Source organism: Anopheles marshallii, chromosome 3 (assembly GCF_943734725.1).
Source record: "Anopheles marshallii chromosome 3, idAnoMarsDA_429_01, whole genome shotgun sequence".
In the NCBI taxonomy this organism is placed as follows: domain Eukaryota; kingdom Metazoa; phylum Arthropoda; class Insecta; order Diptera; family Culicidae; genus Anopheles; species Anopheles marshallii.
This window is the reverse complement of record NC_071327.1, coordinates 67,782,334-67,926,512: the sequence shown is the minus strand read 5'-3', so window position 1 is coordinate 67,926,512 and position 144,179 is coordinate 67,782,334. Positions and strand designations below refer to the sequence as shown.

The 144,179-nt window shown below is 43.1% G+C and overlaps 6 protein-coding genes and 5 non-coding genes across 11 annotated transcripts; 2 read left to right on the top strand and 9 right to left on the bottom strand.

Moving 5' to 3' along the window:
- The first annotated feature begins 7,782 nt into the window (after positions 1 to 7,782).
- LOC128713587 (uncharacterized) lies at positions 7,783 to 60,393 on the top strand. Its single transcript, XM_053808447.1, has 7 exons — positions 7,783 to 8,041; positions 37,404 to 37,598; positions 38,033 to 39,069; positions 39,321 to 39,453; positions 42,077 to 42,304; positions 58,373 to 58,494; positions 60,220 to 60,393. The coding sequence occupies exons 1-7, from the start codon at positions 7,783 to 7,785 to the stop codon at positions 60,391 to 60,393; spliced, it is 2,148 nt and encodes a 715-aa protein (XP_053664422.1).
- Positions 60,394 to 62,972: 2,579 nt separating this feature from the next.
- Positions 62,973 to 67,216, bottom strand: LOC128713737 (uncharacterized). The gene is made up of 3 exons (XM_053808604.1): positions 67,196 to 67,216; positions 64,225 to 64,393; positions 62,973 to 64,153 (listed from the first exon to the last, which is right to left on the bottom strand). Exons 1-3 carry the CDS (start codon positions 67,214 to 67,216, stop codon positions 62,973 to 62,975), a joined length of 1,371 nt encoding a protein of 456 aa, XP_053664579.1.
- A 20,785-nt stretch (positions 67,217 to 88,001) lies between these two features.
- On the bottom strand, positions 88,002 to 91,480 carry LOC128713061 (uncharacterized). Its single transcript, XM_053807924.1, has 2 exons — positions 88,415 to 91,480; positions 88,002 to 88,223 (listed from the first exon to the last, which is right to left on the bottom strand). The coding sequence occupies exons 1-2, from the start codon at positions 91,478 to 91,480 to the stop codon at positions 88,002 to 88,004; spliced, it is 3,288 nt and encodes a 1,095-aa protein (XP_053663899.1).
- Positions 91,481 to 103,506: 12,026 nt separating this feature from the next.
- On the bottom strand, positions 103,507 to 103,579 carry Trnav-cac (transfer RNA valine (anticodon CAC)). The gene has a single exon. It is a non-coding gene; the product is annotated as a tRNA-Val (tRNA).
- A 168-nt stretch (positions 103,580 to 103,747) lies between these two features.
- Positions 103,748 to 103,820, bottom strand: Trnav-aac (transfer RNA valine (anticodon AAC)). Its single transcript has one exon. It is a non-coding gene; the product is annotated as a tRNA-Val (tRNA).
- Positions 103,821 to 103,985: 165 nt separating this feature from the next.
- Positions 103,986 to 104,058, bottom strand: Trnav-cac (transfer RNA valine (anticodon CAC)). Its single transcript has one exon. It is a non-coding gene; the product is annotated as a tRNA-Val (tRNA).
- A 168-nt stretch (positions 104,059 to 104,226) lies between these two features.
- On the bottom strand, positions 104,227 to 104,299 carry Trnav-aac (transfer RNA valine (anticodon AAC)). The gene has a single exon. It is a non-coding gene; the product is annotated as a tRNA-Val (tRNA).
- A 168-nt stretch (positions 104,300 to 104,467) lies between these two features.
- Trnav-cac (transfer RNA valine (anticodon CAC)) lies at positions 104,468 to 104,540 on the bottom strand. Its single transcript has one exon. It is a non-coding gene; the product is annotated as a tRNA-Val (tRNA).
- Positions 104,541 to 105,166: 626 nt separating this feature from the next.
- On the bottom strand, positions 105,167 to 106,173 carry LOC128714844 (probable zinc transporter protein DDB_G0282067). Its single transcript, XM_053809725.1, has 2 exons — positions 106,156 to 106,173; positions 105,167 to 105,766 (listed from the first exon to the last, which is right to left on the bottom strand). The coding sequence occupies exons 1-2, from the start codon at positions 106,171 to 106,173 to the stop codon at positions 105,167 to 105,169; spliced, it is 618 nt and encodes a 205-aa protein (XP_053665700.1).
- Positions 106,174 to 112,435: 6,262 nt separating this feature from the next.
- Positions 112,436 to 114,519, top strand: LOC128714958 (uncharacterized). The gene is made up of 3 exons (XM_053809839.1): positions 112,436 to 113,424; positions 113,494 to 113,668; positions 113,734 to 114,519. Exons 1-3 carry the CDS (start codon positions 112,436 to 112,438, stop codon positions 114,517 to 114,519), a joined length of 1,950 nt encoding a protein of 649 aa, XP_053665814.1.
- A 147-nt stretch (positions 114,520 to 114,666) lies between these two features.
- Positions 114,667 to 117,299, bottom strand: LOC128714036 (intraflagellar transport protein 88 homolog). The gene is made up of 4 exons (XM_053808912.1): positions 116,334 to 117,299; positions 115,920 to 116,264; positions 115,029 to 115,857; positions 114,667 to 114,953 (listed from the first exon to the last, which is right to left on the bottom strand). Exons 1-4 carry the CDS (start codon positions 117,297 to 117,299, stop codon positions 114,667 to 114,669), a joined length of 2,427 nt encoding a protein of 808 aa, XP_053664887.1.
- Between the last annotated feature and the right edge of the window lie 26,880 nt (positions 117,300 to 144,179).

Here is a 144,179-nt window from a genome sequence, read left to right as displayed (position 1 = left end):
GCCAGGCCATAAACTCATCCCTACCTTCCCCCCCATTTTTTTGCGAGAGTGCATTCCCACACACCTGCATCCCTGTGTGGGGGGAAACGGGGGGTTGCTTTGTGGGGTGAGTTTAGCACCAGCAACAACAACAACAACAAAAAGGGAAGTAAATGGCGAGCGAGTGCTCGCGAGCCTGTGCGATCGGGAAGGAAGATCTCAGCAACTGACTCGGGAGCCACAGCTTACAGGACAGACGCACCGCCTGAAGCCAGAGAGTGAGAGCGCACGCCAACGCGCGGTACGGAAACAGACGAATGGGATGCAAACGTGGGAAGGTTGCAGTGGGCAGGAAGGGAGGTGGGGGGGGGGGGGGGAGGGAGGGTTGCGGTTGTTGTGCGGCGAGTGCAGCAGGGCCGGCAGAAGCGGCAGTCGGCACTGTTGATTCTTTTAGCGCGCTACCCTGGCAGTAATCGCACAGTTTTTCCTCGACCGTTCGTGTGTTAATCTCGCGCGCCACGAGAGCGTCCATATTCGACGGTTGCACGCGTTCGTTAAAGTAAAGAAGAAAAAAACAAGGGAAGATATTATATACGCCTGTTCGAAGCGGAAAAATCGCGCGACAGCGAACATTGTCTTCGCTTATTACGCTGGGTCTTCGTTTCGTTTTCTTCGAGTGTACATACAAGTGGTGCTGTTTTTTTTTTTTGGCGCAGGGTTGTTGTAGTTTGCATTTGGATATCGTTTGTTTTTTTTTATCGCTTTACTTTTGTGTAAAATTTTGATTCCATTCTTCATGCGTGTTGGATTTGATGAACTTTGCTTGATCGCCGGGCGTTTCGCGTGTGTGCGCTACACGTTGCGTGCTCGCGTACAGAACGCGTACCGGACAAAGTGCCCGACAACTAGTGTACTATCGACTATCGACGTGTGAACGTGTCGCCTCGATCAGTGACGTGGTAAACCAGGAGCAGCCTTTACATTCTGAAGCGCGGCCTACTGGACGGGGGTTAAAATTGCAACCAAAAAACCACGTGCTTGCGAGAAGACGAAACAAACGCAGCTACAGCAATCAATCGAAGGAGGCTGATAGGGAGTGGAGAAAACAAATAATAGTGCAGTGGTTGCAACACTTTGTGTTCCCGAAGGCAGAACATCGCTGCTCGCGTGCTGTTGTGCGTTAAATCTTCGCCCAGCTGCCCAGTGCGTGGTGTAACAGATTGTACGGGAAGTTAAGCACCGTGAAAAGCCACCGGGTTTGGAAGTGTGAGTGAAAGTGGTTGTGCTTATCGGTGCATCAAACAGACGAAGAACATCAAACAAAAAGCAAAAAAAAATATTAAACTCGTACAGGTTAGTGCTGCTGAAAAATGCGAAAAATAGCTTAGATTAAGTTCAAGTTTAAATTAAATTAAATTTAACAGGTCCATATTACTGACCTGTTGAAATTATGCCTACTTTGATAACCCCATTAACTTCTTCGTTACCCTTTCATTGCTTAATTGATGTATCGAAAGGTCATGGCATTATTATCTTATAATTTGTTTTGTGTGCAATAACGCGGAAAACAATGTGGGCACAAATCAGGTAGAAACAAATAAATTGAACAAAAAAAAAAAGTTATCATTTTCATCACATTCAAAAATTTTAAATAAAAACAAAACGAGAACTAAAGCAAAACAACGGTTGGCGACCACAACAAACATTTACCCTCAATTATGGTGGTGGTGGGTGGATACTATGCCCGATGATAAAAAACAATCCCGCTTCCAATGGAACATGTATGGCTGCATGTGCAATTTCAGCACTATTTATCCTGGCATCTTTTGGCCAGTTTTGAAAGGGGTTTGTTTTGTGCCAACGCGGGAAGAAACTGTTAACATTGCCATCTCAGCAGTGGCCCATTGTGAACAAGGCACGCATCGCATTCGACCGCCAACATGCGGTTACATTTGTTTGTGGATCACTTTTTTCTTTCCTGTTTTTCTTTTTTTTTTGGGTTTTTGTTTTGAAGTACGTTTTTATATTTTTTGGCATGTTTGCTTATTGCCTTTTTGTTGTTGCTGTTAAGACTATAGCACTGTTTTTTAATGTCTTTGTAGGCATGGCAGTCTTGTCTAACACTTGTTTTTGCACTGCCTGTTGCCATGATCATGCCGTCGGTTTGGGAGCCACACACTGGTTGCGAACAGGGAGGTAGCAGTTTTCTCCCCCTTCCCTCACCTCCCTGAGATTGTGGTTACATTGGCCTCATAAACATAAACGAATCGTAGACAAAAAAAAGGAGAAGAATACACGCACACCCATTTTGTGGTGCTTTGCCGCCCAACTGAGCGCAAAAGGGAAGTGAAAAACTATTAACCAAGTGTCTAGCGCACATGTGGCACAGGAGGTCCCACCGTTTTGGCTTAAGCTTAACCGACCAAAAAAAAAAAGAGGCGCTTGACAAGACCGGTACAGCAAAGATGAGTTAAGCCCCCACCGGGTGGAACGTCATGTGTGTTATCGATGGCGTTTGCTTTATTTTGGTTTCAGGCTCGCTGGTGTCGCTCGTCAAACAGAATGAGTTTTGTGTCATTTTTGTGTTGTTCATTAGTGGCCATTCCGCCAACTGGCGGGTGTTCATGCTGACTGGGTAGCACACAGGCAACATACAAACGTTCATTCACCCTGCGTGTAGTGCGTGAAGGTTTTCAAGCGATTGTTTGATTTAAATCATGCGCGCCCATAACAAAATCAGGCTTAACGCAGCGGTGAGCTCAGTTTTGGAACCATTTCGGCACGGGAACAATGTGAAGACAACATAATTGGAAACAAATGTGTCTTGTGGTGTCGGATACGATCGGTGGTTTCAGTTGATGAATTTTCAAAGTGTGTAACTATTTATGCTTCGTCTGTCGAGAATCAATTTCCAAAAAAAAAATCATCTCATGGCATTGCGTAGGTTAGGGGCGCACGGTCCAACATCTGGTGACATTCCGGCACGGAGCGATAGATGAGATGTCCAATAGGGTGAGGGGGGATTTTCAGAAGCTTATGCTGTTATTTATAAATATGTGAAGCATTTTTCCCTGTTTCGCCACTATTCCTACCATTTCGCAATCCAACAACCGTGTGTCGTGATGGAGATTTTGGTTTTTTTTCAACTCACACTTGTATATTTGAATTTGGTTTGCCTTTTATTTACATTCTATTCACTTACCTTTAAATGCTTTTGCTTTTGTTTTGCATTCCCAACTTTCGTTGGACGGTGCAGTTTCGTTCACCCGTGCCACTCAGCGCACAAATGAAGGAATGAACGCGAATGCTGCGAATTCCAAGGCGACAATCTGGGAGCGGGAGAAGAAAAAAAACAACAAACACACAATGCGATGCGCTTTTGCAGATACGATATTGCCCATGGATCATGCTGTGTGAGCAGGAAATGAGCGAGAAACAGCAAACAGGACAAGAAAAATAAAAACGCACGTGGCAAGGAATGTAGGCAAAACGGTACCTAAAGATAATTCCCATTCGGTTGATTCCGACCCGTGCTTTGGAAGGTGAATGTGCGAAGAGCGTGAAATATTGCTACTGATCCGCGTGTCTCTTTCTCCGTGTGTGTGCGAATAATAATTTATGCTTCATTTGATTTCTGTCTAAAAATAAGCACACTTCATTCGATTGAGTTACAAGCTACCAATTTCAAAAAAAAAACTCCACCCCGAAGCGCTGAACTGCTCCCGAAACACCGAAAAGCAGCAGTTGCAGCAGACTGCTAAGTGCTGTCAATAAATTATAATCTTTTAAAAAGCTATCTCGCACCACTCCGCGCCTTTATCTGCTTAGATAAAACAACTTATTTAACGCTCACACACACACACACCATAAAAATGCAATGTATCATGCGCCATGTCGCCAGAGTGCACCGTAGCGGTTGTATTTTGCATATTTGCGGTGTAACGATCGGCGTCGCCCGCCGTACGAGTCGGTCAGTCAGGCAAGGACGGTTTTACGCGACTCGATCTTGTCAAAAATGCATTCGGTTTGATTGAAGTTTTTAATTGAATTGCAAGTTGCAGTGCGCTGTGTGCCGTGGTATGCCGTCATCACCCCGGCTGTCGTCGATACGCCCATCGTCGTCGTCGTCGTCTTTCGGTCGTTCTTTACTCCGGGCTGGCCAAACACACCACGGCCACGGTTGGAAGGTGTGTGGGGTTTTTGCAGAGGACTTGCTTTTTTCGGGACATGAAACTGTGGCACGGTCGACAAACTTTGCCTTACTTTGGCCTTATTTTGTGTTTGTTTCCAGCTTTTCAATCACTTGCATTTGGTTTGACTTTTACAGTGTAACTAGTTTATGTGGACAGGAACTAGCGGAAGGTGATAAAAGTTTGAACCTAGTAATTCGGCTTTTCTAGAGCATGATCTTTGGTTAGTGTTAATAAATTTTACATTTGATTTCCAGTCCAACTTTGTAATTAATTGTTTTTTATTTTTATCAACTAATTACAAGAATTTATTCAACTAAATTTGATTTAAATTTAAATAAAAATTTGATTTTGTTTTATTATTTTTAATATAAATAGTTCAATTTCCATCTGGAAGGCAAAACATAAACAGGCACAACTTGTTATTGGAACACGCTTTTGGGTTCACCTAAAACACACCGCCATTGATCACTGCCAGCCACAACCGTACATGGGGCAATATCATTCGTTAGAACGCAGACAAGAAAAATGGTTGCAAAAAAAAACCCCATGTACAGCAAAACACACAAATGTAGGTTTCTGGATTACGAGACCGTTCCGCGCCGTTTTGTTTTTGTCCCCATTCTGGGAGCCATTCTTCCGAGCATTCCATGCTGTACTGTACGCATACACTCGTAGAAAAAAAAAACACGCGAAACTAAACCAAAACATAGGGCCCCCCGTAGATGGCACACACCGGCTCACATTCCGGGACCGGGCTCGTCAAAACCAATTTCCAGCCGCTTAGCCGGTCGGATCGGGTGCCATTGCAGTTGCAGTGCGCGCGCGCACTCACACACGCTGGTGTTCACATTTCGAAAAGCCGGGGCATTTTGTTTACCTCCATCGTTCGCGTTTGCTTCCACGTGTAGAAGGCATTGTATTAGATTACAGGCTAAGCCATAATCGTGCTGGTTGTAAACAAGCGATCGTACGTACGTTACACCCGTACGGGCGGAAGCTTACGATGAATGAGCGCGATCGGTTATGAAAGAATAAAGCGAGGCAGCCTTTTAAAGCTAATCTGACCAGCAACAAAAAATGTGCGAATAGAAAGAGTTCCTTAGGCAAAATGCTTCTAGCATAAGTGCATCGCAACAAGCGAAGACGATGGCCGTAAGCTAAACTGCATGGGCAAAAAAATACAGAAAAATCCGTGCCCTGATCGGATCGGATTACATTTATCGAATGTTGTTTCGTCTGTTTTTCACGATCACATTCCTTCTCTGTTACATAAATTCTTGAATTCTGTTGGTTTATTTTCTGGTGGTTCAAAACCGTTAAACTTCTCCTCAAAATTCAAACAGTTAATATATAAGTTAATATATAGTTTTTAACATTAAGGCGAATCCTTTTCAGTTATTTGTTGAGTCATCAATCAAACACAAACTCCTCGTGGATGTGACCAATTGTCATTCCATTATCCTGTGCTATCTGGCAGGCGCAACATCATCATTTCCCTTCAAGCTTCAAGGTCCTCTAATAAGCTAGTCCATCTCCTGGGAGCTTAGATTAGTGAAACCAAGTGACATTAAGAATTTTCGATCTACGTTGATCACTCTTGAAAGTTTTGGTACTACCGGGAATCCAAAAGAGCATTCAAGTAAATCAAGAGTACGATGGCGTAGAGCTGCTGTACTGCAATTTTTGCCATATTTTTTCAACATGGATACGTGGAAGATCTTCCATTACGGAAGCATGTCTGATAGTTTCCAAATATTTTTCAATGGGACAAGTTAGTCTAGTAGATTATATTTGATTATATTTCGATTTGGTTTCCAACAAAAGTGCCTCACGAGCTTGCAAAAATAACAAACGTTAATAACTGAGGTAAATAATTTGGGTCAATAAATTGTTTTGCGGAACAATTATAACAGCGTGACGCCACGGATTCTCACAGTTAGCATAGCCCATTTGACATCCTTCATACAAAAGGGGTTCAATGATTGCACAGTAAGAATGTAACACGTTGCAATGTTCACACCCGCGATCGTAAAACTGCACTTACGATGCACTAAAGCAGTACGATCCGTTACAGACCCACGCGAAACCCGGGATACCGGTAAATTCGTTAGGAACTCGCGACCGTTTACGATATTTACACGCAGCGCATGGACACCTTCGGTGCGGCAGTGCCAATGATTTATGGACGCGCTGAAACGTCCGAGCGGGGCGCTGTATTGTCGCTTATTAACACACTTGTCAACCACCGCGGCACCGGCTAGCGGTGAATTGTGTTTCGGCTGCGTGACTTATTTTTAGCCAAACTGGGTGCCGGTACATTGAAACATGGTGGTTTATATTCAATAATTAAACACGAGGAATGTCACCGAATATGACACCGGGCAGAAATATTTTCGAACGAAATCATTTTATCGAGCGGCAGGCAACTGTTTGTTTGATGGGAAAACATACTCTGTAGCATTGCTTGTTTCGGACTAGTTTATGACACTAAAGAGGCGAATGTCAGCCTTTTGACACAAGCCTGTATAAAATGAATTTGAAAAAAAAGTTAATGACATTTTTATGCAATGTTGAAATGAACAAAAAATAACTATCAACGGCGTACAACTCGCAGCAATGTTCATCGTAACAATAATACTAGAAAAAAAACTGTAAAACAAAGCTGTAAGTAAACAAAATGAAAGCAATACAAAAACATATGTTTTTACTTTTTGCCGGCATTTGATGCTAATTTCCGTTGCATTATGAACCTTGGTGCTGTTTTTTTTGCTCGTCTCATTGTTATGACACTGCACGCTTACGTTTGCAATAATGGAATTGCGAAAAAAGACTAGTTCTATAAAAAGGTTTTAATTGGTTGCTGCTGTGCAATATGAAAGTAAAAACATTACCATTCTTCAACAGAACAGGTAGAGTGCGGACGCCTTGACACAGTATCGAAAAGACAATTGATGTGCAACTACACGCAGTAGTGACCTATTCTTCGTTGTTATCTCATATTGTGTTACTGGTTGCTCGTTGCAGCATATTAAGTTGAAGAAATAGGTAACTGCAATTAATTTAAATTCTTAGAAGACTGCTCGTAAAGCTTGATTGCTTTTGCAGGATGCTAGACTAAGAACAGGTCGAGGAGTTAAGGAGGATCGTTTTAATTACATTAGCTCGTTTCAATTCTTGGTTTCACACTGAAAAACTCATGAAAAGTTTTATGACTTATATTTTAGTACAGATAATTATCCTATTGATGGTGTTTTCTTGTAATTTTCGAGTAAAATATGAATCTTTTCGCCAGTATTTCATAAAAATTTAATTTTAAATCGTTGTCAAACAATATTTCATTTCAAAAGTAAATTTGTGCTAACATTTGTCAATAATTTTATCATTCTTCTGCCACAGATAAATCTGTCCAACCTGCTCGAATTGTGCCATTCAGCTCAACGGTGTGTGTGCGTGTGTGTGTGAACCGATGTAAGTGTAACGCCAACTGTTTGTAAAGCAAAGTGTCTCCGCCACGCATCGAACACCCGCAAATGCAGCTGCAGTGTCGGTTGCGCGGCCGGCAGTGATTCGCGACGAAAGATGCGCTTCCTCAAATCGGCACCAGCAAACAATGAGCATCCAATCGGCCGTAGTGCAGCGAAAATCCGGCAGCGGTTCCGGCAGCGGCCATGCATCGATCTCACCACCATCGCGCCGTGCGCCCGGAACGATGGCGCCCACACTAACCGCCAGCTCCGCCCCTTCCAGTGACCGGCCGGTGGGTCGTGGTGCGGCGGTGGCCGGTGGCAAAATGTTCCCGACCCTCGACGTGACGGCGAAGCTGACGCTGCTGATTATGCTGCTAATTGCCGTTATTGACCATAGTGAAGGTAATTTATCTGCTTTCAGGCATATTCCCTAGGTATATTTACCGGGGGAAGGTGAAAAAAGTACAAAACTCCTCCATTCATTTGCGATCAATTAGAGAGCCGTCGGTAGGTCGCGAAAGTAATTTTCTCCTCACGGGCGCCATGTTGTTTCATCTCGGCAAGAGGTTGCAGTCCTATTCTTCGAACTCGACCCCTTTCTGCAGCGAGGCTCGCGTAGAGTCGAGTGGTAACCCCATCGAGTAGCAAACCCCCTTACGAGACGAAACTTTGATTTATGGGTTTTCGTCGGCGTCGTGCGATAGGGGTGCGACGCGTTGCGAGCTTTGGCAAACAGACACAGCTGCACTTGCAGTTGCATTCCAGCCCGGGCGACTGTCTGTCAGGGCTGGGCCAAGCGTACTCATTTCGACTTTAGGTGTAAAGTAAGACCGTTTGCCGTTAGAGGCGTGCTTTTTTTTTGCATGCGTTTGTTTTCATCGCACCCAAGTCCTGGTGTCGATCGAAGATTAATTAATTTCTGCTGCATTCGTCATTCGATCGATCGAGGGATGCAAAATTGATTCGTTCGAAGAGGGCTTTGATCGCGTGGGACCATGGCCGGGCCGTCCATCATTGTTGTGTCATGTTGTTGCATACGATAAAATGGAAACTTTTGCACAATCTCGAAAACAGTTTGTGCTTCCTTTCGCTTGAACTGGTTCCTTGTATGGGATGGTAGCAGAAAATGGTAAAGTAGTTGTTACACAACTAGCTTTAGCTTTTTTGTGGTTACTTCCGCAGTTTCATTTGCAGTTCTCTCTCTTGCATTGAAAGTTTGCGTTGAAATTAGATTTTGTTTAATCTCAAATTTAGCAATATTATGCCAAAAGTGTTCAAATTTGCAAACCCGTTTGTGCCTGTAATTAAATTAGAAATTTGGCGTTACAAAAACACCAAGTTTTAGAGAGCTTTTGAGGAATTATGTTCTCAAAAGTAATAACATCCTTCAAAACAGTTACTTTTTATGCCAAATTAAATTTCAATACCAAATGGGTTTGATTATTTCAAGCCATGAATCAAAAACTATACACATTAGAACTTTGAATGAAGCAGATTAAACTTCCATGTTTCTGTGATTGATTGAACCTCTGCACTGATTGAGAAAAAATTTAAATCAGCGTACTGTTTTAACGCTTGACGATTGATATAAGTTATACGGTATGTTTATCTTGGGTAGAGATTTTAGGATCAAAATGCTTTATGCAATTATTTTATTTTTTAAAGTTGACAAAACACAACTAGTCTAACCTTTTTGTGACATCCAGACAGCGTTCTGCATCATATTTTTTCAAGGCCAAAACATTGTTTACTCTCCATGTTCAATTCGACACCGCCAGAGAAGTAACGGAGGGGCTTCTCAAAAATACCTGCCCACTTTCTCACTCTCTCCCGTTTTTGTAACTACGACGTACGACAAAAAAGCAGCTGCATCCGCTGCAATTACTTGCACGTCGGCCATGCAATAATGCTTATTTTTAGAGCATAAGCAATCTAAGCTCAAACCAAAAGTCCCTTTTGAGCGGCGTTTTGGCTGCCTAAGCAAGCAGTGCTCCATACACAAATAAAAAACCGACAGCTGTGCACGTTGGTGTACATGTGGCCTAAGGCGATGTCCTGGTACGTTCTCCCGCCTGCCCACACCGGCAATATGGTTAGCTCCTTCTCCTTGCACGCGTGTTTCTCGCCAGTTTCGGAAGCCCCCGGTGCCCGTTGGATGTTTGCTTCGCCCAACGCAAACGAACCGTTGAGCCCCCATGGACACTCGGGTTCCGATGGAGTGTAATCACCGGCGACCTTGACACTGTGCCAAACACTGTGCGCTCTTGTTACGGCTTACGGTCGTACCGTCCGCCTACCGGTTCGGCACTCCTGTGCCTGGACATCGATCGTTTCGCTGCTAGTGTTTGCTTTAAAGAGTGAACTGCAATTGCGCGCGTCCCGTGTCGATCGGCTTGCGACATGGCAGCGACAAATTGCTGACAAATGTTCAAGGCCCACGCGAGCTGGCGAAACGCACCGTAAGGTGACCGGCAGGATTACGTTTTTGGCAGTAGCTGGATGCTGGGTGGATGAGAGTGGGTTTACTTACTGAGTGCACAGTGTGGCATGGTGGAACCCGTACGGCAATCATCGATGGCGGGATGATTCCATTCACGTTGCAAACCTTGAACCGAATGGCCAAATGTTCGCCAACGCCTGCACATTACACAAGGGCAATGGTTTTAACTGTCAGTGCGCTTCCGCTCGGCTAGTGAAGTTGAGCAATGGCGATGTGCAGGGCAGATGATGTACACGTGCAACTTACTGCATCCGGATGAATTAATCGGGTGTTTCTTGAACGTTGCAAAACTATCATTTTAAAGATTTGAGGTAAGGTTTGTTGGCCGTTTTAAAAGCTTAATTTTTAATACGATTTGAACTACACTTTACGTGGGTTTCCAACCATATAAAATGGCTTATGCAATTATCAATTAGTTGCGCAATATTTTCGTAAATATTTGTTTGCAAGAAGTGATTTTTGACGAACATTTAATCCTCCTTTTTAATAGTTATAAAACCATTACTAAGGAAAGATTGCAACCAATCAATAAAAAAATACCATGTCGCCTCGAATCAAACCAAATATATCTTAGCCATTAAGTTTCATGTTATGTAGATTTAATATTCTGGTTTGAGTTGTCAACAACATAATCATTAAATCCTATGATTTTGTTTGCAAAATATACCTTTCATTGGTTTATTGTTTCATTAAAATATATATAATAATAAAATATACTAATATCAATACACAATAAAATTTTGAAACCCCTTCCTGAAAAATTACACAACTTCTCCATCTATTCGTGCGATTTCATTAACCGATTGCACTATTCAATAATGACATGAGCTGTAACTGTTAAAATTTAGAACAAGTTCGCTAACTTTTAACTAAATGTTATAATGCATTTTCTGTCTCTGGTAATGAAATACTTATTAGTCGTCGTAACCTTGAGCTTCTCAGCATTTAAATAATGGCTCGCGTATTCAAATTCAAAGCATTAAACATTCAATCAATCTCAGTGAGACCCTCCTTCTGAAAGGTCAACCGTGTATCTATTTTCCATTCTGTCCTTGAAAACTGTATTTATGTTATGCAGTTTCCTCCAGTTGTTTTGGCCGCCACTCATACAATCAACACATGGGGAAATAACAAACAAAATACGATGATATTTTACACATCCGCTCGACCATCAATATGCAACAACCTTCCCGCCAGTGGACGTCATTTCTTTTTCAAAAGGCATAACGAAAGGAAGTGAAAGATCATCGAACTTGTATAAAGCGGTGTTGGCTTATCCATACGGTATGGCATGGTAGAAAAAAAAACTCCTCCGTACCTCATCAAACGTGCAATCAGATGCTGTTGGGTACTTTTTCCATGTGCTGCCGCGCGAGAACTTTACGCTTTCCTTCGGTCTCCGTTCGGCACACGCAAATGAGGATGGATCGAAAGGACTGCGAACACAAATTACTGCCGCGACGGCAGCATATCTAGATGCTTGCTGGTAGATAATTTTTACCACCATCAAACTGGCGCGCCGGACGCGCACACGAAGCCGGTTGTGAGCCGCATCGTTGCGTTGATCTTTGCTCGTAAACAAAAAGAAAGCAAACTGCAAAATGCTGCAGCTACCTTCCCCGAAGGGGAAGCGTAAACGTTTCTGCGCGATTTGCGCAACATTAACGGTTGAGGGTCGTACCATACCCTGGAGCATTATGCAATGTGCCGTCGTAGACCACGCTGGCCGAGAGATGAAAGCTGTACACCGGGCTGAAAATAGAGTTAGTTAAAATTTTCTTGAGGTTTTTTGTCGAAATTTCATATGGTTTACCGGTTTTTTTTTTGTTAACTGATTTGCATCATAAAAAAAAATATTGGAATAAAAGAGTTTTTATATAGTCTAAAGAATATTTGTTAAATATAAAATTATGGGTCCGAACTAAGCTAAGTTTAAACATTTCACAGAGCATCCTGTTTGAATTAATTTTATTTCATCATCTTATACCTCGCTGTCGCCATAATCAGCATGGAACATATTTCGAACTATTCTAAAATTACCCACCGACTGTACAAGTCCCAGCCTCGAACTGTGGCAAAATATGCATCCCTGTGTGATGTACCTGTTGGAACGCCTTTCCAGCTCTTTAGATCGAGTGCGTGTGTGTGCCGGTGGCGATGGTAACAAATATAGGCCAACTCATGCTCGGGAGTCGGAAGTTTAATGGCATCATCCATCATGGCTGTTCGCGTACCCGTCCCATTGGTTGGATGGAGGATGAGCTAGCGTCATGCGTTGTGGTGCACCTTTGTAACTAGGTTAAATGCAGATCAACCAGCAGATTGTCAACATGTCAAGTGGCGGCCTTTCACCCGCGTACAGCCCAAAAAAACCCGCTCGGTGCGGTGTTGCGACTGTCTGGAAGAGGGAATGTTGAAGTACTCACTTCAGGAGATAGGTCTGTAGGGACTGTATGGGGGTTTGGAAGACAGTTGGCAAAAGTGGCCCAGCGTTGGACCGGCTCGTCTAACGGGGCTGTCTTTATAATTCTGTTTGCTACATTTGGTTAGCTACGCGATGTTTCTTACTCACCTTTTTTTTCTAGATGAAGCATCTGTACAAGGTGTTGCTGATTATTAAGTACGTTGTTCTGATACTTAATCCATCTCGCGCTGTATGCTGTAGCATATTTGCATGGAACTAGTTATCGTCATGCAGAAAAAAATGTTAAAAATTAAATAAACAAAATGAACAATCTCGGCTAGCTTGTGGATCAGTTTGTGATTTCAAACGAATGACATAAAATATCAAAGTGTGTACTATTTTTCGTGTGGTTAGACTCACATATAGTGAAAATAACCGCATCAGCGCATTCATTGAGCATCTTACACTTAAATAGTCGACATGATCTGCGAATAATCTCAATGTTTCTGAATAACATTCGCAAGAAGATTCCAGCAACCACAATACATCTTTCCGACGTAGTTATCTGATATTGACTGCCATGTAGGTGATATAACACACCTCAGGATCTTCCTTTAATGTTTTGATGGTCAATTCAACTTATTTATCGGTCCGACGCTGTATGACAATGCTTGATCCTCGAAAAAGTTAAAGTAGTTCAAAATTATTAGGTTCATCATTAAGTTTCCTGATGGAACGTACTGAGATATGAGAAATTTTCGCCCCTACCGATATGATCACGTCTGGCGAATGCGAGGAACTCGGCGAGAACTTGCTCGTTTTCTTGGGTAGCATATTTTCGTAGACCACTATTTAGTAGACAAATGACGTTCTATACGATGCGAAAAAAATAAAATGGTCCTACGTAGGTGCAAATCTAAGGTTCAATCAATAGGTACAATAATCAATCAATAAATCACTTCCATTGCTGTGAAATTGATTCCTTTTGGTCTCCATCGTATCTCCATCGCCAAATGTCACCATCAGCCACAGGCTGAATATTTAAAAAAATCAGTCTGATCCATCGGGTCCGGTTCTTCCAAATTCTATCCTCGCTCAATGAACCGCCACTTCTACTCGCTTTAGTAGCTCTTGTATTGTGAGGCTATCATGCAAATAAAACGTTCGGTCGCGTAATACACCATAGCACACGAACGCGACAAGGTCGACCGGATGCTAAAATGCAACCACGAAATAAAATTCTCTCTCGCGTCCACTTGGTGCGTTCGGACGAGATGGACAATTGACAGACGACGATGGGACTGTTGACTGGTTTTTATCGCAAATCAACCATAGGTCACCTTTTAACTGCATCCAAAACGTTTAACCGTTGTAAGCGTGGCGTGTCAGCAGGATTAAACCGTAAGCTCCGATTAATGCTTAACTCAATTAATTATGCAGTGAGAAGAAAACAAAACCCGTTTATTAGGCCGTGTTTATGTTCGCTGACTTGGATGCGATATTATTAAAATACAGCTTTTGTCATCTGTCTGGACAGAGATTAAGCTGAAACTGTGCGTTAAGTGAATTAAACCGTAGCGGTTAAAAATTGGCCCCAAAATGATGCCGTAATGCGTGTGAAAACACCCACCCTTAAGCTAAAGACACAAAAGACACGGCAAACGACCCAGACTGATGTACAGACGGAGTTTCGTTTCTTTTTTGGTTGTTTTGGATTCGGTTTTCCCATGGATTTTCCTACCTCTGTCCTGAGTCACCAGCCCGTGGAAATGCCGGTTGCAGAAATCGGCTCCTGCCGGGAAGGCGTTGAAAGGGAAAATCTGGCTCACTTGAGGAATCCCGTGGGGAGAGGGGGAGGGTGTGGACTCCCCGTTTTGTCTCGCATTCGTAGCCCAAACGTAATTTCTTTTATTTTTATCTTTCCTTTTTTTTATTTTCGTTACATCGGTAAGGTGCGCCACCGACCGAAAAGCTCTTCGTGAAGGATTTTCCACCCAAAAAAAAAAGAAAAAAAAAAGAGCTGCTTTATATACGTACGGGTAGGCAAAAATATTTCGAGATCCTCAACCGCTGCTGCCATAAAATTCCCGGACATATTTACTTAGTCTTCTTCATGATGTGCGTACTTCAAGCACTCTTGGTGCGGCGAAGAATAAAAAAGTCGCGTCAGGAAATCCGGTGGCCGGTAAGGTGCCAGGGTTGTGACGATACCGGCACTGACGATGACAGTCGCTCGTCAATCCCCGGGTAATCGGTGGCGTTGGGCGGGAATGGCACGGACTAATACAATTACCCATGCAGGCAACTGGAACACGTGAGGTACGTCACTAACTGGTCGCGGAATTAAAGGAAAACAATGGGGATGAAATCCCGGTGGTGAGGGTGGCGAGAAGAAATAAAAAAAAAAAAAACAGAAAACCCCCAAAATCCGCGCCACATTTTCCCAGACAGTACTCTACCACATGAGCTGCAGCGGTTGAGGGTGGCATGGGTCACAACGACAGGAGCAGGACGATGATGACGATGATGATGATGTGGATGATTTCACGGTCACTCGTCTGGGTGAAGGTTACGTACGCACCACCGTTTCAGCGGTCCGACCGTCCAATCCCGTCCCATCTAGACATTTTGGGACGGCGACTTTAATACACCTTTTTCGGAACGCTTTTCCGACCGAGTCCGCACCCGTGTTGCGTATTTGTTGTTTGTTTTTCTTCCACCTATTTGCCCCTTCGCTGTATACCGGGCGCCCCTCGGGGTGTCCCAACGAAGACGGCACATTTTCGGCATTCCGGATTTATTTTTTCCCGCTCCTTCGTGGCTTTGACTTTGGCGTTAAACCACTCCAATTCTCCCAACTCCCCAACGGGCGTGTGTCTGAGCTGTCTACCGTCCCGGTCCCATTGCATTCCAGCCGTTATCGGATATTACGGTACCGCTCGGCTGTTTTAACACCGTCTGTCTGGTCGGACGGTTGTGGGATAAGAAAAATCAGTGTGCGAGCGAGAAAGAGAGAAGGGGAGACACAATCGGCGGACGGAGAGGAGGCAAAAAATCCCGAAAGACGTAATTTAAATATTTACTCCACCGTCTGGTATGTTGGCGTGCTTCGGAACCCCGAAGCGTATTATAAATATCGTGTTATTGATGAATATTTAATATTCGTTCAATCTCCGATTGGAGATGGTTGGTGTATTTTTTTTTTCTTTCGAACCTTTTGGTACACGGAATGTTTAGCGAAGAGAGACCAGAGACAGAAAAAAGTGCAAAAAAGAGCAAACACCAAACAAACCCATCGTAGAGTGGAAGAATGCAATTGCATTCAGAGCGACATGAAGGCGTTGATGCTTAGAACACCTGGACGGTTGGGGCTGATTTTATATTTATGAATGTTTTTTTTTTTCGTTTTGCGCTCCAGAACTACCTTGGTAATGTGATTGCAAAAACCAGATTGCAGCAGCATTACGTAAGTTATCTAGTTTACTGGTGTGATCGGGAATCGTATAGACCATTGTTTATTTGACGTTGAAGGTTAAGTTGCCTTTTATAAACGGTGTAGGATTATTGATAAGTATTGGAAAAACGTTGTTATACGATTTTTAGAGGGGGTGTTAAAATGAAAGCAGCTTCGCTATAAATTTTTATCCCTAATTTGTTTGATTATTTGTTAATTGTTTTTCATTAACATTGCATGTATGTATGCAAAAATGCCATTGAAAATAATCAACAATTTCTTAAGCTGACAATACTGGTGTGATATGAAAAATGATATCGTCTTTCTCTTTATTTTAATATTACGTTCAATTTATCGTATTTTTATTAAGCTCAGCAACATTAATCAGATTTTGACTTCAATTGCCCGTTACGATGATTGGGTTTGTAACAAGTCATACTAATGGATTGAGATTTTTTAAACAATTTTAACATTTTTTTAACTTGACAGTTCATGATCTTGAGCATCTTGATAATTACAATAATAATATAATACTAATTTTATACAGCACATTAAACACATTCTTTTATGATTTTAGTTAAAGACTTTTATTTTGTGCTTTTATTTTATGTTAATGATTGTACGGTCTCTTTTTTATTTTTTGTTTTACTTCCCAAAAAAATAATTCTTGTCCTCCATTTAAAATTTTCATGTTATTCTTAAAACCTAGTGGTAATTTACAATTATCTTAACCACTGCAATAACTTTTTACATCGTTTTTTGTGTTAATTCATGTCTCAACAGTGTGAATTAATGTAGTAAATTTGATCACTCCTGTTCACGAATATTGTAGACAATTTTCCATTCACATGTAAGATAAATTGGAGAAAAGGCTGTATAAACATATAATACGCCAGTATTAACAAATGCATTAATTTTGCGAAATTTCACAAAATGTCCGCACCGATCAAACACATCTTCTGTTGCAATAACGTAATGTAGCGATATATCTTCGTGCTACACCTGTGAAAATTTTACAAAAGATAAAATGATTCATCAAGAGTGAATAACGAATGGTTTGCCCAAAAATACGCGCCACCAACCAACAAACCGTGACCGTACGAAATCGTGCTCACAGTTGCATTGCGTCGCTTAGCTGCAACACGTTGCACCATTCATTACCGATCCACCGAACCCGTTGGCGGGCACACATTCGCCACCCCGACACCATCCCGTTTCTTTCCTACCGCCCGCTCCTGACCACACACCGATTATGATATTAATTATTTCTGTTGTCCTCTCGTACGACCGGCTACTTTCGGTGCCGGGCGTACATCGTTTGCCGCCATCTCGCGCAGATGATGGGCGAAGAAGCGAAAAGAGCCGTACAAGCGGACACGCTGTTGCACAAAAGTGCATCGACACGGACGAGGCGCCGCAAGTGTCCGACCATGATACAATGCGGCACGCGCCTATCGGTGTCGCTCGTTTGCACTCCATCCGAAAGGCGCGTATGATGCAAGCGCGCATCGTTAGTGGCCGCACTTTCCTGCTGCACTACTGCTCTTTTGGGGAAGGCGAACGGGCGAACGTTGGTTGGCCGGCTGGGAGGTGATAGTGGCCCGCGACGTGTGCGTGTGTAACGCTTGGTGGGGATTTTTTATTATGATTATTTGCTGTACGTACAAGATGTTTTGCATGGTACTATTTAGTGTCAACGTGCCGGTGGAATGCAGCACTATTCGCTGGTGGGATCGTAAAATTCGCCGTGCGCCCGCAGGAACCAGTGTGGCCATTTTTTATCCCACTTTACTGGCGTGTCAGTGGGAGCTTTGTTTCAGTTTCGGTTAGTTGGATGCAATGTAGCTGTAGGCATTATTTTTTTGTGGTGTAAATGTTGTTTGGTTCGTTTACTACAAAACATTTTTCCGAGGGGTTTGAGTTGTATTTTACGTTCTTCGCTATTTTGGCTATCAAAGATGACTTGTTTATGAATGATTCTGCTGAATTTGACTATATATTAGCTTGATCGTATAGTTTTTTAGAAATGTTTTTAACCTTAATTATTGTTCTTTGATCTGATTGACTGAAAGGCTGATATTTTTATACACTAGTACTTATTAAGCGGTTTTATATCCTCTTAATCATTGTTAAAATGGCTTACGGAGTTGCACATCATTATTATGTTTTTTACATTTCAGCAGCGTGCATTCAAAATTTGTTTAATTTATTTTAAGTTCTCATTTCGTAAGACAGTCTGTTTTAATACTTTCTTGGGATGTGATTCATCCAACCAGTAGTAAGCCACCCCTGGATATCACCATCGTCCACTCGAGTGCCATCCACACCAACGCCCACTTGACTGGTGGTGCGATCGTACTCGCGTGCACCCAAAGTTCCTGCACGGAAACAGAAATCAGCCGTGATTTCAACACTTAGACACGCAGCCAGAACCTACCCCAAGAATGAAATCGACCTGCCGTATCAGACAGGCTGCCCTCATGCTGCGCGTATCCCGAATGCAGCACAGTGAAATATTGCCCTAATTTCTGCATTCTCACATATCGCCAGCACCATTAGTAGTTCACTCCATTCCGGTGAACGATGAAAAGGAAAGGCAACCCCAGTAGGAAGTACTGCGATCGGGCGAAAGCCCAAGCGTGCAGGGAGGTGCGCGAAGAAGCGCAATGGTGTCATGTGGACGAGCTGGAGGGAAAAAAACTAGTTCAGTGGGGAAAAACGATAAGCGAAAGGAAAAGGCACCATGCACATGTAGCTTAAATGGAGATTGAAATTCGCCTCTCTCTTCCCCCTCCCCCCCTCCACCCACCGAATTCCTTTCCGATCCCCTTCAGATGCTATTCATTTCATACACTATCGCCCATCCTTATTGAAGCTAACGGGCGAAAAACACAAGATGGTACCGGAAATGAAAATCCATCCTCCCGCACAATCCAAACCAGAACGATGTCGTTAACTTTCCCCGGGGCGGTTCGACATCTTACACAGTGTTCTAGGGTGCTTCATTCACACGGCGAGCGTACGGTCGAACGACGGGTTGCGAACGGTTGGTGGAAAAATACAAACAAACGGAAACACCGAACGCTATGTGTGCCGAACGTCGTTTTCATTTCGACGACAGAACTCACAGCGTGCGACACCGTTTAGCCGTGACGAGGAGGCGTCTTACCGGCGTCTGTTCGCTAGCTGCGAATGTTTTTTTTTCCTCCTCCTCCGTGTTAACTTCCGCGTTTGGTATGTTCACTTTGCATTCGTTGCTGCCTCATTTTTCAGCTACATCCGTGAAATGGTGGTTCTTACATTTTGGATTTCATCGCAGGGGTTTGCACTTGCTCCACAAAATGATATTGCAGCTGCATGTAAGTGCAGCTGCATCAGCATGGCACGAGGCATCTCCTTTCGTTATTAGAATGTTAAGCGATTTAACCTTCCGGTTTCGGTGTTGCAACATCTTGCATCAATTTTGGTTTGGAGTGATATCAGTTCAAATTTTTGCATATCCGTAGCTGGTTTCTAACACATTTCGTTGCTGTTTGCTGTATTTGTTCATACATGAAAATTGTGTAATATAGGTAATAGAGAGAATTATTTTGTACTCGCTTTAGAAAAACTATAATTTTCAGTGAATATTTTATTATTATATATGATATGTATGTTTTGAAATCTGCATATGCTGTTTCTCCACAAGAATGCACATAATTTGAAAGACAGTTGAGGTTGTCAAGATTTTCGCCAATTTAGAGCAGTGGGTGCTCCTGACAAACTCATGCACTATTTGTGAGCAAGGTGACCACGAGCTAGTCCAGTTGTTGGGCGAAAGGCCGGAAGGATATGATGGTTGGAATTGTTGGTGATGCTATTACAAGTTAATTCATTAAATTTCATTCTAATGATATGGACCAACCTCTAGGAGCTAGCTAGTAACCTAGCTAGTATCGCTGGATGACCATGAGGTAGAATAGTTCATAAAAAAACTTCTTCCATTCAACCACAACAAATAGACTCATTATTCCTTCTGCGCAGCATTTTTTTAAAACGATTAGAAATGCTCATCCATATTCAACAGTGTTCAGGGGATTTCATAAATGTACAATTGATTGGCTTCCAGAATTCTGACACATATTTACTCCTCTCAATATTTCTCAAAAAAGTTACATATTTGGTTGATGTCATGCTATCACCAATTTTTATACCATCCAGTTTATGATATTGAAGAAGTGAAGTTTGAGAATGTGAAGCTGTGTCTTGGGATTATTTGGTTAAATATCTATTACCACTTCAATTTCTCCCTACAGGGAGTAGATGGTTATCAGTTATACATTCACTCCCATCAACATTGGGCGCCGGGCATAGTGTCAACAACTCCCATGTTAAGAAAACGTAAATCCGGTTAGGTAATGCAATGGCAATGCAAGCGTCCTGTGTACAGCGCCTATCCCTAATCTAAACAACCGAACTGTCTGGCGAGCTGCTTAAAATACTCGCCTATGATGAAGGCAAAACAGAGTAACAAAACATGACTAAGCCAACAAAAAAACCAAAACGCATCTTTCGTCCAGCAGCTCGGAATATCGGTGAAAAGGAGAAAAAATACGAACGCACCATATCTCTCGACCGTGGCAACCTTGCGTGGGGTTGTACTCGCGATCGGCCAGACATCGTTCGAACCATGGTTTACTAATTCTGTCCAGTTTCGTCTGGGGTTTTTTTTTTTTTAATCCATTCCCGTATTCGCTTCCGCCCTCGTGCTCGTTTGCATCATCGCGCCAGTGTTATGACTGGCTTTAGTTTTTATTCCACACGGACGGACGCACTCATTGCCATGCCATGGTTCAAAATTGGGCGATTGAAATGATGTTGTTTTGTGCTGTTTTTCTTGTTTCTGCTGTTAATCAGTTGCAAAGAATTCACGGATCAACACCAACGCGAACGAACGGTTGGGACATCGCTGCACTGTTGCAGTTCGATTTGATGGCTGTCAAAGCGATTTGGCACGTTGCAAAGAGTGCCAGCGCGTGTTGCTCGCCTTCTGTAGTGAAGCAGTAAAAGAATAGGACAAAGGAAACGAACAGAATTGGTTACGTTTGGCAGTACAATTGTTTCTAGTTTGAATTCTTCATTTTTCGGCTTTACTCTGCTCTGCTTTCGCAGCTCCATACCGCTCAAGCTTACTCTTTACGCATTCGTTATGCACAGTTTGTGAAGTGCTTTTGCTGTTGCATTTTGGCATCTTGCAGGCAGCCGGAACATGTGGAACGCCCACGCCGAAGGGTGAGCACAGACGCGAAATCGTGTATTTGTTCGCTTGTTATACGGTTATTGTTATGAGTGTGGCGTGTTTTCGGCGGCCCTGTTGTGGTTCTATTTGTTTTATTTTTGGTGGCAGATGAGTGCAGCATGATCGAGGATTTTCTGTTTTTTTTTTTGCTATTTGTTTCCTTCGCTTCAATCGCTTATATTTGTCTCCTCCACATTTGCCCCTGTCTGTTAAACGCTGTTTGCGGTCTGGTGTTTTGCCTACTGCCCAGCGGATTACGACGTCCCGTATCGCGTGTGCCTGTGTGGTGCTTATGTTTTTTTTGCAAATTTTGCAACGTGTCGATTGCATCTTGTAAAGTAGGAAGGCGGGATGAAGAGAAAAGGCACTGGTAGGAAGAAGGCGAGCCGGAGTGAAAGAGCGCGGGTGGCAGTGTCTGGGAAGACGCAGTGAACGTGTTGGATGGTTGCAGTTTCAAGGTCGCCACGGTTTATCTCAGCGAATATAGACCCGTTTGTGCGAGATGATGATGTGATTCGTGTGATGAGTGAAGGGGCATATAAGTGAAGCGTTAGTGCCTGGAGAGCTCTACGGTATGTGTATGTGTGTGTTTTTTTTGAATAGCTTTGCTTTCGGTTGCTGCTGACGTTTGTTCTGGTTTGGGGTTACTGTCTTTCATTTTTGCCTTGAGGATGAAAGCCATGCATTGAGGATGGTTGCATAATTGTTATGAAATTTTACCAAAATGTCATCATAATTCATTACCTTTCGCAGTGCGGTGGCTGCCTCGCGAAGCAGCACTTGTACTCACGCACTCGCTTGAAGTAGCGAGTACTTTAAATTAATTTGTGATGGAGAAACGGGAAGTTTTCAAACCTTTATCATTAATTACACTTGCCTTTTTAAACTTTATGTGACACTATTTATCTATAACTGAATTATCTACACCAATAACTCATCGGAGCTGTCTATTGCAATAAAAATTTGCCTATAAAAATACCCTGTCAGACTGCTATTTTAAGGTTATTTAAGGATTTTATTGTCACAGATATCATAGACACAGGGATGGAAATGAAAAAAATCGTATTTTTTAATTTATTACAATTTAAATTAGATTATAGACTATTTCAGATCATAAAAACAGACCTCGAATTCGGTCACGAAATATTTTATTAACTATTTGATTGGTGATAAACAATTGTATTGTATTCTTTTAATTCATTTTTTGTATGCTTGTAAATATATTTATTGATTTATTTATTGTTTTTGCTCCCTCATATCCCTCCTTATTAAAGATTGTTTAATAAAAAAAACAACTAAACAAATTGCCCTTTAAACGCACTTGACTGACCGTAATGACTATTTTCACATCCCTTTTTTATTGCACACTTTGTATTCGCAAAAAAAAACACATGCCATAACTGCAACACAACACTTCTTCTGCTGCAATGACACCTGCCGGTCTATCGTATCAGTTACGGTGAACCATTTAATAAGCTACCGACTTCGGTTAACGCTAATGTTAATGCCTACGTTTCGATGCATTTGCCATCATTAGGCAATGATAAAAAAACGGGGGTAAAGCAGAAATTTTGGCTTGAACGGATTTTGTTCATTAATTAATTATCAACAAGCGTGCGGTTAAAAACTCTTTAGCATCACGCTTTAGTCATAAACCATAACACCGGTTTCTTTTTTTTTCTACTCATTTCGCTTCGCTTTTCATCGTTTCAAAAAACTGCCAATTGATTTCTGTTTCTTCACCTTCGTGCAACACCCGTTTGGCTGTAGTGACGGGCCGCTGCGCTAAGTCTGTTTAACTTTTGGATAAATGCTCCCTTCCATCGCAAGATCAACCCTCCCCGGTGCTCCTTTCTCCTGAAATGGTAAAACGAACAGTGTTTCCGATCGTCATAAGGTGCGCTGGTGTGCTCGGGAACTTCCAAAAGTGGAATGAGGGGGGAAAATGTATAAATTCGAACGTCCGATAAAGATGTCTCCGCCAGATCCGTAGCGAATTCACCAGATATTGTTCAACTTTTTTGTTTGGTTCTTATTTCTTCACTTCGGTTCGTACGTGCGATGATTGCATAGGCGTAAACACCATGAATTCCGGCAAAGAAACACTCCTCCCGGTGCTCCACATTGTCGGACACCTTTTATTTAAAAGCAAAGAATTTTCTCCACTCGAGAAAGAAATGAATTATCTGTTGGCTGTTTTTTCTGTCTTTCAACCCATTTTTATTTAAGCCACTCAATTGGCCCTTATTTTAGCTTATTTGCTATCCGTATTGACCTTGAAATATTTCGTTCCTTCCGTCTGTACGGCGAACGGGTGGATTTTGACTCCCAACAATTAGGAAGCGCTTCAGACGGTGACGTGACATGGTTTACTCCGTACGTATCGACCGATTAGTGTGCGGTCTCTCTCTTTCTCTCTGTCCCTGAATGCGCGAACGTCGAGGGTATCGAAGAAGGAAGGCAGGTTGAGGCAGTTTTATTTATTTGATGATTGAATTTGCATCGACGGAAGTTTGACGGTCGCGAAAGGATATTTGTCTGGCGGTTTGGAATTTGTTTGACGATGCGGTTTGACTTTTTTGCATGGATTTTTTTTTTTGCGTGAATCAAACTTAACGTGCGATCGATATTTGTTTATGGTTTTTTTTTTTTGCGTTACTTGTAAGCGAAGCACTTATTAGCGGAATAACGATAAAGTGTTTGCATGCATCACATACGGTTGCATCACTGCATGGTGGAAGAATTATTGCAGGGGTTTTAAGAAATGGAGATGAAGGTAGAGTTGGAGCTAATTTGTTCAAGAATCGATAGCTTTAAATGTTAATAATTTTCTCCTGTCTTAAGCTTTCGCCAACGGAATTCGTTTTTTAATTTGTGAACCTTTCCGCCATGGCTGTTTCTTATCTTCTCCTCTTCTCTTTTGGCACAACATTCCCGGCCTCCCCAAAGGCTGTTTCGAATTGAAACAATTCTAACTTAATTTTAAAAGTGGGAAAAATGTTAAATATACTGCAACACCTATCAGTTCAACACCAAACTGCAGGACAGTTTATCCTATATTTCAGATTTGTTTCAGATAAAAATCGACCCAATACGCGAAGGTGTACGGATAGTGTATGCTACCCACCACGACATCATGAGTTTGTCCCAGTAATTAAACTTTTAATTGAATTAAAAACGATTTCTTAAAAGGAAATCAATCGTGTACCAAAAACGTGTGCAGCGGGATCATAGATAATAGTAACCGATTTAATCGTACTTACTCATGCTTAGTTGAGTAATTACGGTCAATTAATTTCCTTCTCAACGAGACTAATTTGCCTGGTTAGAAACAAACCTTCCCAGTTTGTCATTTCATTACGGTGTTTGTCAACCAGTTTGTCACTCAGCTCGCTTGGGTACGGTGCATACAGACGAGCGCCTTTTTTTTATTAACACTCCAACATTGAATTGGAACGGGTATGGAAAACCGTACCGATAAGTCGGATACCGCAGTACACATGTTATGTAATTACTGCAGAATGCTACCCTATCAATTATTGGCTGTGGAATGTTTACCTCGATGCGTGGTGAGAAAAAAGTGACTAAAAATGCAACGCTTCTCAACCGCATACCGGTTCGGTGGCGACGACTTGAGCTCAAACAATCATTCTAGGCGAATTGCATGCCGGGTGCCGGAGTGTTTATTTACGTCGATGATTAACGCGCGATTAGATCACCTAGCTGGTGCATTAATAGATCACGTACTGGTATTCTGTGAAGGAGAATTTCGCTTAACAAATAACATCTTGCGCTAAAACCATTAATTTGATGTTAATTTGATTTTTGGTTGCAAATGCGCTCTGAGCTACAATTAATTATTCAATTAAAATACGACATCGTATCATGTCACTATGTAATGAGAGCTACGTGCGCGATTCGAGCACATATATGCGCTCCAACCGGACGGTGGCATGTTGGTACATTGGGTCAGCAAACCTGTCCGCGCCAACCCGTCATTATCGCGATTTACCTTCGCCAAGGACAGATAGCCGCCGGTCACCCAAACCCCGGCCAAGGAAGTCGTTAATCACATCCGATAAACATCTTTATTTTTCGCCGGTTTCGTCTCCATGCGCTTGATAACTGCAGTGTCTCCGGTCCGAAAATGTGGTGATCGACGACTAAATTAATACCATCTTCCAAACAGCAGAATGAACGGAAGCTGAAGATGAACGTGATTTTCTTAACCATTAATGCAGCAAAAGAACATCATTACAACGAGACGGAGGACCATTCATGTACGATGCTACTGTTGGACGCACACTGGCTAATGGGTGTAAATAAAACCTCCAAAAAGACAACATTAAGAAGCGTCAAATAATGAGCAGTACAACGATGCTTGCCACACTCCCCGTTCGCGATGGAGCTCAGACGGAAAGCAGCAAAAGGCAAAAGGCGCCATGAAACATTAGCCCCGGCTGGGGACAACAAATTGTTGTGACATGATCGTTTGCTACTGGTTTTTAGCATAGAATGGCAGTTCGTCGAAATGGTTGGCTTCATCACCGGTAGCATCAGTTTGGAGTCATCATTTATGCTTCGTTTTGAGTTGATGCATGAATTTATTTTTGGAATTGTGTTGATTTGCTTGCTGATATGATTCAGACTAGTTATGATTGAGTTTCATTTTTGTGCGCTTAAGTAATGAAAATTCCTCAATCTTTTAGCACATTTTAAATATGTTTTGGAGTCAGTTGCTTAGGAACCTGATGAATCCGTAAAGACGTTGTATAACAGTGCGTTCACGGTACTGCTTATAGAGATATGTGACTACTGGGACTTTATCTGTTAATTATTCCTAAATCCGACAATCACGACAGGCGTTTTAAGTTGAAAAGATTCTTCAGAATGTAGAATGAACAACAGGCCACCAAAAATAGCGCACATCTCAACATCAATGTTGTTATCAGTCTTAGCCGCAAGATAGGTGAAATTTAAACCAACTTCAAAGCTGCGATCACAGCCTTGCGTTAATCGTCATTTGCAAGCAAGATCGTTGATGGTGACAGCAGCAATTTGCATTTTTCCTCTATTGGATTGACTTAGAATATAGGTCCCGACTTCTCCATTCCGGAGTCACTGAGGACCCTCATTATTTTTAGCAAGCAATTCCAGATGAGCTTATTGAGTAATAAAATTATTAACTAATCTTGCTGTCGTATACGACCTTGAAGTGAATAAAAACTAGAAAGGAGTGGAGGTTTAGCTACGCACATTTGTAATAGCATAGTGAGGATTTGATCAGGTTGATTGCTCATTTTGCAACCCTGTCTGATGGATTCCTGTTACAAGCCATGTATTTCCTTTCCTAGTCCCAAAAACGCTCTTATTTGCAAGTTTTTGTTTTATTATCGTTGGATTTTCGTGAACGACTAACAAGATCAGTCCTAATTTATGTTGTAGAACAAATCATTCTGCAGTGGTTTGCTTTGTACCATACAAAAGACATCTGTACACGTGATTTGGTGTTCGCCAGAAAAATACAGCTTGTTAAACGTGTTACAATAGCTAACCCTAGGGCATAACAGCATGTATGGCGTTCGGTTACCAGGCCACCTGTTGCTATCGTAGTAATGTCGACGAAGTAAATTTACTATGAATCGATTTCGATGAACCCACCGTCGGCGGGTGTGTATGTTTGTAAATCAATCTTTGCCCAGTCAATAGGCCAACGAACACCGGAGTCCGCTAGTCCCGACACCGTGGAATCCGCCAACCGGATGGGCTGATCTGTGCCAAACGATACGGGTGAGCGGTGATGAGAACGTGCAGACGGAGCAGATAGAATCATTGATTTACTTCTCGCAAAAACCTGCACAACGGCCACCGACGGTACCGAGCGGGCACCGAATCACAGCGTACGATGATGTATCGATTTTCCTCCCCCGGATACCATCCCCGGGAGCGACCGACACGTGGACGCACGAGTGAAAGTTACCTTTTGCCGCCAAGCTGGTAAACTCAATTTACGTTTTTCGTTCAAACGCGTTCGTTCAACTTTTACGATCGTCCTCCGCACGGGTGGGAGGCGTTAGCGTGCCGTTCCATCCCTTTATACCGACTGCACAAATCCTGCTCACCTGCAAGCGGTGGCTTTGCCGATCCTACATAACCGTGATTGCATTACGGGAGCTCGTTTGCATCAGTTTCGTACCGTGATGGGATGGAGCGGCAATTGAATGGGGAATGAGAGAACGGAGTGCAAATGCATCTGCTCGGTCACATTTGCATCCAGATCGGATTGACACTCCATGGTGAGTGGTGTAAGATGTCGGGAACATATCTTTCGTACAGGAATAATTTGTGTGTTTAGCACACTATGGGCAAAGTTAGTGATAATATATTGGTTTATTGCCATTTTAGTCACTAAAGGTATAAACGTTTATTAATATCTGTAATGCAAAGTAAACTGTTATGTCAGTTAGCAATTAAATTTGCCACGTAAATAGACAGAGGATGAATTGAAACTGAAATCGACTTATGACATTTTAAATTATTAAAATTGGTTCTTTGATTGTAGTTAAGCACACACACCAAAATATAGTTTAAACGATGGTCCCAAAATGCATGTTAAATCCAACTCATCTTGAACGAAACATAGATCTGTTCCTTCCATGTCACTCCTTTTTAAAGATTGATTTCAAAAACCGACATTGACTACCAATTCGTTGCGGTTTTGGCATACCACCTTTGCTAGCTCTACCTATCGATATCTCGCAAAGTGAACAGCATACAGTGCAACGACCACCGTACCGTTCCGCCGATCGCAATCGAACCAGAACCGTTGTGATTGAAACCGAAATCGGGGACAGAATAAACCATTAGTCAATTTAGTGCAGTGACGTCGTGGCGGGTGCGCTTCGCCCGGTGCAAGAATATAGCCCGATCGATCGAAGCTAATGCAATATTGTGTAAGCTTTCACTCTAAATTTTTGGTCGTATTATAGCTGGCAGCACCTTTTATCGCACAAATGGTTGCGCCTCTCAGTGTACGGATTCGATGCAACAGTCGGTCGAAGTTCGACTTCGGCTTACTATGTTACCGTGGCCGGAAGGTGGTTGTAGCTGAAAGTAGGATCGTGTAGTTGCTAATGGACAATTGAAAGGTACCTTTTATGCTGGGATGAATTATTTATTGGCCGTTATAGTGTTTGATGGTTGTAAAACTGTACCTTCAAAATTAACGAGCATCCATTCATAAGTGATGCAGTACTTTTCGTAAATAATTAAAAAATAATCCAATCTACTGCTCTTGATTCTGGAACGTTTAAATATTTTTCCACATTAAACTTAATATGACTAAAAAAATAGTATGAAAAAAAATGAAGAAATCCAAACACCTTCTAAAATATTCCAGACTTCTCATAGAGAAAGGACAAGGAATTCCAGAGCTATTCTGGAATTCCATGTTTTTAATAAAGAACAAAACAGAATAAAGAAATTGCTTGCAATTTTGATTAAATTTTGAACTGTGATGTATTTGAAATCTTCACATTTTTTGTAACTTTTGCAAGCTTTTGCAGACAAAGTTTTTTCAGACCATGTTTTTGCAAAGTTTTCAGTGGCTCGGTTGATATAATTCTAAACAAAATCAATCTCAGCTTGCAAAAGTTCCAGAATTTGAGAAGGATTTCAGATATTTCTTGAAACATTCTAATACATCTTTAAAAAAAACTCCAGAAAGCTCCCAATTTTGCAACTTGCTTATAAAATCGCTGTATTTTCTCAAAATTCCGGGCACTACTGCTATGACATAGCCACAATCATTAAATTAATAACCTTTGAGTTCAGCTATTCCATTGAATCCGTGTATCTTTTATGCATCGTTTACCACACAAAATAAAAGCTGAACCTCTCGAGTCTCTGGCATGGCGCACAAAGGACACTTTTGTTCGCTTGAACCGTTGTTGCTATTTAACAGCAACCATCCCGTGTAATGCGGTTTCCATCAACAACACCATCCAACCAACTACCACTTACTAGTACCTCAGAAATGCGGCTTCAATCTACACTAGCACACCCTGCTGCAAGACTGCAATACCACTCATGGCATCGTTACACAAGCGAAAGATCGCGCCACTGCAGGAGACAATTTAAAGTGCACTTGCAGCCGGCGTATTTCACGATACTGAGGATTGCGGCAGAAGTGTGTTTGCGATCCCTCTCGTAGCTCGCCCCGGCACTTGCCTTGTGCGGAATTTGTCTTCGACGATCGCTTGATTATTATTGAGTTGTACTTTTTCAATTATGATGTCTATAATAACCAACAAAAGGATGGTAACTCTCGGATTTCCAGTGCCTCGATTTCTGGTTCCCCTTCAGATGACAATGCTCCCTGCCGACAAATGGCGATCATCACTGATGATGATGATAATGATTATGTTGTTGATGTTGATTACACTGATTGGATGTAAACCCTTTGCCTTTCCTACAATTTCTTACCCACCCTGCCTTTCGCCTAACTATTCATGATGCCAAAGGGATGCCAAAGGGCTCGGTATCAGTTTACATCATTGTCGGGCAATTGGTGGAACTTAATTAAAACCAATTTCTTGCTAGCCGCATCCCCCGGGGAATGGAAAGCGATACCTTTGGTGGGCTTGGGCAATTCTGCGAAGCAAATCGACGTTGGCACCTCGGTACGGTCGGCGGCAAAACCAACCGTCTAGTCGGTCATCTAGGGTCGAGTGGAATTAGTGCAATTTAAGATTTATTTACCTAGCCATTCCCTTCCCAGTTACGGGAAGTTGGAGTGGTCAGGGCGAAGAAACAGAACTACATTCTTTAAATTTTCCTTATTGCTTAAGAGTAATTATTGAAAGGATAATTTATTTCGCTCTGGTTTAACAAGTTATAAATGTAATAAGAGTGCATAATTCTTTTTAAAAACAACTTTGAAAAAAAAAATTTACTTCTTTTATTTTTAAGATCACAATGATAATTTTTCATACTTTTACTGCATGTTTGTTTTTTGCTTATTTGCTCAAATATTATTGGCGATCACTTTATACGATCATTTACATTTGACCAATGCACATTTTACATAGCTCCGAATTCAATCTTCTCACGTACCAGACATGATCGCCAATCGAGTGCGATTGGGTTTTATGATCAATAAACCTTCATTTTTATGCTCCCACGCGATGTCGCCCCAGGCGCACACCGATCGCATACCAAATAAACCTCCTCGCACTGAGTGATTATAGATTTTACATACAATTTTAATTTTTAAATATATGATTTCGATTCATCGTCCGCAATGGGTGGAATTCAATCGAACATTATTGAAATAAAATTTTCAAACCCATCATTGATTAGAGCTTAAAACTTGCACGATACAGTTTGTATGCGTCAAGATCAAAGCATCGGGTGCTCTACGCTCAACAATGATGATGGTCCTCGATTGTTCTCGACAAATTGTCCCTTCCCTTCCAATTAACCGGGCCGAGTGGCATGAAATGATCGTAGGCTGCATCCCGCACAAAACTGCATCACGGTAAGTGCAATTTGTCAGTCAAGTCAGGCGGTCAGCATCGCGGTGTGCCTGTTTGCCTTTTCTGATTGGTCAATTGACCGCATCGCCATTTTCATATGCAACCTGACGCTGCGGGTGCGTCTCCAGAACATGCCATCTTCGTTGAACACCGCGCACCGAAAATGTGACCCACCGAACGTATTTATTTTATTTGGAATCGCTTTTCTGTTGTCTTTTTAACAGTCCTCGCTCTGGTGCGACATCGACGTTGGCTTAAAACGATTAGGTAGCATAAACATCACACTTTACGGCTTAGCTCTTGCCATCGTCCAAGCCAATCCATGACGTTGAACCATGAAGCAGCACGCCACGTTGAACAAGATGGGACTACTTTCAATTAATTTATGACGCAGCACGGCCAACGTAAATGTTTGTGATGATGAATTTAAATTTCATTTTAATGAATTTGTTGTGTAAGGAACCACAACAGAATGAAGGAAAAGGCAACCAAAGAAAGGAAAGCACAAAAAGGAAACACTCGAAAAGACCAAATCGCCAATGAAATGCATTCGTCGTTAGTAAAGTGCATGGCGAAATGGCGAAAGCTGCGGTCACAAAATGCATCATAATAATATGCACTAAAAATTCTCACAGCAGTCCAATGAATAACCTGCCCACAGTAATCGGTACAACTGCCATACACCGCATTCATTGCACTTTGAGCTGTATGTTTGCAGTTTTGGGCTGGTGATTTCCGTCTCATCGCTCAAACTTTCAACGTGACCAGTCCACCTGCACACATATACCTTTCGAAGATGAAAGATGAATGGAAAGGTAAAGAAAAACACACAGCTCACAAAAACGACGATCACTGCTGAACGTTTCACACTCATTTGCGTATTGAAACGTGACTGGAATTGGCAGTGATTGATGGATTTTTGCGAAGCTCTAGCACCATAAGCGTCGGGTAGATGATCGGGCCAAATGAATCATTATAACGCAGTTGTCAATGGGTGGAAAGAAAGAAATGGAACCGTCCACCGATTGTGACTGTTTTATGTTTATGAGGAATTTGATTTTGTTTTTATTGTTATTCAGGGTTATCTTGTTGAAATTGTGAGATTTCGAAGAAACATATTCTTATTTATCGGGACAACAACCTTAAGTCTTGTAGGCCTGCCATTTCTGGCTTTCTTTGTTTTTATTCACCTGAAGCTGGATCCTGCGGAACAAACAATCATCAAGCTCATCTTGTCAATGAGCACTTATTTTATAAACTTTAATCTGACAATCAACTTGGGAACCTTGGTCAGAGTGTGGCAAACGTAAGTCAAATCAAGTACAACCATGTTTTAGTTGGTTATTTTTCAAGTAAATGATCGAAACTTTTGTAGGACCTCTATCGAAATCAAAAGTTTTTGAGGAATATACCGAGGTCCGGAGTAATGTCTTGAGATCTTGTAAAATTCAAAGCTGACATGGACGTATTTCATATAATTTTGACGGGTAGATGGCCTATGTGTTGGCGAGATGGTTGTAACAGGATTTTTTACGGTGGATAACCATCCTTACTAACATTTAGTAGCAAAACGCCATGTTTACTCGGCAAATCTCAAGTTAACGTCTTATTCCAGTTTGTATCAAAACAGATAAGCCTTCAAACTTAAAAAGCTCATACAAAAAAACTAATTGCATATACCACAGATGCCATCGCCGTTGAAAATTGCCAGGCGTCTCCATTACGATAGTAGCAAATGTTGAACAGTCAAATCTTAACTTGCTTAAACATTTATTTCCCTATTTCCCACAGAAATACGTCCTAAACTAGCTTAAAGCACTTACATCACTAGCGCCCTGTCTTCTTTCAACCGTTTTAGTCGTGAGTTATTTCATTAATGTTTTACAACCACCAAACAATCGCACACGTGTTACTCTGGTCATTCAAAACGAAGGCCAGAATCCTCAAAAGGAAAACCAGCATATGCGTTTTTACTTTGAGTGTCTGCAAAGTTTTAGCATACCGACCAAACGGCTTCTAATTGAAATGGTCTTTTGCGTGGTGAATCACCAGATTGTGTTCATCGCGCGTTTCTAGACGAACATTTTCTCAGCTTGGACAGGGAGGGAAAGAGAAGAGGGTTTCTTCAGGAAATACACTCTACTATGGTTACTCATGGACACGGTATTCCTTCGTGACGCAAACTTTAAACCACAACTCCGTGGTTGGGCTTCTTCTTAGCTACGGTGCTTCATGTAAACTAGAGTCCGTACAAAAATCCGTCTACTTGTAAAAGCCTTAGTTTGTTGGGGATAATTTTTTTGCTCCCGCGTAACAATCTGTTCAAGATGTAAAAGTTTCTTTAAACGTTGCTCTGAGAAGCGAAAAATGTCTTTTGAATGGTTTCATGACAATAATCGCTGCTTTAACATTATTCTCTGAGATTTCAACCGTGTTTATGATCTTTACCTTTTTATGCTCAGGAAATTAAATCATTTATGTGCATTTGCTTTGTGTAATCCATATTTTCTATAGCTTCTTCTTGTTTGGAAACAATATTCATTCAGTTTAAAAACTGTGGTTTGCTAACAGTTGTGACTTGCCAACGAGCACATTTTTGTTCGTGCTTGCTGGCAGTTTTCTTGCGGTTGCGGTTGGTGTTGTTTTAAGTTTGTTCGCTTTGAAGACGTCATGGGACAAGGAGCGTATGCTAAATAGAGTGCGCAACGATGGACGTCAACATTAAAATAATGATTGATGACGCACTGCGTGTTACGAATGGTTCAGGATCCCGCAGGTAAGATGGGAAGAAACAAGACGATGATCAGTTGAATGATGTGTAAAACCATCGAGGATGCTTAAATATACATCACCGCCGTCGCATTAGCGTCCAAGCATTAGCATACATTAGCTATGAAAATATCCACCGATTGCGTTCGCGTGCACTGTATGCAAGATCTGTTCCTTTTTTCTTTACGATCTATCTATCTTTTTTTTTGCAGTCTGCCAATCAAATGAGATCTTGTTATGAGAGACTTACCTATATTTTTAATAAATTAGTAGAACCGTTTAATATTTTATTAATTATTTTAGCTTTTTTTATTTGTAAATCTGACATGATGGCTTTTTATCATTTATTATATTTGAAAGCTGTTGTTATTATTAATTTTAATTAAGAAAAATACCTTAAATACAAAAACACAAGTCGTTATTATGCTGCTTAAAGCAGATAAAATCATTGGCATTTTTCAACATTAGTCTAATTAAAACCATTTTACTGAGATCTCACATTTAAGTCTCTCAACTGTGCAATGGTACAGTGAACTAAAGCAAAACGGCACCACAATGCATTAATCAAACAGTATGTGCTGAAATTCGCAACATAAAAAAGTGGAAATGCGCTCGATTCATAAGATACGTGCAGCATGTTTTAAATTTTACCGACAAAGGAAACATAAAACACTCTAATCACGTACGGGTAGTACACGGCCGGCGGTTAAATAGATCAATTCAATTTATTGATGTATCGATCAGTCAGCGCCGGCGATACATGAAACAATAATGAGGTGGTTTAGAGAAAAAAAGACATCGCACTGCTAATGGAGACAACATTAATGAAATAATTAATACGGTATCGCAATCGCGCCGACCAAATGCCGAACATTGCAAACAAGCAATGTTGTGCATTCCAAACAGTCGTAAAATTGTAAAACCAGGTCCCATTCGGTTCCACGCCGCACAGCATTCCCTGTGCGGCATACAAAGTTGAAATGCGATCTAGTTTATGATTTTCATTCGCTGCTTCGCCCCGGGGTCCACTCTTGCCATTTCATCGCTTTCTGCCACCAAGCCACATTTTGCACCATCTTCCCGCCGTGTGCTGAATCTCAGATCGCCGATCGCAAAAATCAAAAGTTCCACCGCTGTGTGAAAAACCCCTTTTTGCGCAACCCGAATCTGATTCGTTTCCCTCGTGCAGTGAACGTTTGGTTAATTGAATGCGCCGGGACCGCGGTTGCGGTTTAGCCCTGTCAAAGACATCAAAGCATGATGTCCCCCCTCCCTTTAACGTCAGCCAACATTGCCGGTCTTAACGGTCATCATTAGTTTACCGTTAATTGACACCGTTCCGGGGATAAAAATGCATTTTTCAAACAATTAACCTTGACGGGGACCGTGCGCCTCCATCGCTGTGCGCCACCTGACGGACGGGTGTGCGCCCCCGGGGTTGGAAACAGTGACGTGGCGATGTCTGTGAGATACCGATGATTCACGAACTTCTGTGCGACCGTGGCGAGTGTTCGGGTGCGATCGGGTGATTATATTAATTGAATACGAAATGGTGCTCCTGCATAATGCAGGATCAGGTTTCGCTTGCAAAGACCGCTGGGTGGTCGAACGGTTATGCTCCAATTCCATTTTCTGACAAGCCTGTCACAGAGCTACCCCGGTAAACCTTCGCCTAACGATGGTTTGCAACCTGTAAGCCGTGACGTTATTTAAATGTTTCAACTTTTTTGTTCACACGATCACTCAATTGACTTGTGCAACATAAGCCAGCGTTCGAAGCTCCTTATTAGATGAGGTTTTCTGTGCAAAGATAAAAACAAGCGCAGGTCACTTAATGGCAGGCTGTAATGAATAGATGTATTGCGAAGCGAAACAATCGGCGCTGTTTGAACGATTCCTGTTCCACGGACATACGTTAACTCTCCCAGGTAAATGGACTTTTCCTCTAACGAACGTCCTCCATTCAGTGTGCCGTCACATAAATCGAAACGAAATCCAACCATAGTAAAAAAGGAGGAAAACACACACACACACACAAACCATTAAAATACCACCGGTGAACCCTTTATCTCGATACGTGAACAAACTTTTCTCCTACCGTCAGGCCGCATGTCGCAAGATTAATGAGCTATTGTGGGATAGCTCAACAACAACAACAAAAAAGCACCCAGTAAAAACAACATGACGGATGCTTGATCAAACAAGACACTTCAAATCTATACCCACGATAATTGGTGCGCGCGATCAGAATCGGTGCTTCTCCGCAGGAGGCCGCCTGCCTGTTATGATCAGCCTAATGATGGCTTCGCGGGGATGAATGCAATTGAGGTACGGTTTTGTTCGGAGTGAATGGGGTCTCTTTTTTTTTTCCATGCTCCGTACCATCTCATTTCCCATTCCCAACACGCGGGGTGTAGAAAATGAATGATTGCCAGCGGTGGAAATGGGTGCACGTGCATGGAATATATGTACGGAAAATATATAGATATGTGCCCGCGCAGATTACCGACACAAAACCGATCGCGGATGGGAAAGTTGTGGTGGTGAGTTTTTAGATACAGTCGCTTGTTTCTTTCGCAATCGAGCGTATCCGATTAATGCTATATTGTTGTCCGTCACTCTGTGCTGAATAGATAGTAGGGGATGGGATTAAAATCCTTTTTCTTTGCTCAATTAATTTTCAAGCCTTTTAACAAAAAGCTATACAGTATTCTTTTCGAGAGGACTGTACGTACTATGTATTTGTACTATTATATTCGACATTTATGGTATATTTGGATATAATCATTAATTCAGACTTTCAGCCATTATGTTGAACCGTCCTGACGAAAATAGATTGCTGATGTTACCAAGATACTTATTATCAAATTAAATATTCGATACGAAATATAGCCATGGACTGTTTTTTAAATGTTAAAATCTCTATATTGATGAAGCAATATCGATAGAAAATGTATTGGATGGACTCGAAACAATTCCCTTCCTCTTAATGATTGGGTTATCTACCTTTATTGTAATACATACTCAAATGCATTTGAACATGCAGTCTCAAATCACTTCTACGTGAAGCTTGACACATTTATTGAAACTGAATGGATTGATGGACTCGACCTAGAATACGATAAACCACACACCAAAACGGATACATGTCAGTTGTCGAACGAAATTCGAACCAACAGGTTCAACCGGCACCTTCAACCATTTTGCTTGTACCGTTGCTGCCGTATCGTGAAACCGTCGCGGGAGATGCATCTTCGGTTTCAATCAAAGAGACCGCAACCTCACACTCTGGGCCACGTTGCACCGTTCGGGTGCAACACGTGCGTTGATGCGACATACCGTCTATCATCTGACCGCGGCCACGAAATGGTTTCACACGAAGCAACCACCGCGTCCCCAACGGTGGTGGTCCCGTCCGTACATCGACTCATCTCGTTGCCAGGCGATGCACGATCCGTTCGCCGGCGGTACCGTGTATGGGGTTTTGCTTCGGCTTCCATCCGTCGCCGCACCGTACCGGGAGGCTAATTGATCGCGGCATCTATTATATTGAATTTATGATTTCACTATTTGCAATCAAGCGTCCAACCCGTGGGGCCCCGTTACCGTGTGAACCGAGTGCATCCGAGCTGGGGGAAAAAAAAACTCCCGGTTCGTATGGGGCGACCTGTTGCACCATCCTATCGGCGATCTTTGACCACGGTCCACGGTGTTGCCTTGCCGACCGCCGTGGTGTGGCGTTATTGATGATTGCATTTCATGGTTGCTATTCCAGCTTTTATCTCATTTGTTTTTTTTTTTTTTGTGTTTGCTTCCTTTCCAGCCGGTACCTGTTGGTTGCGGCGGTATGAGTCGTCGGGAAAGTGCAGCCAGCTGTTCGCTCGTAATGTGACGCGAGAGAGTTGCTGCGGGGCCGGCTCTAATGGCGGGAAGGGCTTCAGCGAGCGGGACATTCCCGATGTCGGTCTATTCTTCATCAACGCGTTCAACGATGGGATGGAGTGCAGTTCATGTTTAGGTAGGTAAAATACGCTTTTTTGTTAATCATACTGTATATTAAACAGCCATGACGATTTTTTTTTCCATGGGTTAATAATTTATGGAACATAATTTTCTAGGGGAAATCACTTGAGGAAATAGTTTTTTTTCATAATCGTTACTGATTCTCATACGATTAACCCGATTATTTTTCAGTTGTATTGAAATCAACATACTTTATGAATCATTTTCATTCATATTTTGGGAAGAAATACACTCAGATGCTCAAAAAATTATAGATTTTACAATTTGTGTATGTTTAATTATTTTAAACATTAGATTACGTATTTTTTATTGGGAACTGACTGTATTTATTAAAGAGAACGAAGAATTCCTTTCTACATAGCATTGAAGCATTATTTTCATGGTTGCCTTGTAAGAATGTTCAAATTACTTTTTATCCCCATCCAACAGATACCTGCGACCGTGCAAAGTGTGGCCCAAACAAACGTTGTGTGATGCGCCGCAATCGTCCCAAATGCATCTGTGCACCGACGTGCAGCGGTGGCAGCAACAAACGACGCCCACCGTCATCCAGACGCAACAACCGGCTGCATCAGCTGCACCAGCCACAGCAGCAACACGAGCAGCAACCCCGCTTTCACCAGCAAAACATTAAGGTGATCAACCTGAGCGAAAGCCAGCGAAACCACCGACAGTATTTCGCCGACACCGGACGGCAACCGAGGCCGCGCCAGCTACGGTACACCGGCCCGGAGACGGTCGACGGACGCGGCGGCAGGAGTGTAAAAAAGTCTAGCCTAAGTGAAAACCGATCACCCGGTGGTAGCCAAAGAGCGGGCGCAAAACCCAGCGCCAAGGATAACGCTAAGGATAAGAAGCATAATTTATTGGAATCTGTGACATTAGTGAGTAGTAGTCGGGGTGGCAGTAGTAGTAATAGCAGTAAGCATAGTAGAAGTAGTGGCACCAGCACGTCCAAAGGTCTCACCCACCAGACCCGCAACTGTACTGCGGCGAGTTACGGTCCCGTACCGCCCGGCTGCACCCCATCCGGCCGCGACTGGACCGGTGGCGAGCGGATCGTACTGCAGCAGAGCGGGTTAGCTTTAAATACCAATCCCACCGGTGGCAAGGGTGCAGCGTCCAAGGGCCGAGGTGCTGTATCGACCTTTATTCCACCCACCACAACGCGTCGCCACCATCGGAAGGATGCGCCGGTCCGGGGCAATCAGACGATGAACGAACGAACCCACCGAAAGTCCACCACCGTCGCACCGTTCGTCGCGTTCGGGAAGCCAAAGTTGCTGCGTGTTCCGCGGGTCGGCCGCAAGCAGAACGGCACGGCGGTACGGGTACCGCGCCGTGAGCCAAACTATGTGGACGATGTCTTCTTCATCGAGAACTATCACCAGCAGCAGCAGCAGCAGCGAAGAAATCGAAAGCACCAGGGCCTGCCGATGGAGGATTTCTGGGGCAATGAAATTATGGTAAGATCATCAGCACGGTCTTTGCAACGCGTTTTGGAACCATTTTTTAACCTCTTTTGTGAGTTTTTAATGACTGTTGAATTGAGTTTGAAACATTTAAATTGGATTTTATTTTATTTTTAGAGCGATTTATACAAGCACTAATACGCTATTTATTTCATAGCTTGAATAGTTTTTCATTTTAGTTTAAATAATTTTTTCCAATCTGTACTTTAAGTTAAATGCTGACAATAACGTTTTTTTTATTGCAGCATCAAACAAACTTCTACAATCCAGTCTGCGGCACAGACGGTAGAACGTACAAAACCGAATGTCAGTTGAAGAAGCGGGCTTGCAGGCAGGAGATTACTTCCCTGTTGGTTGCCTACAAAGGACACTGCCAAAGTAAGTACTATTCTTCAGACTATTTATTCCTTTTTTTAAGAAACTGAAAGCAGAAGAATCCGAATATTAATGAAATCGATGCGTCATGTACAATTACCTTTTGAATTTCTGCAGTTGTTGGCAACGAAAATTTTGGGAAATGGTTTATGTTGGAATCAAGAAAGATTTTTGCAAGTATGGATTGTAGTTGCAGTAGTTCCAGATAACACATCTATTACAACAACTAGTTCTTCATCGACCGATATCAGCAATGGTTCCCATTTTGTCAGTTGAATTCGGAATCCGTGGAATTATACTCCACATTTTCCGATTTGATAAATGATTCCTGTACAGATTTCCCAACTCTTCATGAGATATCTTCTTGTAGGTTGTAGGTGTAGGTTAAAACTTCAATCTCTACAAATATGACGACCATTCCCATCGCCAAACCCATCGTAAAATGTATCCTAATTTTGTGGATGCCAAGATAACATGCGTCAGAATGCGCTCTAAACCGTTGAAAAGCGATACCGTCGAAGCTAATTAGAGCACCTCCCTCACATGATCGAGTGCGGCCACGAAGAAAATGGCTTCCTGCATCGTCCATTGCCAAACTCGCGTTCCCTTTTCCATCGCGCTGAGGCACGCTGTCAGCGGCAATATGTGCGGAGCCAAACTAAACATCAAACAATCCCCCACGCTCTCCTACACCGTAGTGAACGCTCCCTTTGATGACAGAATGCTTCAGCACTTCGCGCAACACGCGAACCACTAGATCAAACTGTGCTGCTCCATCACACGCTGTCCAAAAAGTGCAGACCCTTCCCCGGGTCGCAAACTTTTTTACGGAAGACGATCGTCGTCTGCATCGTCACGGGGCCGCCAGCGCTGGCGGTCGTAAATTTTACTCTGATTTATTTTCACCCTCATCCGCGCTGCGTGACTGGCGATTACCTCGGTGAGGACGCACGATTAACGATGCGATCAGGCGGGTACGGTGCGTTCGCTCACTGCGCTCACTGCTTTGAAGCAGGGAATCCGCACCGCGTACTTGGTGCCAAGCCGCTCGGTTTACGTTTGTTTGTCGAACGCGAAGGAAATTGACCATTTCTGCATTAAGTTTGCGGTGCGCTGTGTGCCCATAGTTAGTGCACAAATGCTGATGGAAATTGGTGATCATCATGTGCGGAATTCAGTGAAGATTATTGTTCTTGCCGTGGTGCACGGTAATCATCGGTCTGGGCTGTATCAGAGGATGAAGTATTTACGATGCTGCTTCTGATCACTGGCTTTCAGCTGGGGGTGATGGGTTGTAATTGCACACCACGGTGCAGGTTTAACGATCGCGAACGATCATCGGACACGGTGCCGGTTTGTTTTCTCTAGTCGTGGGTGAATTAGTTACCCTTTTATTGGTTTGGTGCACGGAAAAACTTGTTTGTGTAGCGAAAGTACAGTAGTTTTTCTTCTGCACGAGCAACATACCGTCCATCTCTTTTACATTCAAATAGTTTTAAAACAATTTGGCAGATAAATTTGGAATTGTAGCATGATTTTCGTGTCTTGAAGTAAAATTTTCACTCTCAGCTTTAACACACCTTAAACTCGCCTTGTACTGGAAATGGCATTTACTTACATTCCTAGCATTGCATCAATTGCATAACCTCTTCGAAATGTCATACATCACGTTGTGATTCTTATCTTAATTGTTTCTTGAGAATTGATCAACATTCACCTCGTGAGAAAACTAGTTTCGTTGGGGTAAAACTTGCGTCACATTTATTCGCCCGCCACTACTGGGTCAATTTGCTTCGCCAATTCCAGCGCAAAAGCAGCCAAACTCTGCACCAATAAACGATTCATAATTATCTTAAAGCGTAAGACAATATGCACTCTCCTTTCACAAGCATGCACCAATCAGTGGTTATGATGTACCAAAACCGAAAACTAACAGGACTTTCCGCCCATGAACACTCATTGCCATCCACTCCATTTCCAATGACGTACGGTTTGGCAGCCAGTTGAAAAGCAGCAAATTGATGTCTTTTTTTGCACGTTCAAATCACCGGTAAATAAACATGCATGGGTGTGTGGTTGCAATTTAAGTATTTTTTTTATGTTTTTGTCACTGCACATGCACATCGCCCCGTACAGCCCCGAGGCTGCTCAGGCAGCCGCAACTCATCAACGATTGGTGTGGCGTGTCGACTTTTGGCACACGCCCGCCAGAAGGTGGCCTCGGGGCCCAGGTGATTAACAGTGGCGAGAAAATTAAATCAACTACAAAAAAATAAATATAACTACATGTAACCGCTCATACCGGCAAGTGTGAACTGGAGGGTTGGCCGAGTGGGAGCACACACTTAACCGCTATCTTTCACCTGAGAAGCGTGGCATCGGCCGCACAGCGGGCGGGCAAGCATTAAAACGCGCGCGCAAGGTGTGTATTGCAGGGCCACCGAGCGGTATGTTTATCGTCACAGTTGGAATCGTCTCGTGCCATAGTGGACACAGTTGCTGCGCGTGCTGATTCAAGAATATATAAAAAAAAACACATCAACCTTCTCGTTACACCCCACGGTAACGTGTCAAAGTGTGCTAATACGGTTATTCTTTCTTACCTCTTTACCCCATGTTCTCTTAGCGTCTTGTAAGTTTGTCCAGTGTCCGGATGGGAAGCGATGCATCGAGGACCAGAACGCGACACCACACTGTGCATCCTGTGGTGGAACGGAGTGCCGTGCAGATCGATCGCCCAAATCCGTTGTTTGCGGTACGGATGGGATCACCTATCCGAGCATCTGCGAGCTAAAGCGTCAAGCATGTCTCACTGGTCGTGCCATTCCGGTTGCTTATCGGGGCCGTTGCGTGGGTAAGTGGTTTCTGTTACTATAAATACATACCTTTATAAATGTACTTATATTTCAAGAATTTGCTTATCCTGCAAAATTTTAACAACTATAACATAAGAAGTGTATTGATACATCGTTTGATTGAACTCAATTTCTACCTATTCATCGTTCTAATTAATTTAAGAAAAAATGGATACTACAAACATAGTAGTTTGACTATTGCATCCTAAAAGAACTGTAGATATGAGACTGAAAATGTTATACAAAAAATATTCGTTATTTTTTAAACATATAAAACGTTCTCCAAAAATGCACATACTGAAGAATACTTGAAGTACAGGATTTTGGATAAACTATTTAAATATAAATCACAAACAGTTGAAGTCAAAAAAAAACTCATTTTCACCGCAAATGTCTACAAATTTCCCTGTGCAAATGTCTCAGGGATTTTAAGAATTTCTAGGTTTCGTGTTAGCAGCTTTTATGTTATTACTGAAGGCGGATATTTTTTTTAAATGTTATTTCTACTTTTTCTTGACAATGACTCCAAGATGTTATAGAAAACATGTACTTTGAGCAAATGAAAAAAAAAAAAAATATTTTGGAACTATATTTCTTTCTCAAATGGTACCTAAAGATGACCTGGATTTATTGTTCACGAAAAATAATTGAGCCTCTCTAGAATTAAAAGCATGTATACAAATCTTTTTTCACATATTTTATAACGATGTTTGTTACATTGAATTCCCTGCGATCTGAGAGTCCTCCGTGCTACTTAATACCTCAGTGTACTCAAGCCAGATCACCTATCACAGAAAACACCAATAATTAGACGACATAAACAATTGCTCAACTGTTTCGCCGTTGAGTACCTCACCTGTACGTATAAACCTTACAATACGATGACCGATGTCGCTCATCAATTGTTGTCCTCGACGATCCGCCAAATGGGCGGCCAAATGAGCATCGTCAATAAATAAACCAGCCCCAGTTTACGCTTCGTTCCGGAGTTGGCTCCGGAATAGTCCAATCTTTTACTGCCTACCGTGCCGCCGACCCTGACGCGACCCATTTAAAATGTCCACGCGTCCAACGCACACGTCCCGGTTATGTTGTTTTTTTTTTGCTTCACCACTAAAATAAGCTAAAGAAAGAAGAGACCAATGGAGATATAATAATAAGCGAAAAAGAATAACCACACATAACTACCCCTAAGGCGCCTGGGAAGCAACCGGCTTAAAGGCAAACACTTCTTCTTAATGGGCAGCACACGCAAAGCGCAAAGTGTCAAAACAAGATTTTAAATTACTCCAACGACCCGGTGCCGGTGTGTGTGTGTTTGCATCGCGTGCATCGTGTCGGCGTATCAGGCAGGGCGGCACCGGTAAGGACGAAGATGATGAAAAACGCACGCAACGCCACGAGTTGGGTTGACCCGCTTGTCCGATTCCACTTTTCTGCCCCATCTGCATATTTCTGCGTGTGTGTGCGTGTGGTGTGTGTGTGTGTGTGGAGTGCACTTTTATCGGTGAGTCACTTACGCCCTCGGATGCACCCTCGGATATTTGCCGCACGCACCGCAAGTGCAACGCATTAATAAGTGTACCGCACGGCTAAACGCACTTATGGTGTAAAGATGTAAATAAAATAAAATAAATTTAAGGTAAAAAACAGCTGAACCACTGTCATCTCGGACGCCGTGCAAGTGGACTCGGACGAGCGTAGCAGAGTGCAAGGACTATTAATGCAACGATTTTTATTTATTTTTTGGTTGCAATCGAAAGTTGTGTAATTGGGTTGTCGGCTGCTACTGGTTGGGAGTTTTAAGGAGGTTATTATGGAACGGTAGCATGCGTAGTGTGGCACCAACATGTTAACATTTTGCTGCCTGTTCGATGATACAATGCACCGCGAGGTATGTTTCGACTTTTGTCATTTGTCGTCCCTCTTTAGTTCATTGCTAATATGAGTACGAAATTAAAAATCATCAAATTCAGCGATTTATTTGAATTTGGTGTTGATCTATTATTTATTACTTAGATTTTACTTTCAATTTATCAGTTTTTTGTAATGGTTGATCATAGTTATAGAATATGTATTTTTAAAATAAATGTATTTTTTACAACCTTGATCTCCATCATTGTATCTTTACGTGCCGAATTCCAACAAATAAGAACCTCAAGTCAAGGCCACTAAAGAAAGTAAAAACTCAACGTTCGGTAAAAAAGTCCTGTTTCCTGTACTGCACCATTTGCTTCTAATGATCGGGCTCCAAACATTCAACTCCAAACGTCCAGCCAAAGAGAAATACTAGCCACACAGAAAATTGGGGCATTTCCTCAATAAATTTTAGTCTCCATACCAGACCAAACTCAACCGGAACCGAATTGCAAAGATACATAGAATGGTAAGCAACATCAGATTTAAGCCAACAGGAAAATAAACTATACACACACAGCCAGCAACCCAATTTAAGTTTGATTGCATCGAAAACGATAATTCCCCTGGCTGTACGTTGCCTTGTAGAAAGAGTTAATTACGCTCGCACGCTTTCTTCCACAACTCCAGTAGTGTGGGAAGTTTTACGTACATTTTCTTTTCTTGCTATCTGTTCGACCTCACTGTATTTTGCTTTGCTTAACCAATCCTCTGCAAAAAAAAGAGCCGTTCTCATATGTGCATCGATTCGTGCACGGAACAGCTGCATGTGCGGCGTGTTTTGCTCGGGCGAAATATTACATATCGTACCGTGCTGCACACGAGAACGCCTCAAGTTATGAATGGGCTGTCCGGCAAAGCACATCGTCCATGAAAGGAAGGAAACACTCCATTTCTAGTGCTTGCCTGAACCTTCCTATTCTTTCCGCGCGCCAACTCGCTCAACTCCCAACCAGAAATTTGATCTTCTTCCCATCAGTGCCATCACCTTCTCACTTCCGATCAGAAGTGCACTCTCGGACGCACAGCTAAAAAGTGCACCGTGGATAGTGTACGCCCCGATCGCCAACGGGTTTCGCTCAGCTATCAATTAGAACCGATTGCGTTTCAAAATGCAATCAAACTTTGATCACTGGTATCGAGCAGCGTTCGTGATACTGCCCCAGCTAACCGGCAATTGACGTAAACTTAGACGGACAGAATTGGGTCGATCGGTGGGGCTCGACCGCTGGCAGACGGCGACGACCACGTGCATCGGGCTCGGCACCATCGACCGGCCTGTACGGTCCCGTGACTGATGGCGGGGTCTAATATGGTTTGGATGAGGATGCTATTAACTTAGCGGCTAGCAAGCTGTAACACATCTTTTTCACTCAATTTTTTATGCAAAACTTCACTTGTCCGATTCCATGTGTGTCCGAAAGCAATGTTTCTTTGGCTGTATTCTTTCTTTGGTATATTTCTTACAGTCTTCAACATTTTTGTTTCATTTTGGAATTTATTTACAATCACATTGAAATATTACTTTTAAAATCGTACAATTAAAGATAACAGAAAAAAACATTAATAAACAAAGATAGCAAAATGATGAAGTAATTGAAAATAAGTTGCAAGAACATTATGAAACACAAGGACGTTGAGTAACAAATTTAACATTCTTGAGAATTCATTCTGCTCAACATGTACAACATGAAAAACTAGTTAGGCCATGCCTTGTTGGCATGTAAAGCCATGTCTTGTTGTCAGAAGTTGAAATCTTAGATATAAAACCGTACGACCTTCGCGCTAAGAGAAAATATAATCGAAATCATTTTCATAAAATCATAAACAGGTTTAACAAAAGATATATCATTTATCATAGCAAATGTTTTAAATTGGTTTTTACTGATAATTAAGCCAATTAACATATCATAAAATCTGTTATCATTTGTACAAAACATAAAAAGCTAAACATATGATAAACATTTTTTGCAACTGCAAACTACGTCAGTAGTTTGTTTTGAATTATTACTATTATCATTATGATTAAGTTGTTGTAAATTTATCATAAATAATTGTGTATGGGAAATGTAAACGTACCGGTTATTGAATGGTACACATCAGACGGAACAGAGAACGTATTCGATAAGAAAACCTGTTTAATTCAATACGACCCTCAATTGCATACCCATATGTGTAGTCAGGGACTGTTCGTCCATTTTCATTAGTACGGAACATGATGTGAATTTATTCATGATTTGCGCTCAAGATGTTTCCAATTACAACTCTAAGACACTCACTGCTAAACCCTAGAGCGGGACCCCAGGATGGGTTTCAATCCGATGCTTAATCGCTTATGGCAAGCACGCAGACGGCGCCGAATGATAAAAGCTACACATTTAATTGTTACATCAAAAGCTATGTCTCCCCCGTTCCTTACTCGATCTTGCCCGTCGCGCACCTTCTGCTCAAACTCACAAGTGCATCGCCGTGTCGTTGCGCTCATCCATGAACGTGCAAGATTCTTCCGTTTGGCGCACCACAACCACCTCAAGGGACCTCGCAAAAGGGAATTGGTCGGGTGCAGCGGTTTTTCCAGCTCCAGATTCCACTGCAACGGGGTTGCAACGCTACTGCAATCACCTTCCCACGTGCTGCACACGAGCCGGGCTACGGGCAAAAGCACACCGGTAGCCGACACAGGAGAACACAGCCGCAGCGCGAAACGAAAGTTCCCGTGCGGTCATGCGATGCAACTTTGGGGTATGAACAAATTGTTTTCGATAGCCGGGAGTTTTGTGTAATAACAAAAATTATATAACAACAACGAAATCATTAAGAAGTCTAGACGGTTTGCATGTCTTTTCTTTTGCCGCTGCTCCTACTCGCTTCATCCCGTTGCGAACTCGCACTCGCTTGCCCGCTCTTCGTTCGGCTTGTGGCAGAAGTGCATTCGGGCGAATGCATTGGTTGCATGGCGGCCACAAACGCTTTCCCAAAAGCGCACGTCCGTAGCGCAGGGTCCCGAAACCGGGACGCACAATGGGAAAGGGAAACGGTCGGTAGGAAAACAATGATGGATCGTTCTGCTGTGGGGTTTTAATTGCAAACCGGGATCCCTCGTGTTGCTTTTTGCTTCGTGCGCTGCACTGTGGACGCACAAGACGTGCAGCAAAGTGCATCTTCGGGTGACCTTCGCGTTGTGGCTGTAACCTCCACAACCTTGCGCTTTTATGTGGTTTTTCTTTCGCATTCGCGTCTTTTTCCTGCCTGGTACCGTAAAGCTGGTCAGATTCACCGTTTCCGGACGTTGGTTGATGAGGTACCAAGGTAAGGCGGTGAGGGCGATGCGCTGGTTGGGAAAGCAAGACGTTCCAATGATCTTCACGAAAGCGTTGCCCGAGCAGTGTGTACTTCCCCAAGGAGTAGGTGAATCGAAGTTATCCTTCCTAGCTTATCTCACTCTTGCTTCAGAAGACGTGCAGAGAGACAGATATTACAATGCTGCGAGGCATTTGAGAAGTTTTCTCCCCAGTTCTGTGCTTATGTCCATCTCGGGCATCACGGACATCAGCATCCGAATTCAATTATCCTTCCAAATAAAACAAAACCGTATAACCCACCAGACAAAACGTGAGCGATTACAATGCCCCGCTCTTAGCCCTTCTTCCCATCTCTCCGCTGCTCCCTTCCGTATATTCTCAACCGAGGTGAACTACACCCACTAGCCGGCGGCCAGCCCAGGCTGCAATAAAAAGTAATACAAATTTGCAACGAAATTGCACTCCAGTGTACGAAACGAGGCATAATTTTCGATGGGGCCGGTTCTGGCTCGGGATTTGTTACCTGGTCGCCTGGCTGGTTAAGATGAAGCCGATTAAGATAGCGCTGGCACGATAAGTGACGTGTGGTCGCTTTTCTTCATCGTGTCTCTTTCTACGGTTTAAACATTCCTGCACAGACGCAACTGCGATCGCCGATCGCAACGCTACGAAAGCTCGACCGGCAGCACCAACTTTCAACTTTTTAAGACCCCGCGGGCCCCTTTGGGAACTAGACGTCTTGACGCGCGTGCTTTGAATGGCATGGGACCGTAATTGGTTTCTTTACTGCTGTACAACGGCATCAACAATGCACACCCGACCGAGAACGGCAATCAATCGCAGCGACATTGTGTGAGGAAATGCACACCCATGAGCAATGCACCTATCCAACCGGAACCGATGGTACAAAAAAGGTGCTATGTAACGAATCAAAATGTATCTGAATGCACTGCAATGATCGAGTAATAGAGCGATTTGATTGGAACATTGATGATATCCCAGAACCTTTTAATATTGCAACTATGCCTAGGAAACAATTAGTTCCATAGATTGTTTTGACGATCCTATGTTTACAGTCAAAGAATAAATTGCTTTTTGCCTCGACATAAAATGAGTTTCAGGTCATCGAGATTAATAAGCTCGGATGCTCAATTAATAATACTTGTGATACGTAAAATCTAGTCTTTCTAATAAATTCAGAAAAATAACCACTGAATCATTAGCAACTTGGTATCACCGTTTCATTACATCAAGAAATGTATAAACCTTGACTTGAAATTTGGCCATAAAATGAAATAGTTTTCTAAAAATCAATTTAGATCATATGATGTGCTACCATTTTGCTACATAATAAAATCCACTTTTTTGGAAAATATCAATTCGTTTCTATTCTATCTGTCCTATCTATTTCGAAATTTAATTTCAAAGTGATTCGCAAGGTAAGTTTTACTTTTAAATTTTCCCTGCTTAGAAGCCTTTAACTTGACCGGAAATGCCTCCAAAGTGATATTGTTGCGTTGGTGATATATAAGCTATTTCTAGTTATTAGCTGTAGCTAGTTTTTAAGCCAAATTTTCACCGATCAATTTCATTGTTGTTTTCTTTTTTGTGCGTTTTGTGTGTTATATCGCATTTTGACTGTGAAATTTCTTTTATTTATATTTCTTTGAACTTTGTTGTTTTTACCATGACCCCAAGGATTTTTTTTCAAATTGGACGAAAATTTGGAATCTTTTCATTTGTTTCTGTAACTCTGCCGACGCGTAATTAATTCTGTTCGTAGATTTTTTTATTAACACACTGAACATTTTCCAAATGAGTGCAGGAATGGGAATGGAATGGGTGAATGGAATAGCTTTGAAACAGTTGCAGAAAGCTTTAAACATTCCTTATCCACCACAACACATTGCAGAACATCTTAATATCAATCCTCACCGTTGTAACAACGTTCATACTTGTACACGAAAACGCAGTAACGAACAATTTAATTGATAGTTCTGTTTGCTTAATCTACGGAGTGGCCTTCAATTACTAAATGTTTACCCTATCAACATAGTAAGTTAATACCAAATGGAATAATTGCTCCACTCTGCGGTAAAGCATCATTTCGTACTTGATATTTAAAGTGACTGACACTTCAATTATCTGCCCTTTCGGTGGGATAGTTTTTAAATGTGATAGCCTACAATTTCTAGCACCGCAACTAAGGCCAGTGTTGTAACGTTGTGAAAAATCGCAATTAGCTTAGTTTTCCATCCCCCCAACATGACGAAAAAGGTTAGCGCAAAACCGCGATCGCAAATTTCCAGCATAAATTGAACTCGACTAAAACGAAACTTGTTCTGTACCGGCGCACAACATGCGCTTTAAAACAACATTAAAGTTCCGTTTCGTGCTAAACCTTTTCGTTCCCAATTCGCGCCCATTATCCTTCACGGCGTATCGCCGCATCCGGATCTAGTTCTACCCTACGGTCACCATCATCAGCGAAATGCGCCAACGATAATAACAGTAATTGCAATCGTAGCCGCATATCGCGAGCGTAACATTTCTTCATCGGTCAACATCTTCTATACGGCCGTGCCGATGCAACTATATTGCACTGCCCCGCACGGTGTGCAACATCTTGCGCGCGATGAAAATGAGCTATCCGCAACAAATTGCGATTTTGTTGTTGTTGTTGTTGTTTGCATCTGCAATCAGCTTTGCAAACCTTGGTGGCGGTTTGTGTTTCAACACCTTCCACTGATACTGTGTGGTGCGTGGTGCGATGATTGCCAGCCAGCGTTCCTAATGCAGCGGATGCTGCGATACAGGATGATCCCAAGGATGGCCATCGATTTGCGTGACGATTTGTACCCTTTTTCTTGTTGCTGTTGTTGCTATGTGGACTAAATGTGTGTGAATTAATTGCACTTATTAGGAAACAAATTACCCCGGGCCGCGGGCTGGTGGAGGCCGTAATAATAATGGTCGGGCTCATAAATCCACAATTAGCCCGTGTATCCCTTACGGCAGCGGGCGGGCATTGGCATGGATGCTACAAATTGCATTCTGTACCGATGCACCTTGATCGCAACCTGTTGCGGATCGGATTACGCAGCCGATCGTGGCTCTGGGGAATTAAAAAAATGACCGTGATGTGTCGCGTAAGGACAGGATTCTCGCCGAGATGCACTTGGACTGCATGCGGCTCGTCGATCGTTGTCTCTTCTTTCTGCAACCGGTGTGGTTGTCCCTTGGGGGGATCATCTTGCGATCAATCATTTGCTAATGTTTTTCTTCACGGCTCTCGGGAAGGCGGATTTGTGAGCTGTTTGCGCTTGGTTAAAAGTTACCAGCCTGATATTACTCATGTTCGGGCTGCAGTTCTCCGCTAACGAAACCATCCTCAAACGGGCTGGTTCTGTTGCGGCCCGGCTAAAGCATCGCATGATTGTACAGGCGACAGTTAGGTGCTATTAGATACCAGGCTATAATTTACACCTCATCAAAAGCCCCCTCCCTTTTCATGGACAAAACTTGGCTGAGAACAACGTTCTACCGGCGTGGATTCACCTTTCCCGTTTAATAAACAAGGCCACGGTACATGGTGCAGCATCATTCGATTCGCCACCATGAAAACCGGAGGCTGAACCAACTTATCATTATTATCATTATTTTTATTGCAAATAGACTCATTATCATAAAGATGCACCCATCCCGACGGTTCGATTGAGGCAGATCACTGACGCATACGCTCTGTTGCTTTCCCATTTTAGTTCTTTATTCTCGTTTTTTTTCCTTTTTCGTTTCGTCCATACTGCCAGATGGATGTCGATGGAGGAGCGATTGTTGTATCATTTCCACTCGTGACGCCATTCATTGTGTCGACAGAGGCGGTTCGCGAGATCATGATACCTGCTTGATGATCGATTGCAGTTTTATGTAAAATTGCCAGTGTAATAAAAACGCCTTTGTTCTCATGCCGATACTATCAAACTGCTCCAGTGTGGAAGGAAAGCCTTTGATTTGTTCGGGGTGGGATAGAATTATTGAGAGGCAAACAATGCTAGAGTATAGGAACAGTGCATACGTCTCTTATCGATTGCTTTTTTGCCTGTTTAGTGTTCCTTCATTAGGCATTTTATCAATTTCATAATAATAAAGACCTATTTTCCGGGTCTGACATTTATTATTAGTTTTTGAAGACAATAGACCTAGATAAAAGTCTTTCTTCGTTATTATTGCCACAACATCCATTGTAAGTTGTTGTATTCAGCAACACTCTGCTCTGTTCCTGCTGACATTTCTTTGCCCTATGAAAAACGTTCGCCTTCCTGTGTGCTGTCGTCTAGAAAATGGTGAATGCAAACGATTTTCATCAATTGCATAACCCCAACACTCGATCGAAAGTTCAGACAATAAATCAAATACAATTGTTTTGCCATTGTTTTCGACGTACATTTGATCCAACCCTTCCCGTTCGCGTGTTCCCAGCTCTATACCTTACGCTTTACTGCCGTCAACATCCGAGGACAACGACATTGTCCTCCAATGGTTTGTTTGTATGCGTGTGCTTGCGTTCCACTCTATACGTTCCTGTTCCGAGTTCCGAGTTTAGTTACCCAGCCATTAAATCATCCCGGCGGCTCCTCCAGGGTTCGGATTTTGCAATTCGAATTCAAGACCGAACCCTTCTGAATAATGCATCATCCCTTTGGCCGGCAGCATCCGCATGCGAAATGCGTCCGTCGCGTCGGTTCGCATCGAGACAAAACCATGGCCACAGTCAATGTATTTCGTGTTGGGGTTTGAATCCGTCCGTCCATTGCGGGAACGGGCAATCAAGGATTCTGCTCCGACTTCGATAAGGTTGGGGTTTGGGCTTTTCCGGAACATAAACCGTGAAATTATTGCTATCCGGTCGCCTTTGTAGAAACGGAGGATAATAGACGAGTATAGGTCAAATTGCCCAGTAACAATGCATCCAGCCTGGAGTTGGACCACAGTTTCTGGGGTGTTTGTTTGAATGTCTATGTTTATGGGTACCTCAGGACTGTTCAAAACGGAAACATTTAAATCAAAATCTACCAAGGCCACCTATTGTTGATTAGATACTTTGGAACAAGCCAAGAAGCTGCCTTTACGTTTGTAGTTTTCTCAACAAAAAAAAACTCGATAAGTTCACCGATAGACAGATATATTTGTGTCACACGAACCCGGCCAATGTGTGCAACAGTGGCATGTACAGATTTGCATAATTGATTTCACTCACTCAGTTCACTCACCTGAAGCGCCGTCAGGTTACACTTACACTTTCCACTCCTCCGAGACACCTTACCAAATTGATTTACAGCTGGGTAATTATTCACGCTTCATCCTGCTGCTCCGGGGCGATGAGCCTCGTCGAAAAGCACTCACCCTCAGCAAACCGGGTCAGATGCACCGGATGAACAGATCAAGCCGGGGCCGGAAATTAGTTCGTTTCATACACGAAACGTTCGATTCATTTGTAACTGCCGATGGTCAGTGGGATAGAGTTGTTTGGTGAGTCCGGATCGAAAAGGAATTTTTACATGCCTTACTCGAAGTAGTGAACATAAAACTAAAAGTTTAAAGACTATGTACTGAAAAAATAAAACTGTAGAAGAAATAACTTTCTGGGTTTACAAAGCACAATTAAGGATGTTTACATCATACACAGGTGTGAAGAGCAAAAGGAAGCTTAGGAAATGATCAAATAAGACTACTTTTACTTCCTGCAGCTGAAGGCTCCAAACTAAATTCTCAAGATCTCTTGTGTATAAGTCTCTCCGTATCTCTCCAGTTCGGTCCTCCCTTTGCTTTAGTAGTTCGTGTGGAATCTTTTTGTTCACCAATAATTATTAGTGTTAACCTTTAGTGATTTATTTTAAATTTATTACACCTCAAAACTTCATTAGAAAATAATGAGATGACAATAATTTGTTTTAATGAACTGGTAATAACAAATCATTAACTTTCATCATTAAAACTAGAAGGAGCAATAAAAAATATCTCAATTCAACAAACATCATAACAGGCCTCACTCATTCACCTAGCGCAGGCCTGGCTTGCTGGCTTTACCGTGACATTTTTTTCCCTCCACTTACTGCGCGGAAAATTAGTGTCACTTTCAGTGCTGATAACTACACCGTGTACCCATGCGGCTGACGATCATCAACAGTGACAGCTGGTGGAATAGCTTAGCATAACTTAGGCCTGTACGCCGTGCACCATATCTTGCCGGGCTCTCCAATCGTCAGGCTTGACACTGATTATCATTTCGCCCAAGCTTTGCCCAAGTTGCCAGCCCAGGACGCAATGCCGCCGCTGCGAACCGTTGCCGATGGTGTGGCAAATAAAAGAAGTGATAATTAGTTGGGTGTGTGTATGTTTTTTTTTGCGCTCTTATTTTTATTATTTTTTAGCTTGTTGTTCACACATCAGAAGAACAAGCTCCAGGGGAGCCTGTAAACGCCTTCTATCGGATTGCTTCCAAAACAAAATGAAGCAAAAAAAAGCAGTTGATAGAGAGTATTCAGCTACCTGCACGATACCCGAGCGCGAATGATCGTTAACATAATTATGCTAATTAAGTTTGCACTTTGCAGACAACATGGGGCAGTATTTGCTACTAGTGTAAACATACCGCGTCAATATAGTGTATCAAACGTCTTGATGGAATGCATTTTTGATGTGATAACAACTAATCAGCTGGTACTGGTAATTAGCGGCTATGGGGAATTAATTACATTTTTTTTTGCCATCGCGACTTTACATGTTTTTCACTGTGCGCTGCAAACTTAATTGATACTATTAGAGTCCGTTGGAATAGATGGAAACCCTTGTTTTTTTTTGCTATAAAGCAAATGCACATTTCATCCTCTTTTTTCAACCCGTATGGACAAAGAAACATTTAGCGGACGTGGTTTTTTTTTTGTTCGTGCAGTTACAGTAACGTGCAGCTTGATTGATCTGTTGCGTATCACGCGATTTGGTGACAGGTAGCGCTTTACGCATTGCACTTGACACGAGACAGCTTTATTGACGGTTGCATCGACAGCGACCGTTTGCGTGTGCGCGGGTTCGTCGCCTGTCACTGTTGAGATCGCCAGTGTCAACGGTTTTGCTGGTGCTCGCGAACGGTTTGTCCAGGTGTCGCTCAGACACTTACGCCACATGCGCCGGCCAATGATGTTGGATTCGTTTGCAACGCCCTACACACATTCACACGTCCGTCACGCAGCTGTCCGTCAGTGTCAATGAGCATATCACAATAATAAATAAATAAATAACGTTAAACAGCAACAGTTTTAAAGAGACATCCACCTCCGTACGTGTGTATTGTTTCAAGAATAGCAAAGATGGTAGTTTTATATCTTAAATTTAGTTTCATTGTTAACTGTTTTGCTATAAACAACTAGATGCACATTGCATACGTGAAGCATATTTACTATAATTTTATATTAAAAAATCTTTTATTCATCTCGATGCAATAAAATGCCACAGCAATTTTCCATCGAAAGCGTCTACTAAGAGCAAGTATTGTAAGAAAAAACACAATATTACCCACAGTGAAGGAAAAAATGTCCACCCGTCGTTTGGATGCCATAAAATCCATCCAATAGCTGCCGTTGAAATCGATCTGGGCAAATTGCAAAATCGTTCCGTTTTCAACCTGGCACGTTGTTTTCCGGACGAGAACATTCCATGGACAACAGATTGTTTCACTCGTGGCGATCATTGCACAGTGCTGTGTTTTTTTTACGGAAATAATCTTAAAAAATAACAGAAAACCTTCATTGCTCTACTAAGCCGGAAGTATAAAAAATGGCGTAAAATCGAAAGCCTGTTCCAACGAGTATGATGTGTATTTTTTCTCCTTTTCCTTGTCGGCATACTATCATCAGACGGTGTTCGCGTTCGAAACGTTCGACGATCATAAGAACGTAGCATTCCCCGTGTCAAGTGGCCATCGTCCAGCAGAATGTAAGCGAACGCAAGAGAAAAAATATGTTTCGGAAACAATTCCATTTTCCCTCAAGCTTGTGGGGTATGGCATTTTTTTGTTTGGCTTCCAACAGTTTTGTTCTTATCCCTAGGATAGGTTGGTTTATTTTACTTCCCAGCTGACACATCCCGTTGCGGGAATGGGCAAAGCATAATGTACAGTTGGATGTTAAATAAATGAAGATTCAAGAACCTCGTACACAACAAATGCACCATGTTCAAGACCTTTTTTACCTGCCCCACGATAAATAAACATTCAAGATAAGGATAAGGCAATGACATATTTATTAACTGCGTAAAACTACGAACATTTTCTACCATTTCCAAGCTCCGGCAAGCGGGAGTGCAACATTGTATGCTGATGTTCGCGTGCAGCACACGACAAGCGGAACGGGCAACGTTAAGCTCACTGCGCACAAGTTATTATCCTTTCGATGGACATCTGTCCCGCGGGGGAACCCACATATCCGTGGGACGGTTCCCGACCGCAACCAAACTGTCCGGTCGCCGAGATGAAGGCCCCGCGTTCGACCTCATCCCGCTTCTTCCGATATTTATGAGCACAATTTGACACTACGCTCGTCAGCGGGCGGATTGCGAAATCATGCACATAATTCGCTGTCAAAATCGTACCGGCAACATTGTTGCGTCCATCTCAGCGGCGGGAATGGTCAAATTCCGCCATCCCGCCATGAAAAAGAAAACGTGCAACCTCTCCGGCCGAGGAGTGGTTTTGCGTAGGGTATAGCAGACAGTGTTGTAAATATGTTTCGATTTAACTTTTGGCAATGACAAAACGAGCTATGACAAAACGGTACGCAAAAACGTTTGCCATGCATTCCATCGTGCCGCGGTCGTGGTACTTTTCGCAACGGTGCCAAGAATGTTTAACCACAATTTTATTTACATTTTACGATTCAGGTGCATGTTTTTTTTTTTCTTCTGTGGTGCAGCATACTTTAAGCAGGTCAACTATCCCACGCTGTCGTTAGTAATTATGAATGAAGCAATTGGATAGGGCAATTCTTAATATATGTAAGAGCTGGGTTAAAATACATTGGTGAATTTTTTTCCGAAAACATTTTAATAAAATGGGATACTTCAAACATAATGAGTCAATTGTTATTGATCGGTAGTTATTGATTGGGATTAATTAAAAAATACAGACCGATTTGTTTCACATGGTACGAAAAAAAATCATCTCTTTCGATGTTCTTCCGGTGGTTGTTGGTTTATGCGAATTCATTTTAATCTGTTTTTTGAGTTTTGTTTAATTTAAATGTTTAAAAAATATTTGGTACACAACACATCAATACACTTAGTTGAAGATATTAAAGTGATAAATTTGTGACGGAATTAAAAATTCGAAGTAAATCGAATAATGCAAAACATAAATCGCGACACAATTGTTTAACCCCTAAACATTAAACGTGGTTCAAAGGTTCAAATAATGCAAAAGGCTTATGAGAAAATCTTAAAAATACCCGAAGTATTAAAAAGTTCATTTTAGTTTTGTTTGATACGTATTGCAATATGACATCCCCGAATTTAATTATTCATTTTTGTCAACCATAATGTTTATAACCGTATGAAAAAGTTTAATTACTCTCATTTTAACATTTAAATTTAATTTTTATTCCCGAGCCATAAATAAGGTGCAAACCACTAACGTACGATCGTGATTAGGTATTTTAATTGAATTTCCCTCATAATCCTTTCCGCGGTTTTTGGCCGATCGCACCAACCAGCTGTGGCATATTAATCTTTCGGGTTGAAATACAACCTTACAGTGTACACCGTTACGCAGGTGATAAAATGTGATATAAAATATAATTTTGTCAAAATCCTACACTACACGGTGCGCAACGGCAAACGGTGGTGCAAACGGTCGGCTGCAGCATTTTGTGTAGCGGCAGAAAGAAGATCAAGAATGGGAAAAATACATCACAAAGGGAGGAAAAAAATTATATACATACATAAAACGCCATTAAAACCCATTTTAATGACCACACTACGTCTTAGGTAAAAATAAAATTCAGTCGTAAAAATATTGACAGCAATGGCAAAATAGCAAGTAGCTGTTGCTGCGTTCCGGACGACCGAAATATCCGACTCGCGGCGGCTGGGTATCGAGGATCGAAACGCGAAGATCTAAGACCGGCGGATATGCGCACAAGCGAACGCACACAACCAATTCCGGCATTGTATCTGGCCACGCCGGTTGCACCTTTATCTCCTTCACCCTGCCAAACTCCTTCTCCCCCCCCAAACTCTTTCCTGTTTTTTTTTTTACTCGTCTCACCCAGTTCCGAACCGTTACCGGATGGTCAAAAAAGGGCCCGGGCACTGGAAATTATGTCTACAATCTACAGTCCGAGCATAAATTAAATGATCGTGCCGTAAAATGCAGCCCGTCGGGCTGCAATCCGCAACTTGGCTGTGCCGGAATGTGCCGGTATGGGGTGGTGGAAGGTGGCGCGGTATCCTCCAATCGCAGGATGCGCCATAAACTTTCAACCACCAACCAAATTGCCTTTTAATTGGGATCTCGCCCGTTCCGTACCTACCCCTTTTGCACCTAGCGCCATTCTGGTGTCGATCTTCGATGCAATATTTCCCTCCCCGGTGTGTGTGTGTGTGCGTTGCTTGTGCCGTTCCGGATGCTTCAACATACTGCAACAACCAAACACAGACGGAAACTGCACGATGAAACTGCGAAACAAAAAATAAGAACCTTTTTACTAAAATGTCTCTTATGTCTGCTTTTCTTTGCTCTTTCTCTCTATCTCTTTTTTACCAAAAATAATAAAAAAAACAACCACACAACGGCAACAGAAGCCGCCACATGCGAGACGATCAAGTGCAAGGATCGGCAGCACTGTCTAACGGATCTGAAAACGCATAAACCGCGGTGTGTCAGCTGCAGCTACAAATGTCCCCGGATGAAACGCCAGCAGGTAAGTGTCACCTCACGGTTTCGTGTGCTTCTTTCTACTTTCGTTTATTTTATCTTCCTTGCTTTTCTGTTGCTTGCTGCATCTGCTTCTTCTTGGTTCCACTGTTTTGTCGATGAAATGCAAACCGTGATTGATGCATTCTGTCTGCACCGAACGGTTCGATGGCGGGCCCGAAGTTCCGCGTCTGTATCGTTCGGCGATAAAAAGGGGAGCTCTCGACCGGGTGGAGCATAAGCAAAATACAATCATTCAGGTTCTTTCCCCGCGTTACCACTGCTCCCCCAGCACCCATAATCAGAACTCCTAAGTCGATTGTAAACAAAAATGCAAATTTCATCTGCCCCGGTCCAACCCACTGCCAACGCGACCGGCACAGGTTAATCCTTTCCCAGCGTGTAACAGCAGAACGGGAATCGTGGCTCGATTGCCTAATGCATTCGCGGCCTGTGATTCGGTTACCGATCGATCGATCGATCGCTGCCGAAACGGAACCATTATTCCCACACCGTGCACTCCCGCGGCACGCTCGAATCGATTTGTCGATTGCTTTTCAATGAGCGTCCATTATGCTTTCAATCGAATTTGGCGTTTCACTGCGGCAGAACGTCTTTTGCTGCGTTTGCTTTTCCCTTGCCATTACTTCCACGACTCCGATTGCCCGCGCGCCAGCAATGTGCGCATGCAAAGTGCGCACAATCGAAGCAGGCGCTTCAAAGCGTTAGGCTAAGATCCTTGTCAATGGAATTGGGCGTGATCATAATTCATGGCTCCTCCTGGGGATCGCTTGTTTTTTTCTCTCTCTCTCTACTATGACCTAAACCAATGCGTGCATATTTGCATGCCACCGAAAAGGGAAGCGTACGGGTACTTGGTTGGTTCGTTTCCATCACACAATCGAAGAGTATTTCCTTCCAGGGGCATCCACATGCCAACGTCGCTGGTGCGATGAAAGATCCCCAGGTATAAAAAAAAAGTTACTTTCCGCAGAAATGTTGCGCAGATTTTTTTATTGGTTTTTCTCCTTCCTTTTCTTCACTCCCCATAACGAAATATCCCCTGTCGTCCTCCTCATCATTCCACCATAAGGGGGTTATGCTTGCAGCATGTCATTTATTTCGGCCTAAACGCCGATTCGGTTGTGTGGAGAGGCGCACAGTAAAAGAAAAAAAAACACTAGCAAATATTCACACAGACGACAAAGTCAGCAGACAACAGAGCAATAGAGAGAGAGATATACACTGCAGTGTATTTATGGGTCCAAAATATGCGCAAAAACCGAATGTAGACACCTGCTGCGTCGGTTGGCGATTGATTGCATCGCAGATGCATCACGATCCGTCGCTGGTTGCACGCTGATAGACGGCGACATTGATGGAAATATTGGAAAGTGTGTGTCGATGGTGTTTTTTTTTTTGTTCACCTCCTCTTTTTTGGAGGTCGAGATTTATGTATTTTGGGAACGATTTCATTTTGCTTTGGGAAAATCTTACGGCATTGGTGAACAGATTTAAAGTGCTGCAGTATATTATTATTCATACACAGGGCAGATCTTTTAAGTTCCTAAAACAAGCAGCTCGAACATGAATGTTATTATTATGTGTCCTAAATGTTTACCTTAAGATGAGCTCTTACAACAACACAATCGTTAATTGTAGTGGCCATACATGAGCTGAGAGACCCGTAAGATAGAGAGTAAATTTTCCATTCTGCTTTTCATTCTACCAGGGTTACGGAAAAGCGTACCGTGATGCCAAAAACTATCCATTCAACGATCACATCAAACTGTGCGGTACCAACAATCGAACATATCACTCCTGGTGCCACATGCAGAAGGATTCCTGCACGACGGGATTTTACATCGACGTCCAACACAGTGGCTCGTGCGCTTTTCGCAGGTAGGTGATACACTCTTGGTGAAAAGTGGATGGACGCTCAAATTTAAACATGTCTGTTCTTTGCATTTCACAGATAAAAACCCACCAAAACGATCAGAATTCGTGCAGAATTGATACATGCCAGAACTGTCGAAAACAAAGGTTACAGTACGATAACTGTGCACTGCTGTTCATGGTTGTAGAATACTGAAAAGTGTTACAATAAAACAGAGCGACAAGGATGAGAGGGGCAGCGCGAGATGGAAAAATTTTAGACAAGATGTAAAGGTATACTTATCAAAGGTACATATTTAACTGTAAATTCAAAAACAATCGCAGTAGCAACAAGCACACATTACCGAACTTTTTTTTATTAATTTAATTTATGAATCTATCCGTCTCTTATCGTTAAGTTATTTATTTGCAAACCACAACCGAACAGTAGCGTAAGTGCATCTTAACAGTAAAGCACTACAATTAGTTGGTTGTACATACGGAAAACAGAGGATAGGAACTGTAGTTTACAGATTTTAGCCAGCAGCTACAAATAGATCGGTGAACAGTAAGCGTAGATATGTTTAACATAATCCTATATTCCCTATATTTCCCCCTCCAAAACCCTATCTCATCGCTTCAAATCACCGAAGCACCCAACCAAGAAGGTTATGATTTTAATAGCTTTAGTAACTGTTGTTTTTTTTTCTTCGAATTTCGAGCACTATTTATTGTACCTTATATGGTTGATTGCATCTAAGCACAACCGTGCAAACGAACAGGCGATGAGAAGTAGTGAAAACCACTGTTCGATTGTCGATAGAATTTCCTAGGAATCGAAACCAAAAAAAAAACACACACACACAAAACAAGAATATTATCATCCATCAACACGATGTACTTTAATTGCTATCTATTGCGATAAAATTAAGCATCTTTTACACGTTTTAAACAATTTGATTCAAACACTTGTAGCTGACAATGGCCGTGGTTGTGTATAGAGAAGAGTTAAAACAAATAAAAAAAAAAACAATGATGTTTCGCCCATGAACACTTTAATCGACTTCTGGTAACCAAATAACAAAATGGTGCTCCGCAACCGTTGTGCGAGCGATTCGTTGTATACATAAAACAAAAGACAAATCAATGCACCCGTAGCCGTTCTAATTCCTTGTGCCACCAAACAAACAATCATGGTTCCAGGCGGCTTCCAAGAGCAGACTTTTTTAAAGTGTGAATTCAGCCGGTTTCTTCAGCCGGGTTGATTGGAATTAATAGACTAGGTCAAATTGGTCATACCGGATGCTAGAACTTTCCACAGATCGTAGCAGTATTGGGCTGTACTGGTAAGCAAAAGTATCGGAAGTTTAAAAACAATTATAAACACAATATAACAAATGGAAGAAGTCCCCAAAATAGTAGAACAATTGCATTGCATGTGTCGGTGGTGTAGTGGGTTTAGACTAACCGAATGAGCTACGCGTGTAGTGGCGGGAGAAAGCACTCAAAACCTGCTCCCATCAAACATAAGTGAAAAGATTCTTCGTTTTTCTTTGTAGCTAAAAGATGCAAGTACGTGTAAGCATAAAAGCGGTATTAAAATTTGACTGATTTTTAGACAAAACAAAACAAGATTGATGAACCAACTCTTTATCCCTAGTGCATAATCTTACAGAAGCAAACAAAGTACCACTACAAAACATTAGGCAAATGGTTCGTATATATCTAAGTAGCGGCGTATCTGTTTGTTGGGTATTAGTGAAAATACTTTTTACCGAAAACTGCAAACACAATGTATGGGAAATTTATTACACAATCACATCAACCTTGTTGGTAGACAAATTTAGTGAGCAGATCAGTTAGCAAACCCCTTTTAATGTGCATCTCTTCCGTAGAATAATTCACGCACCCCTAATAACTTACCCTCATGTACCTAGCGTTCGGCCGGTTGCATGCACAGTATTGAAACCAAAAGGAACACACAAAAATATACGAATTGATCAATAACTTACATTAAAATGCCCGGCAAACCCGCACTGATATATACAATGGTACACTAAACTTTCAAAATATTGCAGAAATCAACAGTATAATAATAAAAAGGTCAATTTTAAACTTCAAACCCAGTAGAAACAAAAAAACAGGCATGTCAAAACAAACAATGAAAGTAGAAAACATACCCAAAAAAAAACGAACAAAAACTCTAGTAAAATAAATGTTTATTCATGTTGATAAAATTACAAGCGATCTTTTTAGTGTTCACTTGTTGTTTATTTGTGGACGGTTTATTGTGAAGGGTTTCGGCCTGAGGTAAGTATTTAAATATAAAAGTATTGTACATTCAATCAAACCTACTATCACATTGACTTCATTTATGATAGTGATCTCACTTTAAGCTTCAATTGTATTTTTCCTGCATTAGTAGAATTATTTTTCCTAATTCGTGATGTTTTCAAGGGTTTGTTTTTTTTAACATCCCATAATAACTCTGTATTGTATGTGGTTTGCATACCTTTTGGCGTTTATAAACTATTGCTCATCTTACTGGAAACGATAATAAATAGTTAGTCAATAAATATATAAATATTGTACCAGTTCGGGCTTCTCCCATTACTTCCTCTCTGGGACATCTTTCAGTGCCGTCTCTGTGGCCGTTTCCGGTGTGGTTGCAGTTCCGGCACCGTACATTACCTGTCGCTTTCGATTCTCGAGAAAATCATCAAACCAATCCATACCGTCACGGGTCTTTAGCTTGTTGCGTTTCTTTGTTGTACCGGTGAGCTTGCGGCGCCTCGTAGTCGGCACATACTGACCATTCATCATCATCGATCCCATCGAACCGGGTCCGGTTATTGGCATATCGCCCAGAACATTCGTTGGTCTATTCGACGAGAGGATCTGCTGGTGCGGGACCTGTTGCTGAAAGCCATATCCCCCGGGTAGGAACTGCTGCTGTCCGGGAACAGCAACCGGTACACGGTTTTGACCAATCCAACTACCGAAACCCTGTGGGACGAGCTGTTGGAATGAGTTCTGGGCACCGTTGAAGAAATTACCAAATCCCGATCCCGGACCCTGCTGTTGAAAGTTCCCCTGTATGCTATTGGCTAGCTGGTCGAGTGGGTTCTGCTGTGGTAACACCTGGGGAAAAGAGGACTGCAGATTTTGGTACAGATTGTACGGGTTCAGATTGGCCGGAAGTTGGCCGATAAAGTTGGAGAACGCATTCGGCGGTGCATCGTACAGGGGGGCGTGCTGTGGGTGCTGAGGATGGTGCTGATACTGATGATGATGAGGAGGTTGGAAAGGTGCAGTTGGAATGCCGTACGGATATTGCACTAAACCTTGCCCGGGGCTGTACTGCTGGTCGCGTATGTGTCCCAATATTGCTGCCGCGTACTGAGGATCGATAACGCCCGGATCTAGGATGGGATTGTACGTGGGATTCAGGTTGATATGCTGCTGTTGCTGTAGTGCGGCTGCAACTGCTGGATTGATGGTGCTCGCTTGCTGATCGTACGCAGGAAAGTAGCGATCCTGCGAACCAGCAACGGAGGGAGCTGGCGCTGGGAAAGATGCAACCGTTTGCCCGTTGGCACGCTTTATCTCCGTTTTTGCTCTATAACCACCCTCGTCCGCAACGAAGCTGGTGATGATTACCGATCCATCCGGTTGCATATATCCGTACGAACCGCGCACGGTACCGTTGCTCAACTTCTCCTCATCACGAAACTGCACGTTACCACTCTTGGGATCCTCGATTTCATACCCAAATGCATATGTGCCGGGACCTGAAGGAAGGTCGTAAAAATAAGCAGTTGAGCTGGCTCATTGTTGAACATGTTAACATAAGGATAAGTACCATAAGGATCAATAAAGTTGTACATCGGACTTTCCAAAGATTGGATGCGCTGAGTGATCGGTTCGTAGTCGGGATAGCTCCGTATCAGCTTTGCTGTTCGCTGTCGTTGTTTGAGCGGTGCATCATCGGTTGCATAAGCGCAGGCGTATAGCGCTAGCAACAGTAGCGCCTGGAAGGAAGATACGAAGTAAAGTATTCAATAAGTATGGCATGACAATTTTCACTTTACTGACACCCTGTCTACGAGCATTTTGGAAAGAATGATCGCATTGCATAGATGCAGACGAATGCGTTGAGAAAAGTGCAAATCAAAAATGTCAGCGAACAATCGGTTTTCCAATAACAATAAGATTTAAAATTCTCGCTGAAATATAAGTACAAATCGTTTTTTTATTCATCCTCCCAAATGAAATACAGGCTGAAGCTCATGCTGAAAGAACCATTTCATAAATCACACCCCATGTAACATTTATAAACTTTAAAAAATGGCTCCATAAACGATTTGAGCAATTAAATTATCGTTGTGTGTGCTGTATATTACGATAACTTAGCTTAATATAACGAATGGGATACTTCTGCCATTTTCCAAATACAATATAACATCGTAAAACTAAACCTCTAAAGACCCCATGCTATTCTCACCATGAGATGAAATACCGTTTCCAATTTCAATAAATTTTTCCGAACCTGAATTACAATCACATACATTCCCGGCAATCGAATAGTAGTTTTTGTTGTGCTTTTTGTAAACACTAAAACGATGCTCCATTCTCACTGTCTTGGCTCACACAGTTCCATATGGCAGCAACCTGATTAATTGAGCAACTGTCCACTTTCAACCAGGACACTTTACGAGATCGTTATTCTTCCTCAATTGATGACACCGGCATCATATTCCAATTACAGTATCGCTTGATCACTGCTCCAACGACGATGATCTGATGCTGAGTGCACTCAACGGCCGGCGGTAAGGCAACAAAAAAAAAACCGCCCGAACACGAAACACTTGAGAGCCAATTTACAAACATCTCATCTGCCGCTCAAGTGATCGCGGTCGCGTGTAGGCCGCTGCCCTGTGTTCCACCGAATTCAATTCCGCTTCTACTCAATCCACCCACTGCACACATTGACCCGGGACAGTGTCGTTTAGTGCCGGTCTTTTCCTTTTTGTTCACACACCCAAATCTTGCTGCGCGCGGCATCTGTTTTGGGAGTTGTACGAAGAACAAGCGACGAACGTACCATTTCGAAAGCCAATGCATTTCGGCCGAGTCAGGACGTTTCGCAGGTAACTGTTAGAATTTCGTCCACACCCCCATTCACGGGAACACTTTCACAGCGGGTTGCAACTGCACCCGTGAATGCATCCGTGCTGTACCACCACCACGCAAACGCGGTTGATCGCTCAATTCTTAATTAAATTTCGTATCGTTCGGTTGCCGTTTCTGACGGACAGCTGGTAAAAGGTGAACGAACTGCGCAAATGAAGGAAGGAAGCGTGAATGAAGGCGTGCTCATTTGCGGCAGTCTTCATCACACAGGCGATCTGTGTGTTCATTACGATCCCGTGCTGACCAATTGATGCTTGCTAGTGAAGCAAACCTGTTCTAGGAAGATAAATATAGGCCATGGTCTAAAAATGGTCATTCAACCATTTTAAAGCATCATCCGGGGAAGCTAATGTTTGTTGTTTCTTCTAGAAACATTAGGAGCGGGTGAATATGATTTAGAACTGGTGTGGATGTTGAGAACACCTTCATCTCTCGTCAGGTTGGGGAATAAATCCGATCATATTGCAATTTGCCACGCTCATTAAGATGTTCTAATCCGCAATTATAATCGACTTAGAGTTCTTCCTATCGTCGTAGACGAAATTCTCATTCAAAATTTGAACGATTCCATCCGGATATGAGTAATAATGCCATCCGTTATTTGAAGTCCGAGTGAGGCCATCGTCTACTGACGATTTATCTTATCGAAGAAGTAAAATTTTTATGGTGTATTATATAGCTTCTTCGGGATTTTATGTGACTGTCAATGATTTTTTTTGTCTTAAGTTAGCTTGTATCAAATCATTCATGAGGGAACTTTTTGAATTAATCTGTTTGCTTCATTGGTTCAGTGTCAGTCATTATACCGATAAGCTTACTACTTTACATTGATCTTTGTTGCTCATTTTATGAATGGTTTTATTTGTCCTTAATATAATTTACTTATAATTTATCTGACTTCTCGTGTTCTAGCTAAGCTAGGTTCATTGTTACTATTATTGTTTTTTTATTAGGTAATTACGAACAAATCAAACCAATTTTTCAAACCTTCTGCAGAATATCTGTCGAATAATTAAAAAAAACAGGTTCAGTAAAAATATTTGCAATGTTTACTTTTAAGAGGGTAAAAATATATATGCAGATGAAAAAAAATATAACTATATGGCGAATAAAGTTGCATAAACAATTTCTGACTAAAAAATGATCGGTATTTTAGTCATAAATAATAATCGATTTAAAACAGTTTGGAAAAGAGTTTACTTGATGCATTCTTATTTTGTTACTAGTCAGAGTACTGAACATATTTACCATATATTAATGTGACATAATACTTTAAGAAAATATAGAACCTTTACGGTCTTATCTGGCCAGTTTGTTTTCTTCGTAAGTACATTTGCGTTTATCCTTTTTTATTTAGAGTTTAATAAATTTATATTTGAAAGTATTATAATTAACCAATTGTATCATAATTTTCAAATGTTGTAAAATTTTGTTGAAATACTTTATAATTTTGAAGTTTGCATGTTTTAACCCCTGTACCATTTCATGCCAGCCACACGACTAATTTCTTCAAATAGAAAAAATATCTTTCCAAATTCTAAATGTCTACCATGCCGTTATCACTAATGAACCACGATTATTTTATCACACTAGGTTTGATATTGTTTCACTAATATACCTTCGGCTTTATCATAACTCACCCGATATTTCGCCCTCATCATGACTGCAACTGAACTGTAGCGTAATTGTGTTCGAATTTGATTATTCCCCTTTCGGTGCACTACACTCACTCGTCCGTGCTGTCTATTCTCGTTTTTTACAGCATCCACCGTAACAGATTGTCATGTACACAATTTTTTTCACACCATCCAATTTGCCCTCGCGTGTTCTGCCACTTCCCCACAACTTTACTCCTATATTGGTTAGCGGAAGTTGCTACTTCCTATCGAATGATCGCCCTCGCTCCGACTGATCTGCGATCAACGTTTGTTGTGTGTATTTATAAAAATTTTGGCAGTTCGTCAACCGTCCAAACAACTTTCCGCACATACTAACACACTTACACGCACACGCAGAGTCCACCCTCTTCAACGCTCATGGTACCGTGCCCCCGAAAAGCCATTGTAAATGGACGAGTTTAGAGGTGGCGTCCATTCAAAACAAGCGAAAGCGAGCTTCGCAGATTCATGCGCTGTTCTTTCATCGCTGTTTCTTTCTACCGGTGCGGTAAGGTGTGGAAATCAAAGGAAAGCATTCTTTGCAGATCACATACGGTGCGCAACAAATCATGCCACTTGACAAATTGCAAAACTTTCTGACGAACACGCTCAAATGTGCGCAAAATAAACGTTGGACGTTGTTGGGGAGTGTGAGAACGTATCCACGCAAAAAAAAAGTGGCACGATAGCACGAGAGGGCTAAAGGTGTTTTATCCACGCAGCGGTGACAAGAATTTTATATTCCCGTGGTCGCCGGGATCATTGCGATCGTTAAGTTTTTGAAAGCGATTTTATGGGGTAACATGAACAGCGGATTTAAACAACTTCTTCTTCAACACACTCGAGATTATGTCATTTTAAAAGAAGCATCCTTCATGCACAAGAGAGTTCTTTCCCACGAGAGTGGCGCTTGGCGATGCTTTTTGGTGGTCAGCTTTTTTTTTATTCTGGCAACACATTTGTCAACCGAAACTCGATCGTGAAACCGATACCGGTGGGCGTAACGTTCGGTCATCACGTGCCCGGAGCATTTGCAGGCCGGCCACTGCAGCTTTCCGGAATCGGAAGCTTAACCGGCATCCTTTACGCTAGCCCTCCTCACGCCGCCGGTACCGTTTTAAGCGACAGTATGACAAATGGAAACGATGCGTGTGCCTTTTCTTCTCCCGAGTACAACACATTTGGGTAGAACAATGCTAAGTGATGAGTCCGCTAAGCGGTCAAAAGATTAAGTGCGAAATTAATACGACGCAATCGTGGCATCTTTTCACCGTGTGACGATGACTCATGGCTGGCCGGCAAATGAGCACGTACTAATTTATGATCCTGCCGCCGGGATGTAAATGCCACACAATGCTAGACATTATTGTGGTGTGCAATTAAGCGCCGCTACTTCCTGGATGGTAGGGAATGTTTTTTTTTTGTTTATTGAAAGCCAAATCTAGGACAAATGGCACAAACGGTACGGTACGGTGTCTATGGGTCAGATAACTTTCATCTTAGCAAATGATTCATAGCTCGTTCTCGACTGTGCGATAAGGTGTGGTAACGGCTTCTGCACTTCGCCTAGAGTGGTATGCCTTAGTTGAAGGAACAAATAAACCAAAAATACGGGGCGACGTCATGCCTCCGTCAACGACACTTTCGCTAACATTTTTGCGAGCTGTTTAAGGGTGCTACCGTTGTGTGCGCCTTAACTTTCTCTATAAATGGTAAAGATCAAAGTTGTTAAAATCTATGTTATATCACCGTTCTGATGATTTTTTTTTCAAAAACACATTTTATAAGAGTAAAATTCGTGTTCTCCAGAATCAAGATCACCTTACTCAGTGGTGTTCTGTTAAATAAAGCTCGTTAAAAGATGATGTAATGTACGTCAGTTGTCGTTCATTGTCTTCACATCTATTTGTCTCATTCGGAGTCAAATTAATAATTCTAATTCAACAAAATCTCATACGGTAATGAAATGAAAGTTCCGTTTCATGCCTATATGCAATGTGACTATTTAGATAATCCTAAAAGTGCCCTAGGGAAGTTTGACCGCAAAATTATTAAAGCCTATTTTTGAAGCTAGTGTTCTAGAAGGTTATGGTAAACCCTTAATAACTTTTCCGGATTAATACCAACAATCCACAATGCTTGTGGTCTATCAATTTTCCTTTGCTTAAATCGGCCATTAATCCGTTCGAGCGTTCGTATCGGATCCGGAGCTAGTTGTTCCTGAATTTGAATTCGATCTTCAGCCCAGAAACAGATCCCGATTTCGGAATGCATTTAGATTTGATCGCAAATTGTCACCACAGGTTTTCATTAGAACTGATTTGCATTTTTCCCAACATTGCAGAGCGTATTTTGGCTCCACGTTGACTTCCAGATATCATTGCATCGAGTTATCGTTGGGCAGCTATTGATATTCTGGACATAATGAAGGAGTGTTAAGCCTATCACATTTCCACACTAAATGTACAGATAATGTAAGAAAAATCTAATTTTAAGTCATTTCTTTATGTAAACGAAAGAAAGTGTGTATAAAAGTATTACAATTCGTAAAAGCGTTAATTGTTATCAAAGCATTATTCAAATTATTTAATCACAAATCATTGAAAGAATTATCCTTTATCACATTTCTTTCTCATGGGACTGTAAACAAAACAATTAAAACCGTACTATTTTTATATATAAAAAAAAACATTGATTGGTTTTTATTCATTATTTACAGTGTCGATACTTGCAACTGGTTTCACATGGATGTAAATGATTGCTTCGCTTGTTGTTCATTTTTGCATTCCTTTTGTTTTTTGTTTTGTTGTTGTTTCTTTTTTTGGCTCTGCACCCCTCGCTTCCCATCGTCCGCAAATGACATGCGGTGGGAGCAAATGGGGTAACACGATTTTCGTGCATTTTCGCTGCCAATGGGTTCTTGGGAAAGCGCCCGACTCTATAAGGACGGTACCCTTTGCCGGGTGCATTGTGCAGCAAAAGCAGCAAATAGTAACATTGGTAAGTAAGTAAAGTAAGTAAGTTATAGTAGCAGTAACAGATCACAGAGAGATAGAGTGTGTGTGTGTGTAATATCGAGTTACATACGCGGGAGGTACGCTTTGTTCGAGGAGTGCCTGCGTTTAGCACCCCACCGAAGGGTAGAAGATCATTTGGAAAGGAGTTTGGCTCGTCCCACACACCGGAGAGCGGTGTGCATAAGCAGGAACATAGCCGGAACAGACCGGAAATGGAGAAAATCGAATGGAAGGATGGAAACGATTAAGGTCCACCACACTTCGTGCATCGCACCAGGTTCCAAAGCGGGAAGCTTACAAAAAAAGCTCCCATGCTCGGGGTGTGCGACAAATTGCAGCCATTTAGGCGTGTAGCGAATTCACCACAAAACCCGGCGCTTAACACCGAACGTCCGAAACACACGCAGCAAAACTGAGCAGAGCGCTCATTTATATCCATTGGTTCCATTGATCGCAATAATCAAATGAAAAAAAAAAATGCTCTAGTACGGCTTGGGCTTGGATTGGTTTTGGATTCCTTCCTGTGGGCTGCCGTTTACGGCACCGGACCGAATCCAGTTAGAACACTCCCCGGGCTGGCCAGGGTAGTGAGTCGCTACGCTACATCCTTCCTTCGTATAAATCTGCTTTCGTTGGTCTACGTTCTACGCGGTTGAGATAGTGGTGAGAGTGAGAGTGGTGTGACTACGATTTCTAGCAGAAGTGGATAAATTGGCTTGAGTTGAATGAGTGTTTTGTCTGTTCGCGATGGGCGGAAGGAAAAACACATTCGGGAGCTACGGCCGTCAGTATCAACCCTTCAGCTTTTGTCCCCATTTTTCCCAAACAACCCAGGCGAAGCCCGTTGGACCGTGGGCTGGTACCGCTTAGTGCACGTAGTGGCTCAGGACGGGGGCCGGAGCGTAGTGGGCAACCGGGGCAGCGACGACCTTGTGGGCAACCGGGGCAGACTTGTGGACGACCGCGTTGAATCCGTTGTGGTCATCGGCGGTGTAGTCGACGGTGCGCACCGAACCGTCGGGCTCAACCAGCGAGTACTGGCCCTTGACGACATCACCGTCGCGTTCCTCAGCCTGCGACTTGATGTCACCGGTATGCGGGTCCTTAATTCCGTAGTTGAACGAGTACTTCGGGTAGGCCTGGTGCCGAAAACAAAATCACACCGACCCCGGGGTTAGCTTTGCTGGTGGTGGCTTTGCTTTGCAAACTGCAATACTTACGACTGGCTCAGCAACGACGTGCTTCAGCACTGGAGCATGCACTGCGACCGGGGCGTGGACCAGAGCGGGAGCACCATAGTGACCGTATTCCACCGGCGATGCACTGACGGCAACGGCGAGCAGAGCAATGGCAACGAAGCACTACAAGTATATGAAACAAAACGAAAACCATTTAAGCATCCGTCCGGGTTTGCACTGTGTCACGAGGGTCTTATAAATTATAGTAAACTTAGGACACTTTATCCTCACTATAAAGAGGATCACAAAGAGAATGTTCATGAACTGAGGCAGAACGAATTCTACTGTCATTTTGGAATTAATTTCCAATATTCACTGTTTATTCGCACTCCATTTTTTTAAATTAATCTTCACTAAAATTCACGCTAATCTTTATGCAAAACCGTATTCCGTACCTTCATGTTTGGAGGAGTTTTGTACTGCTACTATACTGTGCTGAAGGAATGAGTGAGTGTGTGTCCGTACTTGCTGTGACACTTCGGTGAGAACCAAAACTGAACTGATGCCGACTGCTATGGCCAAAACGTCTTTTATACCGAAATTCAACTCCACGCGCCAAGAATGGCTTTCATGGCACCCAACCGTATGGGCAGTAGGGTGGACGTGAGGTCTCAGGAGGGGCGGTGATCTTCGCTCATGTTTCTCGATCGAACATGTCGCATAAACCGCCGGGAGGCTGTACCGTACTCCTACCTCATACGGGGTGAAAAATCATTTGCTGAGTAGGGAGCCACCAGATGAAGTGGTGGGACGAAGAGGAGGAAAGTGCAGGGGGAGACCATTGGGCAAACACAAAATCCAAACACACTCCCACGAACCATCAAGCGTGCGCGGGGTCCTTAACGGGTTGGTTGGGCCAGTGGTCGCGATGGAGATCGCGAAAAAGGAACTCAACGCGGTACAAGTTTTCATTGAAAAGTTCCAAAAGCCTCCCCCACCCCTCCTGCGCCTGGGAGGAGCAGGAGGCTGACCGAGAGCTGGTGGGTCCAATGCCTTCGATCTTCTTTGCCAGCACCGTTCTATGCACGCGATGCACAAGAAAGCGAGAGTGAGATCGAAAGCGAAAGTTAAGACCAGGGTGGTAGGGGAACTCACGGGAGGAATTTAAATCATGCAAGAGAACCCCCGGACAGAGACAGACGGATGGTGCGAGTGAGCGAGGAAGCAATGAAATCGTTACCACCAAACGTAGCAACATAACGTGCCGCGATACGCGATTAAAAGTGAGAGTAATGAGTAGGACACTTGGGCACTTGGGATCCTGCGATGGAGAGGGAGATTCGGGGAAGAGCGTGGCCGAGATGGCAACCACGCTGGTATGCTCGCGCTGCAGAAGGGTAGAACACTGCCCAATCTTCGGACCCGATCCACGAACGGTACGAATCGTTCCCTCTCCACCGTGCGGATCGATGATCGCGACGCATGATCGCATTAGGTGGAGGATTTCTTCTCAATCCATCTCTCAGCTTTCCAGTGGGTTCGTTTGCCCTTGTCTCGGCGGCAGCGACCGTGCACGACGCGTGGTGTCGCATTAATGCTTCCGTAGCCATCGTAGCGCATACTTCATTCTGGATCGTTTGACCGCGATGGACGGATCGAATCGTTTCGTGTGTTTTTGGATGTCCATTATGGATGTGGATGTGTTTTGTGTCATGATGGAGCGTTGTGCAGTGATAATTTTATTTTCATCGTAAAGTATTAGGAAAAACTAGAAAAAAATTAGAAGAGAAAAACTAGACAATAAAAAGTTTATTGTAATGTAGTTGGTGCATGTTCACGATTCGTTATATATTTTTTTTTATTGAGTGATTGGTGTTTCTAAAATTACACTACAATCAATGTAAACTCCACTTTACTTAAATCGTTTTAATTCCATGTTTGATTAAAACACAAGAAGATTTTGCATACGAAGTGTCTAAGTTAAGTTAAACAATGAGCATATTCAATTAAAAAAATCTGCTTTCACTGTTTTATCGTTTTCGTAAATTGTTACAAATGGCAGATAAAGAACATAACTCAAATAGTAAACGCTTTTAATCTAAGAATTTACAAAAATCTGTGAACTGATTGAAAAAGATTTTGGTCAGGTGTACTTTAAGAAATTTATTAACACTCAACGAGAACTTTTCAATGAGCTGTTTTTTGTATTTAAAGACAAAATGCTGACCTCAATGCAATGTACTTATTGGATTTTTAACATTAAACCATAGCATACAAGAAAGGAGAATTTTAAAATCGGACTAGTCGAGTGCCAATTTTAGATTCAACTTAGTAATTCCACAAGAACGACACCATACGCCACACTTATGCTTTATTGTTCCTATGTATTTGAAGGTAACTATTAATAATAACCAATAATAAAAAAAAAATCCGGAAGAGAATTCCTTTGGTTCATCAATAACAGTAGTAAATTAAGCTATAATTTGTAATCTGTAATCGGTAAACGATATATTTGGGGATTTAAATAAATTTAAAACTCTGCAATGGATAAAATAAAGCTCTTTTTTCATTTTCTCTAATACCGAAATATTAAATTAATTTGTAGAATTTTAAATGATAAATTATACTATCGCTCTTACTATTGGTGGCTCAATTCATGGATCATGGCTCTAGTAATTAGATTTCCTCAACGTCAAACTATCTTAATCTGTAATGTAATCTTGGAAACATAAATAAGTAACCAAAGTTCGATTTTTTAATGTAAGGAGAGCTAAAATATATAATAAAATGATTCTTTCTTATACACGCAGAGTGGCCATTCAATTTATGTATTTGAAAATTAGTTGTTTTTTATTCAATCAAGATAGGAAATTAAATAATCATAAGAATAATATTGATTCAACGGAGATAAAATCCAAAAGACTGAATAATGACTTCAGATATGTTCAGCAGGTTTGAAGTGGGAGTCAACATCCAATATTTAAGTATCATAAAAACTAAAATGACTAAGCAGTTAAAAAAAATTATAAATTTAATTTCAATCCGTCTGAGATTATTTTGAGCTAAAACTACTCTTGGGGCAGAGCCTGCTGCTGTTTCTCAGTTCACTTTCGGACCGTTGCTGAATGAGGACGACCCTGAAATATATAAAAAAATAAGAATTCGCCATAGCTCCATCAAATACAGCAACCTTTATACTAATCTTCCGTTTTTCAAGCCGTAAGCAATCACATATGATCTCTTCATCGCCTAACGAAGGCATAATTGATGGTAGATTAAACGAACCGACAAAAAAACGGAGACCGATTTTGACGATTTCATGCTGTTCGTTTAATTTTTGCACGCATTAGATTTGCCCATTTACCGTACCGGATCGGTAGCCAAGTATAAAAAAAAACCAAAAGCAACAAAAAATGACACGGAAAAAAACATACAAACCCCTTCCCCCTTACACCGGCTCCAGTGTGGTTTGGTTTCGATTCGTTTACCACACACTTTACAAGGTTTCAATTACCACGCGTGAACCGCCGCCACTAGAACGGCTCATAATTGTGCCCAAAAACCACGAAACCACGCCGCCAAACGCCGGCGCAGCATGATTGCCCAAGATGCCCCGCTGGGGCAGTTGAATGTTTTCCCGCTGAATACGTAGAGCGAGGGCGAGCGAGAGAAAGAGAGAGAGAGAAGGAGTAAAAACGCATCACAAACTTCACGCCACGGCCAAAGGCCATATGTGTGAGAACTTCATTCGTGCCGGACTCTACTGCCGTTTATAATCGTGCATCGAAGCCTCGCTAAACGTGGCACTACTCGGGGACTTCTCCCAACGCTGCGGGCTGCCATTTGATGTATGTTTATGTCACGCTAGTGTCTTCCGATCGATCGATTGCCGTTGCTGGGGATTGGGTATGGTGAAAAAAAAATAACACAAAACTTATAAACGTAACCGTATCTCGGATGATGCAAAACCTGATACAGAAAACGGAATGCGTCATTCCGGCTTCGGTAATTATTGTGCCCCGGGAAGCGATGCCAGGGACGCATCACGTACCGGTGACATTGGAGGGCTGAACGCAGAACTGAGAGTTTGAAAATTGATTAGAAACGCGAAACGCGATGTGACCGAAAGCCAGGGCCGGGAACGAGAGAGTGCGGGGCGGACGCAGACGAAATCAATCTTTAACAACAAACGAAATAAAAACAGACATCGCGCACGTCTCCCAAAGAAGGATGCGGTGGAGATTGATTGCCGCGCCAAAACATCTACCCACCATCCCACCGCCACCCCCGTCGTTCCCGCCGGGCTGGCGTGCGATTGATCTTGATCTTGATGAGCCGAGGGTTGGCCCGAGGAAATGGCATTCGCCTTTTTGTTGAGCGTCAGGCAAGGGCGCGTGCGCTCCAGCCATTGTGCCACGTAAAATGGGAATGGGTTAAAATGCAGCACCAAGAATCGACCATAATTTCAGTCACGATCTATTGATGTTTGCTTTTATGGCGCATCTTATTGGCCGGCGGCGGCTGCGTAGCTTTTGACTGCCTTGGGCCGGCCCGGTCGGTCTGTTTCGATGCAGCCAAAAAAAACACACTATCGGGCGCTGTAATCGTTTCGCTTCAGCGGCGTTCGGTGTAGCGCGACAATACAATTTAGCGATTGTGGATAGGCAAATAGGGCTCCATAAAAGGAATGCGACATCAAATGGTACATAATTTGTGTCATTTCCCAGCTATTGCTGTCCATTTTAATTAAGACACTAACGATGTGATCGTACAAACTATTTTGAACATTCCATCCTTGAATATGTTCCAATTAATCGTTGTTGGTTGCTTTTAAAATGCTTACCATGGCAAAGGCAATCGATTCACTAAAATGATTTATAATTAACTATTATAGTTATTTCATAAATTTAAACCATTTTTTAACTTTTTCAGCTTTGAAGGCTATACTATTTCATCCATTTACTAAATAGTTATTTATTGTACAGAGGCAGAGCTGGAGAGCTCTAACCTCAATCTCACAACTCTAGAACAATTGGACCATCCAAGTGTAAACGTTTCTACGCAACGTGCTTAAATTTCATGTATGAAATATATTTTCTACGAAGTTCTATCCCAACCACATAATCTACGATCCAACATCCCATCATTTTAATGAGCTTTTAATAGATGTATCATCAAATTCACACATAAACGGCAATCAACAGCCAAAGCGGCACCCGAACGAAGATAAATCACCACACATCGAAAGCCGCAAAGCGAAGCGGGCAATGTGTGGCAACCGGTAGCGCGTGCATGGGTTGAGTGGGTCTTTTAGTTTTTAAAAATAATTAATCGTACAACCAGCACGATAACAGACACCCGATCGTATCGTAAAAATGGTTGGCTTGCCGTTCATGCTACCATTTCATCGCCTCTCGTTTGGTGGCCCTGTCATAGGGGGAGGGTGGGTTGTGGGGGTTTACAGCCGAGCAAGGAAGGGCTAAACCCAAACATGCACCCTCCCCCTCCCCCCAAAACCCATCGATTAACGTTCCATCACCTTATACGGTACGGTGGCACAACACCTCCATTGTAGCGCTGCAATCGATTTTGGAGGAAGAAAACAAGAACGAAAGACTTGCGCGTTAGCGCGCGAGCGCACAAGCGACGAACCCTTTTTGTGTATTTTTGTTCGTTTTTTTTAGATTTGTTTGAAAGATTTGTTCGATTTGGGTCAAGGGCTGTGGGAGGAGTGAAAAATACAAAACAAAACCTGCAACACACGCACACGTACCGTACATTAGCAGCGTTACAACGAGGAAGCTCAATCAAAACGCACTCGCAGCCATTGTGCCTTTGCTTGGAACACCGAACGGATGCATTGCATTCAATGCCTCGGGGCAGCCTGACAGTCTGCCTAGCCGAACGACTCGCACAGGCAGATATTGGAGATTTATTTATGTCCCCAGAGGCGATCGTCCCGCGGGCCTGGAACATGGTACGGGTCGACCCAACCGAACGCGGGGTGTCGCGCGAAGAACACGACCGCACCGTAGCACTGCAGCGCGCTCGTAGCGGAATTTCTCAATCCATGTGAAACTGCCAACTGCGCCACCACAGCTTATTGCGGGTCTTGCTGCTGCACGAACGTTTCATCTACCGTGGCGGACACCAGCACGGGCAGTCACTCAACCACCGACCGTGCGCTCTTACCTGTGCACCCGTTATTGAAAGATGAAAGATGAAACGAAGGAAAGGAAAAGAGCCAATTTCGTAATCAGTTCTCATTTGCAGTGTATATTTCGTTCTTTTTTGTGTTAGTTCTTCCTGCGAAATCTCCCACCTACCGTACACCACACACGCACTCGCCTCGATTGGTTTGGATTTCGGCAACTGCCGCGAAATGTTGGCGACGAAACCGTCCGATGATCGTCGCACTTAACCTGGCAACACGATCGCAACACAAGAAAGATCCATTTTCCAACCTTTCTCGCCATCGCCAAGTGGCCAGGGTCATCGGGGTCGCTGCTACTCGAATTTGTACGACCTTATTCGATGACACTTATACGCATTCATTTTAGCGAACCGTTTAACGCCACCACCCGGTGCAACATATGTTGAGCGAAATGCAAGAAGAAGGGCAAAAACGGTCGAACGTAAATTATCCTCGCCGTCCAAAATCGAAACCATTTCGGAATTGTCCGGCATTAATTTACCCTTGCTCGCACATCTCGCACCAGCTTTTTCTGGTAGAAATTGCAACACAGTTCCAGGCCTTGCGCGAATAAACGCACCAAAAGCTGTACTAAACTCGTAAGTGGACGGTCCACGGTCGTCGCCACAGCCTGCTTTACCTGATTTGATATCTTAATGCGGTGGAGATATTGCTTTGCATTAGCTGTCGCTGTCAATCGGTGCAGGTCACCGGTGTGGGACATAAACCTACTTCGCAGTTATTTCCACTGATGGTTCGCGTTGGCGAAGGTTACACGCGATCGGGTCAGATGGTTTTATATAGGCCAAATTGCAGCCGCCACCGTTATCCGGAGCGGTGTGAAAAGTGTATCGAAACATTGCCAGGAAGGAGATCATTTTTACTTCAAAACGACGAAGCATGTGCTGTTCATTCTCACAAGAGTTCAATCGCTCATTTTTTATAAAAAAGGCTTATAGCTTTGATACGAAATTAATCTATATTGGTAAAATATCTCTCCTTCGTAGTCAATTTCTTCTGAGTAAATTAGTTAAGTATTTTTTATTGTACAATTTCTTGATGTAACATCACATTGGCAATTTAGAGCAATGGGTTCGATTAGTAATCTTTACGCACTGATACCAACTGCTTACGTTCAATGCACAAATATTTCTTAAATCGTACATTGTTCTGTAAACCCCGACCTATCTGAAACTTCGTTGTTTCCAGTCCAAAGCTCCACATCATGTCCATAATGCCCACAGTCATCCTTAATAAATCAACCGTGATAGAGTTTATGTTTTTTTTTACTGCACCCCCGTTTAAATAGCTCTTTAAGATTTTATTGAACCATTAAACCATAACTAGTTGGTTGGACATAGAAAAGCTATAAAAAACATCGTTTCGCAAAATGATCGTAAGAACTAACCCGATGTCCTTGACGATCGACCTTTACCATATCCTTCTTCGCCTTCGTCCAATCGATCATAATCAGTGTAGAGGGAAACTAATTAAAGCAAAACTTCATCACATAAAAATGATGCATCGACTCATTTCCTGTTCGCTCCGAACCACGTTTCATACATAAAACTTAAACAGATTAGTGTGGTAGAGTTTTCATAAGAAAACAAAAACTACGCTTCTAGCACAATAATTATTCATTCGTAGGCCAGATTTGATAAAACGGTACAGTGCTTCGTTACGGGCTTAATTAAGCTTTACCCGCCTCTAGCACAGGTGTACGATAACGTTCTGCTTGCCTGTGATTGCTATTTGATTGAAACTCCCTGAGGGAAACTCCTCGAGAGAGGGATACTTCACACGATAGACTGGCATTTCTATCTATCTAGCCTTTTGCCATTTAAATTGCTATGAGACTTTAAGCTCTTATCTGCTACTTGCACTTAACGTGATTTTTGCTAATATTCCCGTGGAATATACAGATATTATTTATATAACCAAGTTGTGTGATGAGTTAAATTATTAAAGATCCCAATAAAAGAAACTTGGAACCTCTTCTAATAACAGCAGGGATAACCAAAAATTAGAACAAGTTGTTCAAAAGTGTGTAAATTTCAAATAAAAAAACACCTATTTTCACAATCAATCGTCCATACCAACCCATTTACAAATGATTAATTAGACTGGGACAACTTGTCCAAATGACAATAGCCAGGCATTAACACGCTACCGCCACTGACTGCGTGAGGCTTCAAATTCGGCCACATTTTCATCGCAGCCTGCTCCGTCTTTCAATCATTACCGGTACGGTGAACGCAATGGGGTCATCACGATCGCGCTACCTGTCGTCTGTCATCAGCGGCTTCTATCTCCTGAGCGCATTCGTCTGATTTATGATTGTGCAAAACCGTGATTTATACATATAAAAAAAAGAAATACCACAATATCTTTCACTTCATCGTCCTTATCCAGGCACAAACCCACGATTTCGAATCGTTTGCTGCTCAAAGTTTTTATGCGGGGGTGGTCACACCGAAAAGGTGCGTGTAATGTAAGACAACAAAAAAACGCAGCGACAAAACACACCGAACAACAGACCGCCGGGGGGAAACACAATTCTGGCATTGGCGTCTCGATTGACAGACGGATTAAGTACCCAAGGTCTGCGGTACCTTCATGCTAATCTACTCGGCCCCTCGCAGGCCAATCAGTGGACTTCTTCGGCTGGAACTGGAGTTGGAGATTACGCGTTGGATGGAAGTTTGTTTACTCACCGGCGAAAGGAAAATTTCGCTGGACTGTCGCATTATGCAGTACAACGTGTAATCTCACAAATAATCTTTAGTTATTTTAAGCCTGAACGCGCGCAATCGGTCGTTACATTTTGTTTGATAGTACATTGTGGTCTGGAACTATGTTTGGTCGTACTAAAGTTGAATGTTTATTTACTTTATCTTAGTTTGGTTATCTTTGTGCATGAGAGCATTACCAATGTGTGTGGAAAATGTATATACCGCTCAAGGTAACTCCGGTACGTAAGATTGGTATTACCCAATTTGGGATACGACAAAGAATTTCAATCCTATTTTTTATATTAGAAATTGATTGTTTGTTTAAAAAATTGGATATTTAATATTCGATTGCGATTTAAACCCCTAATCATAAAAGCTACATACCGATAACATTTCGTCACTTTGGCATGATTGACTTCGGCATCAAACTAGTCCCACATGGTACATTATAAAATTGGCCACTCAATTAGACCCGTATTGACGAGGTGTTACATCGAAGCATCATCAAAGGACAAAGTAGCATCACGGTCACCTTATGACATTACCTTATGACGGAAAGCATCACTTTTCGTCCCGTTGTGATGTACGTTTGCAAACAGTAAGTAAGCCATTGGAACGATTGGAAATTTGTTGAACGATGGAAATATGCCTCAGCTTGCGAAAAATAATACCCACACCGATCGCATCGATCGATCGGCACCGGAGCTGAACGAGGCCCGGTGATCGCGTATGCAAATTCTGAACCATTTGAACTACGTGCACAATTAAACGGATTACATAATGCGCCGGGTCCCTGCTGTTGCTGGCGCTCTTCCCTCGTTTGATTCCACGCTGCTGCGCAAAAAAGGGCCAGCGAATCAGGGTGATCTGGGTGCGCTTTTTTCCGCTAACCTACTGAGCGACGGCACACAAACACACAGGCAGAACACATGTTGGTTTTCGTTTTTTCCCCTCCCACATGGCAAACCCGATGTCCCCTCGGTTCGGGCTGCTTTCCGTGCAATTTCCAGCAGGACCGCCAGTAAACCCCATGCGCTAGAGATGAGAAAAAGACAAAGAGAACAACATCGAACCTATGCTTCAATCGCATCGTCTCCTGTTAACCAGCTGACTGTTTCGTACCGTAATGAAGGTACCGTGTAGGGCCGGTGCAAAATCAATAACGTCTGCTGGTGCTGCCGCTGAAACGATCCGTACGATCCGTGCAAAAGGTTAACGCCGTGACGCCGCGAACGGTTCACCCCGATACCGATCTGATGCCGGTGTCGGTGTTGTTTTGTCCCACTCCCGGTGCGGAACGTGGATGATTCGCGGGTTCCCAGATCAACATTGCCTGCCACTCTTCGGACCCACCACCGTGGCCGATACCGCGGATGCGGCCTCTAACCTCTAGCTGCTCGGTGCCTGCTGCTTCGGCCTACGAATGAATGATCGCTTTCGACGATAGTTAATGTATCGGCACTATTAACATTGCAACCTTCCCGCCCGCTGTTGCTTAGCTTCGTACATTAATCGTCCGACCGACACCGGTTGACCCCCCGTTGGGGGCTAAGGGTACGATGGTGTATCTGACGCTGAGCTGGAATGGATATTCTATATCATCGTATGTTGTTCATTTACCGCCATGTGTTTGGTAATGAGTTGAATATTAATTTCAAACCGATTATTGATTTTAGTTCCTTATTTTGTTTTATCATTTTGCTGTTTTAATTATATTTAATCATTACACCATCGCCGCAAATTTAGTCAAATTTATTCAAAAAAAAAGTTCTTGCGCAGCATATACAACAGCAAATAATAAATAATAAACCATCTATATTTATATTAATTTGCCAATTTTTGACAGTTTAGATGACCATATAAAATCACTGAAATTAATGACTTCGTCCCTGTCTTCTGAGTTATATTTCCTATTAGGTAATTTTAACAGTTCCCCGCACTAGTGGAATTCAACAAGGAAGGAATATGGTAAGGATTTCTTTTGTTTTTATTGCAAGTTGATGATGTGTGCTATTTTTGTTTTGTGTGTAAATCTTATTTAGGTACTTATTTTAACAGATGGTAAATCAACAAAAAATGTCTTCACTAGTTCCGAGTTTATCACATCACATTAATAAAGAGTAAAATAGTGTTTGTGTATTTTTTTACATCAAAGCAGTCTTGAAGCAGCAAGGCAGTTTTGAAGCAGTCCTCAGTAATGAAAAAGAAAATTAACGTTCAATGCTTTATCGCTAGCTGGTTGCAACAACGTTCAAATAAAACGAATCCTTAAGAAGTAAACTCTTCTCACATTCGGCCCTGACACGTTGTTTATTAGGTGTACTGGATTTTTACCGCATGTCAGTGGGTCATCTGGTTTGTGGCGTTCGCGTTCGTTCGCACCGATTGAAATGGCATCTTGTCCAATCAATAGACGATCGATCGCAAGCCGACATTAATGTTGCTCTGTGTGTGTGTGTGTGCATTTGTGCGTCTGAGCGTTTGATCTCTCACTGCCCCTTTTTTTAACTAACGATCTTACTTGCACTCCGCCGTAATACCGACCGACAGCTCGTCCGACGATGGAGAAATGGAACTCATAAACATTGTCACCAAATCCGCCAAAGCCCCCAAACGACCGCAACCGCACTCACACGCATGAACCGTGCGAACGATTGCAACATTCTGCTCTATAAAGCCATACCATACCGTGCCGGGCAGTCTTTCTCTTCCTAGACGCGCCGCTTAATCTGGCAAACGCGGCGAAACAAACCTGTTATCCGATTTGACGGACGCACGGCGCACCCGGCCTGGCTGGCATTAGGCGGGCGAACTGGCAAGAGAGAACGCTTGTTAGCCGGGTCTGACCGAACCGAACGCGAAATCGCAACTGCATGTTTGCATCGTCGGCGTCCGTCGATGGGGACAGCACGGCAGCCCATCTGTTTCTGGCCGGGTGAAACTTGGGCGCAAAGATTATTAAACCGTACCGATGCCGGTTGCCCTGGACGAACGTTCGCTCGCAATTATCAAATGGTTAATGCCATAATTTTATGTAATCATAAAACGTATCGCTCCTGTCAATTAGCAAACCGATTTTAGTCATTTCTAACGAGATCACAGACCACAAATCGTACTGGTCACCGCAGCTATTAGGGAGGGTTTTCAGTTTTCACACCACTGGAAAAATATTACCCTAGTTATTTATTCTTAGAATCGGCATTGAATATAAAAAAATGTATGCTTAATCTTTAGAAAGTTTAATCCTAATAGGATACCATGGCTCGAATATATACTGCAGGAAGGTTTGCCAAACTTAGTAGCTTTCTTTCAAACATATATAAAGTGTCGGTAATAATGTGATGTTGGAATAAATTGCCAATTACACATCTTTATTTGATGAAAACTGTTTAAAACTATCATTTATAAGGATAATAAATAGCAAATTTCCCAACTAACTCTGCATTAAATATCAAAACTTCTGAAGCATCTAAAGAAAAGATACAATAAGAGAAACATCATCTTGGAGTTGGCACTCTGCACTTTGAACAGATTAATGTTGTTTCTCAATTTCGAGAGCCCATTAAATAATATTCTTGAGATACCTTACTTAACCGTACAGAATTTTTTAACTATGATTCACATAGAATTTATAAAATACAGTCATAGTAGCATCAGCACTACATTTGCTAAAATTAAACGTGGTGTAGAAAATTCCGTGCCTACTTTAATTCTAGAGATTGCCAAGAAATTCCATCACACTACTGTCACTATCTGCAAAACCACACATCATCATAGGCGTTCGTCTTTCAACACCCAATATCCATTACAATTGTTCACGATAGCTTCTCGACATCAGCACTCGTCACTCATCGATCAATCAATCACATTTTTCATTCCATTCGGATCGTCTGCCACATTCGCTAGTGTCCCATCAATTGATCTTCCCTTCACACTGTACCCCTTATCAACGCCCAACCTGAAGAAGGCGACTCTTTCAGCAACTCCGAACAGTCCCGCATCAGCTGATACCGCCTTTACGGCCCTGTCCGTATACATAAGATATAGATATCAAACCGTTTGGAAGTGTCTCTTAATCACTTTCCGGGCTTCTTGTCACCAGGCGCAGGTAAGTGAGCACCGAGCAAGCTTCACGTGCGGCTTTCCTGGCTCTTCATTCGAATGGTATGGTTCGCCTTTTTTTTTTGCCTTCAATTTTCCCGCTGCTCAACGGTTGACATTTTGCTTGACGAACGCCTGTCGCCACGGACGAACATCACGAACCACGCGACATCGTCCGAGCTTGTCAACGGTATGGTGTGATCGCTGTCGTAACTTATGCCCGGTGAAATGGCGTCTCGATGCAACTTCCACTCAACAACAAAGTTGCACCAACGGTGTGGGCTCGAGTGCACAATTCGCTAGACGATGGCTTCGTGCGAATATTATGGTATTAGAAAGCTTTTGTTTGGTATTCACGGCGGGAATAAGATTTTCTTAGGAAATTGAAAGAAAACAATTGAAATGAATGTGCTGTCACGTAATATATCGTTCACGGCGCTGACAGCTTTATTTAATGTCTACGTTCTAACATTGCATACACTTCATACTAACTAATGCGACGCAAATGAAGCTTTGTATGGACATTAGAGAGGTTTCTATGTAATTTTCTTGTAGTAAAATAAGTAAAATTGACAATCTTACCCAAAAATGCAGCAACTGCAACTGTAACTTAATACAAACAATTATATTACCAAAAGAAAACCCCTTTTCTCTTAACGACCTTCACTGAAACGCTCGCTTGATCAACACCTCATACGAAACATACACCTCCAAATTGTGCACCGGCACTATTGTCCCAAATCTGTCCCTCAAATCGCCTCATTCTTTGCCTTCAGCTTCGCGTGTCCTTGTCCACACGACGCTCGCACATACCGCTCGGAAACAAAGCGAAAACTCGCAACGCTTGTGAACCGTTTTGCACATGTTGACCCCATTGTTTAGGCGAACCAACAATTAGCTTTTGCCAAACCTTTTTTGCAAAATCCCACCAGAAGGAAGCCACGACACGACGCGCCGATGACGACGAAAATGGGTTTTGTACGATTGTCACAGGTGCAGCAGCTGTTTGCAGCGTGCTTGCAAGCGCGTCTGGCCCTGTAAGCGCCCACAAACAGGGAAGGGAGAACAAGCGGGAGTAAATTGCCCTGCAACAGCCCGGTTGATCCTTACTGCACTGCACGAACCCTTTTCTGCACTGCACGAACCGCGCAGCCCACCGGGTGACCTATGCGGTACGGTATTTCTCGACCGATCCACTACAAATTGCTACGATCGAAACATGTACGTGTAACTTCATCTCGTTGACCCTTGGCTTTGTGGTGGCCAGTCAGCAGATCGATGTTGGGTTATATCAACCAACCGAAGCACAGCGTATTGATATTCTTCGTCTCTATATAAAACGGTTGTATGAATTTTCACTAGTGGCGAAAGTAATTCTAATTTGTAATATTTGCGATGTGATCAGTTTGGCTTTCTCTTTGCTACTGTTTATTCAACTGTCTCCTTGAGTTCATTTTACAATTCATGCGTTCATGCAACTTAATTCTACCATAGTTCATATTCCTAACATGTTGCGTCCTGTTTACATATATAGCTCCTAGAGTTGTCAAGTGCGAAGATAGATAAACAAAACAAAACTATAACTTGACATATTTACAAACTAGCTAAACCCTAGAAATCCAACATTCCGGCCACCAAAAGAGAATTCTTTTAATCTAGTACTAATTCTATAATTCCAATTCTTGTTTGATTTAATTCCTGTAGCCGTTTAATTCGTGTAACTAATTCCTATTGTTTACTATGTGATCGGCAGTGTAAACATTGCATATGTCAGTCGTGACAATGATCCTACTTCCATTCTAGCACGTAGTTTGGTTGTGAGCAGACTGATCCTCTATAGGATTTGGTAAAAGCGCAAGTCTACTCACTGCTCTAACAATTTCCTTTCCTGACCCAGTGCGTAACGTTACAACTCTTACTACGCCGTCTTTACCTGGGTGCAGTGCTATTATTCGCCCTTTCGGCCACACACTAGGTGGCACGTTATCTTCCTTTATAATCACCAATTGGTTCACTTCTAACTGTATCGGTGACGCGTTAGCGTGTTTTGCTCTAGCCTGGAGTTGCTGTAAGTACTCTGGGTACCATCGTGCCCAAATCGTTTGTACATGTTTCTGCACGAGCTGGTATTCTGTCAATCGGTTGTCTTGACGATTACTAAAGTCAACCTCTGGTACCGCTTGCATATTGGACCCTACTAGGAAATGGCCTGGAGTTAAGACTTCTAAATCGGCCGGTTCATTCGACAATGGTACTAACGGACGTGAATTGAGGCATTGTTCCACTTGCGCGAGAAGGGTAAGCATGTTTTCTTGCGTAATCCTACTAACTCCTATCGTTTTAGCTATGTGCCTTTTCGCTGATTTCACTGCTGCCTCCCAAAGTCCTCCAAAATGAGGCGCCCGTGGGGGAATGAACTTCCATCGCATTTCATTTTCCGCACACCAATCAAAAATTAATCTCCTATCACTATCATCAGCTTTCAACATTTTATAAATGCGGTTCAATTCGTGGGCTGCTCCCTTAAACGTGGTCGCATTATCTGAGTGTAACTCAGATACCTTGCCCCTGCGTGCGACAAAACGACGTAATGCTGCCAAAAACGCAGTCGTGGTGAGATCGCTCACCAACTCGATGTGAACTGCCCGCGTTGAGAAGCACACGAAGATCGCGATGTATGCCTTTGTTGGACTCCGGTTCCGGATCGTTGATTTCAGAAGAAATGGTCCGCAATAGTCCACACCGCTTACTGCAAATGGTCTCGTCGGTGTCACTCGTGATTCAGGCAAATCAGCTACTGCCTGCTTCACCAATACCGGCTTGTTCTTAAAACAAGTGTGACATCGATGGTAAACGCTCCTTGCAAGATTTCGACCACCAATCAACCAGAAACGTTGTCGAATCGTTGCCAACATCAACTGCGGACCAGCGTGTAGTAACTGCAGATGATATGCTGATACTAACATTGTAGATAGGTGATGTGATGCCGCAAGGATGATGGGGTGCTTAACATCCTTGGAAATGTTTGCATTTCCCAGCCGGCCACCGATGCGTAGCATACCTCCTTCATCAAGGTACGGTGACAACCACTTTAGCTTCGATGTTTCACCAACACGTTTCCCTCGTTGCAGGTCGTCCAGCTCTATCGCGAATGAATCCCGTTGTGCCAGCTGGCACAACCTCAGTTCCGCACTGCGCAGTTCCGTCGCTGTAAGCGAAGGAACAGCATTTTCCAACTCCTTGATAGAAGTCGGATTGTTGGACTTGCTCGTTGATACCTTGCTTGCTCGGCTGCATTCGATGAATCGCAAGCAGTAACCCATTACTCGTCTCAGTTTGCTGTATGACGAGAACCGTTCAAAGAGTTTGTCACGGAATTCACACTTCGCTATGACAATTAGTGACACCTTTGCTCGTTCTTCGATGTCACCGTCATCCTTCATGGGTAGTGGTACCGATTGTGGCCATTCATCTTCGCCGAGAACCAACCAATGTGGTCCATGCCACCACCGATCACACTTCAGCAACTCGTCTGGCTTTAGTCCCCGTGAAATGTCATCTGCCGGGTTATGACACCCCGGAACATGACGCCAGCAAGATATCCTCGTTTCCTCCTGTATTTGGGCCACCCTGTTGGCCACAAATGGTTTCCATCGACGAGGAGGAGACTTCAGCCAGTACATGACTGTCATCGAGTCGGTCCAACAGATAGTCATCGTAGATGTCGTTAGCACTCGACTCACTTTCTGGAACAATTGCGTCGCTAATCGTGCGGCGCACAGCTCCAACCTGCCAATCGAATGGGTGTTTGCTCGAGAAACGACCTTTGATTTGGCAGCTAATAGCCGCACCGTAGTTGACCCCATGGATTCTGCTCTCACATAGCAGCAAGCTCCATATGCAATTTGCGATGCATCAGCAAATACATGCAATTGTAGGCTAACCATTTCAGCCTGGGACACAAAACGAGGCACACGTACTTTGCGTAGCAAATATAGCGTTGAGTGGAAATTTCTCCACTCTTCCTGAAGCTCGCCCGGTAATGCACGATCCCAATCCCAAGCATTTCCATCATGCCTCAGACTCCATAATCGCTGCAGGAACATCTTAGCCAGGATGATGGTCGGACCCAATAGCCCAAGAGGGTCGAATATACTTGCCGTATACGACAAGACCAGACTTCTCGTTAATACTTCAGCAGGTGGTGGAAGATTGACTTTGAAGCAGAACATATCATTGGCTGGTTCCCAAACCAACCCTAGCGTTGATACTGCTTGGCCATCCTGCCATTCGTGCATCGTTTTGATCGCAAGATCCTCTAGTGGGACATCTCGTAGTGCAGCAGGAACATTTGACGCCCACTTCTTCAATGCAAAGCCGGCTGAATCCAGCATTTGCGAAATTTGCTTGCGCACTTCGATGGCATCTGCCAGGTCCGCTGCACCGGTCAATAAATCATCCACATAGAAGTCGTGTAGAACTGGATCTATCGCTTTGGGGTACTGGCCCTTGTGGTCGTGTGCAATCTGTTGCAACGTGCGTGTGGCCAAAAATGGCGCTGAGGCAGTGCCGTAGGTAACTGTTTGCAACTCGTACGTTGCTATCGGGTCGGTGAATCTTTCTCGGTACCGAATTCGTAGCAGTTTGTGATCACTTTCACAATGACGAACTTGTCGATACATCTTTTCGACATCTGCTACTAGGGCTATGGCGTGCTTTCTGAACCTTAAGATGATCGTAAACAAATCATCTTGTACCGTAGGGCCTATGAGCAGCGTATCGTTTAACGAGTACCCAGATGTTGTCTTGCAGGATGCATCGAAGACAACACGTACCTTCGTGGTCGTACTCGTTTCCTTCACCACCGCATGGTGAGGGATGTAATAGTGCGGAGCACTATCATCAACAGGTTCGGTGAGTTTTCTCATGTGTCCCAATGTTTCGTATTCGGACATAAACCTTTTATATTCTCTGTCCATTTCAGGATTGTTCAACAATCGTCGTTCAACGGCAACGAGCCGTCGATCGGCTATCGCTCTAGATTGTCCCAGTACAATATCAGAATCGGTCTTCTGCGGCAAGCTTACTACGTATCGACCTTGGCTATCACGCGTTGTAGTGGCCGCATAGTGTTTCTCGCATTGGTCCTCTTCTATGGACAACGCGGGACCTTCTAGGATGCTTTCTGTTTCCCAGAAGCGTTGCAGCATAGTGTCAAGTGAAGCTTGACTGACGGTGGTGAGGCAGGACCGATGGCTCGAAGCCGATGTGTGGGAAGTATTCCCAGAGACTGTCCAACCAAAGGGCGTCTCTACCAACCATGGTCTGCCTCTACCTAGTGCACGCTTTTTTCCAGTATGCATTTCCCAATATGCATCACTACCGATGACGATATCGATCTTCCCTGGGATGTGGAATGATGGGTCTGCTAACGTGACAGTCGGAATCTTCCATGATGTTGTGTCGATCGGTGTCATTGGAATCTCAGCAGACGGTGATTTCAAAATCAGAAATTCCATAGTGGATGCAAACTGCCCTGACTTCGATTGTACTGCAGCAACGACAGATCGGTTAACCTGTTGTACCGCTTGACCGATACCTATGATCGAAACACTAACCTTTGATCGCGTGGTAAGCAACTTTTGCGCTAAGGATTCCGAAATGAAGTTGCACATGGATCCTGAATCCAAGAGCGCTCGTGCTTCATGCCGAATACCATGGTCATCGACCACCCAAAGCAATGACGTCTCAAGAAATGACATCGCTTGTTCGGCCTTTGCCGCCATCGACACTTTCGGACGTGTGTTGTCATGTAGTAAGCTATGATGTCTGGCGTTGCACGTAATGCAACGATTAAGTGACTTACATGATCTCACTTGGTGGTTTTGGTTCAGGCAGTTGAAGCATAGCTGCTCCTTCGCCACCACTTCTCGACGACGCTGGACATCCCTTTTCAGGAACTCAGGACAGCTGCGAAGATTGTGCGCCTCTTCGCAACCCAACGGGCAAGGTAGCTGCATGCGGTTGGACTGGCCATGCGTCGATTGCTGTGTTGTCGCTGCATTCACGGCAGATTTCGGTCTGGATCCAACCTTTCGCTCGCCGCCGGCCCCCATTGCCGCATTGACCTTTATGTCTTCCGAGAATTCCCGAGTTGACCTGAGAATTATTACACGACTTTGTAAGAACTCGATGAGATCCTTATACTTATCTCGAGGTGCTTGCGACGAATGCTTTTCCCAAGCCAGCATAGTCGAGGGATGCAGCTTGAAGAACATCAAGGTGGTGAGCGGAGCGTCCCAACTGTCGACAGGTTCCTTCAGCTTTTCTAAGCCGTCTACATGACGCTTAAACTCGACGACCAGGTGTGCCAATTCATCCGCAGATTCCGATTTTACCGCTGGGAGATGGTGAATTTTCCGCAGATATTGCCGGATCAACATACGCGGGTTGTCGTAGGTTTTCAACATTGCGGCCCAGGTGCCAGCGTAATTGTCTGCTATCAGCGTGGTGTGCTCGAAGAGCAAAGCGGCTTCCCCCTTCAGTGAAGACAACAGGTACTGAAGTTTCATGATCGGAGGAATCTCTGCTGACGAATCGATCATCGATACAAATCGATCACGGAAGGAGAGCCACTTCGTTGAATCACCATCGAAGGATGGTAATCCGATTTTCGGGAGTCGTAAGCTTGGTCCCGACTGACCCGACGAACCAACACTCGTGTTCGCAAACAACACTGAAGCATTTAGCGGATTTGCTTCACATGGCTGCTTCTGAAGCAAGAATCCCTTTATTTTGCGATACACATTGTCCATTTCGCACCTTTCTTGCAAATACGTTTCTAGAGATTCCGCGGACTCATCCAACTCTTCGAGTTTGGAGATTGCATCCATAAAATTGGCATTATGTTGCTCCAACTGTTCCAAACACACGGGAATTTCATTCACATCACTATCAGAATAGTTCAATTTGAACTGCTCAATGTTCTTGATCAGCGTTTGAGCTTGGCGCCTTTTTAACTGCGCGGCTTTAATTTTCTTTTCCATCTTAACGCACTTCACTAATACTTAGATACGGCTGTAGGGTCGACGATCGTTACAACTTGCTATCTTGCATGCAAGTCCTTCAAATGATGGCGGGAACGACTGTTGTGTTGGTGAGGGAACGACTGTTCGAAAAGATGGTCACCTTTCGCGATGGCGATGGTAAAGTGACGCTACGCTCTTCAGAACGCTAAACCAATTACGCCTTTTCGTTGATGCGGCGCATCAACTCACAACCTTCACGACACGTGAACTAAACGTGCACAATTGCGGAACAGGAACAGAGTGTCTCTCACAAACGCCTACGTAATACACGTTTGAACTAAATTCGTGCCTGTGGTGCTAGGCGACGATCGTTGTGTTTCACCGTGCTCACACAACTATAGCAATGCCAAATCACTTATCCCTCAATTCACGTAGTGAAATTGAAATATCACAATCAGCTGGTTACTTTCACCCAATCCGGTTCGAAGGACCAAAAAATGTATGAATTTTCACTAGTGGCGAAAGTAATTCTAATTTGTAATATTTGCGATGTGATCAGTTTGGCTTTCTCTTTGCTACTGTTTATTCAACTGTCTCCTTGAGTTCATTTTACAATTCATGCGTTCATGCAACTTAATTCTACCATAGTTCATATTCCTAACATGTTGCGTCCTGTTTACATATATAGCTCCTAGAGTTGTCAAGTGCGAAGATAGATAAACAAAACAAAACTATAACTTGACATATTTACAAACTAGCTAAACCCTAGAAATCCAACAACGGTACAACCGATTATTTAATTGTTTGTATCAGACCATAAATAAGTTACTTAAAATCTTAAATCGTTATTTTAATTCAATGTCGTGTATGTCTCTTGCGGCACGAGGAATATAGCACCAGCAGAGAAATAGTTAAAATTCATTAAATCACCTTTGTGTTTATTATTTTTCAGCTGCATAAATCAACCGACAGAGCTGTAATGAGTTTAATTTATAGGCCAACCAACCGATGGTAAAGCAAACTGGCAGTAATTACTTCGTTTTAGCATATTACATTGACCATTTTATTTAAATGCTTCACCACTTTTAAACCCATTTCAATTGCTCACCACAACGGCCGCTCTATACGCAAAACCGTCCTCAGACATTACTCGCACTAGATCAAATGACTGGACCGCGGTCAGACTAAATATTTAACACTGCTTCAAATGAGTACTTCACATGCTCACGGTACAGAATGGCTTCTTGCCCTTTCTTTTTATCTCTCGCTCTTTCTCTCTCTCCCTCTCTCTCTCTCTCTTGCCAACAGTACCTTTTCTCCTTCAGAAGCAATCGCTTTTCCGCGAAACCTCGCGCAGCCACACTGAGTCTTCGCGCTCCGGTTGCATGTGCAGGGCCTTTCCGTGACACACTGGCACAAGATTTATGGCATTTCGAAATTCGCGCTCACACTCTCCACCGAACACGATGTCCACCGGATTGGGAGATATTTGCATTTAAAGGTAGCTCCGGTACACGGCACGACACACTCACTCATTCGCTGAACTATTTGTCCTCGGGTGTCGTTTTGCGAGTTGTCCCAAATGGGTCCCGAACCAAGCGGTACTTATTAACACATGCACAAGGTACAATGCTTACCACGCATTTAGTTGCCAGTAGATGTACTAAATGCTGCCCATCCTAAGCATTGGTTAGGTTTTTATAAAGTCATCGTCAGTCTTCATACCCCATTCCGCAGTGCACAGAATGAACGAAAAGCTACAGCCCAAACAAAAGACTTCGTTCGGAGCATGCATTTTTTGTAAGCGACGAACCCGATTTTCAGTGGCAGTTTGTTCTTTATGGCTCAAAACCTTTTTTTACGTCTAGCAATTTGATAATTAAATATATTATTTCATATTTATTACTTATTCATCTGCTTCATTCCTTATTAGAATTCCCAAAAGGCATATAAACTTACAATTCCACACAAAATGCTTCAATACAACTTAAAATACTTCTTGCAGAAATTAAATAAACAACTCTGCTTGTTTCAGTCCCACATAAAAAATAAACCACTCACATACACACACTTTGAATCGCAAAATTGCATCGATTTGCAATCTGTCGGTTGAAATTAGCATCAATTTGAAAACAATTTCCTCCCACCTCGGATGTCATTCATCCGCATGAAAACGATGCCCATGATTCATCGGTAAGAGATGCTGCTGGCAAAGGAACTTCACATCCATCACCACAGTTGTCGTTGCAAGTCTTCTCTGAAGGTATAAAATAATTGATCACCTATCGGAACACTGTATCCAGCGGGTCGGAGCAAGTCGTTCCTAATGTACCGATTTATGCACCGGCAAATGTTGGTTATTTATTTTGACCCACCACCCAACATTGCCACCCTCCACGATCAAGGCTCTGGTTGACATAATTACACTGCTTTGCTTGGCGAGTGTGCCAAACGCTCGGATGGACGGCCACGGTGGTGATCTCGCGTCTGTCCACCACCAGAACCCGAACGCGAGTTCTGTTCAACCCGCACTCGAGAATTGCGCTGCATCATGCTGATCTTAGGACGCACCAGCACTCGAAATAATCATAATCGTGACTGCATTACGGGCTTTGATTATTAATCACCAGCGCAAACACACCGGCGAACGAAGCTGTGTGAATTCGGGCAGGGTACACGACCGCGTACTGTGGCATTTGCGGGTTTTTTTTGTTTAGACCTTACCCTCACTGAGTTTGAACAGGGAATCTTTACCGTCAATTTCCTATGGGTTGGTGCACCCGCCCCGTTCGCTGAGGTTCGGTTGGGTCAAGCAATGAAAAGTCTCCACTCCGGCGCATGGAACACCGCGAGCTCTCCCTGCGGGCTTTGCGCCGGAAACGGAGGATATGATGCAATGCGACGCTTTGCAGCGGCAATGCGAATGACATCTGGCTGCTCCGGGTGCAAAGTGGGAGCCCCTCGAGCGGCGGAGGCTTAAGCGGTATCCTTGAACTAACGAGCGGTGATCGTGAATTATTCGATGCAATTTTATTGCATCCCGAGCACCCTGCACGCGCCCGGCTTTTCACAAGGTTACTTATCAATATGGCCGCGTCGCTGCAAAGCAAAGCGACGTGTCAAAACAGTGTATAATTATTTCGCTCGCCAACCACGGTGGCACGGTGGCTACCATTGCGATCGTATAATTTACCCACGGAAGGATGGCAATAGAAAATGGACATTTTGTTGCGAAAAGGTTCTTGCGAAGCACACTCACAACGCCTTGTCATGGCTCTGTTAAATAACTATAATTGCATCACGAACTTTTCAATTCGCAGTATGATATGTTTCAGAGTTTTGTTTCATACTCGTAAATGTTATGGGTTGCAGTGTATTCGGGCTCTGCCAGCAAAGTCGAAGATAGTTGTGAATTCTGTTCAAGCTTAACTAAAGTGTACTGGTGTAGTTCCGAAATCCTTGGATACTTTTTGGAATCCCTCAAATGAATGTTTATGCTTTTAATTGATTTTAAAATTATGTTCACAGAAACAGAGGGAAAAACTCTTTCTCGTAAAAACGTCAAATCATAGCAACCGGTTAAAAATGGCATCTTTTGTAGTGTTGAGCAACCCGCGCGATCAATCCACCGATCAATCTTAGGCCCGATCGGACCACAAAACATTGACAGTCGTGACCAGGTATGCGCCAGTTTATACCACTACCCCATTAGGTTGGATGGGAATGAACCTCAAAAACGTTGCTCCCTTTCTTTCCCTCTCTTTTGCTCTGCCCGACTCGTTGAAGTCTTTCGAACGTCTAATCTCCCTATCGAATATTTATAACCACAAACACACACTAGCGGCATGCTAGTAGCGTAAGAATGAAGTCATTTAGCGATGGACGAAGGGTCTGTCTGTAGTGAATAAAATTTATCGATTTATTCATACCAAGCGACGAACCGAGTTTCCACCTGTCTACTACCGCCTCGACCGCCATGCCGCCATGCAACCGATTCACCATCATTTGCATCTCGTCGCGCGACTAACGACATCGTTCGGCTTCAGGTGCATAGGAAACAATCGATCCATTACCGTTGGCCGAACTGGTGTGGATGCCCGCCGGTCCTTAAGTGAGCGATCGGAATGAAATACGGGCTAGAATGATCGAAACATAAATTAGCATTAAAGAGTAGAGTTCATTAGCGTGCCGTATGCAGCAGGTATATGTTACAGTAGTTAGTTTCGTTTTGTCAATTTTGCTGTACATAATCCGAACCGCGGATGGTTAAATCATGCAACTAATGTTTCTATCCTCCACAAGCTTATTTATTTCTCTATTTTATGAAACCGTTTTTAGTGCTAGATAGTAATGGTGGCTACATGTTCGGATCGTTATTTGACTTTAACACTGTGCTTAAAAAGAAAAAGGTCCGCCTCTTCTCTGTGCTCGCACAAAATCCTATTACGATGCTTTGCATCGAAAAGTTCCCTTGCGGCATCGAAACAGCATCGGGCACTTCAGCCGCCATTTGCCAGCGTCTCTAGAACGTCGTCGTCCGGTTGATTGATGTTTATTATGAGATTGAGGAGGTTTTCTTTCCCACTTTTTTTTCTTCGTCTTCTGCTGCTGCTGGTAACCCTTGTTTTTTTTTGCTGCTTTACGACGGCGGTCCGATTTCGATCGGTCACGTTTCCCACCGCACGCATCCTCGAGCGCCCCAAGGAATGCCTCATTACGCAAACGGACGGACGCGCGCAATGTTAACAAGGTCCCTTTGCGCAAGACGCTCGACAAAAATAAATATTAGATCGCATTCGGACGCGCGTGGGGAAATGGAGGAGTGACGATACAACAACAACGTAACGACACCGGCTCTACCAATTCTGTAATCATCGGTCGGGCCAGGCGATGCTGCGTACGGTTCGCAACGGAACGCAGAATGTGGGTCTCTCTGATGGGTCTTGGTCTCTCGATGCCCGTGAACGACTAACCTTGGCCAGATACGTTCCATTGCGATGTCGAATGATGCTCTTGAACGCGTGATTAGATATAATGCAGGCGATGTTTGCCGTTGCAGAATTATGGATAATTTTTTCATGCTGCAAACTCCCTTCAACAACCTTCTCAACGCGTTAACACCATTTAAAGGTACATTATGCGGTAGCCTTGGTAATTGTTCAAAATTTAAACTTTATTGGTTTCCCACAACTGTTTAGTTATCAATAAACTATTTAATTATTAATTCAACATCTTTTCAATCGATCAAATTTAGTAATTTCATCACGCTTACCAAACACTATCAACAAGTTATCACTTCATCAGTGCCTCTGCAACTAACGAGAATCTCCACCTGATCATGGAACACCTGACACTTGATACACTCACTCGCACACACACGCAAATCCCTTCCCAAAGCCCACGATGCACATTTCAGCTCGACAATCGACCGTATAAAGCTCCTAATTACTTCGCTGCCAGCGTTAAATTCATCTGCAACCATCGTTGCACCACACCGGTGCAACAAACTTCACCAAGGAAGGAGAAGAAACAAAACCTAACCTCACCGTGTACGATCGGTACCCATGTGATCGAATGCAAAAGGGCACACCGTACGAAAATCGTGACTCATGTTCCTTGCCGGCAGAAATATGATGACCTGCAAGTGAGTTTATGCTTTTCATTACACGCGCAATATCGCGTTACGGTGGTAAATTGCATCGGCGACTAAGCAGAATGCAGTTATGCGCGGGGTAATTAAGTGCAAGAAAGGAAAAGATATATTTTCTGGGTAATATAAATCATTGGCATTCAAAATTAAGTAATACTAAAATGTTTTTGAAACAACTAAAAAATAACTTCACAATGGAATTAATAAATCATTAACAAAATAAACAAATCAATTAACTATTCAAGAAAATGAGGAAACCAAAAATTAAAAAGTATAACAAAAAAACTAACCATACTGATATTAGAACAAAAAAACTAGAACCAATCAACAAAAACATTTAGTAAAAAGTAACACAAGAACACAAAACCCAAAAAACGAAATAAAGAACAACGTTGAGTAAATAAAAATTTGAAACTATTTGCAGAATATTATAACATAATAATGATATATTAATTTAAAACATAAAATTATGTGAATATTAAGAGAGCAAAATGCATTTTTCTAAAGCTTAAGCTTAAGTTAAATAACATATTATTACATGCAAAAACGCGATCTATGAACCATACCTTAAACATCTACTCATACCATACAGCAATCTCATTCAAAACTTCTTGGACGGTACGAACATCGAACCTAATTATTGCAAATGATCGAAAAATAAAAACGCTCACCCGTACCCGAACGGGTTCCGCCGCGTGACAGCCAAGGTGCAGCATCAGTCCGAAACCGACAGATGTTGCAATCGCTCGCTTCGGCAGTAACGTCGCTACCAGCAGTGTATCGTGCGTCAGGCAATGTCCACGTCCGTCCGGCATCACCATCAATCGACCGGGTACCGTTTCGGGTACCGCGTGTCTCCGAGATGATCTATAATTTTCGATTTTATGACAATTCGAACACCCGAACACCGTCGGTTCACCCGGCCGAAACCAACCTCCCATCCACTCTGAGGTTGGAACGAAACACGCGAGCTTTGGATCTCCCGACCGAAACAGCTGATTACTGCTACCAGTTTCAACGGGGATGCCAGAACACAAAGACGTGAGTGGTGAAGACGTGAAAAGTCCGACATCCCGACTGTGTGTTTCGTTTCAATTGACCAAAAAAAAAGCTCCATTCACAGACGGTTGAAGTCCCCCGTACCGGGCATAGGCAAAAGGGCCCTGCAGGCGACCACCTCAGTCTCACCTACACGGCCAAACCACACATGCAGGCACACTTGCAGACATACCGGGCCATAACGTAGGTCGTGGTGACAGTGTCACGCGGGCGGACATTACATAATCCGTATCCGCGTGTCTCACAGGCCCTGCTCGAACCGTGGAGTTTGTCGAGTTTTCTTCACCGCCGAGGACCACCCGTCAGACCAACGGTCGTTTTGATGCATGCCGGGGTTGGAAAATGGGTCAGGTTACTCGTGCAGTCGGCCAGTGGAACACAGCACGAACCCGAGCGCTCATGTGTGAGTGTGTCACAGTTCCACGAACGATCGAGCTCGATCACGCTAGATAGCCGGCCTCTCGTGCGGCCCTTTGGCAGTGAGGCCGTGCTGTTTTTAACTCTTCCTTTCGTGCTTCTGAAATCGACGGTGCACTTGGGGAAGTCCAGCAGCATTGAAAAAAGTGCACCACATCTCACACGAAACCGAACGGATCGATCAAGAAACCAGGCTAATGAATCGGTAAATGGAAATCGTTCGATCCGATCGGTAGCTGATTGAGGTGCCAACCCGGAGGGAGGTGGTTTCCGAATCATCCCATGGCTTGCACGCGTTCAAGCCACCAAAAAAGCACACTGTTTCCGAACGTATGCACACATAAATGGTATCAACTAATGGCCATTATCGAACTAGAAGATACAAAACAAAACAAAAAAATACGAACACTGTACACCTTCATGCCCGGTTTGCTAACTTCATCATCCTCATCATCACCACCGGCAGCAAACAGCATCATCAGTCTGCAGCCCGTGTTCAGCACAAACGCACCGCCCCCAGATTCCATTGCCCGTGGTTGGCCGCAAAACCGAACCGTACGACCGGTTGGCCTTCCCTTTTGCGATCGACGGCGCGATCGAACATCGCAGCCTTAGTATGCAGCGACAGTTTAGATGTTTGTAATGAGGATTTTTCGCTCGCAATGTGGCTCATTTTTTGCCCTTTCTGCACCCGGTTCGGCTTTTTCTTCTATCTTTGCAACAAAAAAAAACACACCTCCATTCGCGGGACGGTTAAACACTGCAGGGGAGGACGACAGTGGGAAAAAATCCCGATGCGAGTTTTGCTACAAAATTGCAATCTTTAAATGGACGAGCATAAACGGCCCGACGATGTCCGCGATGATTGATACTTGCGATGAGGTACCTGAGTTAATCATGGTAGTGCTTGAGCATCATAAATCAACAGCAACACTCCCACAATGCTTCTGCCGTTAAGAGGTGCTGAGGTTATTTGTGCTGTGGCTACGAACAAAAAAAATCCTCATCCCTCGAAGAAAACATTAACGTCAAACTTATTAATTATAGATGACGGACAAGATACTAAAACGCTCTTGCAGGGTGATAAAATGTTGTACAACGAAAAAGTGGCTTGCATTTCTTTTGCTGAATCTAACGTAGTCTAATTCTAATGATACTTCTTAATTACACTTAATCTTCACTCTAAACTCTGCAACAATATATTGAAAGATTTTTAATGTAATGTCAGTAATGTGACGTCATCAACGTGTCAAAGTTTTCAGCAGCAGCAGAACACTTGGAAAATCTGTGCTACAGGAGTGCAGCAGAACATCACGTAGAACTGTTACTAGGAGGTGAAGAATATTTTAGATAAGGTCAGAAATGAGAACCGCTATTTCCAGTTACAGTAGAAAACTTGGGAAATCTGTGCCTAAGGGTCTCCATCCGTGAGCAGACTTTAGTAGGCCGAGTTCCAAGAAAAGTGTTGAGCTCTGGATAAACAACGGCGAGAAGTTGTTGACGTTTATCTCATCGTCAGTATGTGGAAGATGACCCCCTGGATGGAGACTGGAAACTGACGAGGACTATTGATGTCAGTTTTAATTTGGAATCAATTCGACGGCTGGATCCCCGCTAGAATAGATTTCTGATACGTAGAATAGGTATTACCAACCCAATTAATGTGAAGAATCCCGATCCACATACATTCCTGTTGGATAACACTCCGATTCCTCAGCAACTGTGCTAATGGCAGAAATGTGAAGCCTTAGTCCAACTCGAAGTCGTTGTAGTTAAAGTTATTGTAGAGTGATTGAAAATATCCAAAAACGACTAGAAACCTGTAGAACTGGCCAAGTACCTTGTCTTAACCTATGATGACCACTACCCATATAACACTTTGAGCAAAAGAAAGGCATATTAGAAGTATTGCACTCTACAACAAGATTGAGTTTCTGGCATGTAAGGGTTCAATTAGATGACGTAAATGTAGGATCACAGCTTCCCTTTTGTGACTCCAGGTCCCACCTGAAGAAATGTCAAATAGGAAATATATCGAATAATTTTATTTTAAGACTTCTTTACAAAACCACCTGTATTAAATTGGGATATTGTAAAAACTTGCTGTTAATATCATCCATCCAACTCCATTCAAATTAAAATTGCTGTAAACTAAACTTTCTCTCTCTCTCTGCTAGCTTTACGTAACATTCTACACTCTTTTGTTCTATTCACCATCAAAAGATACATCCTTGCCATTGAAAGACATAAATTACTAATCGCGTTAAAAAAAACCTCCTTACCATCATGCAATAAGTAATACAAAATTATTCCACTCAATCGCTTTGAGAATTTTCAACCCTCAAGCCGCAATGAAAAAGTGCTGCGTGCGATCATTCGCGATCCTCTCGTTCACAGACATGCCAGTGCTCATAGCTAGCATTCCACGTGGTGTCGATTCGCAGTCAGTCAGTCGGGCCTGGGCACCAAGCGACCACCAGCGAACCGGTCACCCAGACCACATTACATAACGTGACAAAACTAACTGCGTTCGGATTCTAAGTGTGCTCCCTGTTCATGCTCACCGAAGGTGGGAAGGCTTTGGTCCCGTTTGAGGGAAACCCTGTCAGGGCGAAACAAGCACGACTTGATTTTTCGCCTACTTCAATGGTATACTCTTGTCTTATGAGTGTGTGTTTTTTTTCGCCCTCACTAACGCTCACGTTAACGTTGTTTCAGCCGAAACGTGTCCGATGCGGTACGTGGTGACTTGGGTAGTACGATCTCGAGCAGGAGAGTGACAGCTTTTACTAATTATATTAATGCAAAGCAATTGCGAATTGCGTGCAGCGTACTTTTCCCTTTTGCCCTCGCTTGACCGGTACTAGCCTCGGTACCGGAGGGGGCTTGGACATTTTGCTCTAATTAAGTCATAATAAATCAGTTGCAGAATGCGTGCCAGCCGCATTTTTAACTGCACGCGCGATTGTGCTTCTTTTAACATTATTTATGTCAAATGCAACGTGGGAAGGATGCAATGTAATGTGGGAATGTACGAAGAAGTTAAATTTATCTAAAATATCTCTTGATTATTAAGAGTTTATTGCTAACTATTCTTAATGGTACTCAATAAATAAATTTGATTAGAATGAATTAATGGCCATTATTCAAGAAATAACTAAATAACCTCAATATGCGGTAGTTTCAATTGGATTTTTGCGGCTTTCAAGCTAACCAAACCTCCGTTTATTCTTTTAATCCACATAAACTACCAATTATGATCGATCTTGGAGTTTGTCGTACGACATTTCAGCCATGCCTTCAAACCAAGTCATCTTTGGAACAAAACTAGGTCAATCAAAGCTAAACCCATCGTTAAACTATATAATGCCCCTGTGATACATTTATGCCTATTCAAATAAACGACAATAAACAAGAGGAAATTTCTAAAAATAAATCATCTACCACTAGTGGTGCAAAGCACCAAAACTAAAAATAAGCAGCATAGCCCACATTTGCCGCACCGTTAGACGACAGTCTTTCGCTTCCTGCGACCACGGTTCTGAAAAGCTCGTGCACTTTAAAATTATAAATCAATTCGCAAACGTGCCAATTATTGTCTCTACGCCTTCCTATGCGTTTTACATGCTCGTCCCTTTGCGGCGATATGCTCGAAACGTGTAAAATCGCGACTTATTCACCCTAACCGCCCGGGCCGATCGTTCGACATGGCTTGCGAAATAATAATAACTAGCCAGTCAAACGCTAATTACTACCTTATTCGTTGCCCGATCGCGCGATCAGCTTGATTTGCGAACCGGGCGGGTATTTCTTTCGCACACGTGGCAAACGTAGAATCCGTGCTTTGCCGAATCGATGTTCCTCCCGGCTATGGGACGGTAGATTGTAACGTACCAAAACGGGCGTCCAGCGCGAATCTTGATCAACCGGTAGCGATCTCCATCACATCGTTTATGCACCTTCTTTTTTTTAACCTTCCCACCTCCGAATCTCCCTTCTTGGCTGGAATGGTGATTATCCGAAAGAAAAGCGATAAGTGATTTACCTGTCCTGTCTAACTCCCAACCCGATGCTGTGCGAATTACGCGAATTGTCCAACGGGTTCTATGCACCGTGTTTGGTACATGCTAGTTAAAACCTACAAACACATTCGAGCTGTGTATTTAATCTGATCATTTAAATTAATTAACCACCCAATGAAGATAAGATAGCGATGGAAATAGCGATTAAAATGCTTGCTCAGTCAGGCAACCAAAACCAAAAACGCATCGCTCTATCTTGTTCCTTAAATCGTCACTGCATCTATCTAAATCGTTCATTAGCGCCTCGACCACCGTGCGGCATATACCTAACCAGAAATGGAGGTCCGATGTAATAGTGTCTATAACGTCAACCAACGCACTGCATCTTTTTTTTTGCGTTCAGAACGGTTGATTGGGGCACAGGGCGTTTTGTCTTCAGTGCACACACATATGCGCTGCAACCACTTTCCTCAAAAGGAACGCAAAATCATTCATTTGGTGATCGTATAAAAGGGATGTAGAACGTTAAAACGGTTGCTAATCGAAGTTAGAGCATAACGATTATGCTGCAAAGATTCTGCGTTCGTGCAAATGGTGCACATGTTGTGGCAGGGATGTATACGATACAGGGTTTGAAAATACATCACTACCAACTATTGCATACATTTTGGCGCAAAATCAAAAGTCAAGGAAGTGGTGAATTTGTTTTATGCAGACAACCCTTATGTTCAACACCCCCTTATTCATCACACTTACGTCCGTCACGCAATGAAATAAGTAATTTTTTTTTGTTTTGTTTGTACAAAACTTATCTCCAAGATTATTCTCTTGCTAAAATAAATGAAACTCCGAAAATAAATATAAGTACAAGGTAGGCTGCTTGTCTAAGGTATAATTGTTTCCGCCCGGGATCGAACCGGGGACCTTCTGCGTGTGAAGCAGACGTGATAACCGCTACACCACGGAAACTTCTATTGTTTCTTCGTCATCCGCGACAAAGAATTGTGCTGTTAGTACTCCAGAAGCAAACAATTCGAAATATTTCAACAAAAGGAGATATTCACCACCGACATTCTTAGTGATCCGCAATATTAAGATCATTGAAGATTCCATCTTGTTGACCACGTCCGGTGATGTTGTTTCCGCCCGGGATCGAACCGGGGACCTTCTGCGTGTTAGGCAGACGTGATAACCGCTACACCACGGAAACTTCTATTGTTTCTTCGTCATCCGCGACAAAGAATTGTGCTGTTAGTACTCCAAAGGCAAACAATTCGAAATATTTCAACAAAAGGAGATATTCACCACCGTCATTCTTAGTGATCCGCAATATTGAGAACATTGAAAATTCCATCTTGTGGATCACGTCAGGTGATGTTTCCGCCCGGGATCGAACTGGGGACCTTCTGCGTGTGAAGCAGACGTGATAACCGCTACACCACGGAAACTTCTATTGTTTCTTCGTCATTCGCGACAAAGAATTGTGCTGTTAGTACTCCAGAAGCAAACAATTCGAAATATTTCAACAAAAGGAGATATTCACCACCGACATTCTTAGTGATCCGCAATATTAAGATCATTGAAGATTCCATCTTGTTGACCACGTCCGGTGATGTTGTTTCCGCCCGGGATCGAACCGGGGACCTTCTGCGTGTTAGGCAGACGTGATAACCGCTACACCACGGAAACTTCTATTGTTTCTTCGTCATCCGCGACAAAGAATTGTGCTGTTAGTACTCCAAAGGCAAACAATTCGAAATATTTCAACAAAAGGAGATATTCACCACCGTCATTCTTAGTGATCCGCAATATTGAGAACATTGAAAATTCCATCTTGTGGATCACGTCCGGTGATGTTGTTTCCGCCCGGGATCGAACCGGGGACCTTCTGCGTGTGAAGCAGACGTGATAACCGCTACACCACGGAAACTTTCAATGATTGGCCGATTCATTGTTTCAGTTAAAGCAATAATAAAAGTTGTTAATCTTTTGTAAAGTTAAAGCAAACCACAATTGTACAATTCAATAAGTTTTATTTCGTTCTTCCAGCATGGAAGAGTCGTTCATTTCATTTGGTTTTACACGAGACTACTACACTAGTTAACATGCCCCGTAGGGTTAATGTGCACCATAAAATGTCTGCCTGAAGTTCAATCGCTCACAACTTGCCAGCGATTGAACTGCATGAGCCCAGAGCGAGGAAATCAATTTTAATTGTGAAATAGCTAAGCAGTGCCCTAATAGCACCGAAAGTAGTTGTGACTCGTTTGAACTGACCGCCATAAAAAAAAAATAAGCACAAAAATGTTTGACTAAATTCGGTCGTTGCTATGCGGGCGAGCCAGCGAGATAGTCTTAAAGAACATTGTTAAAGCTTAGGAACATTGGTCAACGCTTCGGTGAGCATCACGCAAAGCGTAAGGAAGGATGTGTATGCGCGTCAGTTCTATTCCAGCTCCCGCCTCACGGGAAGTGCTCTCACTCTGCTGCGGGGTATCGTGGTAATGCTGAACGTTTCGTTCACAGTTGAACAGCCTGCCACCGATGCCGATGGTTCTAGTGGTAGTACTCTTCGTGCGCTCCCTCCTCGCCACCCTCGGCACCGCCACCGTAGGACGATTCACCGCCGTAGGTCTGCTGTTCGGCGCCACCGTACGCCTTGTGCTCGTCCGGGTGCTGATGGTGGAACTGGTGCTGGTGCTGGTGCAGCTGGGCACCGTGCGCGCTCTGGGCGGCGGCCTCATGTGCCAGCTTGGCCAGCTCCTCCTCGTGCAGCGGCTTTCCATCGATCAATACTTCAGCCTGGAATCCACTGTGCTTGCTCGAGCTGTACTTGACCGTGCGCAGCTTGCCGTCGGGCTGATGCAGGCTGTACTCGCCATGCAGCTCATCCTCGTGCCGGTGCTCCTTGCGGCTCTGGGAGACCTTGCTCTTCGGATCCTCCACGCCGTACTCGAACACGTAGTCCGGCTTCGCGACATAGTCGATCTGGTGCCCGTGGCCGTGCTTGTCCTCGACGTGGATTTCGTGCGCCGGTCCACTCACCGGTCCACTGAACTTGGCGTACGAATAGCCGACGCTATGGTGTCCGTGGTGCTCCTCCTCGCCGCCATACTCACAGGCAGCGACTGACAGCAGCGCCAAGCAGGCAACGGTCTGCAAAAAAAAATCGCAAGAAGAAAACCACACAAAGATAAGCCACAGCTCGGGGTACGTGTAGAGGCACTACAAAAGGATTTGCATAACACCATGACCACACTAGGCGTGCAATGGGTCAGCAGGACTCAGCATGACACACGTGATATAAGCATCACATACTGCACGTTGTGTCTTCATTCACATTCACTGCATCCAAGCACACCATGCATTTGCATCATAACGCTTCCCGATCAATCCGCGCTTAAATTTCAAGCTTCATCACTTTCACTCTCAACCGAAGAACACACAATTGAACTCCGTGCACCGCAGTCTCCCACAGTGATGGACGGCACTCGATTGACTCGACCATTAATCTCGCACACTGCACTGCACGGTAATCAACCCACCTTGAATAGAAAAGCCATCGTTATGATTTGTTTTTCCTTCTTGTTGTTTCCCCCACTTTCCTTGCACGAACTACGGAGCCGCGTCGATTTGGCTGACTATTGCTTCTTTCTTCGATGGAAAGCACCGCTCGACTGTACCATTCCCGGTGGCGCACAACAATATTTATACCCTTTAACAATAGAGGGAGCTGCACCGAAAAATGGTCCGCAGTGCTGCATTTGTTCCCTAAAAACAACGCAAACCATATACCCAACGTACCAATACCTGCAAACAAACGATTTCGGTGGAAAGCAGACGACGAACCTTTTTTTTTGTTGTTTTGTTAGTGCCCTCCCGTTCGCGCACCTGCCACAATCAGGAGCCGACGTTGAAGGTGTGTTAAAAATAGCGGCTATAACAAAAAAGAAATGTTATTTAAGAAAAGCCACGAATTACACGAGAAACATTCATGATCGGGAGGGCGCGGTGGCGGCGATACGGGCAGAAGGGCACAACCATGACGGCGCGTTAAGTTTGATTATTTAATGTGGAAAAGCGTAGGGAAAATCGAATCGGGTTGCCGGCGCCGAAAGGATGGCAACAAAAGACTGGTGCGAACGAATGCAAAAAATACAACCGCACCAAACCGCCGTCAGACCATGGAGGGAAGTGATGTGACGTGAAAAACGAGCGTGTGGTGTACAAAAAAGACGCTACATTCACTCAAAAAAAAAAAAAAAAACCACACGAAAAAACGAAGAACAGTCTGCCCAAAATGTGATCATGTTCGTGATGATTGAGCTTTTGAGGTGAGGCGCACCGGAAGGGATGATTGAATGATGATTGTAAAGGGGATGCAACATTGGAAACTATTAGCTTATTGGTTGACTGCAGAAACCGATGAGGAGTGATAATGATCTGCGTGATAAGGTAATTACTGGAAAATGTGTCTCTATGGTAAATAGACCCCTGGAAAGCGAGTGCTGTTTAATAAAGAAGCTTAGAAAAATAGAAAAATTTTGACTATTTTGAAGTCCAATTTTTGTGCAATATTCCATTTGTAAATTTGGGTAAAGAAAAGTAAGTAAAAAAACAAGATTAATGAATTATTATTAAAACGCTAAACAAACCTAAAACACTAAAAAAACTTATTAACAACACACAAAAATACCTTGAATAATGAAAGAAGGTGATCAAGAAAAAACCAAAAAAAAACAATTACAGTACAGAAAGACTTTGCAAAATGCATAGAAAGTAATTCAATAAAAAACGAATAAAAAACGCAACAGGAAAAAACTAAAAAGATACAGAAATATTTTATTTAATATTTAAACCCTAGAGCAAAAGATTTTTATTGTATAGAAAATCTCCAATTAATTGTTAGTTAAAAAAGGCTTTATTAATAATGAATTTGAACAAAATTTTAAAAAGATAATAGAGTTAATCAAAACAAACATTATTTTACATTCCGAACAAAATGGCAAGCGTAAAATTTTGTTAAATGAAATTAGTAACCTAAACAAATTGGTAAATACTGTGCAATCCGGAAAATTGCAGAGAATATCGTAACGCATAATAGTAACATTGATTATAATCATACAAGTTGTCGAGATAAAAAATTATAATAATAATTTGTGGTAAATTCAGCACGAACCAAAACTGCTTTAACGCCATTTACCATTAGAGCACAGTGCCTTTTCTGGCCGGCAAATTTATTTCATACATATCGAATTAACCACGACGCATCACCGACGCATGTGTGTGTGTGCTAAGCACTGAGCGCGGATTACACGCTATTTGGTGTAAGCGGTGCATGTTTTTTTTATGCCTGCGGTTTTGCTTTCTTTGCCGGCACGATTAGCTGGTAAGCAGGGAAGCTTACCGCGCGTTACGTTAATGCATTTACGCGCAATCGCGCTGTACCGCGTGCAGTTATCATCCCACGGCGATCCTATTATGCGATCACGATCATACCGTACAGATGAAGATTGATTAGCCGTTATTTGTGAATGACCGCACATCGCCGGACGAAAGGATGCTTGCCTGGCATGTGCCGTGCGCCGATACGAATTCCCCAATCGGACGCGTCCGGAAGCGCGAAACGGACGGCGAAACCCACAGCCCTAAACAATGCACCTAATTAGGAGCAGCATAAAGTTGGCTGAAAATTAATTATCACTCATCAGCCAGGGCCAACGTACTGCGGGGGTTCGTGTGGCCGATGCCATTGCTGTTGGTGGCGCTTTTACCTGAAGTTACACGTTCCAATCGTCCATTTATCGTATAATTTTATCGTATTTGTTTTTTTGCTACAGTAAGGATGTTCCAAGCTACTGCGTTATGTTTTGTGTATGTTTAGCGCACAGCGACGGGTGCAATATTGTTTGTATCGATGAACATTGGTGATCATTAAAATAAATTGCAAATGGTATTGGGAAGTGGTATGAATTTGGTAAATCTATCGAACTTCCCTAATGACGCGGTTATGAATGGTTGTGAGCATGAAGTAATGTACTTTGAATATTTAAAATACTGATGGCTGTATTTCAGCAAAAAAATGGTATAAGTAGGGAATTATATTAGATAACCTCAATAAAGCAAATTTGACCTGAAAATCGCAGAAAGTAAGTAAGTAAGTAAGTAAGTAAGTAAGTAAGTAAGTGAGTAAGTAAGTAAGTAAGTAAGTAAGTAAGTAAGTAAGTAAGTAAGTAAGTAAGTAAGTAAGTAAGTAAGTAAGTAAGTAAGTAATTAAGTAAGTAAGTAAGTAAGTAAGTAAGTAAGTAAGTAAGTAAGTAAGTAAGTAAGTAAGGAAGGAAGTAAGGAGGTAATACAAAGAGAAAAAGCTCCCGAAAAAGCATTTGAAGTTAATACAATGGATACATAATATTTTCAACCAACGTCCCTGAATTTCTGATGAGTAAGCTAGCATCTATCGGTTCCCTAAAGTTAATATTCAATATCATATAACAAACACAACTTTAACTTTACCAAAATAATTATAACGGCAAAGGAATGTAAGTAAGTAAGTAAGTAAGTAAGTAAGTAAGTAAGTAAGTAAGTAAGTAAGTAAGTAAGTGAGTAAGTAAGTAAGTAAGTAAGTAAGTAAGTAAGTAAGTAAGTAAGTAAGTAAGTAAGTAAGTAAGTAAGTAATTAAGTAAGTAAGTAAGTAAGTAAGTAAGTAAGTAAGTAAGTAAGTAAGTAAGTAAGTAAGTAAGTAAGTAAGTAAGTAAGTAAGTAAGTAAGTAAGTAAGGAAGGAAGTAAGGAGGTAATACAAAGAGAAAAAGCTCCCGAAAAAGCATTTGAAGTTAATACAATGGATACATAATATTTTCAACCAACGTCCCTGAATTTCTGATGAGTAAGCTAGCATCTATCGGTTCCCTAAAGTTAATATTCAATATCATATAACAAACACAACTTTAACTTTACCAAAATAATTATAACGGCAAAGGAATGAAGCAAGCAAAAAGTAACAATGCAAAACTAATGTGTCGCTAGCGCAAACTATGAGCTTAGTAATGATTTTCCCGAACATAAAAACACACACACACACACACTTCCCGACCATTCCCACCTGTCAACTTGTGAAACATGGTCCATTACACAGAATCAGTCAACGTGAACGTCTGGCTGCGGATTTTACCGAACCAAAACCGATCGATCACTAGCATAATCATCCATTCGGTCACCGCATTTCACTCCAGCCGGTGGCTAATGTAAATGGCGCTGCAAAAGGCTCGACATGTTGGCCATTTTTCCCTCGCTTTGCTGCACGTGTAATGAAGGTACGTCCCGGTACCCACCCAGCCGGTACCGGCAGCAAATTTTTCCTCCACCGCAGTAATGAATTGTAGCGAATTGTTGTGTGATTGTGTAAAGCGGTTTTACATTAGTTTTCGCATTCGGCAGTGTTTGGTCGGAGATCGTTCCAGGTGCGCACCGGCCCGGTATGGTTCGCAAATTTTGATCGCGTTGTGTTCGGCGGTGTGGGCCTGGCTAGACGCTGTCAAGGCGTCCACGGTGCACGAGGAGCTGGTTAGGTGTTTGCGAAATTTGCACAAAAAGTAATGCTTCAAGGTGAAGAAGAAAGGGGTTTGTGTACAGTTAATTAATTTTCTTCTTACTTTACCCTTTTTTCTGGTACATTTCTATTTAACCCAGCGGACTGTTTGATCGCCGGAATTTGACGCATCAAATGTAATTTGGATCATCAGATATGGAATAATTGGTTAATGCTATGTTTTCTTCGTCACTTGGTTCATGTTGTTCACATTTTAATGTATTTTAGGTATTAACTGTTTTAATTCGAGTTGTACATTAAGACAACTTTGCTCTTAGTCCTCGAGAGTTAGTCAAACATAATCAATATATTTTTCACAACTTATTCTAATAATAATTAATAAATTATTCTTGATTTATTGATAGATAATCTTCGTTTCCTGAGCTCCTGAATGTATGCAACATAATGGTCACTAAATAATTATTCTTTACTTTACGTTTGCATAACTTCAGGCTGCGCGAAATCAAGGAAGTGTAACAACAAAGGCAAAAAAACGGAAGAATAATTAAAAAACAAAACGACTGCAGTAAAAAGAAAATAAACAAACATAAGCATGTAATTCGAGCATTTACTCATCTGACTCAATGCTAATGATCCAGAAGTACAAGCTCCAAATTTATGATGAAGTACCTTTCCCAAACACAATTTAGCTCATCGTGTACTGAATTTGGTGTTCCAGTTTTCACTCTCCGTTCCATTCCCTTCATCTAGTCTTGCTTGTTCTTCCTTTTAGCTCATGAAAGTGACAACCGGTGCACCAATCTGATTCTTTGATCGTTGGAAAATTGATTTCTTTCTATCTGGAGCACATCCACCGTGATGCTGCCAGTTTCTCAACCTATTTCCTCAACTCACCTCCAGCCCTGCACGTACCACTGTTTTATCGCAGTCCGAAAACGGAGTGGGAAAACTAAGTCAAAGAAAATACTGCAAATCATGTCCGTGATGACGACAGTGCCCGTCGATCAATGCCGGGATGACTTGGTATGGTACGGTTTTTTTTCTTTCTTTCCATTTTTCGTGTCAAACCATCAACATGCAGCGGTTGATGAACAATCGTACGAATCTTGATCCCGCCGATTTGGATCGCCTCGGTTGCATAATACATGCGTTCATGTTTGAGGTTATTTTACCCTACGTCTTACTTCAGCCAGCTCGCCCCCCTCGGTCATGGGTTTTCTTTATGGTTTATTTTCCATTCGACCCACAACAGTTTCGCGAAAAAGCTCGTCAAAGCGCTAGTACCGAACAGTGAGCATACAATCTAGCCGGTGCGATTGTTATTGCGCACCGAGACGCGCGCATACAGCTCAGCATCGTCAAAGCATTAAAATCGTGCACTGTTGCGAAGCATTGAGGCGCAAATGGTCCGTTGCCTTCGGAACGGTGGTTGCATTATTAATTATATTAAACAAACTAAAAGTGCGAAAAACTCGTACCTTGGAGAATGTTGACGATCCCAAAGTGTCTGCTGCTGGTGGTACGATGCGTACGAATAATCGATCCAGTTTCGGTAAATTAACATGGTTTCAAGCGTAAGGAACAAGGTGTCAACACAACCGCATTACGTCGCCGATCGTGGCACAGGCAATCGGAATCGGTGTGGAAATCGTTACGGGCATACATTTTTCCGTGTGAGAGAAAGGTAGCAACAGATACGGTGGAGGTGACCGATTTTCAATTTAAAGTTTTTGATGTATGGGGACATTGGTCACCGGAAATCATTGATGTTGGAATTTGCAAAAGTCGAATCCGAACGTAATTGATGACGATCTATTCGTAACGGACATTGTTTCTTATTGGACTACGACTAATCATCTTTACGAATGTGATGCGACCTATTTATAAAAAGAACGAATACAATGTCAAATAAGAAGAAGGATTAACAATCATCAGATGTATTTACCCGATAGATGTGTGTCTACTGGAATTGATTATTTTTAAGGATGGAAAGTATCTATCCAAAAAAACGTCTGAAATTGCAACTGAAAAAAATTAAAACTGATTCGTAAATTGCTTAGAATAATTCAAATCTTCCCACCACCGTTTACCCAATAATCCGTGCCGTTCGAATATTCGGTGACAGCGCACGGATAATCGGAATTGCGCCGAAACACTCGCAAAGCGTTTGTGTTTGTTTATCGTGAACCCAAAACTCGCAGTAGGTCTCGCGTTTTAGGCTATAATTAACGTTTTAACTGTACTATGGTAAACGAGCGGTATCGAAATTCGAAGAAAAATGTCTACCACAAAGCGACACACACGAGCCGTAGCAAAGACTGCTCTAACGCATCCGCAAAGTGAAGCAAATTCCAGCCACAACCTTCCTCCCGTAAAGCCGAAACTACGCAACATTACCAACACGATCCGAATGTCAACCGGGGAGGAATCGCCTGCGAAAAAGAAAAGAAAATCCGACCCTAATCCACCACAGGAATGCGACCAACCGTCCCAGCCGGAACTGGTTGCTTTCGAAAGGTTGCGATACGTGCTGGGCCGACACTATTTCGATGTTTGCCAACGTTTGGCGCTTGACTACGTCCCCCGCTGCGTACGAAATATTGCCGAGTGTGCCCAGCGGCACGTTTGCAAGCGCAGCCCTCGTACCAAATGTGTCAGCGTGATGCGGCAGGCAAACACCCACGACCAGATCCGAGAGTTCCGTCCGGATCAGTTCATCGGGTTCCTTAACCAAGCCATCATGCGCCAGGAATTCATCGATTCCGAGCTGTTCGTAGCCGGTTTGCAGCTAATGCTAACGATTAATCGTCCCTCGGAAGAGCTGCAGGTCGAGTACGGCACGGTAGACATAGTGGTGGGAATGGGTGAAGTGTTGGAAAAGTGCCTAAAATGCTTTCCACCCTGTCGGTGGGATTTACGGCCTGCCTATCAACGCATCGTGTTTGGCCAGCTAGATGCAGCGTGTTTTGAACAGTGCGACCAACGTGAAGGTTTGCTTCGTAATGTGCTCCATCTAATCGAGCATAACATCGAAACGGAACGAGAGCCGGCAAACCATCCTGGGCTAAGAAAACGAATGACCAAACGTAGCCAAATGAACGAAGACGATGAGATGCATGCGTACAACTATAACACCTGGATTCTGACGAACAGGTTGTGCTACGATTTCAATAAGCTGTCGCGCGAGGAACGGTTCGAACGATTATTTGCGGTACTGCAAATATTGGTCAAACTGCTAGAGATGGATTTTGCCATGTGGATTCTTCGGTAAGCATGGATAGAAAAGGTTGCAATGAAATGTTCTCGCTGTTAATGCTCCACTGCTTTTCATTCCAGTAATCCAACCAAAACACAACAAAACCTATGCAATCCGTCACGCAGCCCTCTGGTGGCTCAGCTGGTGTGGAACGGTGATCACGGCAGTGTGAATCTCTTCATCAAAAAGCTTTTCCACATGTTCATCAATATGAACGTGCTACAATACCCGGAAGATGATATCGCCGTGGTTTCGGTAGGGATGGAATGCATTTTTTGAAGCATAAAATGACTTACCAAATGATAACTTGCTTCTTTTAGCGTCTGTTGAACATTGTCACGGTAGCCGTGAATCTCAGCGAGTTCCAACACAACGAGGGACAGATACAGTACCCGTGTGTGAAGGACAACAGCCTCCATTACGCACGACAGCTATGGAAAGCGCTAGAATCGTCCGGATACTTTAGCATACCTTTATGTCTCAGCACGATCCGGAGCCTTCGGTCGCCATTCCTGCAACTACACCTTGCGGAGCATTTGCTCCAGAAGTTCAACCGTAGCCTGAACCTACGCAATGTGCGCAGTTTCTTTCAGCTGCTACTCAACCGTGGCTGGTTAGATTGTGCGACCGATGAACCTTCTGACGGGTCCGACCACTCAGCTTCTATTTATCCAGTGTTCAACACCCATCGTACCCGCCTGAAAACATGCGAAATCTATCAGCAACAATACGTCGACCTGCTGTTGATCGGTCTACGGGCGTACTGTGATATGCATCAGTTACCGGCCTACTTCCGTGAGATTATGGTGCAACCAGCACCCGAAACGTCCTCTACCATCGATGCAACAGTACGGGAGGATCTACCCAACTCGAATGTTTGTCCACCGGGAGCGCGCATTGTACCGCCAATCGTTCCCGATGAACGGATGATTTTCCAAGGAGTTGCCATGAGCGGAGAGCTACTGTTGGAGTATCGGGACGATATTAAGTACCTGCTGCTAATCGAACAGCAACTCAAAAAGATCGCATCAACGGAAGAAAAAGCACTGTTTCACCAATGGATAATCTTCCTGTCGGAAGTGGACCCGTCTCTGACGATAATCTAACGTGATAGCAACTCTTGTTGTGATTAGCATTTGGGTGTTCGTTTTTTTTATTAGATGATACATAATTTATGAGTGTTTTACGGTAGTAATGAAGTAAACTGTAAATGTTAAATATTTGTCAAAGATTCGTACCAATAAAACGCCAACTTATGCGGGCAATAGATCGATGGTGTTAATATCCTCATCGGAATCATCGTCAAAGGTGAGATTCTTGCGCACGCCGGTACGTGGTCGTTCCTGCGGTGGTCCAAGCGGATCCGCATAACCGTAACCGGTGTGAGGAGTAAAGTTGTTGCTGTAATCGGGCGATACGTCGGCACTTTTCGATGGCAACCCGGCCGATGAGTGGCCGGAACCGGTACCGGTCGCGGGAGGTTGATACCCTTCGTGACCAGCCGAACGTACGCTATAGTCACCGCTAGACATTCGTGAACCTGGATTGGATTATGCAGAAGAAGTAGATTTTGAACATTCAAAGAAAAACGTCACTGCATGCTCAAACAACTTACTTCCAGAATTGGTTGGTCTGTTCGTGCCGATACGTTGGCGTACCTCCTTCTGTTTCTCGAGCTTCTGCAACTCACCACTATACCGTTCATAAAGTTCCCCATTGCCCTGCGATTGGGCAAGATGCATCAACGCCCGCAAACAATCCGTATTCTCCGGATATATCTCGTGGATCATGCGAAACAGCGCCATCGATCGTTGCTGATTGCCGATCCGCCTGTAGCAACCGGCAATCCGCAGCAGATAGTACGGATCGAGCGGGTTCCGCAGGACCGCCTTCTCGTAGAATCCAATCGCTTTCTCCACCACCTGCAGTTCGATGTAGTGCGAACAGAGCCAGTTAACGACGGTTGCCTCTATCGGATAGATGCGGTACGATTCATGGTGATAGTGGTACGCCTGTTGCCGTTCGCCGTCCGCCTCGTACAGTTCCCCGATCTTCTGGATGATGCGATTGTCCTGCTGCACACAACTGAGCAGCTGCAGGTAGTACTCCAGAGCCGTCCCAACATCTCCGAGCAGGTCGTAAAGGCTCGCGATCTGGGACAGCACCTCCGGATGTTGCTCGTGGCCGAGGCTCGAAATTATCTTACGGAAATACAGCAACGCACTGTTGTAATCACCGAGCTTCTTGAAGATCAGTCCCATGTTGTACAGTGCCTCGAACGAAGTAGAATCGATATCGAGCGCACTGGTGAACATCAGCTTGGCCGTTTCATAGTCGGTTTTCATGAAGTAGCAAACGCCACTATTGATGAAAGCCGCCGGACAATAGCTGTCTATCTTTTTAGCAGCCTCAGCGTAGTTCTCAGCCGCAGTAACATCCTTTTTCTACAAAAATACAATCATTTCAACGTATATAATGATCTTGCAAATCGTGATCGCGCACTCACCAGTATATAAATAAAGCTCAAATTTATTGCCGCGTTTATAGCAATGTTGGATTCCTTCTTCTCGAAATACTTCAGCGTATCGATTGCCTGCTGGAAGTCGTCCTGCTTCAGGTATATGACCGCTTTCTTCAGCTCCAGATCGGTGGCCAACGATGAGAAGTACGAATTCTTGATCGTTTCCACACACCAGCTGTATCCATCGTTAAAGTAATCGTCGATGATCGTGGAAATTAAGTTGGCCGAGATGAGTATGTTCTTTTCCGCCAGGTGGCGCAATTTCCGCTCGTAGCTGTGCAGTTCGTCCGATTTGATCAGCTCGTTAATGTACTCGTACGAAGGATTTGACTAAGAGAAAAGAAATGGAGAAGATGCGGTGTATTATCCGGTAATATTCCCGCTGTAAAACATTCTCACATTCGCTTGGAACACTTTCTCCTCCTCGTTGTAGTCGATCTGGATGTCCAGCAGCAGCTGGAACGCGTGCTTGATCTTCTCCACATCACCCAGCGCGTAATAGCACAGTATCAGGTGCAATCCCGTCTTGAGATCACCCTTTTCCGACATGATAAACTCGAAGCTTGTTGCCGCATCCGAGTACTGGCCCATCCTGATGAACAGGATCCCAATATTGTGCGTGATCTTCAGCCGCAGCTCCTTCTGATTGCCCGGCACCTGGTCCAGCGCCATCCGGTACATCTTGATCGCTTTCGTGTACAGTCCGAGCTGGAAGTAAATGTTGCCCATGTTGATCTTGAGCCGGTTCACGTTCGGAAACATTTTGTTCTTCGTCATTAGCGTGTACGTGTTCAGTGCCTCGATGTACATCTCATTCTTCGCGTACACGTTGGCCAAATTAAACAGCACGAAGAAGGTCAGATCAAAGTTGTGCGTATAGGTCCCCCCGTCCTGATCACGCATCCGTAACAGGGTACGATCGAGCGAGGACGCTTCCTTCGCCTTCGCCAAACTCGTCGCCATATCCGGTTTGGATCCCGTGCTGGCCACAATCGATTCTTCCAGCAGGGAGTAAATTTTAGTCTCCAAATTCTTGTACCTCTGTTCGGGCGTTTCCTCCTTTTTGTTCTCCATCACCACTATCTTTTTCGACGCCTGGTTTAGTGGATCGAACAGCTTCGAATTGTGCGATGAATAGCCGACGGGCCGGATGGCGGTCGAGGGTCGTGCCATTGCGGTTGCCGGTTCTGCCGAGCCGAGTTTGTCTCCGTTCCAGAAGAACTTCGGTGTGGTCGCTTTCTTGCCATAGCTGGACGTGCGGACCGCATTCTGGAAGGCTTGATCCTCCTTGGCGTCGTAGTTGAAGAGTTTGTTCGTAACTCCACTGAATCCACCGTAAATATCGTCGTCAAAATTGGAACTCATGATTTTAAGCGTAAAAGCAAATGTATGAGAGGCAGCAAAAATCACTTTACTTCTGTTGGCAATAGCTGTTATTTGTTGATGGCTGGTCGATTTCCATGGCAACGGAATTTCAAACGTTTGTACCACATGGAAATTCGAGCCTTTGTAACTTAATGCATTAAACGCATTATTTTAAACAATCCTTTATTATGAAAAGAACCGCCAAGACAATTTTAATATTCTACACAAAAACTGCGAAGAATATTTGCATTCAACATTTCGAAAAGATTTATTTTTATTCGAAATTTGAGTGCAGCTCGTTGTATTGATCACAAACGTCAAATGCGCGTATCGGTGTGCGTGACGAATATTCAGTCCGCAGTTATGTGTAGGTGGGAAAATGCAAGCATGTGTGCGTGCGTGGAACGCATACCATCCGCCAAACACTGGCGCACAAGCAATTCGACACGCTTCGCCACCAGCTGCCAGAAGGAGAAAGAGATATGTGAGTTTATGCTTGCTCCGTACGGCACTGCCAGTGTGTGCGTGCAGCCGTAATGTGTCAAATCCGCGCAGCATATTTTGCGTGTGCCTCTCGTCCAAAGGGCAGACGGAACGGGGAATTGTACTAATCGACAACGATTCGTTCGCACGCGCGCCTGTTGTTTCGATCGAACCGTCAAACAGGACGCACATCGCTCGATTTTCGCAACACCAGCAACACACCAGGTGTGCAGGTTGTCCGGTCCCGGTGTCCGTGGAAACCTCGTGAATTTAGAATTTGCCCAGTGTTTATCAACGTGCCGTCATCAAATCCGTTTTTTATCGTGGTGTCCATACACCGGGACGTGCTGATTGTTATTGTCCACTGGCAAACAAATGGTGTGGTGCGTTCTTGTGGACGAAAAACATTGCGGCAAAACATTAAAAACACACCGTGGAACCCCTGCCGTGATTGACAGATTATTGTGCTCGGTGTGGGAGTCGTGTCCTCGTGAAGTTTTGTCTCCTGCAGTTCCCGCCAGACAGCCATTTTTCGGTGCTAAATGGATGTGCCCGTTTGTTTGGGAAACTTTGTGGTTTATGTTGGTTCGGCCAATTACCGGGTCTTGCTCTCTGTGCAAAATAGCATCGTCTAATTGTTTAGCCAAGCTAAGAATAGCAATGCGCTGATAAATACCATCACACAACCATCCGCTTGAGGCCGATATGCCGAGTGTCCTTTTTCGCATTGCCAGCATCATCCATCGAAATTTCGATGCTTCTTCACATCGTCCATCACACCGTGTGACAGTTGTGTGCCGTCATTCGCTCGGGGTGTAGTGGTGTTGGTGGTGGGTATATGTTTTTAATTTTTGCACGGAAGCTGCGTTGACAGAAGGTGGACGAGCGACGGTGTGTGTGTGCGTTTTGTGTACAAATGTGCGTACTTTAGTAGCGCGCAATGGTAGCAGGGTGTGAAATGCGTGATTAATGTCGTGAATTGTGAAGCAGCGTGTGCTCTGTGAACCTCATCTCGCGACTCGTCAACAGTGAGTGCAGGTGAATTGGTGGCATTAGTGGTGTGTGTGCATACGGGAAGAAATGGTTGCGCGCGTGCAGTATATCGGTGTGCGTGCCATCCGTACGTAAGCGACAGCAGTGTGTGGGTAGGTAAACAAAAGCAAAAGCCCCGCAGAGTAGTCAGCATATCTCGCGTGCTTTCGCAGTCTCTCGCTTAGACCGCCGGTGAAAAGTGTGAATTGGTACAAGAGTGAAAAGCAAGTGCTAGTGCGTGTAAGTGGTGGTGGTGGCCATTGGCCTTTGCCGCTTGTGTGTCTTTCCGTACCGGTTTTGTTTTTTTGTTTTTGGCGAAGGGTTGTGAATAAGGGGTTGAAAGAGGGAGGGTGAGAAAAACACGCATGCTGACGATCGGTCGTTGTGAAGCGGCGGCCACGAAAATTGACGGCTGTATGTTTATGTAAGTATTTAAGGTCATTTCCGGGCGGCTAGCGGCGTACGTTCGGCACCAACCGGTGCGTCGCAATGAAAATGATTGTTTTTCACCAATTTCGCGGTGCTTAGGTGGGCTGGAAAATGGTGGGAAAATGTCGAAGAAAATCTCCTTTCCCGTATAGGTGCCGCTTTGGCAGAAAAACTAATTCTTCCCATGCGGAGGTTGCTTTGCGTAGGTTTCCGGACGACTCCTCCACATAGTTGGTGGGGTGGTGACCACCTGAACGCTTTAAGATTTTGCATTCACCCGCACCACACAGCCAACGGGTGGTCAGTTTTCTATTCGTCCACCTCCAACCGTATGTTCCATAGTTCGTATGCTTTTCGGCGCTCGGGGAGCATATCATCGGCTCCCCACGCAAAGTAGCGCCTACGCCACAAAGGCCGTGGGTCGGTCGGGAAGAAATCGTCCGTGGGTTGGGTGATGGTCATACCATCGTTATGGCGATGTGTGTCGCTTGGCAAAGCCCTCTTGTCCCACAGGGCTAAACGATTTACCATACCAAACGGGGAAAGACAACGCCAGTTAGAAGATATAAGTCCCACTTATCGATGACTTGGAGGGTACCTTGCTCTCGGTCCCGTTACTGAAAACTTCACCGACCATCCTAAACGCCGGGCACTCATTGCCCTCCCTCCTTTTTTTGGCCTTTTCTTCCCGGTACCCGTAGAACCGGATTTATGCGGCCAGAAGCGAATCGCCCGGCTTTATGCTGCGGTTTTGTTTGCTGTAAATGATCCCTGTCGTGTTTTTTTTTCGGTTTCGTTTGTTTGTTTGCTTCCCTTTCCGTTGATTGACACTGCTGAAGGGTGGCCATATCCGGTGTTTTGGTTCCTTTTTGTGCACGCGTCAGCAGTATGAACGCAGGAAGGTTTTGAATATTTCGCAAAAAAAAAATCCGTTACCGCAAATTTGTTGGACACTGGGTTTTTTTTGTTTTGTTTTGGTCGTTTTGGTTTTGGCATCTCAAGTGACATAATTGTTAACGGGGGATTTTGAACTATTTATGTGACGTTGGGGGATTTGCTTAATTTGTTGCTTTCATTAAGGGATTCGTAAGACAGGAATGGAATAAACGTATTTATTCTGCCATTTTCTAGCTACAAATTATGCTTTTTTGAGTTCCTTCAACAAATGCCTTGCTTCTCAATCTATCACATTTCAATAGTATGTCTCTAGAAATTCACGTAAAATTTTCGAAATAAATTTATGCCAAAATGGAAACACTCCAAAGAATTTTTAAAGCTAGAAAATTATATTCAAACTTGCAGAGTGTTGACCTTAACACGAGATTAATTTGACTGAGATGTGCATGTGACGTAACTTATGTGCATAATATACATTTTTAAATTAATGTTTCGTCGCCAGGTGGAAAGTAAGAAACAATTACAGTGTTTTAAAATAACAAAAAAAAAAAAAAAAACAGCAATAGATCAATCAATGATAAGTTATACAAATAAATGAATAACATACTCTAGCCTGGAATGTGCACTTATGGAGTTAATAAACGAAAATTTCTCTCTCGAAGTGTCTCCAAATTTTCCTAAAAAATATCAGTTCAAACGTGTAGCAAATACGTTCTGGCCATTCCTCTTAAATAAATTAGAAATATAATAAATAAAAAGTCTAATAAGAACAATGGAGTAAAGAGTAATGGACGCTCCGTACCGCAACCGTACCGAAGAAAACATTCAGTGAATTTAATTTTCGGTCTTCGGGACCCGTGAACTCTGAAGTGTTTAAAGTGCCTGAAAATATGTAACACCATAGTGTACTTTTCGTACTATTTTAAATTTACACGCTTGTGGTCCTTCTACAGGAAAAAAGCACATTTTCGAGCATTCGCAATTTGCTGATTACTATGTAAAGCAAGAAATTGAAGCATTATGTAGCATCGTTGAATCCGATTCCAAGAACTGCGGAAATTAGGTGCCTGGAGAGCAAAACCTCAGCAGTAATATTTCGTTGAAATAATCAGTAAATCCTGCAGTAGATCCTTTTTGAAGAAGTGTTTGATAGTTGAGCTTTCGAGGAAGTATTTTAAGCTGTCAAAGTGCTTTCATGAATGTAGTTACCGTGTGTAGATAGGCGTCAGTCAAATTCATTGGAAATGAAAGGGTTTTTGCGATCCGTCCAATGCTTCTGATGTGGGTGAGTGGTTTGGTATGGAAGTTTGGGTTTTACCATTCCAATATGATGCTTTTAATGTCGTTCGGGGTTATTAGAAGGTAATTATAGAGCATAGCTGCTTAGTGCCCGTACAATTCTAAATATACGCTTGAGGGTCCATGGCATCAACATAATTCGCTCGTCTTAGGGCACTTGTGTATCATTCCTGGAGGCCCGCCACTTACTAAATTACGTGCATACATCTACGGAGCTATACCGGGTAGCTATTGTATGTTGTAGAGTTTGCAAAATGATGGCATAATAAATTCCGGAAAGCTATGCTGTGAAATTCAGCATAATTTATAAGCTGATGGGTGCTTGATTTGGGCTGAATAAATACGAATTAAGTTATTTGCATGCATTTATTTAAGATACGCCTTAACAATTGGAAATTTATACTTATATTCTGTTTATACGTTCCATTTTACGGTGAATTCTGAGGTAAATAGACAAATCAGTCAATACTGCTGTGTTGTTTGTTTGTTTTAATGTTACACAGTTTTATTCCCATGTACAGTCCCATACCGCTTAGTAGCAAACCCAGCCTTAAATCAGCATCATCACACTGCTGCTTAAGCTCGAACAGCATTGAAAGGCAATATTTTAAAAAGCAAAACAAAACTCTCCTTTTTCTGCCACCATCATGGCAAGTCAATGCCCGGTAACGAACAAATTGTGACTCCACTGACGTAACTGCAGCGAGGCTCCAGTTTGTTGCGCTGGACAATTGTTTGTGCGTGCCTGAATGAATGACAAACCCTGCAATAAATAAGTAACATCACGTCCCTCTGCTAAACGAATTAGTGCGAGGAGAAGAAAAGATTTTACCAATGGTCGGTCCGTTGTAGATCGCAATTTTGTTATTGCGTGCGCTTCAAAATTTGCTTCACGCTCATCATGGCGCTCGGTATATAAATTCACCGGAAACGTAGCTAAAGTATTACTCAAGTATTCAAATTCAAATGTTACTTTTATTATTTTTATTCCGCCTAAACTCGGTGTAGGCTCACTGGAGAAAAGGACGGTGTGGCACTTAGGGGAGGAAAAGACGAACGAAACAAATAATCCTTAATGGTGAAAAGTCTCCCAAACTCCCGGGGGTTCAATTGCAGGATTAATTCCACGACGGAAGTACCTTTACCCCCGGGGGTGGGTGGAAAAAGTTAGGCATTTTCACATAATCCTATTATTCCATTCCGATAAGTTTCGGTCAGCGAAAGTGTGTAGAATGTTTGTGGTTATTCATGGCTGCCAAGGTTATTCATGGAACAAAGGTGTTTTTTGTTGTTGTTGCATTGCTGTTTTGATTCCCCACAAGCGTAATGATTTGTTTCCAACTGAACTTGAAGCATATCTTTTTCGTTTAAATTTTGTTTCCAAAAACCACTTGTAACAAATTTGGGAATAGAGAGAAAAATAGGATTGTGCTTTTCTGTGGCAACGTGGTAAGGAATTCTAAATGGTCTCTGCTGGTGCTTAAGATATATTACGTATCCTGGTCTTATGTTCGTACCAAAAACAACAGCCTAAATGTTCCATCAATTCCAACTCACGTACCAACATGACCATTGTCCAGATCTCTGAATTCTGGGGTCGAGCTGTATAATTTCATTATTTGTGTGTGGATTAATGCACTTGTTCAACGTGATCAAGATTGAATAGCTAAGCAGTATGGTATAGAGCAAGATGTACCACGAAAACGTGCTCTTCTTGTAACTTGTTAAAGCATTTCACATGCTTCGCATCACGTCACCCCAATGTGGGTGACGCAAAATAGTTCCAGGTTCTCGTGTCACCCAGATGTGGGTGACGTTTTTGTGCACTTTAATCTATACATTTGCATTTTTAATACGAAATCAATAGAACAAGCTTCCTAGTGTGCAAGAATAACGAATGCTAACAGCAAAACGAAAATTTTATAGATAATCAATAATTATTGTTTTATTACTCTCCACATCTACGGGTAATTTTGGACGAAAAACATATTTTATTACACCATTAGTTCAGTTTAACAATCTCCAAAAGTTGGAGAGGAAGATGCTCAGAATGATCTTTGGCCCCGTATGTGTGGTATGACAATGGAGAAATCGCAATGAATGACGAGCTCTATGAGCTATTCGGCGAACTTTCTGGCATACAGCGGATAAGGCTCGCCAGGCCCCGTTGGGCTGGTCACGTCATGAGAATGACACCGGACGACCCAGCCCGTCCGTAAGTAAGTAAGTAAGCTCCAGCGTTAAGCGATTAAAATGGGTTTCACTTCTGCAGACATTAATTGTGTTGTTACAATTGCTGTCGCTGTATTTCTCTCCTCTTTATCACTGCTTAATAGCAACTGGTAACGCCACCAGTTGCATTCCTTTCCGCCAGAAAACACGCGAACGTCTTGTTTTGCGCCCCGCAATCGAACCATCAATCCACTGCCTTATACTGGCTAAAGTTCGATAAAAATAGATTTGTTTGCTTCCCAAGCCGCGTGTTGCGCCGTTTGCCGGATAGCCACTTCCCCCCCCCCCCCCCCTCCCCACAACGCACCGAATGGGTTCGCGTTTGAGCGAAGATGTTGTCGAACATTCCATTCCCGCCAAAGTAACATTGTGCGCGCGCTCGCACACATAGTAACGCATTGCGATGCGTGTTCGCGGGTTTGGACGCGTAGATCGGGACTTTGATTTTGATGTCTGTTTTATCACACCCGACCCGGCTGTTATTGTGGAACATTTCGAGTCCAATGTTTACCTTCCCCCGCTTCGTTTGGTTTAGGATTTTTGTTTTCTACAGCGAGGCGATAACAGCGAGGTGGAAAATATTTTACCGACTGTGTGGAAAATGTTACGCGTATGGATTTCTGGAACGTTACTTTAGCTGTGGCGTGTGTCCGGGCTGAAGCAGCTTATATGTGAGGCTGTTATTGTACAGTATAATTGGCAGCGTGCTCTTATTTGATAAGCTAACCAATTGCTCGTATACGTGTTAGCGGCATAAGAATAATATTTAATTTTAGAAAAGTTACGAGTTCTTAAATGTTTTTAGTTTTCATTTTAAATAATTAGAAAAAAAAGCCACGCTTGTTCACAATCTTATGCAACATGAGCGTCCAATTGTTGTTCACACACAGTTCGTATTGTTCCGACTCTTTGGACCGTTGTTGGACGCGTGTGGATATCACCTAATCGGACAAAATTGAGAAAAGTTAACCGCACTTGACCCAGGTTCGGGCAGAACGGACCCCCTTTTTTTGAGCGCGACATGAATGTGGTAGAGATGTAGCGTTGCCGGATGGAATGCAAAGCATCGCTGAAAACTAATGTTGGCAGATTCATGAATCTGAATGAATGTTCTAGGCGAATGAATGACTTTGGAGCTCCATTCTGAAGATTCGTGAATCTTTGAAGATATTAGGTTATGTTGAGATTTATGACTCTTCAGGAATTTCGAACGATCAATTCGATACATTCGCAAAAGTATGCATAAAAATATTAAATATATAAATATTCATTAAGCCCTTGCAAGTCGACTTAAGATTCGCAAGAGTTTTCGCTGAATATGAATGACTCTTTTAAAAAGAGTCACCAAGCAAAAAATAAAGATGAAGCTTAAAATAGCACAATACCAATAAATGAAAATTAGTAATATGATCAGTAATATGGGTAATCTTAAACAAATTAAAACCAGTTTTTTTGTTGCTTGTTGAAGATTTTTAGGAAAAATTAAGTGGGTTTTTATGTTGCAAAATAAAGCAGCCAAATGAAATTAATTGTATGGAAATTAATACGCTTCTTTTATGCAGATGATCTCCAAGGGATGTGTGATACACTTTAAAATGAATTTCAAATGAAGCACACAAAATAAATAAAACTAATCCAGTGGTTTGCAGATGAATGTACTGCTCGCCCTTGGTATGAAGCGGTGTGATACTAATTTATGCCATTTACTCTTTTACAATATTTAACGTATGTTTCGTGCGCTTATCTTAGACATACACACGCACACCCTCATGCCGGGTGTGTTTCACCATTAGACCATGGTAGAAGCAAATTTATTGAACATCGAAGTAAGATGACTTTTGCTGTGAACCCTCATACCACTGGTGGCGATAGTCAATGAGCACGCCCCGAAGCTCATTCGCATGCACGCATCACCAATTTTGCAGCTGCCAGCGCGTACACCCGCAAGCTTTAGAGTTCCCACGTGTGTGAAACTCGACCCACCGACCTCCAACCTACCGTGCCGTGCTGCTGCCGGTACGCAACACTGTGGAAGGAACTGGCCGGGACCTAGCGAATGTCGAAAAGCGTCGTCGGCGGCGTGTTGTTTCCTGCTAAGTTAATCACCATAAGCTGATTTACATTTTGGCCTTCCCCCTGCCAAACGTGGGGTGGACGTGGTGGTGCTCCGGGGTGATCCGGGGTAGCAGTGGCCAATTTATACATGCCGTGTGTTGCGTATGGTAGGTAGGCGAAACGTTACGAATTGGACCTACTGGCTGGCGCAATGCTTCAATGTATGCCGTTGTTGCGTGGTACTGTGGAGGTGTGAGTTCCTGAGCTCGGAACCTCCGCCAAACGATGAACCACGCAGAACGTACGCAAAAGGTTCGAACTGTCACATCGTTGAATGTTTGCCCCATTCCTTACCCACGCCCGTTGGCAAGAGGCTCTAAAATCACGCACCCGATACGACGATACGATGCGACAGTAAACTCATAAACTTGCCACCGAAAGCAAAACACTCTCTTACGCCGACGGATGATTTATGCGGGGAAGAAATTGAAAGCACCTAGCAGTTAGTAGCGATGTCGGGTCGCTTGTTGCGTCGGTGTTTCACGATTGGAAGCTTGGGACCGATTTGGAATGGACGAATGTTCCCACCCACCACCACCACCCCCTATCCAAGTCCAGTCGGGTGCATGATCGAGAGTCCTCACCCGGCACGATCCGGTGGAATACCGAATTGGGCAAGAATATATCGAACGGAGGAGAAAGGTTTTTTCCGACTGGACATATTTACTCCTGCAAGTGCAGAACACTTGGTGCTTATGCGGATGTTATTACGCATCTTACGCTGGATGCTACGAAGATGCTTGAGAGAAAAAATAAAAAAAAAACCCCAAAGCAAGAGAAAAACAAAATCGAGGGTCTTTTAGTAATATTTGATGCCAATGCAGCATATTTCGGGTCCGAAATAAAGCACCAAACCGGATGGAAAAGGAAGGAGACACTTCCTTCCTTCCCTTTAGGAAAGTGCGGTAAACGAAACAATTTATTTCGATTTCACAGCACGCAGAAGAGAGGAGGAAGAAAAAAAAAACGCGATGCCATGAAAACGAGGTAGAGCCTGGTGTCGGGAATCGATTAAATATTTTATTACGAGTGCTCACAATCCGTACGTAGGGAGGGATTCACCCGCGGGCGGTGGGAAGCGTTCTGGATTTGAGTTTTATTCGTGCTTGACGCGCGCCCGTTATCCCACCTAAGGGTGCCCGGGTGTAAACCAGAAAACAATCCCCGGAGGGAGGGATTCTCTCTCTCTCTCTCTCTCCGCTTAAAGATCCTCGTGTCCCCCGGGGGTTATTGGGGTGTGTGTGAGTGTGTTCTATGTTTTTAGTTTCATTTTTGTTTGCGCCAGGGTTTGGTAGCTTCCGGTAGCTGCCGATCGATTTTGGGTTGGTTGCTTTTATTATTATGTTTTAGATTTTTGTTTTAAGAAGTTGTTTGACACACGGGGCTTTTTCCCCTTAAGACGGGGGTTAGACTGTTGGATCAGCGGCTCGGTGGGGGTTGGGTTGTGTTTTGTGTGCGGTCGCTCAGCAATCAATTTATGGACATAATTTTATCGATCCACCGGCGGACCGTACCAGATTTTGTAGGCTCATGGCACCAACCATCCATACAAACTCGGGAGGTTATCGAATTAAGGCGCTCCGGTCTATAGTCCTTCGGTTTTGCCTTGGGCGACATTCTTTTCTTGACGACCCAGGTCGACCAACGATCTTTTGCGGGGGGGGTGGGGAGGTTGGTAATTTTCTATTTGAACCACATATTCGTCGCCGGAAGGAAAGATGATTGCTGATGGGTGTGCCTGTGTGTGTGTGTGCGCGCTCTTATGAACCAGAAGGCGAAGGAGTTCCCTGGCCTAGTTTGAAAGAGGTCCCGTCACTATGTTGCGATACACCCAATTCCCCCCGAGAGCGATCGATTGCAGCGAGTTTAGTGAACCTGGGGACAAGGGAGACCCGGTTTTCTTTCCCTTTAGCTGCAGCAAAGTTGGTGCCGGTGTTTTGGCGTTTCGTGTCAAGCCCTCATTTTCGTAGCCGGTTGGATATGTTGCTTGGGTTTCCTTAGATAGCAAAAAAAAAGAAGGAAATAGGCTCGTCCTGATGGGAGACTTCCCCCTCCCCCGGTGGGTCTGTCACTCCACGGTGTGGTACCTTTTTTCCAGGTGTTGTTCCCACTGCCGCTAGATTAACAGCTACGCTTTCAGTTCTAATTAACTTTTCCACACTCGGTGTCGTCGTGTGCCGAAGCAGCAGGGGGTGATTACCAACCCCCGAACCGAAGCGAAGGTATGAATCATGCGCCACCTGCATTTCAAACTGCAACCCAACAGTACAGTTGATCCGGTTACGGAAGCATTAGGAACGCTTCCCTTGTGGTTTTTCGTGTACCCCCGGGTGTTTGTGTTTTGTGTTGCAGACCGGGTCGGTTCCGAATATCCTTGCGTCTTGACTGACAGCATCGTGTGAACGCACATTCTATCTAGGTGCGTCCCGATCGATTCGTCTCCGTCTGTGCATCCATTTAGTCTCCTTGTCTCTCTCTCGCTCTCTCGGTGCTCGGTAGCTCCATTTGTGTCATCCTGTATCGGTTTTTGGTGCGTGCGGATTATGTCACGCAACCGGAAGGTATCGGTGAAATGATGCACATGCGTATGCCTGAGAAGAATATCCCTGTTTTGGGAAGTGTGCATGTCCCTCGGACCACTATTTTCAATGTCTGGCTGGAGGTTTTCGAGGTATCGTTTTCGCAAATGAAAACTGATGTGACATCAGTCCTTTCGTAGTTTTTGTGACGATATGCAATACGTTATGAAAATGTTACAGTTTAACAATTACTTCCTTTTTAGGATTTTTTTAAAATAAAAAAAAAAATTTAAATAAAGTAAAATTATTTAGACAAACTTAGATTAGATATCTTACGGATATTCAGTTTGTTACTCGTTATTCGTCATTAAAGTTATGGACAGCTGAGTTCGCTCATTCTTCCGTTTTATTGGTCTTGAGAATAATTGAGAAAATTTGTTCTGAATTTTAAATTTGAATAATTTGAGAATAATTGAGAATATATTTACTTGTCTGGCTCTACAACCGCTCCACGGTTTTTGCCTGCTGCTTTGCCTCCTCTAAACCGCTCACGGTCGAGCACCGTCGTCAGCCAATCCTTTATCCTGGCTTTTCATGCGGAAGCATCAACACCATCACGTGTCACAATGTGGACGAGCTCAAAAGGACTTTACGGGCTGGGTCGTTCGGTGTCATTCTCATGACGTGACCAGCCCACGACAGTGAGTTCGTCGTACAGCTCTAATCGCTCGTCATTGTAGCGGTTCATTGAGAGTACGTCTTATACTATTATATTACAATATCTCCAAACATTTCTACTTGGTATTTCTGAGGGAATAGTTCAGTTGAGAGTTAGTGTCAGTACTGTGGTGCAGACTTAGACTGGGGCTTGGCATCGTAATATCAGAGAGCCTCCAGTAGTTGGTAGAATTATCATCACACCCAAGAATTCCCAGGAGTTCCAATGCATAGGCACATTAGTCCTACATAACGCAGACGTAGGTATGTCCAGTCAGTTTGACATTGATAATTAAATAATCATACTGACTAATTAGTTTGTTTACTTTAAATTTCTTAAAAAAAAACAATGTATCGCTACTTGCGATACGCTTAAATTGAATAGAAAATTTCCTCTTACGCTGTAAGGTTCTTTGAGGTCCTTCATTCTATTTCAGTTGCCTTTTTTTGGAGGGGTGGGGGCCTACTCTTGGAATGGAGCTCTTCACATAGAATGAATCAAATTTTCCAACCAACGGACTTCACGACGCTGGCAACATGAATCATTTATTCTCGCTTCCGGTGCCGACTTCCTTTCGGCGCGTTCTTCGTAGGTTAGGCCTTCAGTCTGTGTGTGTGTGCGCGTTTTATTTTGGTATTGCGCGTATAAACTGTATGTATGCGTGTATAATATTCTTACCGAAAACCCGCTGACGGTGTGGTTTTTTGAAGTGGTTCCGTCCCGGCTTCCGGTGTTGTCTATCCTACGCGGCCTTATGACATGAGTGGGGGGGTGGCAGGAAGGTGACACGTTGTCGGTGGGTTTGTTGGTTTTCTACGCCAACGTTTTGCTATTTTTTTTCGGTTCTCTCCCCGATTTTCGCCCAGTTCCGTCCGAAGTGAAACCGATTTTCAAACTCAGCATAGAATTATGCCTCCTTATCCATCAGAACACACTCCATGTTCGGGCGTCGTGCTGACGACAAATGGGACAACAAAAAAACCACCTTCAAGAATAAGGGTGTGCAGTAGCTGGGGTGCGGTTTTTTGCCGGTTTTTTCCCAAGGTGGGCCCCACGACAGTGCAGGGCGACCATCGCTTTGACATAACTTCTCAATTTGTACCTTCGGAGAAGGTCGTCCTAGGCTGTGGAAGGTGAATCGGTTTTGCCCATTTTGCTTTGCCATTTTGACCGGCTTTCCCCCACCCTGAGCGATGATGGGGTGGAGGCCGCATCGGTGTTGGTGTTTTTATTTCATTCGCTAGGCCCATTTTACCTTGTTTTCTTTTCGGCAGCCCGATTTTGGCGACAGGGGGAAAAAATCGCGTCCCCGGTTCGTTTCTGCCGAACCGCTGCCGAAGCTGCCGGGTTGAAGGAAATTCGATAAATTTCACAACTCCTTCCTTCGCCGCGCAAACAAAGCGCAGAAGGATGGAGGGGGCATGGTCGTAACATGATTTTGTTTGGTCTCTCCGCAAGTGAAGAAGTGTGTTGTCTCTGCGTTGCCACCCTCCGATAGAAGCGGCGAACGCTGAAAAACGGCGGTGACCTAAAGCCTTGTCACCTTTTTTTTTTTTGGGGGGTTGTCCCTCCCGGGAATATATAATACGATGGTGAAGGTTGCTCGTTGGCATTGGTTTCATCACTTTTGATTATTTTCGGGGTTTTTCTTGGGCGAGTACCGGTGCTTTGCTTTTCCGCCGAAGGGATATAGGCTTCTGGGTTGATGAACGATGGTTTTGGAAGGGGGGGGGACATTTTTTCGGAGAGCAAAGTGAGCACAAATCCTATGTGGGTGGTGCGAGTGTTTCTTTTAAGGTCCTTTCAAACGTGCTTGTAGGCCGTTCATAAGGTGGAAGGGTAGGAAACAGCAGTAAAAAACTAAATTTGTTAAAGCAGTGGGCAAGCCTTACGCTTCTGGTAGGACGCGTACAGCAGTACCCTTAGGGAAGAGGTATGTTTGGAAGGTATTTAGTCGGCAAGGTAACGAACGGCCGTTTGTGTGTGTGGTGTGGTTTTTTTTACTGATACACCTTAGCCCCTTTTTTGCCACAACTATACTGTGTAAGCGGTTTACGATAGTTTTTCGGGTGTTTCATAGCGGCCGGAGCTTGGGCCCGGGGGAGGTGGGGTTCGGTTGGCTAATTTTATGTTGGGACGTTTAGTATGTGTTTGTGGCTTGATATGGACAGAATAATGTTTGCACGTGTGAAATTGTGGAGCATTTGGGAGAGCTATGGTGGAGCTATGTTTAGGTTGCGTGTTCTTGGATGGATGTAGACGCATTGAACGGGTGCTTTTGTGAGTGACCACTTGATGTTGGTTTGATTGAACGTTGTGTTTAGTGTGTGTGTTTCGGGGAGTATTTTTGTTGTTGTTTTGGTTGGAATGTAATTTTCTGAAATATACTTACAATTTACTTTAATAAATGATGAGACGCTAAAAGTCGGATAAATATATCAAACAAATAGAGTGGTTTTCAAAATCATAATCTTCAATGGTAGTACAGTGATGATGGATAAATGAGGCCTCACGTACAAATTATTTACTTATTTTGAGTCTGATTTTTTGTTTGTACTTTGATGGGGTATTTTTAATGTTAAAATTTTAAGTTATTCTTTTAACTATTAAATAACAAAAATTGTAGTCCCAAGTTTCTTTTTTTATTCAACAAGAACGGCCAAAGTCTATGTCTAAATCTAAGAAAAAATATATTTTGCCACGTTTCATACTTGTGTAGCATAATTTTGCAGCCATTATTTCTATCCAGGTGTTTATAATTAACATTTAAATTTGTGCCAATATTGTTTAAGTAACATAAGTAACATAAACTTAAGTAATACGTCAAAATAGGAAGAATGTTATTGCTAGGATTATTAAGAATAGAATTCAATTTTCATTTCAATTCCTCTTTTTCACTTTCACTTGGGATGTCATTACGAGCTTATAAATTTTACTCACAATTATGCAATTGAAAGTGGTAGAAATTCGATCAACAAGAATAATTGAACAACATTTTTCACTCCATATGGGCTTATTTGCTCTTATTTCATTGTCCACCACTGTAAATTCACCGCGTTCAGTTCAATCCATCAACAATTAGGCTCGTATCAATTAAATACAACTGTTTATTATCAAAACCGTTTTGGCCTCAAGTGTTCTTTTATAGAGACTGCAACATGAAAAACATTTTACAAGCCCAAGCATTTGGAAGCATGCTACAGTTGTGATTTTATTAGCAAAACTTCACACCGGACGACGCACGACAATTTTCGTTCGATCTGTGTTCACCCGGCACTTTTCTTGCGTGCGTACCGCGAAGAGTTACGGCAAGTCTGCAGGTTTTATGAACGAAAATGCTTCATAAACTACACAACAAATTGGGTTCGGTTTTGTGTTATTTTCCCACCAAGGTCACCATTGGAAGGTGACTGTACTTTAAAAGTAAAGCTCAAGCCCAAGTTTCACGCATTTCCTTTGTGTCCGCCACCGGAACGCGCGACGATTTCAGCGCTCACGGATTACAAAAGGCCCCGAAATTGTGCCATAAAGTTAATGTGAAATGATTACTAGAAATGGAGCGATCGCTCAGTTTGGAATGGTTTCTTTCCCTTCGATACGGTGCGTACTGATGTGTTTTTTTTTTATCGTCCTCATATTAGTTCTCTGTCTTCGGCTGGTTGATTGGTGTTTTTTTCTTTCTTTTTGAAGTTTCTTTTTCCTCTACTGTGTGTGTGTATGTTGTCTTTGTGTGGGAAAAGGAGCAGCCAAACACGCGACATCAAAAAGGTAGCCATCATGATCTGGATGGTCTGGACGACGTTTCCTTGGCCGTCCCAGCAAAATTCCCCCTCCATGCTGGCAGGTTTTATGTTTCGCCATTTCCTCGGATCACTGACCATCCCATCGCACGTAATGGGCGCACAACCCCGGGTTTAATGGGCGGTTTTTCCACCCAGCCAAATTGGTTCCTTTCATGTGTCGTGTGTGCCTGTGCTTATCGGCACCTTTATCCTTCCACCTCCACCCCTCCCGAAAGCGATGTATATTTGTTCGTCCAAAATTTGCTATAAAAATGATGGGGCATTGATCCCAAAACTCGTTAGCCATTGGTCGTTGGGCGTATGGGGGAGCTTTTGGTTCCTTTTTTTTCTTCTCTTCTATCCTTTTCGCCGTATTGTTGCTTCGTCTCGGTGCACAATGGATGCTCCTTACACTTAACGCAACGGGTGGAAAATGGTTGATGTTTCCCACCACCCCTTTTTATTTGTATGGTCAACAATCCTTTGCTGGGTCTTACCGAATTTTCACTTCATCCATCAAATACACTGCCAGCAGGCCATGGATACGGTGGGTAACAATACGTAGCACATAGAAATTATGCTGTCGAAGTTCGCAAAGAAGACATACAAAACAAACACAAAAAAAAATAAAGGACGAAGTGAAGGACTTGTCCAAGTGGAGCAAAACCCCAAACGATGGTCCGTGGCTGTGTTTAGTGAGGAAGAAGGATATTGTTAACTGGATTAGCTGTCCAATCGATAAAGAAAGCTCTTTCAACGATAGCGTACCGTGCAAGCATGAAAGTCGATAGCCCAAGGCGGAGCCTGCATGATGCAGCATTAGGTGCTGCACCGAAGGCCATTTTTGTACGGTTGAATCCTGATACCTGTTAACGGTGAATGATTCCACTGTGGATTAGAGCTCGGACGAGCTGAAATTGCTTCCAGCGATGCATAAACTCCACATCACCTTCACCTCTTCTTCACCCCCCCCGGGCGTGTTAGGATGATGATGTTCTAGTGTACCTTAGCTTTATGTTGAAATGTGTTTTTTTTCCACATTCCACCATATTACACGAGGAAAAACAAAGGAAAATGCTCTCGTCATGGGAATAGCCCGGGATCTTCATTTTTTCCATCCCCGGCTGGAATAATGCAGCGCATAATGTTTATGTCCTTCCGCTGAGATTACGCGAAAACCTTGGGCTGTTCTTGGTTGCCGCACACCGATAAGCATCCGGTGCAGAAACGATTTTAAGTTTAGCGGCAGCACTCTCGTTGTGCCGCAAGTTTGACAGCGTCTCGAACGATGGGATGGGCAGCACTGGAGCACTGGAGAAGCATAACATAAACGCGAGGCAAATTTGCTCTCCACTAGTGCTGCCCATTGTTGAGCACGTACTGCACCGGAAGGAACACGGAGGGAACAATTTAGGGCACGTGCGTGCGGGTACCTTGGGCGCTTATATATTATTTCCGTTTGCATCTTCCCATCGGAACTGTATTGCCAGTTGTGTACGAACAACGGCACCCAATAGCTGCCGTAAAGGTGCCCGTCGTTCACCGGGCGTAAACCGATGTTGATGCTGTGCTTATCGGGTTGGTTTTTTTTTCTTCTGATATTGCCCGGTGGTAATGATTGTTGAGGGTTGATAATTTGAGCCACTGGGCTATATGTGGGTCGAAGATGGATTTGTTTTGATTGATTAAACATTTTTAATTTCACAACTCGGCATTCAAATGTGAACTCCTTCCTTATCTGGCTGGCAGCAATCGATGATGAATCTACGCGTTTCGAGCTGTTTTACCTCTTCATGGGATGAACCTCTTGATGAAGATGTATAATAAATGCATTTTTTGTAGAATATCTGGTCCGTATCAGCAGTAAAATGAGTTTATTTTAAACCCATTTAACTTTGAAATGCAATATTCATAATAATGCAATAAAAATGTAATCCTTTTTTAATGCAAATAATCCACAATTACTTATCCGTAAATAATTTCGGTTTTGCTATAACTGTGACATCCTTATGCTGTACAGAGGAAGTGATCGTAATCTCCTTGAATCAACATTCTTCTAAAGCGTGCTGCATGCCCGGTGACAGAATTGAAGCTCCTTTCGTTGCAGCATCCAATACACAGGGAACCCTTTTAACGCACAGGGCTCACAGAGGCAGGCACTTTGCGAACGCTAACGACACGACCATTAGAGGTTAATTCACGGTTGCCAACGTGAGCGATTGCACTGACCGGAATATCAGCTTCCGGTTCTTGGCTGTAACCACGTTGCGGATCTCGCTTTGTAGTTAGGCTAACGTGATGCTAATTTACTTCAGTGCATAAAAAATGGCCATCGCTTGGGGTTTTTTGAAAGAAGAAGGGGGGTTAGTTTAACACGGTTGGGACCTTTTTGACGGGTAGTTGTTGTTTAATTTGTTGTTGTTGTTGTTAAAGAACCGCTCGTACGCTTCACGGGAAGTGATGAATATTAATAAACCTCACTCAGTCTCGTTTGCTCTCCATTGCTGCAGTTAGTTGCGGTGGATAGTTCAGAGATCCTATTCTGGGCTCTTCCTTTTTTCTTCTCTGTTCACCACTGCACCGTTTTGCTGCTTGTTGCCCTAATGCAATAAAGCCGTGAAAAAGGAAGATAAAAAAAATATATAACGAAATGCTTTCAGGTGAAACATAACCATCACCGTGATGGCGGTTCGCTTTGCTCCGGTAGCTGGATGAAAGGTGGTCAATTTACTGACGAGATGGAAGGCTATTTATTTAGGCGCTTTTTTCCCCCCCGCACGCGTTGGTTGCGGGTCCTTTCTACAGTACCAACGGTTCGGTACGGTATCACCAGAACACACCGTCATCGGTTGTTCGGTGGAAGAGTTTGACATGATATCCGTAGGCAATCCGATTTTCCCCCGGCACGTGGGCGTATGATCAAGCGAACGGAGAAGAAAAACCATATCCGACACTAATTGACCGTTTGACTGGTCCGGGGTACGAAAGATGCGCCTGCTCTCGGCAAAGTGATGAACAGTCGTTGTGAATCGAAACGCCGGAACTGGAACGGGTTTTTTTTTTTTTTTACTCCAGATCCGTTTTCCGTCCCAGAACGGGACTAAAGGTGTTGCGCCAATGTACTTGATTATGGTGTCGCATTTGCACATCACCGGTGGGATGAAGAGACTAAGAATGTTGCTAAAAAAAACGGGGCAATTGTGTGCATTCGTGCTTTTTTTTCGTGGACGTCGGGCGACTCGCCCGATCAGATGGTTAATTTTGAGCGTATAATAACAAAGGGATGAACTGTAATTAACACGTGCTAAGTGCATTTGCTTCATGAGCTGAACTAACGACACACCGAGCGAGTTGTTTCTGTGTGTTGATGACTACTTAGAGGTGTTTTCTCTTCTATGTCAATAACCAAAAACGGTCAAATTTAGGGACATGAACGCGTTCTGTTGGTAGCGATAAAAGGGGTTTGTTATCATTATATTCGTGGTTTGCAGCATTACTCTTCTGCTCGCTCTTTTGCGCTCAGATTGCTTTTGCTTCAATTACATTGTTTAATGTTGTTGACTTGTTGGCTAATTAAAGAAAGGAATGTGACTACTTGAGATGGACTCAGAATTTTGAAGAACTATTATGATAGTATCAATAATCAACAATATTGAATATCAGAACAGCAAAAATTGTTTTTGAAAAATGGATCTGAGTTTGGCTCAGATAAGACCGTGATAAAATGGTGAAAAGCTAATTTACAGTAAATGTGGTGTTATTTCATGTTATGAATTGTACCTATAAGAAATTCTACATAACATTAGAAGTTCAAACCAAATATGAACATATGACAGAAAACCCATCACCAAATATGAACATATGACAGAAAGGATAATAGAGAAGGGGATACTAGGGAGAAGGATACTTTGCTGAAGTTAACTCAAACCTTAAAACCTTGGATGCATAAGGCTGAATATGAAAGGGAAAAAATCTCTTTCTCGGACGAATATGTTTCTTGGTGATTTGTTTGGTAGCATGAACAATTTTATCATTATCTATCTACAAAATACTCTATAAATAATTCGTCTGAAGAGAAGTGATGGCGTTGATCCGTTGATCAGAATTGTATGATTTCTCCAAAATGGTGTATGAGCACTCAAAATTGTGCATTTTATTCAACTCGTCAAAAGTTCAAACGATTCGTTTGTTTCGGAAGGAGTCGGTAATAAAATCAAAACACAATTCCACATTTGCATTCCAAACCGTATCTTAAAATATAATCGGAATGCGTTTTTTCTTTATCTTCGTAACAAAACGGCTTCATTTGAATGTTGTTGGTGTTGTTTTTTTTTGTTTTTGCACAACATCTACCGAGTTCGTAGCTCGCTGTTCGCTTACCCGCGATCTGATTTGTGCGCAAAACGATGACAAGACAAACGATCGAGTCAAAGCATGATCCCACGCGCGCGCCAAACAAGCGTTGCATTTTATTCGATTTTTTGTTTGTAGTTTAAGCAAAAAAAAAGCTGTGACGTGCTGAATGCGGGCTTTAGCATGATGCAGTATCCGAACAGGCGACGGGAGTTGATTGATGATGGTTTTTGAAGATCGGTTTGCTGCGCGAGGTCATCAAACCAATGGGTGTTGATTTTGTCGATGGTTGGCAAATACTTTTCGGAAATTTTTGCCACGAGAAGAGGAGATGGTTTTTTATGTGGATGTATAACATTCTGGAAACCATTTTAATTAGTGCCCTGGGTAGGTGAAGGTAACTTCACCCACATTCTTATCAGGTGGGGTTTGTTTGGTTGAAGTTAACAAAAAAAAACACCGGGTGGTACCGGTGCACATAAACCGTGTGTTTTGTATGCCTGCCGCAGTAAGACAGGCTTGCATGTAATGCGTAGGAGCGGTTTCAAGAGTGGGTCGATTCGGGTTATTATAATACCATTAGCCCTACGGGGCTACAGAGACGGCACAAGTCTTATACGGGGTTGTTTCGACGCAAACAACGGTGAACTCAAGAGTTTTATTTATTTTTTTTTTGGGAGCGGGGGTGATTTTGGGCAAGTCGGTCTGTTTGGAAATTTTTCAAATGGTAAAAGAAAAGTTGAGCTATTATCCCACCCGAATCATTGTGGGTGTAGAACCACTCAGCACTCGGCATGGAAAAAGTCAACGCTACCTTGAAGGTGAAATCGAAGCCTTCGTTCGTCATCATCATCGTTATTGTTGGTTCACCCACGTGCGGTTGGAAGAATACCATTGGCGCGCCATCGTTACGTCTCGCGAGTTAGCTCCAATCGAACAACGGGCAACGCCTAATACAATCCGTTCCCGGTACGCTTTTTTCCAGCTCACCTGCGGGACTGGTAACACTGGGTAGAGACATTCTTTTTCCCCGGTAACCGCGTCCAACCGGTCCATCCTATGCTGCCTTCAAACGCCCACGTCGCGCATCAAACTGACATCCATCGATCCCAGAAAAAAATCTCCATCACCAGAAGCGAGACACGGTGCGCTTAATGCTTCCCACAGCGGATGAGCCAAAGCATCACGTGGTTGCATGTGTGACGTGATTTTTATTCAAACGACACACTACCACACACACCCAAACTTTGGCGATCTTCTGGCGCAATGGGGATGCGATGGTTCTGGCGGCAGTGTGGTAAAATCGCATCGAACGAAATCAGCATTAAATTGGATGGTGGAGAAGCATAATATGCTTATGTTGGGCTTTCTCGGTGCCGTTCACTTCTAGCGCGAGATGGATCGTTAGTGAGACGAATGTAAAAAAAAAGGAAACGAAATCCCCCATACACTTCCATCATTGTGCCAGTGTTGCAGGTGTAGATGAGATCGATGAATACGTTAAGTTGTGCCTGGCTTTGATTCCATATGCAGGTGGTGGGACGACGTAAGGGAAGGAGTTTACGTCACGGCTGTCCAAAACGAGCGAATCGGCGTTCTGCCATCATACGACACCGAGGACGACGACGACGATGATGATGATGATATGACATCCAATCACACGCCAATCGAGCTTTTCCCGAAAATCCACCAAAACGATCGTCACCATCCTGACACCACACGTACCCAACATTATCCTGTCCACCCAAGGGTTGGATGGCTTCAAACGAACGTGGCAAAAGACCGATTTTTTTTTTCAGATCGGTTTTTGCTCGATAGCATTGAAATGCGACCACATACACACCCACACACACGAACGTCTCTCCAGGTGCGTGGCTTTATGGTTGCATCGGGAAGCTGCACATTTTCGCGCGGGTTTCCACTTCCTTGCAGCGATTTCCACCATCGGATGGAAAGTCGGAATGGAATCCTAAAGTTAGATCCCTTGGGCAAACAATATGTCTGCGGTGTTGGGTGACTTTTTTTGTGCTCCTTTCCTTTTCCACTGGCAGTATTCCGATTCTTCATCTACTGCGATTTTCACACACGGATTTGAAAGCATTATGGCCCGTGGTGTGTGTGTGTTTTTTTTTGTTTGCTCGTGGCTGATGAAGGTGGCGGGAAACACATACGATAGCTATCCAAATAACTTAAAACAAAACCGGGAAAACGCAACGACAACAGTGGCTCGAGCGTATCGTTGCATGAAATTGGCGCTAATTGGGTGATGATTAGCGAGCAATTATTAATGCAAACAGTAAGACCATAAGTGTGTCACATAAACGAGATGCAAATGAAAGCTTTAAAGGAATAGGCATTCGGATGTGTTTAGATTTAATTAAATTAACATATTTTTTAAATAAGACGTTAGTATACCATTGAGTTCGTGGCGTTTTGTGCTAGTTTGTTATGTGCTGCTGTTACGGACACGATCCTCATTTAAAAGCAATGGGAAGCTACCGGATGGTGGAATGTGGGTTAGACACCCGAAATCGTCCTGAAAGTTCAATGTCTCAATATTCTCTCATCCATGCCTCAATATTGGCAACTAGTCCGACTACTCATATCCCGAAAAATGTTCAGTGTGTTTTTTTGGTGGGACCAGTTAGATGTGATCTATTGTGAGCTTCTACAAGATAGCGGCTAAAAGGCAGTTCTTTTTTTGGAGTAGGCATTGCAGGCAAAAAAAAAGTAGTAGAAAACGATGTAAAATGTTTTGTTACTTGAATAACTAACAGATTATGGACGAAAAGCATACATTTTTAATTGCTATGAACTTATTTTTACTCCATAAATCCTTAACCAATAAATGTTACAAGTGTTCGGTGTATGAGTAAATCAAATTTATTCGTTTTTGCACTCGTCATATAATGAGTTACTTCTTCGTACATCATCACGTCCCTCAAAACATTTTTTTTAACATATCAATCGAATTGTAACGTTGATTGAAGCGTTTTTTTTATTTAAAAACCATCGCATTAAATCAAGTTGGAAATTTTAATGAGCTGTTGAACGATGATCAGTATTTCAATGTGGTTGTCAATTAAATCAGTCCGCTCGAATTAAAAAAATCCTATTAAATCGAAAGCATTCGCAAATTTAAAAACATAATATTGAAACCGGCTTGCTGTCCTGTTGCTCGACAGCATCGTTCAACGTTCTGCGTCGTCTTTTAAAGAGCATCTTACCAGCCCGCACTATGTTTAAAGCACTGCTGCTCCAAACAATATCGTTAAATAAAATACTCTCAAATATACTCCAAATGAAGAATGCGGGACACGCACAGCCACCTACAGGCAACCACCGGAACAAACAACAAAAAAAAGAAGCCTTGCGTAGGAGTCGTTCGCAGCATTCCTTTATCGCACCATGTTGCTCGCCACGTCTCACGTCTCCCGGGGGCTCGATGGCAACAAATGGTCCACTATGCTCCAACGCAACTGCATGTAAACAAAGCAAAAACCAACAAAAAAAAGGCCGCCCCTATAAAAGAAAACCTCAAAAACGATTTTACGATATCACGTTTCATGGAGACGTCGGAGACTGGCGTGGCCGAAATCGTCGTCACCGTGGTGCTGGTTGTGCTAGTCCTCCAGCGTGCAGCATTCCAAATGCGGAATGAGCTGTTATGCGAGAACAACGACGGCACACTGGCCCGTCGGATCGAACGACCACACGAGAGCAGATCATTATTACCATGACACTCGGAATATGGGCTTTATGATGGAGTCTTTATCTGTTTTGGAATGGCGCGGTAACGGTACGTGTCGCCGCGCCATCTACTGGCGGGGGCCAGCCTCAGCCGCCCCGAAAAACCAATAATTAACCGAAGATGCCGCCGTCCCAGAGCGGCATACGCGTGTCAACTTACCAATCCGGTGGAAGGAGAAGCCGTAAATCGCCACGATGGGTCGGCGTGCGCGGAATGGTCGTAAGACCATAAACTCTTCAGAAGACTGTGGCATCTAGCGCGGCGGTGTGAGGATATCATCGGGCAAATGAAGCGATTGCTTGATGAAGTGTCCTTAATCATGGTCGCTGAGTGCAAAACCATCCGGTCAGTATTTTGACGCTGTGCGACCGATTCCGGTCACCATGCTACAAGGTGGTGACTTTGATTCGAAATAGATTAACAATCATGCCGTTTAATTTGTGTGGCGACCATTGAGGCCGAGGTGCCAATCGTGGGGTGGTAGTGACGGTGCTAATTTAATGTAGTGGCTGGCATTTATCATAATTATCCGTTCCCATATGGTTCGCAGCACCAAACGGGTTTCCTTTCGCTCGTGGGTGAAAATTATCGACCGTCCATCACCGCCGGCTTGACATCATTATTTGCCTTCATATGCTGCCAGTAATCAGCTAAACAGATAACCCACTCGAGCTCTCTTACTGGGTGGACGCTGGTGATTCTATCCGGTTCTACCGTTCGGGTTCTGGGCCGGATTGATTGAACACCGTTGCTGCTGGTTCGCTGCTCACGAGAGGATTATTAGTGTGGAAAATCGAATTCCCTACCGGTTTCGGCACCGGTAATGGGACGTTAATGCTCCAGTTATGCTTGTTAGCTGATGGTGGCTTATGGATAGAATGTCCTTTGCAGACGCTGCTAATATTTCTGGTTGTCGATCATTTGTTTCGAATGCAATGCCGTTGGAGATTTGCCGGTGTTTTAGGGCAATATGTGTTGGAGTTGAATTTGACTTTAATTACCCGAAAGAGCTTCTATATAATTTACCTGCGTGATGCCGCAAAGCCGGGTGTCAGATTATACGTGCTGCTAGAAAATGACACATTAGCAAAGGCTTTGGGATATATTGGAATTGCGAAACACTCTGTCCAACCCAACCCCAAATGGACTGTTGGTTGTGGTAGCGTTAGTGCAGAGCACTTAGTTTGCCTTTGGGTTGTCTGTAAAAGTTTCGCTATTGTAATAAGTAACTGAAGTTAACTTCAGGACATTGAACGACCACAAATTGGTGAATTTAAAGAAATATTATCTGCAAATCTGATAACGTCAAATGGTCAAGGATTGAATAGTAGAAGAACCCAGGCTGTTCCTTTTTTACGTAAATCTTTCTATGGTCTATTTACCTAATTTTGATTCTATCAAATGTTCAGTATAAGAATTGTTGTGATATGATTTCGGATAACGCAAGATTTGTACTGAAATCGAAAATAAAACGATGTTCAAAGATTCACTCCTAATTCTCAAACTAGCACTTATATTTTGCTTCATTTTTGTATGTTTTTTTAAATATCAATTTTAATCATTGAAACCGAATGATTGTTTCTTCATCAATCACATTACCGAGGACTATTTTGACATTCTGTATTTTGACACATTAGTACAAGGTGTAGTTCATCGTGTGGTTCCTGTTGGTGCAATAAACTTTTTTCCCTCCCCGTTGTCCCCAATTTACTCATCTAATTGTCAACGCGCCCTGGTGCTGATTCGTCCCCTGGTTCGTTCGTCAAACGGCAACAACAACAAAAAATCCATCAACGTTGATGAGACCCTTCCGTTCCCGGTTTGCGTGCGTTTGTCAAGTGCTTCGTGTGGTGATTATTTTAAATTCTAGCTGCTGCGATTATTTGCTTGCCTCTTGGCACACGCACGCAGCCCAGCCGCTCGGTGGTGGTATCGTCATTTGCACATTTGCTAACATACGGTTTTGCAAACGGTGTGGGGTTTGGTGTTATTAAAATGCTGCCTTAAATCTACATATCGAAGAAGGTGAATGAGTGAGTGAGAGGACAATGCTGTACGATGGGGCACGCAAAATATGTTTAACGGTCGGAAAATGGACCATTTTTCTTGCTCTCTTTACTTGAACAGAAACATACCCGCGCGCGGGTACGGTTTGCCCTTTTCAATCGCTTAAACATGGTACCGAACAGACGATGGGTATCCAGTTCCCTTTTTTTGCAGCAGCAGCAGCAGGCATGCAGAACTCTCTGCATAATGTTCGTCAAATACAACCTCATTGAGCGTCCCGAGTGGGACCGAACGCAAGCAGTATATCCCAATCAAATCGGCAAACATCATGTCACACGTCGCAGCGCGTGGGCTTGGGTGTGCGCTGGGAAGGTGGGATTGGCTGTCGGGTGGCATTGGGGGATGTGATGGTATAGCAGCTGCAGGTTAGACCACTATGGTATGCAATTCTACGCCCCGGCATGGCACGGGCCGCATGGTGGATTGTGGACCGTTTGCCATCCTACATCCTTTGCTCAAATAGCGCTCAATGATGAGTGAAGTACAAAAGTAAATCATGAAGATTGGATTTCATTTATGAGGCCATATTTATTCCTCCTCGCACCACACACTCATGTCCATGTTACGTTTCCCTCGCCACGAAAATGGCTGCACTCCACTCAAATGACAATTCTTTTCGTTCGCCGTTTATGCTTGCCCGTTTCACTCGCCAACTCTCCAATACTTTCCCATGCTGCAAAAGAGTCTCCAGCATAAAAACTGCTTTCCGGTGAGAAAACATTTCCTTACATGCATTTCAGTGGGCTTGGGTGCTGCCGGGCTCGGGAAATTGTATGCAATTCTCGTAGTGTGTGTTTGTGGGAATATTTACTTAGTTTTTGTGCTATACCGTAAAATGTCGCCCATTTGTACATCAGCTAGCATCAGAATCCCGGCCACGGTTATCAATCTTGACACTTTTTGACGTCCGCTCTGAATGGAGCTAGTGCATGGCGCACTAGCGGAGTCATCAGTTTGTGACGAACGAAAGGAAACGAAAGTTTACCTTTGATAGGGTGTGTGTAGGACGTGTTCGCTCCGTTGGGACTAGCACAAGTTGGTAGCAAACAATTGTAAATACAAGACTAAATTTAATCGTTTCTTGCTGCTTTTTTTTTTTTTTTTTTTTTTTATTCAATAAGAACGGCCAGGCCGTATTGCTATTCTTGCTGCTTTTAAAAAACACGAAATATTATTTTGTATTCTGATTTTTTATTTTGAAAT

Bases quoted from the DNA above. Each gene is read 5' to 3' on its own strand.
- LOC128713587 (XM_053808447.1), top strand. From the start codon at position 7,783: ATGAGCATCCAATCGGCCGTAGTGCAGCGAAAATCCGGCAGCGGTTCC. The intron at 42,305-58,372 runs GTAAGTGGTTTC...CAACGGCAACAG, and splicing joins TTATCGGGGCCGTTGCGTGG to AAGCCGCCACATGCGAGACG. The intron at 58,495-60,219 runs GTAAGTGTCACC...TCATTCTACCAG, and splicing joins CCCGGATGAAACGCCAGCAG to GGTTACGGAAAAGCGTACCG.
- LOC128713737 (XM_053808604.1), bottom strand. From the start codon at position 67,216: ATGATGAGGGCGAAATATCGG. The intron at 64,394-67,195 runs GTGAGTTATGAT...TCTTCCTTCCAG, and splicing joins TGATGAGGGCGAAATATCGG to GCGCTACTGTTGCTAGCGCT. The intron at 64,154-64,224 runs GTACTTATCCTT...ACCTTCCTTCAG, and splicing joins CAACTTTATTGATCCTTATG to GTCCCGGCACATATGCATTT.
- LOC128713061 (XM_053807924.1), bottom strand. From the start codon at position 91,480: ATGGAAAAGAAAATTAAAGCCGCGCAGTTAAAAAGGCGCCAAGCTCAA. The intron at 88,224-88,414 runs GTACGTGTGCCT...TTCGATTGGCAG, and splicing joins CGCTATATTTGCTACGCAAA to GTTGGAGCTGTGCGCCGCAC.
- LOC128714958 (XM_053809839.1), top strand. From the start codon at position 112,436: ATGTCTACCACAAAGCGACACACACGAGCCGTAGCAAAGACTGCTCTA. The intron at 113,425-113,493 runs GTAAGCATGGAT...TTTTCATTCCAG, and splicing joins TTTGCCATGTGGATTCTTCG to TAATCCAACCAAAACACAAC. The intron at 113,669-113,733 runs GTAGGGATGGAA...TGCTTCTTTTAG, and splicing joins ATGATATCGCCGTGGTTTCG to CGTCTGTTGAACATTGTCAC.
- LOC128714036 (XM_053808912.1), bottom strand. From the start codon at position 117,299: ATGAGTTCCAATTTTGACGACGATATTTACGGTGGATTCAGTGGAGTT. The intron at 116,265-116,333 runs GTGAGAATGTTT...CTTTTCTCTTAG, and splicing joins AGAAAGTGTTCCAAGCGAAT to TCAAATCCTTCGTACGAGTA. The intron at 114,954-115,028 runs GTAAGTTGTTTG...AATCCAATCCAG, and splicing joins CAGACCAACCAATTCTGGAA to GTTCACGAATGTCTAGCGGT.